The 105,778-nt window shown below is 37.2% G+C and overlaps 1 protein-coding gene across 1 annotated transcript; it reads right to left on the bottom strand.

Annotated features, from left to right (window-relative positions):
- Positions 1–15,521: 15,521 nt before the first annotated feature.
- On the bottom strand, positions 15,522–104,430 carry CROCC2 (ciliary rootlet coiled-coil, rootletin family member 2). The gene is made up of 35 exons (XM_070945976.1): positions 104,377–104,430; positions 97,303–97,453; positions 95,540–95,685; positions 92,966–93,124; positions 89,451–89,534; positions 87,179–87,285; positions 83,579–83,717; positions 79,740–79,846; positions 78,948–79,145; positions 77,707–77,803; positions 77,428–77,517; positions 75,871–76,086; positions 71,980–72,179; positions 67,842–68,024; positions 66,825–66,969; positions 64,334–64,480; positions 60,771–61,001; positions 59,866–60,059; positions 58,736–58,863; positions 56,374–56,543; positions 54,457–54,636; positions 52,880–53,014; positions 43,986–44,129; positions 39,164–39,402; positions 38,894–39,053; positions 38,183–38,350; positions 37,389–37,740; positions 36,584–36,768; positions 32,215–32,335; positions 30,037–30,200; positions 27,198–27,638; positions 26,271–26,420; positions 18,908–19,039; positions 17,172–17,351; positions 15,522–15,605 (listed from the first exon to the last, which is right to left on the bottom strand). The coding sequence occupies exons 1-35, from the start codon at positions 104,428–104,430 to the stop codon at positions 15,522–15,524; spliced, it is 5,781 nt and encodes a 1,926-aa protein (XP_070802077.1).
- Between the last annotated feature and the right edge of the window lie 1,348 nt (positions 104,431–105,778).

The following is a 105,778-nucleotide window of genomic DNA, read 5'->3' as shown; positions in this document are numbered from 1 at the left end:
CATTTTCAGGATCAACATTGTACCTTACCGTCAACCCTTGGCTTCTTAGGCAGATATCCCAATGGAAAGCTTATGAAAAGTGTGACTGTGTGCATTTCTTAATCTATATTATTTAAGGAAAGAAATACTCCCTCAAAGTTTATTTTTGGGCTCAGTTGTTCCACCCAAGTTCAGTTCCATACTCTTTGCATTCCCCTGAAATCATAATTGTTGTATATCTTGAGAAGGATGTCAGATTGCTGGTCATGGGCCATACTAGCCTGAGATTTGCATTTAGAATCATAAGATTGGAAGGAGCCATTTATGTTTTGAGCCCAACTCTGCTTGGTGCAGGAATATAATCAAAGCATTTTTGACAGATAAGTTCTGCTTGAACATAGCTATTAAAGTGGTGTCCATCACCTGTCACAGTGAGTGATTCTATGGTTGAAGTACATTTCCTGTAGGGAAGTGATTTTTTTGCTTTTTTTCAGTATTACTAATGGGAATCTGCCTTAAATCAGTTATTCCATACCTTATACGAATGAGCATTTTTACTTTAAGCAATTATTCCATGTCTTATATAATGATAAGGAAGACCTGACCTTTTTTCTGTTTGACATTCTTTCAGATATTTGAAGTGTATTTTCATATTCCCTCTTATACATGCCCAATTTCTTTCACCACATTGAATAGGACATAATTCCTATCTCTCCCTCTGATCATCTCATTACAATTTCCATGTCTGTTCTAGTTCGTCTGAATTTTTCTTAATGTTCAGTATAGTCCATAGGCAATCACAATATTTGAGGCAGGAGCTGACCAGTGCAGAACTATTACTGGGATCCATGCTTCAGTTGATGCAGCCTAAAATTACATTTGCCTTTTTTAAAAAAACCATATTACACTGGTGATTCATATTCGTCTCCAGTTTGTCAGAGCAGGAATGTTGGCTATGTGAATAATTGATTGCTTCCTAGCATGAAGCCTGAGAAATTAAAATCAAAGTGTAAGCCTTGGGGAAAGGTGAGAGAAAAAGAGTTCCAAATTTCAAATGTGGTGGATAAAAGAAGTAACTGCACTTTCACACTGACAGGGAAAAATCAATTGCTTCAAGAGGTTCAAACATGCAATCAACATTTTTATCAGACCATGCCTTGTCAAGTGTCAGGATAGCATCACAGCCCTGTTGCAATTGGGGGAACTGGCAGAACTCTTGTGAAGGAAGGAAGATTCATTTCACTGGAATGTGTATGTTCTACAAAGTTAAGTGGTACACTGGTCCTTTGGTTGTCTTAATGATTGGTAGGCACTTTTGCATATAGATAGGAGCCAGTGACCTACAGCTTCAAAAGCAGTGCGCATCAGGGCTTTGCAGGCATATGGTTGCCATTTAGAGATCTTTTGAATAAACCTGCTTGCTGTTGATTCTCCCTTGTATTTGTTTTGACAATAGCAATAGCACTTAGACTTATATACAGCCCCATACTGCTTTACAGCACTCTCGGAACAGTTTACAATGTCAGCGTATTGCCGCCAACAATTTAGGTCCTCATTTTACCGACCTTGGAAGGATGGAAGGCTGAGTCATATTTGAGCCCCGTCAGGATCAAACTCCAGGCTGTGGGCAGAGTTAGCCTGCCATATTGCATTCTAACCACTGCGCCACCAGTGTTTAATGCTTTGGAATTTTTAAATGTTAAAATGTCCAACAGCAGGTTAATGAAGCAAACAAAAATCCCAGCTTCTCTATTTTACAAGTCCACCAATTAAAAAAAATAAAATAAAAGGTGCACTGTGAGCAATAAACAGAAAACAGTTAATAGCCAGGGACAAAATGGCCGTGGAAGACAGTGACCCGTGATCAAAAGGAAGTGGACATTCTGCAACTGTTGCACGGTAGCCAATTGGAAACATTTGCCTATGATGAAGTATAGCAGATAGAACACACAGCAGACTTTGCCAGCAACAGTTGGAACAACTATTTGTAAGATGAAGTAAGGAAAGAGAAAGGGAGGTTGCCTTCGTGGTGGTCTGGGGGTAGGTTGAGGATAATGTGCACTTCTGTCCTCAAAGAAAAAAAACCAAAACAAAACCCTTGTCAGGTATTTCTCATCCTAAAGCTGTTGTTTAATTTCAGTTTTCTAAGTAATGAACTTTCCACGTGTGTCTGTTAAATTTCATCCTCTCTGAGAAGTTTATTTTTTCCTCCAAATAATTACAGTACTGTGAATGGGGAAGGAACACCGACGAGCAAAACTCCCTTCCTAGATCTTCAAAGTTCATTGATAGTATTGTAGTTGTTCTTTGCAAGAAGAGGCATTCTTGTAGCTTGTTCTGCTACTTTTTAAAACTTTTGTTCTTTACCAACCAGTTGGTTTGGTCAGCTTTAATTCCTTCTAAGAGAAAGTCATTTTTTTCCTCTTTGCTTTCTTGTAGGGTCATGTATCTCCCCCCGCTGCCCTTCAGATATCCATCGTTCTGCATTCTATCCCATAGTGTCTGTTTTTCCATTTCCAAAGGATCAATGCCTGATTTGGAAGAATGATTCTTAGGGTCAGTTCCTCAGAAGTTCTGAGAACTGAAGAAGCTTCTTGGATGAAAGTGAAAACGAAAAGTTTTCAAGGAAAGAACCAAGAAAGTTCAGTTACCTTTTAGAAAAGCACTTTTGGGATCTAAGGATAATTTGTATATTTGGTACAGGTTATTTATGGCCTTTTCCACAATCTATATCTAGAAGTGCCTTGATTAATTGCAGTTCCCCATTTTCTGTTTCCTATTTTATTCTTTTTTTTTTAGTTTACTTTATTGTCATTGCACCTCGTACAATGAACTTCAATGCCATCTTCAGTGTACATTATAACCAGTGGTGGGTTTCTACCAGTTCGCATCCATTCGGGCGAACCAGTAACGGTAATTTGGCCTGGATTGCTGAAGTGGTAGCGACCGCTGGCTGGCCACGCTCCCAAACCGGTAGCCCGGTTGCCGCTCGCTTTCCCCGCCCACCTGCCTCCCTGCCGGGAAGCGGTTGGCAAAGAGGCGGTGGCTGGGAGGCTTCTTGCAGTTGCATCGAAAAAGAAAAAGCCTCCCAGCCGCCACCTCTTTGACAGCTGCTTTGCAGCTGCAGCGGCTGGCCGCAAGTGCTGAAAACTACCAGAGGTCACTGAAAAAGCCACTGCCATCACATCCCATTGCCTGCTGCATCAGTCCGAGTGCGACACAGCAGGCAATAGGATACACATGCATGGCTGGCATGAAAGCAGCAGCTTTTTTGGCAACCTCCTGTAGTTTTTGGCAGCCTGCAGCCATTTGCCACCACTGCCAGGAAGCAGCTCTCAAAGAGGCGTGGCTGGCCTCAGGCTGCCAAAAACTACTGGAGGTCAGCTTGCCTTCCGGACTCTGCACCAGCCACCACAGGAGGAAGGTAAGCAGCCCGAAAAAACAGGTGGTGGTTGGGGAGAAAGCGGGGCTAGGGCCGGGGCTGCTGAAGGAGGGGAAATGGGACGACGCGTGCAACTGGCGAAGGGAGGATGGGGCGGCATGCAGGAGGAGGCCTTTGATAGATTAGGCCAGGCCTGGGCAGAAAATAAGTAGATAGGTAGAAATTCAAAAAATTTCCTACCTTTTTCTATGGATGTGGCTAGGTGGGATAGTCATGTGACTGAGTAGCCATGGCCGTGAGTGATGTCAAGTTGGCCATGCCTACTCAGTCACATGACCACCAAGCCACGCCTACCAAGCAAGCCACGCCCACAGAACTGGTAGTAAAAAAATTTGAAACCCACCACTGATTATAACTCTAAAAATAAAAGACAAACACACATCCTTCACATTCTGTGCAATTGAATTGAAAACCCCTGATATTGCATTAATATTGCACTATACAGTAGAATTCAATATGGTTACTATCCTGAGATAGAAGCTATTTTTCAGTCTATTCTGATGTTGTACATCTGATTATTCCAGTTTCTACAGTCTACATTTATAGAATCTACATTTAAATTTATACTAAGTTAATAATTCTATTAATTTATCACCTGCATTTTTACCTAATCCAAATTTTCCTGCAATCTGGATTCCTTTGATTTTTTCAATGTTAGTATCCCATTCATCCATTAGACGAACTATATCCTTTGTTGAAGTTGAATATAATTTCCATAAAGTCTATCAGTGTCTATAATTGCATCTACTGTATGATTTGCTGGATAGCCTTGCATAACACTGGTGTTAATTGAATAACTATTAATTCTAATTGATATGATTCTGTAATTTACAAGTTATAACTGAACATACATTTAACAATATCATTTTTGCTCCACTCCTGAATATGATCTCGTGCTCTGAATTAGTGTATGAGGTAATTATCTGATTTAAAGTGGTCCAGCTCCTTCCATCTGTTTATTCTCATACATCCAATTTAATTTCCCTTGTTTCTCTTTCTGTATTTTATATATGGCCATAAATTGACTTGGCTAAGTGGGCTGGCTAGGCAGGCATTCCCTTCCCTCTTGAAGTTGCATGCTTGATAGACAAAAGTGACCACCCCAAATATAATAAACAATTTATTGTTTATTTGTCAAGAGTATAAGAATAAGATAGCCACATACCCCTCCTAGAACTTCTTAACAAGCTCAAGTTCCATTTGTAAAAGAGCAACATTTCCATTTTGAAATGTCAAGTTTTGCTTTATTCTACATTGTCATATTCCAGTTGTAAAGTTTCTTGTAGAATAGCTCTTTCAATTCCGGCACCATTCTTATGGTGCCAAAATACAGATGAGATATGCAGATTTCCTTTAGTCTGTCTATATCAGGGGTGTCAAACTCAAGACCAGCGGGCTGGATGCAGCCCACAGGGTGCTTAGATCTGGCCCACGGGACCACCCTGGAAACAGATCTGGCCCACGGTGCCTCTGCCAGTAAAAACAGAGCTTGGTAGGGCCGCCTGGGCTCCGTTTTTGGCTGTGACGGCCTCCTGCAACTCTCTACCAGCGAAAAATGAGCTCTGGGAGGCCGCATCCTGAGGTCCGTTTTCACTGGCCGAGGGCTGCAGGAGGCCGTCGCCGCTGAAAATGGAGCTTCAATGAGTGATGTTGAGCTGGCCATGCCCACCCTGGCCATGCCCTCCCCCCCGAGGGCAAACACAACCCTAATGCGGCCGGCCCTCAATGAAATCTAGTTCGACACCCCTGGTCTATATCATCTGTTCCAAATCTGCTTGTGAGAATTCAACATTCCTCCCTAATAACTAGAGGATGGGCATTGTCTGTTTGTCCAACTTTCCTACGTGGAAGTCCCCTCTGACCTCAGTCCCATTGTGGATCACACTCACTTTTTTCTTTTCAAATTTACCCACAAGTACAGTATGAGTCTACCAGTATCTTCTGCTTCTACTGGCATTGCTCTTGCATCACTAGTGTTTGCCACACGTCAATATGGCAAACCTACCAATGGAAAGTTTTCATTTATTCTTTTTAACTTGTCTTTGAAGACAATTAGTTTGATCTCCTTTATCAAATATCTCCATTACATTTCCCTATTTACTTGCTTGGTGAGTCTGACTCTGTTCACTTATGCAATGACTTCTTGCATCCATCTGCAATTCCTTGTCATTCACTTTATCAGTCTCATCACCTGGGCTGAGAGGAAGAAGCTATTGTGTTTGACTGCTAGTGATACCAGGAAACCAGTGGTCTTGAAGCGAATGGATGTGTGAAAGCAGTGATCTATCATAGGATTGCTGGGAAGAACAAGATTACTACTATGTGTGACTTTCTGTTGAATGAATGTTGTATATATGTAAATAAGTGCATAATTGTGCCTTTCAAATCAGCAATACATGTGGCCCTTGGAGTCCATAGCTTGTCTACTTCTACTTTCAAAAGAAAGGATTACAATGTCCAATGGGCTGTCTGATTTTGCATTCCAATTTATACTCAGAAGAATGCAGATTCCGCTATCTCAGCTATTAAACACACTAAGCATAGATAACTGTTATTTACTTAACTCAAATTTCTGTTTATTGCATGAACTATAAAGTAATTACACAGTCTGAGTTTCCACAACATTTAGATTAATAACTGGTGAGCTAGTTTATGATTCAGTGTATTTTATGAATAGGGCAATGGCAAAAAGAAGATAGTTGAGGGGTTGAAGGAAAATATGAAGTTTCAAAGGTATGTTGCAAATATATAGTCAATGACACATTGAGCTTTGCTGTAGTTTAGCTATATTTTGTTGAATAAACCAAATGTCTGCATTCAGAAATAGTAATCTATAAATTTGAAAACATAAAAAGTTGAATTCACATAATATTTAAAGTCAGAACCAAACAAATCATAGTATAATATGTGAATCTATGCTTTTTGTTTCTTTGTCAGCTTCTCTCCATACCTTACTTTTTAATATATTTGGCAGCGTCTTCCCAAATTCTGAGCCAGGATTAGCAACACCTTGGCTGATAATCTGGAGAGCTGTTATTTAAATGTATATTGTAACTACTCAGTCCTTGCCACTTAGATCTTTAATACATATCACTTTAAAAATGTGTAAAATATTTTCTTCATCCAAGCTGCTGGTAATCTCTTCCTAGTCCATTCGCTATTCAACAGCCAATCTTGAATTATTTCCTCCCACTGGTCCTTGTAACTTTTCTGCTTTTTTTTCTGTCTTCCCTCACTGTCCTTCAGTTTAGAATTAAATATTGTAGCAAGCTGTATTTTACTGAATGGGAAACCATTAAATGGATGTATACAACTCACTAAGGTAAAATCAGATAACCCACAATGCAGTTTAGTACAATGACTGAGCCCAGACGGTCAATTCCTTGATTTGTAGATACTCTCTGGGTCCTATCAATCAAATCTCAATGTTTGATAATCTAATTCTTGTAGCCATGCTAGTGTATCTCTATGAATACAATGAAGACCTAAAGGACAATTAAAGCTAAAAAATGTACATATCCCCAGAATCCAGAAATGAAAGGAGTATATCAGTGGTGGGTTGCTCCTGGTTCTGTCTGGTTCTTGCGAATCAGTAGTAAAAGCGACAGGAGGCTCCGCCCACCCGCCCATATGTCATAATGGATGATTTGCGCATGCGCAGAAGCTTCTGTGCATGCGCAAAAGAGCACATGCGTGCGCTCCCATTGCGAACCGGTAGTCAAGTTAAGTAGAACCTACCCCTGAAGTATATGTCCCTGTCACTTTTGCTGTCAATCACAAAACCAAAGCTCTGTGCTCCAAACATGATAACATGTAACAACAATATCCTACTTACTCCAATGAAGAGTATATGTGGCTCAAATTTGAATTGTTGCCATCTTGGTGCTCTCTGAAGTTGCTTTTCTTCCTGCACCACATTTCATTAACAGGCTAGGTACATCATCAGTGCATGAAAACAGTTCCAGAAAGAGAAGCAAGATGAGACAGCATCAAAAATCCAACAATACTTGTGCACTGCGTGGGGCAGATTGAACTGTCTTTGTGTTATAGAATAATGAACACAGATTTAACATCAGAAAGGAGAGTGGAGAGCAGGACAGAATATCGTTTTAACTTTCCAAGCTTTCAAATACTTGGTTTTCTAAGTGAGCAGAGATTTACCAAGTTACACACATATATGCAAGACTTGGTTATAATATAAAAATAAAACTAAAAGGGATTATATTATATCTAAAAGCTCTAATCCTGCTTTCAATTATAAGAAGAAGAAAAAATCTGCAACCTAGATCAGCTTCAAATATTTGTTTACCTTCACATCTTTAGTCAATTTTCTAATTATCAATATGTATAAAAATGACTGCTTTGATTCTAAATGGACCTTAGATTTTTTTTTTCTTTGTTTTTTGGTATTATAATTGAAAGCTATTGGGCTTTCCTACTTCTGAGGCAGAATGAAACTTCTCTGACCCTGTCTGATAAAATAATTTCCTTAAGATAAATGCTGACCTTGTTTTAAGCTAAGACAAAGAGCTACTTGAGTATGGCATGTAGTTTAAAACACATATTGCTAGAAAGAATTTCCTGGTCTTATTTTTAGCATTTCAAGAAGAAAAAAGAAAACAACGTTGCCAGTATTAGAAGACTGTATTAGAAGAATTTTACTTTCTTTTTGATAACTCTTATGTACATTCTTTTCATTAATTCTTATATGGCAACAACCACATTTAAAACAGACATATCAGCTCTAGAAACCTTGACATCTGTCAAGGACAAGATGAATATAGATAGGAATGATTCCCCCCCCCCCTAAAATGAACATTGTATTTCTGGCCATGGCGTCTAGCTAAGTTAGAGGTTTCTGGCATAGCCTTCTAAAGGAATAACTTACAAATAGAATTCCAGGAAATACTTAGGTTAGATCCATAATGACTTGTGTCATTATCATAATCCCACTAATTTTGATATATTTATTTGATGACCAAATCTTTGGACAAATTAACAGGCTCCTCAATAATGAGATTTTCACTGAACTTTAGCTAGACAAGCATCAATTTGATTGTGTCTAGTTTAACTGTCATGACTTGTAATATCTACAGGTGTCCATTTTTAGAAATAAAATTATCTTATCTTATCTTATCTTCCCTAGAAGAGTAGAGCTACACTGAAGATTTAAACCAGTCTTACCATTTTTTCTTTTCAGATTTAGTGAATTTAATTCTTAAGAATCAAGATATTTACAAAAATGTAATTTCCAGGGTACTTGTGGAAAATCTTAAACCTTTGGCTACATCAATGAACATATTTAGATCAGAATAAGATTAATGACAGCAATACACATACACACAGGATCAATAGATAGGTAGATAGGACCATTTCCAATAGCAAAAATAATCAACCCGATCACAGTACAATTGCAGTTGCCCCGGTTACTAGGGAGGATACACCCCGTTTTTCACAGTAGCCTCCTGAAGCCTGTGGTAGGGTCAACTTTAAGGCCGGTGCCACGTGATCCCCCAGGGCCCTTGATTGTTGGAGGCCAGACCCACTATGAAGTACAGCGAGTTCTCGATTCGAGGTGGCACAGAGGGCGCCTCCAGTACTTAATTAAGTGGGTTACCCCTTGTCAGAAGCTTCCTGGGTGAAGAGCACAAATATCCAAGCTGACCGCCTCATAGCTAAATTCCATGCAGATCACCCAGACAAGCCGGGAGGGGGTGGGGTACACCCTCAGATGGGGAAGGGTGCTAAACTTGTTGTTTATCTCGCGCAGGCCTCACGGAGAGAGTGAAGGGAAAGGGGCCGGATGTCAGCGTCTCACCGCTGACATAGAAAGGAAGATTGTACAACTGCAATTACAAGATAAGCCCTGGACTTTTGTCTGCTAAATCCCTTTGAAGCTCGGTCACCGTGGAAATGGAGGGGGGGCATTCCTGTGAAATGACGAGAAGAAGTCAGGAGAGTGACTTGGAAGATAGCCAATGAGAAGCAGATAATTGGGGATCGGAAAGGGAGGGATTGGGGGGCAAAAGGTCAGTCTTGTCCGCATCGAGTCATGATCCGGTTGCTGTGCTCGAATAAAGAAAAGATTTCCTTAAAGATTGGCAGTTTGGAAATTCATTTATTTTGAGATAGCATCAAAGTCTGACACTGGGTTGGTCACCAGGACCAGAAGTTTTGTCTTCTGAGCTTTTGGCCTCAAGTTGGAGCCCATCCTTGGGGAACTTCTCTCTACCGAAATGTGTAGAGAGAATTCCAGTAGAGAGAAGTTCCCTGAGGATAGGCTCCAGCACGAATCTGAAAGCTCAGAAGACTAAATCTCTGGTCCCAGTGACTGACCCAGACTGGATCCTAAAATGTCGTTTTCATACTTTATATCTTACCAAGCCAAACATACCATGATATTATGTAGTATGATTTTTTAAAAAAATCAGATTCCCTTAAAGCAGTGCTTCCCAAACCTGGATAAGTTACCCAAATTGAGTAAAATTGGTTTTTTCCTTTTTTTCATGACATAAGAACCATTACCCAATCACAATCAGGGCATTTACATTGATTTATAGTGTTTTATCTACATTTGGGTAAAAAAAACCAATTTGGGGTAATGAAGGAAAAGTTTGAAAATCATTATCTTAGAGCTTAATGGGCTTAACAGACAATTATCTATGTATCTATCTATCATTATAAATCGGAAGACATGTAGTCCCAGACTGTGTGGTTTGTCAGCAACCAGTTAATGCTTAATGTGATGTGCAAACCTAGCCAAGTATGTTTTATGCAATAAATCTTGGTTAAATGAACCATGGCTTAGTGGTATGTGTGAAGCAGCTCAGTATTTTAGAGTGTAGAGATGATCTTCATTTCTCAACAGATTAGATCATGAGGACAAATATAGCTTCTCAAATAAACAACTACGTAGGTTATCCATCTTCCTGTGACATTTTAATAGGAAGCATCACAGCCAGCTAGACCATTTTTCTTCTTGACAGCTAAGTTGGCAATTCACATGTTGAGAAGCGATTCCTTCCCATGGAAGTTGGAAAACAATCTTCTAGGGCATATAGGAAGTTCGTGGCTAAGAACATACTGTACATATAACAATTATTTTTCTCATTAGTGTCTTGGAAACTGAATTAATTAAAACAATATATTCATTCCAACATGTGGTGCTGTGAAAGTTAACTTAAAAAGCAAGTTTTAATATTTCCACTTTGTGGCTTCACTCTCCTGGGAAACAAGTGCCACGAGTATGAGATCATCTCATTTCCTTTTTATACATATGATTGTATACCGTGGTGGCATTGTATGTTGTTTGTCATTCATACAGCTCTGGAACAGATTCAGCTGAATCCTGCAAATGCAACTATCTCCTCTCATTGAGTCACAGCTGAGCTGTATGTATGTATGTCACTCGGCTATCCTGCCATATAAAGGAAGGCTTATTCCTATTTAATTCCAGCTTTATCTAGGGACATATTTTAGAGGATACACAAAAGCTCATTAAGATCCACCCATGCAGCTTACCACTCAGGGGAATAAAAGTTATAAACTAATTGACAAAGTTGCACAAGAATTAGCTGAATAAACAGTGGACCTTTAAGCAAGTACATACTTTGTTTCCAAAGAACAAACTAATCTTTAATCCTTGCCTCTTTAGTTAACAAGTATTTGCTCCCTTTCCTGTTTGCTCCATGTTGTTCTTTTCCGGCATTTATCTTGGTTATAAACCTCATGAAATTGTTGTCATATTCAAGTTGGAAAAGATGCCAGAGGAGGTAATCAGATCATCCTCACTGGTGCTAAGCAATTTTGTTGATGCTTGTATCCCAATGTTCCCTTAGGTCAGCAAAGAAATCGGAATCCATAATCTGTGAATTATACATAACCCTTCCTCATATTTGCACATCACACTGGTGAATTTTAGTAACAGAGCCCATATCTGGTGGCCTCACATTTTGGTTCTTTTAAAACTTTGCTTTAAATTTGTGAGGCTGGATACACCCATGTCCCTTTAAACATGCCCATCCATTCCATTTCATCCCAGCCCTTCATCCCATGGAAAAAGGTGATAATTTTATCCCCACCCCTCTGGACATGTGAGTTCTATGAGTCAAAGTGGCAAAATAATAGCATGCTTCTTATGACTACATGCCATGCTCCTTGGCCATTATACACTGTTTTTCAGATCCCTGAAGAGTTTTCCCTTTTAAAAGATGGGAGGGGAGATAGGTGTTTCTTGTAGTTTGCAAAAAAAAAAAAAAAAAAAAGTGTTTATGAAGCAGAGTTATAGGAAACTCATGTGGTTGCAAAGAAAGTTGTCCCTAGTACTTCATATAATATCTGCAATTACTAGCATTTTTATCGTCAAAACAAGCAAGTAAATTGACAGATTAGTTCACATGAAATATATTTTACATGACCCAACAAAAGATGCTGAGTTGTACTATGTCAGTTAAATTGATCATGACTAACATGTCAATCATACACTTCCCTAGAAACAAACCTATTGAAATGTGGGCATTGTTTATTATTAAAAGTAGGACATAATTGTGTGCCCGTTCTGTTGCTTTCAAAGGAACAGTCTCAAAAATAGATCCCATGAATCCACTGGGACATGCTTCCAGGAACACATCTATAAGATATTTTTTAATTTCAACAAACGGTTGTTGGATTTGTATCAAGTAACTCTGGTTGCTTTTTGATGGGACTTGCTTTCATGTAAAGTAAGTCAGATCCCTCTGAAAGCTCCACTTCCAGTAGTCTGAATTATGAACTATACTATAAAGCAGGGGTGAAATCCAACTTTTTTTCCTACTGGTTCTGTGGGCGTAGCTTGGTGGGCGTGGCAAGGGAAGGATATTGCAAAACCTCCATTCCCACCCCACTCTGGGACCAGCCAGAGGTGGTATTTGCCAGTTCTCCGAACTACTCAAAATTTCCGCTACCAGTTCTCCAGAACCTGTTAGAACCTGCTGGATTTCACCCGTTATGAAGGTCATGATCGAACACGAGTGTGAAATGGCTTAGCAAAGCTGATATTTGTTTTAATCCTTTTTCACCTTTAAAAAAAAATACACATCCACACAATTGCAACTGCTATGATACATTTTGTTGAAAAACAAAAATGTTACAGTGTTTGTTGGTAGCTACAAGGGAAATGTTTAGCTTTCAGTGTTTGGAAGATAAAGCTCTTTTCCACAGGGACCTTGTTTTGAAGCTGCTTGTATTCAATACTGAAAAAGCAGTAGAAATATCTGCTGTGGTAATTATTGCAAGGTCTGTTTCAGTGCTGAATGGAGGCCAAGGAACAGATTCCTGTGAAAGAACTGAAACTGAGCAGAAAAAGAACAGCAGGGCTCAGAAGGAACAGCATCAGATTAACTAAATTCGCCCATGGAAACTTTCCCTCATTGGAACTGACTGTGTTAGCAATGCATACCTATTTTCTGGGATTCCCAGCTCTTTGCCCATGCGTACTGTAGGTCAAAACCAGGTGGTGGAAATTAGGAATAGAACAAACTCCCTCTTGCTGCTTGGCACTTAGTGTTCTAGCATTAAAGGTAATGATTTATGTTATTTTATAAAATAACAAAGAAGCATCATTAGTGCTCAAGTCTTATCTATGGGAGATGGCCGAAAGTGCTCCTTGGAGGTTGGCTAAATTAATCTTGATTTAGACAAGCTTAAAGAATGAATAAATCAGCCACATTATGGGCACATGCATGTCTGCATTTCATAAACAATGAATGGAATTGGGATTTCATAGCAGCAAAGAAGTAGGTCTAAATTTATGGGTATATACATCTTTTGCTTTATATTGAGTCTCAGGAATTAGGAGAAAATATTGTAGTCAATCCTATAAAATGGTGTCATAAAACTGAAGTCACAGATAATATAATAGATTAAAAAGCACCAGTTCACTAGAATGCTTCTACTACCCAATCTCTACCATTCCAGTTTATCTTTCCTATTTTTCTAGGTAGGTGAACATACTCCCAAACAAAGTAAGGAGCTACGCCTCAAGTGAATAGGATCCCTCTAGATTAGAGGGGTGTCAAATTGGCAGCCTGTGGAATGGATGCATCACATGCAGCTCACGCCCCCCTCCCCCAGCTCTGCGAATGGGAAAAACATCGTGAAACGTCACGACGATAACGTGACACCGCGAGTTTGAAATCTGTACTCTAGAATGTAGAGGCATCTGTGGAAATAACTGTGCTGCTCGTGGTATTCCCCCAACTCTAACTTTTCCTGCTTTTAAAGCTTTTTAGATGCTAGATTTCAAGTTGAACATGAAATTTGGGAGGCACAAATTTGGCAAAAAGGATGTGCAGGCACATTGGTGCCTTTATATACCATGGTACGTATCAGGTTCTGGAGTCAAAGCAATATATATACAAATCAACATTAATAAAAATGACTTCAATTTTCATCATCTTGTTCTTGATGTGCACCATGTAACATTAGGTAAGTCAGTTTTAAACAGATTTTAGCCATCAAAGATTTTCTCTAAAGAACCATGAAGCGTATTTTCAGAATTCCAGTAATTCTTAGCAATCCTTAGCCCCCTTTTATAGAAGTATCAGGTTATTTGTTTAGTAATCATATCAGATGAATACATTGGGATCTTACTTTGTAATACAAGTATGACGCACTGTATGGGATTCAATTTGGACAGTGGGTCCTTTATGCTGTGTTTAATCAAGAAAGAGATTAACGCAATAGGGAGTTTTAGGGGGGCTATTTTAACTGTTGTAGCAAGAATACTTTAATAAAGAGATTTGGGGATATCAGAAGGACAAACAGATTGTTTTGCCACAAAAGTTTTATTGGCTACCATCCACATCATCAGATGCATGAAGTGATCCTCAGCCGGCTTGACAGCTTATACTATAATAAATCTGCCACAAGACTTTCTGCTGTTAAAAGTTGTCCATATTTCAGGGCTACATCTTAAATACTACTTATTGCAAACCAGTGGAAACATACTGTATACCTCATTTCTCTATAAAATAATGCAAACTGCTTTCCTCAACTTAGGAAATGTGTTTTTACATCTTTATTTTACTCACTGGCAACATGCATTTTCCAACTAGATATGGAAAATCAAATATTCATAAGGAAAAAATGTGAAACAATGATAACAGGTGATGTTTACAGCAATTCCAAGATGGCTTCTTGTCATTCCCAGGGAAACCAGTGTTTGATTCCAGAAGGGATTTCTTGGAGCCTGTCAGCTGGCAGAGTGGGTGGATGTCAAATGTTAACACTTTGACATATCTGGAGTCCAACATGTCATAAAATGACTTAGGTTTGAATTAATCTCAGCCACCTGCCACCATGAAAATGGCTCTCTGTTCATACACACAGCAAACGATTTGATCAATTCTTGGGGTATTGTTTTCACTATTCTTCCTAATTTCTCTATACTGTATTATACATTTGGTGCCAGCAGAACTGTGATTTCGTATGATGCACAGGTTAATAGTGACACTGAGTGACTGCAATCAAATCGCCGCTGCATGTATAACTATGCAGGAAGAGGAAGTTATAATTTTGCACAGTGCATCAAACAATATTTGCCAGCAGGAGGGAAAAATAATCTGACAACTGATGGAAATGCAGAGATATATAAATAGCAGGGTGCTCCTCGCAGGCACCTGGAATTTCAAAGTTTGTACAGCCAGTACTGAAAGCTCCAAGAGATCATGCAGGGATACACTACCCCAAGACCCAAACAAATGAGAATTCCCTCCCTGTCAGATGGTCTAAATGAATTAGTTAAGCACTGGTGCCCTGGCTTTCAAGCATCTTAAAGAGAACAGCTGCCCGCACAGCAGGGTTTCCTCTTGGCAGTTTGCTGCCTAGTTATTTGGTATCTTTACTGTGCCTTCCAAGTGTTCAGAGTATGTGCTATTTGGGTGGGGAAATACTGCATGCCAGCATTGCTCATCTTGGATCTCCAATTTCTCTGACTGTGCTTCTGTTGAGTGTGCTAATGCAAGAAATGAATGAATCCAAATCTTGAGTGTAAGGATTATGTTGAAGGATGGATCTGCTTTTGGGCCATCTGAGATCCAGGTGCAATGTTTAAAATGCTTATTCATTTTACTGTATGAAGCACCTGGCTCAGGTACACCTGCCGTCTTTTCACTTCTTGATCCAATTGTTCTTTCAGAGAATTCACCTGCAAAAACATAACCATAGGCAAAGATAAATACAAATAGATAATTTAATTCAGAGTTCTGACTTCAATTGCAACCAGTATCAGGCTCATCAGAACAGCATAAAGAATTTTTGGGACAAATCATCCTTCTTGCTACATTCTTCTAGTGCTTAAAGTTTTCTGATTTTGACCTCACAAGCCCAGTAAGTATTAAAACTGAGACATAGCAATGAGGCCATAATTACTATGTGTGCTTCATGACCATAATGAGGATTTAGATTCAGTTCTCACTGGCCGAAACTGATGCTTCATCTTCACATTCATTCAGTTTCCTGAAATCAAAGTTGTAGGGATAGTATAAGCACTACCTTCAATTGTTTTAATTAACATCCTTAATTGTTCTCTACAACTTCATTCCATCATTTTCTTCACTTCTAAAAACTTGTTTACGAATGAGACAGCTTCAGATAGGAAATTATAGTAAATTGTTTATAAGTATTTACACTGTTGTGAAAGATTCTTCTATTTTATTCCGTCTTGTTGATAATTATCTTGAATTATGATTAGGAGGCAGTGCTGATCAAATACTGTATGATCAAGCTAAAAAAAGAGCATACATTCAGATCTGGATTTACTCTAGTACCCACATTGTACTAGAGTAAATCCAGATCTGAATGTATGCTCTTTTCTCTCTTTGGGAAATGGCTCAAGTATTGTGAATATTAAAATACTCACAAACCTTCTGAATGCCAGTACATTGATGCTTCTGGTTTAGGATCACAAAACAGAATCATATCAAGTACAGTTACAGTTCCTATTGTAAGACATTCTTGTGCTGAGCATAGATCAAAATTGAACTTTTCACCCTCCATCAATTGTCTTGTTATTTTATTCCTCTTCTTCCTGATTTTATCCTGGAATCCCTCACTTATCTCATAGATTGGCTGGGTTCTTTATGTGCATTCATAAACTGTAACATAGTTTGTTTGGTTTTAGCTTAGGTTCATGTGTAAATCCAACTATTATAGTTTTATGACAATGTTTGGCATAAACCAAGCCACTATGGCATGTTCAAATCATGATGAAGAAAAAAATGATTTAGAAGAATAAGTTTTGCTCATTGAACTGAAGCTTGCTTAACCAAAGGTTATTGAATAAACTCCATCCATCCATCCATCCATCCATCCATCCATCCATCCATCCATCCACCCACCCATCCTCCATTTATCCATTTGTTACACTAATAGGATTTCCTAAACTGAAATACTTAAAAGAATTTTATTATTCATCTAGAAAATCCAATGGACAAAATGATTTTTTTCCTGCCCTGCTTTAAAATATTTGGACTGATATTCATTCACAGAGGAATTTGGAAAAAACAACAATTTCTTCTTGATGTCTTCACTTGCCTTTAAACAAACCAAATCCTCGGGATTTTTTTCATTCTTTCAACCACTATCCCAACTCATAGAAACATGGGAAGTTTATATAAACCTTTCAGTGTGCATGTCAGTATTCTATTTACAGATTTTAGACATCAACAGAATAAGATTAAGAAAAACTACTCAGTCTACACCTATATTGTACCTGTTCTTCCAAATTTTTCACCCTTTGCCGATGGGTTCTTTCCTGGGATTGCAATGTCCGTTCAGCTTGGAGCTGAGCACTGCGTAGTCTTTCTGCTTCTAGCTCCATGTCTAGCTGATGTTGTAATGTTAGTTCCATCAGTCGCTGGGCATGTGTTTGTTCCAGCTCTGCAATCTGGACCTAGAAGAGTGCATAAAAATACAGCGTAGCTTCATGGGGCTGTGATGTTGAACGTGTTGGTAAAGTTGGCTTCCAGAGCTTCATAACTTCAGGGGTTAGCAATGTTTTTGCTTTGTTGTTGAAGGTCGCATGTCTTCATAGGTAGCAATAGCAATAGCACTTAGACTTATATACAACTTCTCAGTGCTTTACAGCAATCTCTGGGCGGTTTACAATGTCAGCATATTGCCCCCAACAATCCAGATCCTCATTTTACTGACCTTGGAAGGATGGAAGGCTGAATCAACCTTGAGTCTGTCCGGATCGAATTCCAGTCTTCGGGCAGAGTTTCGCTGCAATACTGCATTCTAACCACTGCGCCACAAAGTACAGGTAGTCCTTGATTTACAGTGAACAATTGAACCCAAAACGTCTCTTGTTATGTGAGACATTTCTTAAGTGAATTTTGCCCCATTTTACGACTTTTGTTGCCACAGTTGTTATGTGAATCACTGCAGTTAAGTTAGTAACACAGTTCTGGCATCCCCATTGACTTTGCTTGTCAGAAGGTTACAAACCTCTGACCTTGGGACACTGCAACTGTCATAAATATGAACCAGTTGCCAAGCATCTGGATTTTGATCATGTGACTGGGGATGCTGCAATGTCGTAAGTATGAAAAACGGTCATAAGTCACTTTTTCAGTGCCATTGTAACCTTGAACGGTCACTAAATGAAGTGCTGTAAGTTGAGGACTATCTGTACTCTGTTAACATGATAGTCTGACCTGAAAGCAAATGGTGGGTGGGATCTTTTTGTCTCTGATAATATCTTTTCTTTCTTTTTCTGATTCTTCTCCTGTTTTCTTAAAGTGATTTTTCTTTCTTTTTTGCAGGCAGCAGGTAAGGGACAGGGCATGTTCACCCTGAGCCTAAACTGGTCTCTCATGGCAGAAGATGACCTACATTAATAAGTATTATATTTTCTTCTCTCAGTTATCTACATGGGCTGGATTTTTTAATCTGTGTCTCCATGTCAGATTTTAGTGCATTTGGAGAACAAATGGAAAATAGACAAGAAAAAAGTATAACTGGAACTTGTTTAGCTGGTTTCCTTACCATTCAATATAATTCACCAGAATGAATATTAATCTCCACCAAATATCCCCCAAAGCACGCAGACAATTCTTTGCTTGCCAGTTGCTCATGAATTTCATTTCACCCTGTCTTTATAACTTAGTTTATAATAATTAGAGAAATTATTTATTCTCTTCTGCAGTAGAATATGATCCATGACCTTTTAAAGAAATTGAGTGTTAGGTATGAGCCTTGGCTGCTTTCTCCTCAAATTATTGTGCTTGAAGCAACTGTGAAGAGGTGATAAAAAGTAAATTATGCTGTTCATCAACATACCAGCTAAAGGGTGAATGGGCTGTTAGAACAAGCTATGTTTCTCAGACTAGCAAATAAGAATGCAGAAGTACACATAATGTTTTTATTTTACAAAGCTCTCTGTAGCACTACTTCATGAATAATTAATCTGTCTAGTAACCTTCACGTTCAATAAGTCCAACAAACCTGCAGGTGTTCATTTTGCATCATGATGTCTTCCATCTCCTGCTGTAGGCTACTCACAGATCGATCCAACTGTCCTCTCATTTGACTGAGTCTAAAAGTATCATCTTCTTTCCCAAATTTCTCACGCTCTGCCTACAAAAAGGACACCAAAATCCCTTATTCAAAGATAATGTTAAGTTAGGAATTATTTGGTTCTTGCTTGGTACAATCTGTGAACATAATTTTGAGGTACTGTTTATGAACCATAATTTGTGGCTTAACATTGGTGTGAACCAAGCCAATCGAACCCAATATCTGTACTCAACCATGTGCTGCTTTCATATACTTTAGATTTATTTTGGCACTAGAATCATACACATTGATCATACACATTTAATTCCATTATGCTTGTTTCTGTTTTAATAATATAATCTCTAGTATACAACAATTGTTTTTCCATCAGGTTCTTAATGGTCATAATTGGTTCTGTTCTCCCTTCTCATCTTTCTTGCACTGCAAATTAGGAGAATGTTTGATGCAAGTATGATAGTGGAATGAGCATTTAAGGTACAAAGATGAACATTGAACAGGATCACATGTAAGAAGTATGGATGTTTTGTGTTCAATGGTGAGGAGAAGCAGGGAAAAAGGATAATATTTGCTGGTGCTGTCAAAATAGGCAACATGGTGGTCATGACATCATTAAGAAGCATGGTTCCTCTAATACATTTATCAACATTACATCTACAAATAAATGGGCAGGGATTCAATCACGATGCCACAATTGACACCTTTCCTGTTTTGACCCTCCCTCCTGTTTTGATCCTGCAGCAATATCTCTGTGGATATTGCTGCACGGATGAGAAAGATAATTCAGATTCAGTTACGATGGAGTTCTAAGTAGTCCCTGAGCTTGGTTGTTTGCTTATAGATATTTCATTACCCAACTAGGTAACACCATCAGTGTGAGTGTGGGGCTCGCTGCCTGTTTATATATAGTAGCTTGCCCTGCCAGTTTTGGTATTGGTGAAGCTTCTTTCCTGATAGCTTCTTAATTAGATATTATTTTCTGTCTGTTTGTCTGGTGTTGATCCTTGTTTATTTGAATGTTGGCAAGTGGAGTTGATGTGTTCTATATGAATCTATATCCCCATTTGATTTTCATATTACTCAGCATCATGCTAAAAACACACAGTAGAAATCCCCTAGAAGACATCTGATCTGGCTATCAAAATTGGCTGATCTATTTTTTTTTTCTTGGATGCTGCTCTTGGACACATGTTTGATGAACTTGTTTTATCTTTAGGAGGCTGGCAGATCCCATTGCAGCATCTCATGGAACTGCTTTATCAGAATCCATAACATTCCTAAGTGTTTTTGTCTGATTAATGCTAGTAGCCAGGTCTATTGCTTTATTTCATTTTAAACTTAAGTGGGGATTTTGACTCTTCTCTGTTGGATATGGCTTTATTGTTTAGCCTAGGGATTGACTTACCATAAGCCATACAGCTAATACATAAGCTTACTTTTCTTAAAGAGAAAAAAGGAAAATTTTGGAACAAGGCCTTGTCTTTCTGTATGATGCATCCCTTAAATCTAGATTCATATCTGTTTCGTAAATGTAGTAAACGTAGAACAATTGTATGAGGGCTTCCAAACTTCAGAGTATTGCAGAAAAGAGAAGTTTTTTTTATATCTCTTTGCAATAATTTAATAGCTGTATTTTGCTCTAATGAATCACATAAGAGGTAACCATACATCTACCAGTACAGATAACCCCATTATAATGGAAAAGTGTCTGACATCCTACCTCAAGCCTTATTTTTGCATTAGTTCAATCATTCTGAACAATACAGAGACCATGATCCAAAAGGCGGGTGGGGGGGGAAACACCCCTCCCAATGTTGCAAAATATATTTCCCAAACTGAAAGAGGTACAGAGGGAAAGAATTGAATTGGCTGAGGGTTGCAAGAGTTAATGAATATACAGCTATGGAAGATGAAAAAACTTCCAAATAACAGCTTGGAGGAAGGGATCTTCTGTCCCTTTAAGACTCACTAGAAGAAAATGTTAAATAGAGGAGAGAGAGGTAAAATCCAGAATAAATACATGGCCAAAATCCAGAATAAATAAATGGTCACATCCGGATTTCCCCTCTGGAGACATCAATAAAGAGTTTTATGAGGTTGATATGAATTACCTTCGCTGGCCTGATGTTCTGGAACTCATTAACTAGAATCTACCCTTTCTTCAGCCCAGGGGAAGAGGTTTTGCATGGGGGAATTCTGGGGCACTATACATATGGCTATTTTATGCTTGCAGAGACAAATGCTTGTAACATTATTTTGCCATAACAGAAAAATAGCACATTCGTCACCCTCTTCAATTCTCCAGCTAGAAAAATCTACTAAGAACAATAAATAATTTCCAACAAATGTTTGGCCTGACCCTTTCTATCACTTCTGGAGGGACCTGGCAATAACATTTTTTAACCCTTTCTAGGGATACTCACAACAGCTAGAAATAGAATAATCATGGCTACAGAGGCAGTTCAGGATTTTTTAAATAAAAATCTTACACATAAAGCAAAGGAAAAAATCACAAGAACTTCTAGTTCAAAATTTTAAAGAAAAAATTAAGCCAAAAAGCCTTAAATTAGCACATATGACAAAAGAAATTAATCAGTTTTTTTAAAAAATTACGCAGATATGAAGCATAGTCATAAGGAGTATCTATGACTTGCTCTGGATGGCACTCTAACTTTATTTTGGCTTAGCATGTGAAATTGGACCATTGGTTAAAAAGTAGTCAACCAGAATTTGCATTCATGTTCTTTAAAATTTATTCTTTGGACCCAGAGAATGTAAGAACAGCTGCAAAATGGGAGAGGGATTTCCTCCTTCTGAAAGGGACACGAAAGGGAGTCCTACATTTAAAAAAAATAAGTCAAAATAGTAACAATCCCATCAAACAAATACTGTCAACCTGGTCAGTCATTGAAGACATAATTAGAGACAGGTGATCCCACAGATAACTTGGCTTTATGCTATGAAGGGTTTTATAGATGATGAGCAGTACTTTCAGTCACACTCGGAATTCGGCTGGGCGCATGTGCAGTGTGCAGAATAGGGGTGTTACATGGTTTGATTTAGTATTGCAAACTGTCAGAGTCATTGTATGTGAGTTTGGCAGCTATTTGTTTAATGAAATAATAATAATAAAATAATAATAAAATGAAATAAAATAAAATACACCACTGCATTCCGGACCAGCTGCAACTTCCAAGTGGTGTTCAAAGGTAACCCTATGTAGAACAGATAACAGTCATTCACATTGTATGCAACCAAAGTGCAGGATCTCTTGGTTCAGTAATGGGCACAATTGGCACACAAGATGGAGGTATGGAAAGGCCCTTCTAGCCATAGTACCACCTGCCTCTCAAGCAGGAATCAGGAGTCTAGAAAAATCTCAGATTGCACACCAGCTATACCTCCTAGAGAAAGGCTAATCCATTCTATGGCAAAAATAAGTCCCTGCCTGTGAATAGTCCCAAAATTTACAGCTACTCAAATGTCAGTGATGAAGCTGAGCCTGTTCCTCCCAATCCACACCCTATTCTTCAGGCACTGAAACACACCTTGATAACATTACTTGGTAGGCCTGAGGCAGAGATGTAGAATTAAATGTCATTAGCGTATAGTGCTACCTAACCCTTTACCTTCATACAATTTCACCTAGCAGTGTCAGGTAGATATTTTAAAAAAACTGGAAAGACAATAGAACCCTGTGGAATCCCAGAGATCTTACATGTTCAGGGCTGTTCTTCTCTATCACAACCAACAAGGAACCAATGCTGGAGGTAGGAGAAAAAACATTGCAACACTGTGCCTCCCATAGTCATCTCCCTAAACTAGTCCAGAAGGATAATACAGTTAATGGCATCAAAGGCTGTGAGATGTAAAGAAGAGACAAAATGAATGCACCTGCCACCATTCTGATCCCTCAGTAAATGCAACTATTGCTGTCTCAGAATGATAACCAGGTCTGAACACTGCTTCCTTTAGTGTCCTCTCAGTCTAAAGTCTCAAAAGATATCTATAAGGTATAGGGTAAGAATGAGAACAGCCACTACATAGAATGGACAGGTAGAAGACTGACAGGCCGTATAATGAACACCGTATAATGGTGGTTAGATGTCAAGATGAAAGCTCCTTAATCTTGCAACACATGGTCAGGCTTAACCATAGTTTCAACTAGGAAACTATCAAACCAAACCAAATCCAAAAATGCTAAGGATTTCCTGGAAGCTTGGCATTCAGATAACTCAGCCATCAATACACATGTAAAATGAATGCTATTTACATATCATTTAAATTAAAAGACACAATCCAAAGCCTAAGAAGGAAATAAACAGCCTAGATTCTATTTATCACACTTTGTGATAAATAAGTGGGTTTTGGGTAGCAGTTTGGGCACTCGGTCTCTAAAAGGTTTGCCATCACTGGCCTAGAACATATCCCCAACAGCAGCCAACACTGCAGATAAGCATGAAGTACCAGATATAGGAAAGAAACATTACCATTAACAAGGAACTATAAAGGAGGAAGCCACATTCCAACCAAGAGTGGCAGGGCAAGCTAATATACCAGTGGTGGGTTGCCCCCTGTTCAGACCGGTTCGCAAGAACCGGTAGAAAAATTGACGGGAGGTTCTGCCCACTGACCCGGACATCATCATAGGTGATCTGCGCATGTGCAGAAGAGCATGCGGGCGCAAGGCAAACCTGTAGTAAAGGTAAGTAGAACCACCCCTGTAATATACTATATATAAACAACCAGAAAGCCCCACACTGATGATGTTAACCAGTTGAGTCTGTAAGAAAACAACCTAGCTCAGAGAGCATGAAGAAATCAACTGTGAAATAACGAGTTACATTATTTTCTATTAGAATAAAAACTACTAGCAGTTATGAACAGAGGATTAGAACAGGGCTGGCTCTAGAGTCTGATGTGAATAGACAATTGAATGAAAGTGGCATGCCTAACATTTTCCTTTTGCAGAGTCAAACAGTGTCTCTGGATTTGTTCCACTTGATTTTTTGTTTGTTTGTGCATTCGTTTCAGAGTGAGGTATCATTACCTCGAGATGGTGTATTTGTGTAGCCATGTACGATGGTTTATATAAATGTATCAGGGTCTGCATTCATACATCATGCTAGATGATAGTTTGGTTTTATCTTAGTATGTTGCATAAACAATGCATTGCCTAGCATAATTTGTCACAAAGTCAAAAACAGAGCTACAATGAAGGAAATCGTTCACATCACGATTTACATCAAGGACAGCCAACATGTGCCTCTGAACAGGTTGCTGACCATAATTCCACATCAATTCTAGTTCAGATGACCAGAAATGTGAATAAGAGCTACATACTAATATCTGCTTCTCTATATAACTGAGAAAATTCACAGTGAAAATCTGATATCCAATTACACAAAATTCCTGATGTCTTACTGTACCTTGCAATTACTCCTGCAGACAGTTATATATTCAAACAATCCTTACCTAGTTAAAAAAAAAAATGAGGAAATGCTATTTGTTGCACAGATTTATTGGCATTAGAGTAGCAAATGGGACGAGAATGATGGTAGATATAACCTTTTTTTGAGAGCTATATGTGGAATATACAAAGGTCACTTAGAAGAAGCTCACATTAATTTCACTGGAAGGTTCTACCGGATGGTTTGGATTATGCATTTCCATTGCTAGTGCTAATTAGGCTAATCCAAGAGTGCCTCTGCTGATATCAAACATATGTGTGACAAACGAGTTTTGCGAATTTGAACCAGTGCCTTGATGCTGTATGTTAGTTACTTCTCTGGACAGATAAGGAAAGCAGATAACCTAAAGATATACATATGTAAGGAAAATCTGAAACTTCACTTTAAGGAAGAATACTGTGTGCATTATTTGGATTACATTCAAAGAACATCAGAGCAGTAATCATCTATGTATAGCAAAATTATCTGAGAGGAATTGCAAAACAGAGATTGCAAATATTTTCATTTCCCAGGAAGAAATTCTATTCCTATAAGCATAAAAAACTTTCTTTTTAAAATCTTTCTGTTTAAAACAATATAAATGTTTCACATGTTATAATAACTTTATCTTTTTATTCCTGCAATTGATATGCTGTTCAGTTTCAAAAAAGACTCTGAGTGGCTTACAATGATGCCAAAGACAATTAGGTAGAATTTAGGTAGAAAAGAAAGAAAAGAAAAATAATCAAACCCCAAACCCCAAAGACAATCAATATTGTTTGTCAATAGGGATATATATTGTCAATAAGGGATGCAAATAGGAACATCATGTTTTTTAAATTACTTGCTGCTATCTTATAGTGCTTAAGAATAAAATGAATAATAGAGAACAAGTCAGTTTGTTCACTATGCCCTCAGCAGAAATGTAAGCCACATGCAGATGTCCGTCTTACTTCTAGCAGCCATTTTCCTTTTGTTAGGACACTAAACATATAATCCTGTAGAAGTAATTATTACGTGCAATTTTCCTTTTCCTTTTGTATATTGTTTATTTTATGGTATATTTTATAATGGTAATAAAAAGCATTAGTTATTAATAATGCTGTAATGCAGTGACTGCATTTAAAAAGAACCTAATAACTGTTATGAAGAATTAGCAGGTTACATCTATTTGCTTTACTATCTGAACAATTCAAAACAAGAAGCATATCCAGGACAAACCCTGACTTCAGAGAAAAGAAAATTGTGGAACTCTTTTGCCAACCCTCTCCCTCTAATAAAACTGGGTCTTGCTTCTCCAAGATGGGAAATACCACAATTCTTGACAAAAAATTGTGAAAGTTTTAAAGTTGCCTTTTCTGCCAAGAAACGTAGATAAGAACCTAAGAAAAAAAAATATTTTTTCCGTGTAGGAGATGCTCTTTGAACTGGGAGAAGTTAACTATGAAGAGTAAAGAAAGGTATGATACAGTGAAATGTTAGATATATAATTCTAATATATATTAGAATTTGGGGAGTGCAGTTTCTTTCTTTCTTTTAAAAGTACTGTTAAGGTTTCCTCTGGCTGAATATTTCAACAGGGAAAATAAGAGCCCACAATAAATTCGGAAATACAAACATAATTCATAAAAGTGCACAGCTTTAAGGAAAAAGGTTCTGCCATTTTTCAACAACAACGGCACGTGCACTTTTCAAAGGGAGCCTTTCTGTGACACTTGGCTTACTATAATCCATATAATCTTCAATTAAGGATGGAGTCCCACTTGGCTTGAAGTTGATTCAAGATAACATGCAGCCATAAGATCGTTTTGTTAAATTAATCCTCCTCTCTCATCATCACTTACTTCGTGGAGATGGTGCTTCTGCTTCTCCAGATTTCTGTACTGTAGTTCCATGTCAGCCAGCCGATTTTGTAGCAAATGCACAGTATTAGTCAAGCTGTGATTCTGCCTCTTGCTATCTGACAATGCCTGTCGCATGGAATCAAAGCGATCCTGGAAAATATTATTATTGTTATTCAACCAGAAATGAAATCTGCTGAAAGAATAATTCAAGGACATTTGGTTAAATAATACAATGCTTTTAGTAGTGACCATTTCTATGATTAAAAATAATCTGGCAAGCCAGCCTGCCCCTTCCATTGCTTCCATCCCAGCTCAGACCATTGGAAAGGAACAAACCGTCCTGCAATAAGTAATGAAAAGTATGTTTTTTTTTCTTTGAACTTATTCTTTCAGAAATGATTAGGAACACACAAAATTGCCTTTAATTAGTCAGATCTTTAACCCATCAAGTTCATAACTGCTTATACTGATGACAGCTGTAAGTTTCAGGCAGGGGATTAGCTGTGTCAGAAGATGCTAAGAACTAAATTTGGGTCAATATGCATGCAAAGTACATCCTCTACTACATACCTTCCTAGATATTTTAAAAGTTAGTAATCACAGTTTATGGTTTAAGACAAAGCACATTAGCAAGACATGAATTTGGGTTATTGGAGAAAAAAGAGCATAATATCAATGAAATTTTGAAGGGGTGTTACATGTAGGAGATGTGGCGGGGGCTTACCCAACTGAATTTGGATTCTGATATCAGCTGATTCATTTAAATACTTTGGAACATAGCTTTTTTTTTCAAAGAAAGCAGGGGACTTGTAACAGATACCCAGTATTGGAATGGGACTGATTTGCACAACACAATTTTGCTGGAGTTTAGACAGTAAGATGTTTAATTGAGATGACCGATTGTTTGGAACAACTGGGTTTTCTTACCTGGAGTAGCCGACGGTCTTGCTCTGCAGCTGTCAGGGCCTTTTGGAGTTGTGAGATGTTCTCTTGCAGGGAGGACGTTCCAGCCGTAGCACTGGAGAGTGCTTGAGACAGAGTTTGTACCCTATCTTTAAAGTGACTTTCAGTGCCTTCAGTCCTGGCTAGTGAATGAGTCAGATGGTCAAGCTCTCGCTGCAATAGTGCAGTTTTGTTCTCCCTGTCTCCTAACTGGCATCGCACTTCCTGGATTTGCTCCAGCAGGGACTGAATCTCTTCATCCCTTGAAGTCAAGCTCATCTGTGCTCGTTGTAAGTCTCCTTCCACTGCTCTGTGGCTCAGCTCCAGTTTGGTGGCCCTGCTCTCTGCTGCTTCTAGAACTTCTTTTAGCTTCCATTTTTCTGTTTCCAGTTTGGCTTCCTTGGTTTTAAATGCTTTGACTTTCTCCTATAATGTAAAAACATCTTGAATACCACAAGCTTGGGAGAAGAGCAGCTAAGAGGAAGATAAACTGTGGACTAGCCACCAAAGCCAGGTGACATTAGAATCTTAACTACAAAAGTACCACAGTAGAATTCTAAAATGTAAAAATGAGAAGGCCCTATCAATGCCTCCCCTCTTGGGAAACATATCTAAAGAGACACATGACTACCTCAAATTAAATTATGGGAACATCTTATATTTAGGACTGCTATTACAGATGTCACCTAAAGCCTCATTTTGCTGACTACTAGCATAATTTTCACCATTCAATAGCTAATCAAAGAATGAAGACCAGGGGTGAAATCCAGCAGGTTCTGACAGGTTCTGGAGAACCGGTAGCGGAAATTTTGAGCAGTTCAGAGAACCGGCAAATACCACCTCTGGCTGGCCCCAGAGTGGGGTGGGAATGGAGATTTTGCAATATCCTTCCCTCAGGAGTGGGGAGGGAATGGGGATTTTGCAGTATCCTTCCCCTGGAGTGGGAAGGGAATGGAGATTTTGCAGTATCCTTCCCCTGCCATGCAAACCAAGCCACACCCACCAAGCCACACCATGCCCACCAAGCCATGCCCACAGAACCAGTAGTAAAAAAATTTCACCACTGATGCAGACTAATGCAATGCCCATTCATCTGACAATGAGAGCAGTAATTCAGAGAACCTGGTCTTTACCCACTCCAGATGGATATTATTCTTATGGACTCTCTCTCAGCAGAGCCAGAAGTCTCTCCACTCAATCTTTTCATGCATTTGGGAGGCTCTTAGCAATTTTGGACTCTCTCCTTGCTGCAGATTTGTTGCCCTGCAGACCTGTCCACTCTGAGTTTTTTGGCCCCTAGTAGGTACCACTTAGGGCTTCTACTTTTAGAAAGTTGCTGGGACTAGTCATACTGAATCTGGATATGACAATGGTTTACGTCGCTAAATACTTTTGCTTCTTAGTCTGCCTAATAAGGAAGTTCTCTTTGTGGATTCTTTACAAACCATAAAAACAATATAGTAAAAGTCATTCATTAGAAATTAAGAAAGGACATAATTCCTAATGGTTAAGGTTATATGAGTTGCTGTTCTGTTTGGCTACACAGTACAAGGAAAAGCAAGTGTGTCACTGTCCCTAGATTTCACTAAAACTGTGTGCAGTGCATTACATAATCTCTTAATTTTAGAGAAATGAAGAGAACAAAATATGGGCAGCAAAATTATAATGGTTTGTATATATCAGATCAAAACAAGAATGTAAGATGTAATAAAAAGAGAAATCTTACCAGGAAAAAGGGGAAAGGGTTTGGGGATGTTCTATGTTAATTAACAAAATGAGCAATAGATAAATCATAATTGAAATAAATTAACTGCAATATTTTAAAAAAATATTTACATCAATATTATTGTTTTTTTATAAATTAAGAATGTTACATAGATTAGAACATGATGAATAGTGAATAATATAGTAAAGAGGTGTTTCTCAACCTGGGGCCCTTTAAAATATGCAGACTTCAACTCCCAGAATTCCTCAGCCAGCAAAGCATCATAAAGGGCTCCAGGTTAAGAAACACTGTAGTAAACTCAAGGGCAGTGACTATTCAAGGAGGTCCCCTTTCAGGCAGCTTCTCATTGCACCTTTACATTTTTTCTCCAGATAAAAGCATCCTTGTTTACCATACAGCCAAGATCACTGTGGCAATAAAACAGTTTATATAAAAACTTACCACATAATAGCCTTATGATAGCATTAGAGTAATGAAAGTAAAATAAAAAGTGTTAGAAAGGCAGATGATACTAGATAAAACTCCTTGCAAACTGTTATACTGAATGCCAATTTGAATAAAAACAATTATATAATGGTAAAATCAGCAATTCTTCTATGAGATTCTTTTGCATTCATTTATACATCCTCTATTAGAAATGAGGATGTAATTGCTTTTCTACAATTTCTCCCCCTCAAAGAGATAATATTACTGTTCTTACAATGATAATTCTTCAAAATTTATCTTGTGGACTAGCTTTTACAAAATTCTTTAGTATCTGTTACTTCCAAAACTCAGTACTAGTCATTCCATTTCAGTCTCCTATTCACATTATGAAGTGGACTTACTCAGAAGCAAATTCTACTGTATTTCACAATATGTATTTTTTAGAAAAGCATCTTTGGCTACACAATGTATCCTGTGTGTGTTAACAACTTTTCATAATGCCTTTTGTTGTTAAACCTTTGGGGGTTTCTTTAAATCTTGTTCTTTTTGCAAGTTCTTTGTATATTTACTTACTTTTCAAGAGCTGGCTGGCTTGTTGAGTAACAAGCAGAATGTCATAGAAAAGGAAGTTGTGCTATGGTTTTTCCTAACTGAAAGAGCAAATATGCCCACCTGTAATTCTTTGTTCCTATCCTGACAAATACGTAAGTTGTGTTCCAGGTTGACCACCTGTTCTGCAGATGCTTGACGTTCCTTTTCTGTTTTGCGAATAGTTTCCTCTTGCAGCATCAGTGCTACTTGTGCACTGCTCAGACGGCCATCTGTTCCCCTTTTACCTAAATGTAGAAAGTTGCAAAATACAAGCATTAAGCAGTAAAATCATTTATTCTACATTAGTGTTTTTCAACCTCAGTATCTTTAAGATGTATGGATTCCAACTCCCAGAATTCTCAGAATGGTGATTGGGCTATTCTGGGATTGAAGTCTACACATTTTAAAGGTGTTGAGGTTGAGAAATACTGTTCTGCAGTATGAGTGGGGAAGCCTGTGGCCTTCAGATGTTTTGGACTTCAGTCTCATTAAGCAACATTCTAATGATAAAGGATTCTGGGAGTTGTAATCCAAAACATCAAAAGAACACCAAATGGCCTACCCGCTATACAGTGTTTTTCTAGTAGTGGTACATGCCCGATAAATTAGAATATGAAATAATGCAATAAACTCCTGGACAATAAAGGCCACCCATATCATGTGAAATCATGTTATGACCATCAATGAATAAATATAGTGACATCTTTTGGTTGTTTTTAATGAAAAAAAAGACATTCTTAATTTTTGGTACACTATAGAAACCATAGGCAGCTTTCTGTGATACCTGAACAATTATAATTAGTCATTTCTCATGAATGGCAGAATCTCCAAGTTAATAAAGCATTCATTTATTCATGAGGCTATATGGTAAAAGCAGCCGTGCATGAAAAAGACCTCAGATGGCCCTACCTTTTCCTAAACCAGGGGTCAGCAACCTGCAGCTCTGGAGCCGCATGTGACTCTTTCATCCCTCTGCTGCGGCTCCCTGTCGCCACTCGACTCCACAGTTGATAGGGCTTTCGGTTAGGACAGGTAGAGGAAAAAGGAGGAGACCTATGGTGGGGGAACTGGACTTCAGGTTGGCTCCAGAATTGAACGGGGCTTCCGGTTAGGACCTTTGTGGCTCTTTGAATATTTAAGGTTGCCTACCCCTGTCCTAAACCTTTCAGTGCCCATCTATACAGATATTCCTCCACTTACAACTACAATTGGGACCAGAATTTCCATTGCTAGCCACGTGTTTGTTAAGTGAGTTGTGCAGTTTTAGTTTTTACCATGGCTGTTAAGTGAATCACTGCAGTTCTTAAAGGAATCACATGAATGTGAATTTGGCTTCCTCCATTGACTTTGATTATCAAAAGCTATCTGGAAAAGTCGCAAATAGCTATCACATGATAGCTGGGACATTGCAACCATCATAAATACACGTCAGTTGCCAAGCACTTGAATTTTGATCACATGGCATCGGGATGCTGCAACGGTTGTGAGGACTCGTTGTAAGTCACTTTTTTTTTTAGTGCCGCACCAACTTTGAATAGTCGTTAAACAAATGGTTGTAACTACCTGCATTAGAAAATTAGATTGGAGCTTCACATGTTTAACTGTGGTACAATTACGATTCCCATCTAATAACAATGGCTTCCAAAGCTGACAAAGAATTAGAATGCCTGACATTTGCTTACAATCTTTTGGTATATTAAAAGCAAAGGTCCTATGTGATATTTGATTTTGTTTTGTTTTAAAAGTTGTTAGGAAAGCCCACTTGATTACAGTCATGAGGAGTAGATATGATTTACAAGTATATGTAACTAATTCCCAGCATTTGCTTTTTAAATCAAGCAGCCTTTCTGAGCTACCATTTTAAGAAGAAAAGCAATTAAAGCAGAGATAAACTTAATCCTCTTCCTGACCTCTCTCCATGTCCTGAATCTGCTGCTCAGTCCAGATATGAATGTCTAAATCCACAAAATCTTGATCCATATGTGGAAAAAAGCAGATTCAGAGCAGAGAAACATCTGGCGTGGAGATCAAACATCTGCCCTGATATCACTATTCTTTCGCTTAAAGCAGCAGTCCCTAAGCAGCTTTTTAAGAAGTTTAGGGATTCGTTTCACTTGCTTTGTATACAATTTGTCCGATAACTGTCTTTATCCAGCTAAACAAGCAAGAACCAGAGGTGAGAAAACAGATAGGTGAAGAAATTCTTATGGATGAAGGGATAAAGTAAGGAGAAGAAGAAGAAGAAGAAAAAGAACAGACCTTCCTCACAGTCTGCTAAATACTTCTGAAGTTGCAGGATACGGCTTTGTGTTTGGTCGCGGTCAGCCTCCATTTCATTCAGCTGATGACTCATATTCATCACCTGAATTCTTAGATCATCCTGGAAACAAGAGATAGGAGATATTCATGATATCCTTGGCTTGCCACCAGGAAAGATATAAAACTCATTCCGGATAAATGTATTTTTAAATTTTATTTTATACTGTCTATAATTTGCTTCACTAAGTCACAAGGGTAATTTTTAACATGGACAATTAGTTGAAAAACAACTACAAACAATACATATCCTAAAATCAACAAAACAAATCAATAAAATCAATAAAACAAATATTTAAAATTAGAGCAAAGTGACTGCATTTCCAACAAATGATAGATCACTGGTAATCAGACTATTATCAATAACATGACCCATAATATTGCCAATAATTTCTCAGAGAAATAATTCTCAACCAAACTAGTTCATACTTTTATTGCTCTTGATACATAAGCATTAAATATGTATTGTCATACTCTAAAGTTAACTCAAACAGTTTTCTTGTCTTACAAAAACCTGATTTCATGTTCCACACCTGTAACTGAAGACATTTTAATGAATTGTATGGTATGAAAAAAGTAGACCTTAATATTTTAGAAATGTTAGTGTCGCTCAAGTCTTAGACAGAAGTAAACTACCTGCTATGTACATCAGACTTTTAATTTGGCAGCAGATTCTTCCATTCTGAAAGTATGGCCTTGCCTACCCCCAAAGAACTAAACAGTTTATCAACAATGTTTGCTTAGCCAAAATGCCTTGGATTTGGAAGTGATAAAAAGAGGGGGATCTGCAGAGGCCTGGAGAAATATTAACTGTTTAATTGATTACATTTAATTACATTTAAATTAAATTCAGGTTTTATCCCATTTTCCTCAATGTGGAGGTTAGTATCTACCATCCTCCATCATTGCATAACCCTGCCCAAAAGGGTCTGTTTTCATGGGCACTGGAAAATGACAGTATATCTCAATTTCAATCTATGTTTTATCAAAAAACTCTCACTGTACAAATCAAATCCTGCTCTGAATATTCTTCCTTGAAGACAAGGCCAGACGCCTTGGAAACAATTATTACTAACATATTTTCAGTCAATCAAAGTACCTTCAGTTTTGAGGCTACATAGCTTTCTTTACAACTAAATATGTAAATAAGCATCAGGACTGTACTGGTAAAATTAAGAACACTGAATTTCTTGTAGCTGATAAAGTGTTAACTGAAATATGTTGTTATTGTTTGTAGATACTTTTTCCTTTTTTTTTCCTTTCTCGTTTACACAAGTTAACAATAAATTCCAGGATTTTGGTGGACAGGACAACAAAGGAAGGAATGTTTTAAATGTGATGTAGCCCAGAATTAACTGATTTCTTCATTTGTCAGAAAGGCTGTTGGATGATCTGATGCTATGATTATTGTGACAAGCCATGTTTTTTTAATTATTCTGGTACAGTATAAATATTTATTCATTTTTACAAAAGGCATGCTTTTGAGCAATAAATAGCACATGACAGAGACAGGGCTGAACTGCCCTTGAATGTTGCTAAACATATGTCTTGGGAGTCAACTTGGGGTCACAATAAGTTAAGTTGGCTCATATGATCCCTGCAAAATGGAGTTAGAATAGCTAGATGATTTTCAGTTCTAGGTAAATGAACTGGAAGGAATTTTGTATATCCCTCTCTGGTTCACAAAACTGCAGATGCAATTTTTAAGAAACAATATGCCTTCATAAACTCTTTGCTGAAAAAAAACCCCCTAGCTATAGTGGAAAGATGCATACTACATACTAAGCCAAAACAAACAAAATCTCTAATAGTATCATGTGATATATCAACCCAACCGTAGCAGAGGTGGGATTGGAACAAAAGTCTTTTATTCCCAAAAGTAACATTTTGTACCTAGCAACAGTGCTCTTTTTACAGCTTGTTATTTACTTCTAGTTCATAACATGATCTTATGCTTATAAATTATCTTATGTCATTTATATAAATGGCGCTGTATTGCACTGGTTCCTCTACTTTCTTTATCAACAATTCCAGTTGGTGCTAGTGGGACAGGAGAGATCGTGCTTAATCCCTTGTGGAGTGCTACAAGGGTCAGTTCTTTCCCTCTGCTATTTAACATTTACCCGTACATGAAGGCACCAGGCAAGATCATCAAGAGTTTTTGGGGATTGGTGTCATTAAATGTCAAGTGCAAGCAACCAGAACACTCATAAATAACCTCAGGCTGGAAATGTATTGTTCATCGCTTGCATTGCAATACAGTGCCATAAGAATCTCCCCAGATTGCTTGCCTTCCCTGAAACTGACCAGATAAGGCTTTATGGATTTGGAGGGAGGTGATGTTTATGCTGTTTGTGGCTACACAACAACTCACAACTAGGCAATAAGTTAGGCCCTCACTTGATCCCTCCTGCCAGCCTAGCTGGCAGTTTTGCAATATCATTATGTTTATAATACCCAGCTCTACGTTGCTACCCCAGGCTGGTGATATCACTGAAGTCTCAGTCCCTGAAAGATGGGTGGGGGAGAATAGACTTAAACTGAATTTTTTAAAAATGGAATTACTGTTTTTCCATGGGGTTTTCTGTCTGCTCCAGTGGTGTCACTTGATGGGAAGGTACTATTTCTGAAGGTACAGGTTCATGACTGGGGATTCTTCAGGAATAGCAAATTGAGAATGTGACTGCTGGGGGTGGGGGTGAGGTGGGAAGACTTTTCCTAGCTTTGGCTAGTAAGCCAGTTATAACCTTTCATGGAGTGGAGGGGGATCAGGCTGCAGTGACTTAGATTCTTATCACCACCTGCTTAGTTTATAACAACATGCTCTACATAGGGCTGTCTTGAAGATCACTCAGAAACTGTAGTTGGTGTAGTGGAAAGTGGCCTACAACTGGACATTGTTTGCTGATGGGAGCAACTCATTGCGAGCCCTGCACTGGTTCTACTAGGTGTCTGGATGCAATTTAAAGTCGTGGTATTAATCCATAATTTGGTGCCTAGTTATTTGCAGAACTGCATTCTCTCACTGGAATGGGCCTGGCAAGCTTGATTTACCAGAAAAAACTACTAGTGATACAGTAGTTATGGAATTTAAGGAAGTGAAAGTGGCAAAACATGATTATGCTATTTTTTATGGTTGCACCAGCTGTTTGGAATGGTGTCTCAATGGAAATCTGGTTGGCTTCCACTCTGCTTACCTTCCAGAAGCTCCTCAGATTCGTTTCTTGGTTTATTTAGTTTAGTTTAATTCATTTAATATAATTAATAATTTTCCAGTAGTATTGTACTTTTTATTTATATTGTCTTTTTATTGCATGTTTGTTTCTTATTTCTTATGTATCTTATCTGTACATCATCAAAAATCCTTAAGGATTTGATGCTCTATAAATGTTGATGATGATGATGATGACAACAATGATGGAAGTTATCACTGCTAAAACATAACATTATATAAAATAAAACCTTTTTGCTGTGAGTAAAAGAAATGGACTAATTTATTTGTAACATATTTTAAGCCATTATTGGCTTTGATCCAGAATGATTAGGTAGATTTATGTGCATAATGCTCTCCAGGCATTCAAATAATCACGCTGAAACTTTGATAATAATTTCTAGTAAACGCCCTTAAAGCTAACAGGATGCTGAAAAAAAGCATGGCATATTATTTCAAGTGGATGCCTAGAAACACATGCTTAAGGGATGCATTTGTACATACGCTGAAAAGCAGAACAGAGACTCTGGTGCATAATTCCAGACCTATTCTAGTTATGTCTTAAGCATACTTCCTAGTACTTAAATGTTACTACTTCAGTAAATCCATAAGCAAGTCTCAATTTTTGTACATTGAATTTCAACCTTAGAATATTCCACTTTGTCTGGATAAATCCAATGAATGAAGGAATTGAACAAAGATTTGAAATAATATGGATAATCTAATGGAAATCAATGGATGATGGAATCTAAAACCTATTTTTAGTAATCAACTAATTATAAGTTTTATTTTTAACTTGTCCTTCAATTGATATGAGGACTAATGTTTGCTATCTATATTAAATTCTTCGTATCGACAGTAAAATATGAACAGAAGCACAAAAAGAAAGGCGCTATTTTGCCACAACTCCTTAGCATTAGCTTTATTAAAATAAAGTTGTCCTGCACTCAGATTGTGATAAATTAGAATGTGCTCTTATAGTTTTATAAAATTCATAGCTATGAGTTTTTCAAAGTTCATGAATTTATGCCATCTAAATCTCAATATCATTCTGGATCTCTGGAGGTAACTGAAATATTCGAAAGAGAAGCCCTTGCTTACCCTCTCTCTTTGGGTATCCCGCAGCTCCTGAAGGAAGTCCTTCAAAGCATCTCGAACTACTTCTGGATCAATTTCACTTGTGGTTTGTTCACTCCTGAGGGGAGAAGTTTGATGAAATGGTGAACGGGAGCGGCTCCTCTCAGGTGATCCAGTGCGAGATGCAGGTGTTTGGCGTCCACTGGTTCCTATAAAAAAAACAAATACTTGCTTGGTTTCAGCCAACAGACAGGGTTGAAATGGTTTTCCAAAAGAAAAGACTTCACAGACTACATGTTTTAGGATTTATTCATTCATTTAATTAATAAGGTTATCTAACATATCATATTTTTTTTATTGGTAGGGGCTTTCTCTTGCCTAAGGAGAGGATTAACCATAATTAGCTATGTACCTACATCTTTTCAGATGGCTATATCACCACTGTCCACAAAGCTTTCAAGCTGCCTCTTAGCTATGATGTTTCTTTTTGGTTAAGGTATATGAGATAAGTAGCTATTAAATACATAGTTTTGATTGGTATATTTTTCAAATTCTGCCTTTGTAGTTTGTAAATCATAATTTATGGATTAGTGCCATAAATCAACTATGGATTTATTCAGTAAATCATATTTTAAAGCTATGATATTATACAATATAAAGACTGGCCCCTAGAATGTTTCATTCTCCAGAATCAAAATATAATAATTTTCCAGTTGTTTGCTTGTTTATTTCATTAAATTTATGAATCTATTATAGCTGCCCACTCCAAATGGTTTTGAGTGGCTAATCTAATTTAGCCCATAGCAGTGAGAAGAATTTTAAAAATAACCTTTGACTGGAGACGAGGATCGTTGGGGAGATGGACTCCTGCTGCCAAGTCCCAGTGTGCGACGGAGAGTGGAGTGGAGTGCCACTAACTTCAATTCAACCTCCCTCTTGGCTGCTTCAGTTTTGGCTAGTTCTGTTTCTAAGCCATGGATGCATCCCTCACAGGTGCTGAGGCGCAGCTGGAGACTCTCGTTTGTCCTGCTTGCTTCCTGAAGCTTCACTTCCAGGCTATGGAGTTCATCCTTCCACTTCTTCTCCTTGATGCAACTCTCTGCAAGGCTGTGCTTTAAATCCTGCTCTTGAAGTTGGGACTTTACCTCTGCAGAAGACAGCTTCTTCTGCAAGTTCAACACCTGGAAAGAAACAAAGACATGATGGCAATGTATACACAGAAGAGAGATTCCAGAAAATTGCAGAGCTGTAGTATAGATAGGGAAATGGGGGGAAAATTAGTGACAGATTATTTCTTAGCATATACTGTTGCTAAGAAAATTGCATGGGTGGGCCATGGGTCTTTTTCTGCCATCAGTTTTCTATGTTTCTGTTTTTCTATAAGTCACCAAGTCAATCTCAATTCAAAAGGACACTTCACCTTCACTACACATAAAAATACTATATTGCTATACATGTGTTGGTCTTCACAATTACATCCTTATCCCATTAAATATGCAGTTTATCCCACATCTTATCTCCATTGCATTCTTCCACAAAATGCTGCCTTCTTTCACTGTCCCAACTTACTCTTCAATTCTTCTTCCATTAAATAACCACTCTTTGCTATTATCCCATTGTTACCTCCTTGTGAGCAGAATCATGGCCTATCTCCAGAGTAGATATCTTCTGTTTAAGATCCAGGACCTCTTTGCTGTTCTGCTGTTCCTGTTGTTCTTTTTGCAGCAACTGATGTTGTAATTCAGCAACTTCCTGAGTTTTCTTGCTGTTCTTGCTCTCCAGGGACTTTACCTGTGCAGGAAGAATTTGAATGTAGCTATTCTTCAATACAGAATATGTGCCCCAAATTCCCAACCTACATGTGGACTCTTCTGCATAAAAGAAGTATTGCCATAATTGGCAACTGCTTCTAACTGCCATGATTGACTGTATCACACTCCAATCATAGGAAGCCTAATAGAAAACTTAACAGATTCTTCAGCAAGAACATGCTGCCTATTTGTTGTATATGCATCATGATATCAAGAAGGCCTGAAAAAGAGGTTCTAGGGACAAAACTACATCATAATTGAAGAGAGAGTCATTACATGCAGAAGTGATATCAGGATACTTTCCATTTGATTTTCAATAATAGCAATTACATTTGGGATGGTTCTACTACATTTGCTATAGTTCAGTTTACTTAGGTATCAATCCCAGGAGTTAACAGTAATGTCAAATGATCTTGCATACATCCTTCCTAGCCTCCATTGATCATGTCAAGTGTTTCTCTCCATTAACCTGTTACATTCTTGGATCTGAATTGAACAACGAGAAAGTCTGTTTGTAAGCTACCTCTCTGCGCAGCTCCTGAAGCTCTCTTCTGGTTTCCATGTGTGCCTTCTCTACTTCCCGTAGATTTACTCGGAGCTCTCCCACCTCTACCTCAACTGCAGCTTTTGCTTCTTCCAGAATGGCAATCTTCTGTTCTCGTTCTTCCTTGATTCTCTGCAGTCTACAAGAGGTTAAGTGTTTATTATCAGTCATCTCTAAAAACACTATGTCTGTTCCATCAATGTGTGTAAGCTTCTTCTCCCAGCCTGACACTGTGCCAAGTCTGCTGACCTGAGCTTCTCATTCTCTGTTTTTTTGACAGTGGCTCTGAGGTCAGCATTGGATTTCTGAAGTGCTTCCTTTTCTCTGCTCTCATCTGCTACAGCCCTGTGAAATTCCAGTAGCTCTTTTTGTCGCTGATCACAAGCCTCTTCTGACTCCTGCAGTCTCTGGTGAAGCTCAGTGAGTTCTTTGTGAACATCTGCATAGGTATCTTCTGCCAAGCGTAGTTGGACTTTGAGCTGTTCTGCCTTTAAGAAAAAGCTACATCAATTTTTAGGGCACTTTGGAAAATAATCCTAATGACTTCAAGAGGATTTACTCCAGAGAAATTGATATTGGTGTATTTCCAGGGTGAGTTTGTAGGCAAAACACACAATTAAAGGCACCATGCGCATGTTATTAGGCATCTACTATCCAGAAATAAGTCTTATCATTATATGGTCATGGGGTCCTTGGTGTTCTCTGAGCTTGGTTGCTTTCTTGTAGATGTTTCATTACTAAACAAGGTAACATCATCAGTGCTAGGATGGACTAGGAGTAGCATTGATGATGTTACCTAATTGGTAATGAAACATCTGCAAGAAAACAGTCAAGTTCAGAAAGTACTAAGGACTCAACTTTTCAACCCTGGACCACAAAAATTCTCTTCTATCTGTATCATATGGTCAGTGTGCAGTGAATTGTAGTCTTGGTTGATTGATTAAAACATGGAGATGAAAATTTGATCACCAGAGGGAAAGGCACACATCTGCAATTAAGTACAATTTGCCCCTGCTGGATGCCCTCCAACTATCCTGTTTCCCCCAAAATAAGACATCCCCTGATAATAAGCCCAATAGGGCTTTTGAGTGCATGGCAATAAGGCCAAGCGCTTATTTCAGGGTTCAAAAAAATATAAGACAGGGTCTTATTTTTGGGAAAACAAGGTACATTGGGCTTTTTATTTTATCTATATTTGAACAAAGGAAGTATTTAAAATGTAAGTTTTGGGGAAATATAGTCTTAATCTAAAGCCTCACACAGAACTGGTAATGTATATTAACTAAAGGGGAAAGTAACAATAAAAAAATCTATCATCTACATATACTAGAACTATATATATATGTCTACTAAGAAGAAAGGTGTTCAGTAGGACTTACTTTTGAATGTTAAGTTTATACTGTAGAATTTTACTGACTTCCTTTTTAAGTGAGAAATGAGTCATGATGATATACCACTGTCTGAAATATTAGACAAAAATTTTCTAATGAAAATTTTACCTATGTTTCATATTGTTACTAAGGTCGCTCGTGGCTAATATTTTTGTCATGCAAATAATATTAATGGACAGTAATGTTGTCTTATGGAAGCTGATTGTTAAAAGATGGTTTTCTGATACAAATCTCCTTCTAAACTGACATACTTTCTTGTGTATCCCCCACACTAGCAGGGATGAAAAGAACAAATGAAGCTGGTTTTGGAAAACTAAAAAAAAAGAGAGAGAGAGAGGAAGAGAAGGCAAGAATGAGGCAAAATTTTGGTCATGAAGAAGAACAATAACCATGACGAGTAGGTTGGTTTAAGAAAGAGTGACTGGCTTTTCTGTTTCATATACTCTATACTGAGAAACTTTGTATGTCTATATTAAGAGAATTACACTGATTGTTTAAAACGCAGTCAGTTTTTGTTATTCGTGATAATTATGGTCTATAAAGTTGCTTTGAGCTCTGAATTAGCAAATACCGAATCATTGATCATAAGGGAAATACAAGACCCAGAAGGCAGCGTGTCACCTTGTTCGACCTCAGCTGGGAATATGCACATTGAGTGACTCAATTTTTTTTTGCCACTCTGCATATATCTGTGAATGACCATGAAGGTGCTCTGAGTATTGATTTTGGGGTTACAAATACAGTTAAACAAGTAATTATATTTGAACATACAGAATCTGCAAATAGTAACGATGACTGTATCTGCTCTGTGGGAATTATATTGCAAAAATATAGCAATCTACTTCAACTTGATGTAGCCTACAGATCTGTCCTCAAAACTTTCCTTCCCCCTGATTTCTTTCCCACTCTTGAATGACATAAAAGATGACTAATTCCACCTTGTCTGCAGGAGAGGATGGGATCTACCAACAAAGGATGTAACAGCAAAAGATTGGGAGAAACGACAGCAGTAAAAACAGAAGATCAATTTTGAAGTATCTGAATAATTGCAAATGACAACATAGATGAAATTCCTATATTAAACCGGTAGCAGTGCACATGTACCATTTGAACTTCAGCTGGACAGACACAGAAGCAACTTAGCTTAACAGCTTTCCCATGAACTGCATTGTGAATTAAAATGGAGAAGAAAGAATGGTCTGGATTTTATTCAGCCTTCCTTGGAAAGCTGTGCTTGTTTGTGCCCTGTGTATTTTTGGGGAAGGGTAGGAGAATTGTATAAGAACCCCAATGTCCTATGTTTTTCTTTTGAGTTTTCTTTCTCTCTTTTTTAAAAATTCTTTTTACTCTGAAAAGCTCTAACATTATCCAGATCCTCCCTGTTGGCCGGGCTCATTCCAACCAGCTCTGTGTTATTGTTGTTCTGTTTTTGAGAAGGATTAGGGTGAGACCCTTTTTCTACCAGCCCCCACCCACATATGGGATCCACAAATGCACTCAGCATTTTTCTGCTGAGCTCAATAGAAATTCACGAAGAAAGGTCAGTGACCAAAGAGAAGGGCGATCCATCATAAAATAAACTGTTTTTATTCCCCAGGATAAGGAGAGGGGGTTTGCAGGGGATGGGACTGAAAAGAAAACATCACACAAAACTCTCCTCCCCCCCCCATACATTCATTCCTTCCTGGCTAATTCCTCTCTTGTGTTTTCTCCTTCACAAGAATATTGCAGCTAAGCTCATAATGAAATTATTATAATTATATATTGATTAACATTTATAAACAGCCTCTTTTGAAATCATGCCTGGGTTGCCAAACCTCCAGCTGAGGCTTAGAAGATACATGGAAGAAGGTATCTAGGGTGGGAGAAAAAGGCACATGTTTGTGTGGTGGTGGTATGTGCATGGGTAGGAGTGAGCATGCATTGAAGTATGACTCCACACACATACATAGTCTGTGAATTCAAATAATTAAGTTCACATAAAAAGAACAGATATGTACATGAGAATCTTGAACAACAATGTCTAGGTGAGCAACAGACAGATACATGCTACTGGCGGCTTGCCAAAATAGACTGCCGTGTTTAACTGTTGTTGTGTGGAGTGTGCATGCACAGAAGAGTCCGTGTCAGTGTTCTTGTACATATGGGAAGGCAGGTCTGTTCAACTCAAGGCTGACTTCCTCAAGTTAAAAGGCTGTGAAAATGTTATGGTTCCCATGGTGATAAGTAGGTCAATGCTGGCGCCTGTGAGGATTTTGCTCTGTGTTTCTTTGCCCTCGGCTTGTTATATTAGTCCCTCAACTTACTTCTCCCCCTCCTCTCTCCCTCTCCCTATTTCTTTCGCGTGCTGTTGTCTCTGCTCCCATCCAGTGTTAGTCTTTCTCTGCCCATCCTGCCTCCATCTCTGAGATCTTCCTCACCCCCTTCGCCCCATCCCCATTCCTTCTGCCCTCCCTGCCCTCTGAAACAACCCTCTTCTCTTGCTTGTGTGGTCCCTCCTGGGGCTGGACTTTGAAATCTGTTGAAAAGAGGCCATTTTTTGCCAAAATAAACAGCCTGTCATGTTAAATTACTCTCTCTTCCTCTTTTATGTCCTTTAATTTTCTATTTCCCCCTCACCCCGTCCCTTTCTTTCTCTTTCCTCCCTCAGGCTGGGGTCATTTTTGTTCTGCGTTCTCAGTTTGTAAAGAATTAGAACCCTGGAAACATCTGGCAGTGGGTGAGGGTTACCATCTGGGGAGGTTTTTCAGAGTTGCAGATATTTGGAAGAATGTAAAAAAAACCACCCTCTAGAGTTGGATATTAAAAAGAGGGGACATGACAGGGTGGACAGTGATTTCTGCTTCCAATTTAACCAGTGACAAGCTGGTGTTGGAACTGGAGTAAAGGCACTGACTAGCTGGATCAGTGCCAATTTCTCTAGCCAATACCCATCTTGGGAACACATTGGATACTCCACATGCTCTGCAGGAGGCCACATCCATCCAGAATACAGGCAGATGACAGCTTTTCAACAAGTTCAACGTGCTATGATAAAAGCCGCTGGCTGGAGTCTAAGCTCATCCAGGGAACAACACGGCACCATTTGTATAATCATTTCCATTCCCCAAACCCTCAAAGACATTGTGAAATTGACCTATAATAATTTCAAGTTCTGCTGTCTTGGAAACCCAGAGAATATGCTAGAGAAAAGAGCTGGGTAAAAATTTCTGCAAAAGGGGAAACAGACTACCCAGCAGTTCTTCAGGAAAAGTTCCACTGCAGTTTCAAATACAGCCCAGCAAATTTAGGAATAGATTGATTCTGCTCTTGGACATAGCTGATGTGCTTTTAGAGAGGTTTGCAGTGTTCCAAAGCTTGCTAAATTTGCTAGTCTAGATGTGGCAGTGTTATGAATTTATATCATATTAGAACCTCCTCCTTAAACATATTACTCATTTGAAAAATGGTACATCTCCAACACCGATTTCCTAAAATATTTTGTCAGGTGTTTCTGCTAACATTTAGCACTCTTAACGTTTATGGGAGCAGAAGACTTTAGATTTCAAATCTATTTATGTTCGCAGCCTGAACTGATAGCTCTTGCTGACAAATGGATACTCAATCCACTTTTTGGTACCAATATTCAACAAGGATAGAGAAGAAATGGCCAGAAGTGATAGCTAAAGAGGCATACATACCTCCCGCCCACTAAGTTCTTTCTCTCTTGCCAGCTCCTTTATATGTTCATTTAAGCGTTTGGCCTCTTTCTGGTGTGCAGCCATTGCATCTTCAAATTGTGCCTGGAAGGTCTGTAATTCTTTGTTGATGCTGGTAATTGTGTTCTGTAATGAAAATGACACAGGAAAAAGTATGGCATGAGCTAGATTTGCTTTATAGGTTCAATGCAAATTAAAATAGGGTTACATTTTCCTTTAGCAACTACTTGGATTGATCCGTCTCATAAGATCTCTAGAAGCACAGATTGTTAGAACCTGCAAGAGGTTCAAGTATCAAGTATCAGAGCAGGAAAATTGCATTACTAACTGAACTGTAAACTTTTCTTCCTTAGTGATTCACAAAATCTTCAGAATGGCCGGGGGAAACTAATTTTACCTTCTGTTCCCCTGATATTCACTTTTCCTTGAGCACAGACCGTGATTTATGTAGCCTTATCTCACTGTTTTCTATATCACAGAACTCCAGCCAATAGTAAAACATAGAGGAGAGCCAAAAGAGCTGAGACAATGCATCATTATGCCAGCAACTTGTTCTATCACTACAGTATAGGCTGGATCCCTTTAGCTGTATTAGTGAGCAAAGATCCTACCCATGCCTGTTTCAGTGACTTTGTGACAATTTTCTTAAGTGGTAAAATGTGCTTTGTGCATAGAAAGGGACATAACTATCAATCACTATGTACAATATTTGATATTTACATCCCTTAGAAATGTAGATGTCACACTTAGACAAACTGCAATTATTTAAATTAAACAAGAAATTGGAATGGTGAAATCTGGCTATCCTATCCATATCATGAAAGAAGCCTTATGGTCATAGAATGAAACAGTATCTGGTTTGCTAATCCTTTTAATAAAGGATACTACTCTCCATAAATATACTGTTACTAAAGCAATTAATTTTATTTTCCTCAGTGACAGCTTCTTTCTCTTCTTGGAAAGTGAATTCCAACATCTGAGATCTTATTATCTTAATAAATTTGTTCTTTGAGGAACTGGAATGCCTCGATTTGTGATGGGTACATTAATTGGAACCTGACACTGAAACACTCAAGAGTGTTTCACTTGCATACTAGTAGAATAAAAGAAAGAAGTCCAATATCAGGCAAACACCGTATACCAAAGGATGCCAATGCTTTGCAAGTCAACGTTTCATAAAATGTTTTAATTATGTTATAAAAAGATTCTAAGTTACAGCTTACAATCATTCTAAGTTACAGCTATATAACCAAAGCTTGGTTAAAGTAGCCATAATGTTATGTTTGCATAACATAACATTACTTTCAAATAACAATATCTCAATCATCCCAAACCGTGTTATGCTTAATGTGAGATATGAACCAATTAAAACAACCATAATTATTCCTATTCTCTGAATGATATTTGCAACATACTGAGTTGGGGGACACTTCAAGTTGCCTTAAGCAAAGAGTCCCATTCCTTTTCCAAACAGGCCACAAACCTCTATTGCAGATGCCATTAAGCTTCTCTTGATCCTGTAGGCTTCAACTTGGATATCCCCTCCCACCCCCAAGTGTGGATTTTCTCCCAGAATTCTCAGCAATGGCCACACTGACTGGGGAATCTTAGGATTTGAAATCCACATCTTTGGAAAGTTCCCAGGATTCAGAATGGGAAGGCTGCTCTAAACCTAAACATTTGCTAACAACTTTCACCAACAGAACTTTGTATGATATTAAAGTTGCCTTCCATAATTTTAACCTTGGTTGAAAGTTTTGTTTTATTTTTGCTTTCTGGCAATTAATGATTGTATGAAATTGTATTTCATAGTCATCATATGCCAAAACTGAAAGTGAGTGATTAGATCATACATGCTACCCTGGCTTAGCTCAGCAACACTCTGATGAAGTTATGGGCAACAGAAATCATTTGGATCTCACTAGAGTTATTGTATGATTTGAATATGTTTTGATCTCAAATAAGCTCAGCAGAAACATAAAGATTGATGAGTTGATCTTTTGCTGCTACTAAATATCCATAATCTTATACTCAACTTCAAACAAACTTTGTCCAAAAGTTTTGACAAACATTCAAAGTATCAATAGGCTGAATTAATGCCCCTTTCTGTGGGTCAGAAAAGGTGAAATAAAAATACCCATACATTTCCCTATTACAACTCATGGATTCGATGTTCTTCCTCTTCTATGGCATGGGATCGTGTAGGAGAATTGAGACAAGCAACTCAGTCATCTAGTAAAAACTACTAATTGGAACATTTGTATCTTTTATGGGAAATGAATCCCTTGGCAAAAGAGAAAAGGAAGATACTGGAAACTAAAGCCAAGATGCTGTATGGGAATTGGGAAATGTAAGCAGCAATGGGCTGCTTACAGTCTTACTTCTGCTATGTTACTATGAAATGATGCAAACTTAAGATATAGAATAAAGCAGCAACATGCAACTTATATTTCTTCAGTAACAAAGCAAGGACTATACTCTAGAACAAGACCAGGGCCAGGATAACCAAAAGAGCAGTATCCTACTAAAACTACATTATATTTACATTATCATTAATTTAAAAGTAACAAATTTTAGGTTAATTCCATTAATATGACTTACTTCTCATATATTTAATATTTCCTTTCACTTACAATTAAAAAATCAGTTTAACAACACATTTTAGTGGCTCATTTAGTGGGGGTTGTTATCCAAAATTTGAGGTGGGATTGGCATGTGACTTGCAACTGGACTAGAGCATCATTGGCATAGAGGACAAATGGAAAACCAGATACCCTTTAATAACTGTTGAACAATTTTTGTACAGCAGTGTGATACAATTTAACACACATTAAACACACATTGTACATTATAACAGGGGTCCCCCACCCCCGGTCCATGGACTGATACCAGACTGCGGCATGCCAGAAACCGGTCCATGCAAACAAGTGAAACCCTAATCATGGGATGCAGGCAGCATGCGAAACCATTCGCCCTCCAGTCCATGGAAAAACCTCTCTTCACAGAACCAGTCCCTGGTGCCCAAAAGGTTGGGGGCCACTGCATTATAGCATTGTAAAAGGTGAACTTCCTTCAAATTGAATTCAACTCCTGGTGACAGGAGTAATTAACAGTGATTTTATCTACAGCTAAATATATACAGACTTATACATGGTAAATACCTTATCAAACAGCTACTGACACAACGAGAGAGAGAACATGAGGAGAAGGAAATGCCCTCTAATGGCTTCCCTTATATAGGCAGCTTCTTACCCAGCTTCTTAAAGTGGCAGTAACCCTGCTGCCTCATTCCCATTGCATCAGCTTTCAGTTGCTTCCGCTTACAACCTTCTATCAGTTTACAGCTATTAAATCTACATACCCTGACAGTTCAGGTATAGTTCAGGATTCATAGCTTGCATGGCAGATCATTTCCATGGGTATGGAAAGAAAATTTGGTGTGAAATGCTAAAGGAATAACAACTGGCTATGATAGAAAAGAAGTCTGTGTTAGGCACATAGAGACTTTTGTTTATTGAAACAGAAACCTTTTTGAAAAACCCTAATAAACCCAATAAACAACAACAATAGCAAATCTGAAGACATGAGTTAAATGTGCCCAGATTTGTCTAAAACACAGAAAAGGGAGATTGGGTATTAGAGAGTATTTATAATGTAGTGTTGAATATATTTGTATTATCTTGTTAATCGATTTGCTTTTTTGACAATATGTCATAAATAGTGGTGCCTTTCTGCATATTGAAATAGTATAGAAAAAAGAAGAGAGATAATTACTGAACCAAATTATAGATCATGGACTACAGGGTTACAAAGGGTTAAAAATCAAGCAGGTTGGTCTGATGTCTATGCATTGCTCTATGGCAAGATGATATTAAACATTCAGTTTCCATATGTATAAAAAAACATTTTTAAAACTATTATTCAAAATGCACAACAACATACTTTCATTTATACAGTTGTTAGCTGTCTAGTGGTATCAAACTGGGATAATTTACTATATATTTTATATCTTACTATCCAAATTTCCACTAATTTTAACTATGTTTATATTGCCTGTCTCTTCTACATCTATCCCTTTGAACCCTTACTTTTTAAATAAAATATTATTCACTGTTAGATATTCCACTGTTTCAACCTGATCAATTCGGGACAATCAGTATATCTGTATTCTGATGAATTCTGGTCTATTACTCCTGTTCATGCTTTGCCTACGCTATCTAAGACTTAGATTCTGCTGCTATGGACTTATATTTAATTCCCCCCCCCCATTTTTAATCTTTATTCTTATAATAAAAGTCTCTTGCCTACATTGGGAATTGACTTGTGGATACTTAGTGCCACCTAGTGCTATCTAAGAAGCAGCAGTCTGAGATACGGCCCAATCCTGATGATAGGATATAGTCTATATAGGTGCATCACCCAAGATTCCTCAAGAACATCAATCTTTCCCAATCCTATACCTTCCAGATGTGTTGACAATTTATTATCTGTAGCTAATATAGTTAGTCATCCTGACTATAGCTGTTGGAAGGTGTAATCCAATACATCTGGAGGGCAAAACCATTTCCAGAGTTAACCAAGTGGTATAGGCTAAAATAGTTAGAATACATAATAATTCACTTAACAATTACTTAATAATGAGTGTCAGAGGTATTGGCCCCAGGACATTATTGAACACATCTGGCTTCTTCAATCATCCCATTTATAATTGGAAACAACACCCACATCACAGGACATCTTGGAGGAAACATCACTGATCATTCTGATCCTCTGATTTAGGATAGTTCAAACTTTTCAACCCTGTGACTTCCAGATGTGTGGAACTATAATTTCCAGAATTCCTGGGCTAAAGGAGAACTGTGATCTCTTGAGAAACTTATTTCAGAGGAAGTTATGTTACCTCAAGTGCCCGATAATGTGATTAGAGAGCAGGGACATGCTAACTAGCTTTGCCTGCTGACTTTTATGCCAGTTTCTATACTCATTACTCTGCCTGTTGCAGAAATAATGTCTATAGATGGCTGCAACACTGGTACAGGAATGTTACATGTGAGGCAAGATTAGCCAGCATATTCCTTGTCATCACCTCATTGCATACATTGCTTCAAATTTTAACCGGGTAAATCTTGAAGCACTTCAAGGCTACTGCCAAACTTGTGATCTCTGGATGTGTTTGTAATGCAGCTGCCAGAATTCTTAGCCAGCATACATATGCATGTTTCTGTGTTTTGTTACTCTGAAGGGGAAATTTGTTGTTGTTGTTGTTGTTAGTTGCATAGTCATTTCAATTCACCTAGTGAATCTTTTCCAAGGACCTAGGATGATGATGATGATTTTTGTTAACAAAACAGTTGGCTTCTCTTTGAATAAATCGTATCGATCAGCCTTTTAAATGATAGGAAAGCAGTAGAAAAGGTAGAAGTAACATCATAGAATCCCTCCATTCTTCTGTGTGTGGGGGAGGGGGCAGGAAACCTCTGGCAGGCACTGCAGTTCCCAGAGTAGAGCAGGATGATTTCTGCTTCCCTTGTTGTGTTTGGGAGGCTGTGTTTTGCCATCTAGGCTGAAGGGAGCTCCTCCGGGGATTCAGAGAGGGGGAGCTCCAGGAAATGAGATGCTCTTGGGCAAGATCTTTTCTTCTGGAGCCAAGAACTTGCTCACTGCTTTGCAAGCCACTCATAAGCTTCTCCAAGAGGATGGAGTTTGGACCATGCGTGGAACACAGCCATGCGGCTTCCAGCTATGAATTGCAACATCCTTGCCCTGGGGAGGAGCATCTGGCTTGCATTTGTTACCTCGCCCTTCTCTGTTCCAGCCTCTGTTCCTACTCTGTTTCTGCATGTACTACCTTGCAGAAAATAGCTCACTGAATCAGGTCCAGTCTCAGGAGGATCACAGTCATCAATGGGTTTAAAGTTGTTCCATAAAGCAAGAAACTGAGGGCTAGAAATAAGATTTCCAGGAAATCACAGCAACAGGGCCCGTTTCTGTCATTCTGCGCTGCTCTAAGCAATTGGGGTGGAGTTACTGTTTACAGTCCTTCAGGGAATGTATTTGTTTTAAAGCTGGCTTTCTGCTGGTTCTCAGTCAATCTTTCCAGCTGAAATGCTTTTCAGATTTGTTCTGGTGGGGTTTCTCACCCTTGTTGTGCTGTTTGTTTGCTTTGTCTTAAGAGGCTGTGCTTTGCAAGCTTGTGAATAGATTTCTCTGGAGATACAAGAGGGCTCTGGCTGATATTGCCAATGTGTTTTTATTTAAAAGCAGAATCAAACAATCCCACAAAAAGCTATTGAAAAAAGGGGAAAAAAACCCAGATATGCATTATGAGAAACAAAATGTGGAGCCAGGAGAATGGAGCCTAATCAAAGAATGTCTGTGTCAGCATAGTGTCCCTATTTTAGATGTCCTCATGACATCACCAGTATCTACTTATCTCTTTCCATGTTATTTATAAAAAAGCAAAGTTTTTCTGCACTAGTTCTTTCCTTCTGAAAACTTCCTAGAGCTGCTAGTATTTCATCCTCGGTGCTGTGCCACATTAATTTCAAGTAATTGGAATTTCAATTAGTTACATTCCAATGCTTTCTGAGTACAGATTTTCTTTTTTAAAAAGAACCTTGATGACATCAGAATCACAAAATCCATGAATCAATTTTCTTGCATTAAAAAAAAGAAAATATTAAAAGCAACCATAAAAACTCTGGTTCAAACTAGGGCTGCAATGGTTCAGGAAAGATGTCAAAAATTATTTGCCAATGCTGTTTAATTGCCATTGGCCAGCTTGAGAATCCAGTCCCCTCTTATACCCAGCACATTTTCTTCTATCATTTGCACACCTGGATATTTTTCCCTTGCAAACTTCAGCCTTGTAACTAGGAGTCCTTTGGTTGTTTATGTTCTGCCCTGAGAAACTGGTCCACTATATCAATCCCACATCTCTGTACTTCATCTATGGAGAAAGAATGGGTGGTCCTTTCCCCATGAATAGCTGTCTTCCCGCAGAGAAGCTCTTGGTACTTTATGACAGTGGGAAGGCCTATAGTTCTCCCACATTTTCTTTCTCCAAGGGAGTGAAAAGATATTGCATTGGGATTAGGGAATTGACCGCCTTGACCATGGAGCTGAGTGCAGTCACTCTTTCTTAACCCCATTACCACAAAGTGTTATTTTTCTCGTGGTCACTGTTTTCATTTTCCAAAGAAAAGGAGGACCCTAAATGTAATAATTAAAGATCTAAAATGCACTTGAATATTAAATATTGTTAAAATAATATTTCATATAATTGTATAATACTAAATGTATTCAATATTTCTCATAGGCTGCTGCATATACACACAGATGGCTTACAAACATGTTTTCTTTTCCTTGTTACCCTCATTTATATCAAGATCATGAGAAGGAGCTTCAAAAAAGCTGCCATTTTTAGTCCATCTGGCTGGGCAGAAGGGGGAAAAAAAAAGAGCTGACTTTATTTTCTGCAAGAACACTGCCCTCTTATGGCATTATAGATTTCCTAGAAATTGTTGAATATGAATTCTGTGAAATTTACTTAATCTGTGGTGTTTTTCTTAATCTCAGTTTATATATAACTGGAAATAAATATTTTATCACAGATGTCAACAATAAATAAATAAGTGCTGGCATCTGTATGATTTTCATGACTGAGAACTGGAGGCAACCCAGGGCAATATTAATTCATACATGAAATCTCCATTTGATGCTCTCCCTCCACTGCTAGTCTGTACTTTTATATTTTCTATGTTTTAATTTTCTTTCTATGTTTTATTTCTAATTTCATGAAATATATGTTAATATTCTATACTGCCTAGGGATCCACTGCATGTCAGTAATATAAGAGGCTTTAAACAATGTAATTGTGGTTGAAAACAAAACTTTACAGCAATCTGTCTCAATTTAACACTTTTCTGAAATTTACATTTTTCCACCAAAGCATAAGCAAAAGAAAATCTGTCAGACCCCATCCCTTTCTGTGGTTCCTGCTGAGCTGAATATACAGTGCTGTGAATCAAATAATTTCACAAAATAGATTTCAAAATTTTAGGTTTTAAGCCTGTATTGTTTTATTTCCATTAACCTTTTTACCTTTCATTCCAATAATGATACTGAAAAGTATTTAAGCTGCTCTATTTAGCTTTTAAAAAATGCTTAAGGAACCAACAACATTTTAAATTTACATTCTTTCTACTTATAAAAGAAGAAGTCAAGAATCATTTGGCATTAGAATTTAATACAAAAGTAATGAAGTTATCAATGCTAACAGAATAAGCCTAATAACACAACAGTAATCCCAAATGTGCTTTTTCAGTTTTTTTCTTTTGAAGATGTTTTGCTTCTCATCCAAGAAGCTTCTTCAGCTCTGACAGAATAGTGGGGAATGGAAGGATTTATGTTCCTTGCAGACAGCTGGTAATTTGCATCCTTTTAGAGGGTCATTAAAGCACTTGGAGGTTTAGCTGTGTCCTTAGGGTCACCTGAGTAGTGCAAGAAAGTCTAGTTGCCTCCTGAAAAAGCACCTTTGGGACAACCATGACCTGGATAACTGAGAATCTCTACAGACTTTTAACAGCAGTAAGAATAAAAACCACTTCTTCCATATAGCTGGCAGAACAAAAACATTTTCACCTTTTTTCTGGATGTCCCTTAAGGACCAAAGCAGGCTGGCTTTATTGTGAGAGTTCCATAAAAGGTGACATACATATGGAGAGTCACAAGCAAATCCTTCTACCTACTAGACACGAAAGGATAAGAAGTTATCTTCTGATCTGTGTGTATGGTCCTAGATATTCTTTGGCTTGAAAGACCTGCGAGGAATAAAATTCTGCCCTCAATGTCACAGAAAAAAAATCCATACGTACCTTATCCTGCTCTTGTCGCTTCAGACTGTCAAGCTTCACCTGTTCAATCTCAGACCTGGTGTACTTCAGTTCTCGTTGTAACTCACTGAGCTTTTCCACAAGGTGATTCTTTTCAGTTTCTTTCTGAGAGATTATCTGAAGATGATGAGAACAAACATCCTCATCAGCTTTATCACCTTTACACTGTCCTGACTATATTTTATGATCTTTATTTTTTAACAATGTTGATATTATTAACGTATTTTTAAAATAGTATTTCATCTCAGAAACCTATTAAGATTTGACCAGTTTAGGATTTAGATGGAAAACCATCAAGAAGTATCAGAGCTATGAGCTAGACTGGGATAATGTAAAACATCATAGAAGGTGGACATGGGAAAAGCCCTTTTGTGTTGTTGCCAAGAATGATGCAGGGATGTGTCCATGGATTCATTAGGACACCATACTTTTTCAAGGTTATCTTAAAGCAAAATTCTGTTTGTCAGGAGGAACAAAATCACATATGATGGATGGACAGGAAACATGACTATTTCATTTACTTTTTCCTCTATAGAAGTACATCGCCTGTCAGTCCTGTAATTCTTCTTTGATACCTCTCTGTGTTTACCTCAATTGCCTTTCTATGTTGCACCCAACAACGGCTGCTAGCAATTTTCAATTTACACTTAACTCAAGCCATTACAATACGTGTTTTGTTTGGTTTGGGCTAAGATGTTACGGTGATTTGTAACTATGATTTATGGAGCAGCTTTTTATTTGTTCAACAAAATGTAACTAAAATAAAGCACTAATTGGATAGTATTATGTGTCCAGTTGTAGTACCAAACTGCAAAAAGATCTGGCATAGAAGGTCAGCCAGCTGCAATAACTCCATGGGTCAGGGGTGATTCCCTGGAATGGCAATGGGACCATCTGCTTCCCATTTTATACAAGTAATACTGTATAGTAAATATTAAATAAATAAATATTATATTCCCATTAAAACAAGGTTTGTAGCAAACGATACCAAAATAACTCAAGGATACTGAAAGCTATTAGATATTAAGAAGGCCTGGATCAGTCTCTTTCAGTTTCTTTCATGCTTACACATCAAAAAGTTCTAACTCTCTTCTATTTCAATCTGCATTTTTTTTACAAAAAAGTATGAAAATTAACATTTTAATATACTTTCCCACAAAACACAGATATTATGTATTTAATGCTAAAATAAGAACATTACTTCTTTTTTTAAAAAATGTATGAAAAAGAAAGGATAAACATATCCCAATTTCCTTATTAGCTCTGAAAACATGAATCAGGTTTGTTGCCTTAAAAAGATGACCTGAACAAATTCTCAAGTTTTCAATTTAGATAACAGAACCAGATGCAATTCTACCACTTCCAGAAATTTTTTTTGATTAAAATGCCCTTCTCTTCCTTTCTGAATACTACCCATTACGGAGCATGTTTGACAGTCCCTGTTCATTGAGCTCTGAATAAATCCCAGTATATAATATCCTCAGTGGATAATATCACGGGAGAGATTGGGAACAGAGTTTCCTTCTGTCTTGTATAGCTTTTCAACTCTCTCTCCTCACCTTTTGTTTTTCATTTTCTAGCATAAGGAGGCTTTCATCTCTGCGCTGCTGCAAAGTGAGGATCTCCTCCATGAGTTCCCTCTTCTCAGCTTCATACTTGGACACCAGTTCTTCCTTCTCTTGCTGAAGACAGTTGACAGTTTCATCTTTCTCCTCCATTAGTGCCAGACGCAGGATCTCCTGGTATCAGTAGTGTATTGTGTTTATCAACTAAAATATTATTGAATTTGGATTCAATACGATTAAAATCCTGTCTCCTGGGACTTTGTGGAGATTTTGATCTCAGAGAGTTTCAGAGTATACAGAAAATGAACTTCAGTAAAGGCATCCCAAAGGTGCTTTTTCAAAAGGCAACTGGATTATGTTTTTCCTTGAAAACGTTTCGCTTATCATCCAAAAAGCTTCAGTCATATCTGAAGAAGCTTCTTGGATGAGAAGCAAAATATCTTCAAGAAAAAACAAAGTCCATTTGCCTTTTGAAAAAGCATCTTTGGGACAACCATGACCTGGATGACTGAGAATCTCCCTAGACATTTAATAAAGGTAATTTAATAATAAAGGTGATGTTACTGGAATGGGTTGATCAGAAAATTGGTGGGTTAGTTCTTGGGATGAGGAGGCATAAAGCTAGATATGAGAATTGTTTACTTCCAAAAGGCCCCCTAGTCTTATTAGTATTCTTATATTTACATTTTACTTGGATATTGTGCAGCTGGATTTTGCACATATTAGTCCATTTCACAAGATATCAAGGATGGGAATTAAAGATCTCCTTAATGTCCTCTATTTTCATACCAGTCATATTTCTGAAATTAAAGCACAAATATTTGCACTGATGAAATTTGTTATTTTGCACTCTCACAGTGTTTGCAAATGGAGTATTGGGCCATGGACTATTTTCATCCATGCACAATATGCTTGGAAATAAATTTGAATTGTGGATGATGATATTATTGGTGATGTTACTTAGTTGGATAATAAAATGTCTGCAAGCACACAAACAAATTCAGAGAACATCAAGACTTCACAGTTTAACCCTCAGCTACTTTTTGTCATTCTAAAAACCAGCAACTATACCTGAAGATCTATAACCTAATCTTCATAAGAAACATGAATCTGGCAGCCAAAGCTTGTTAATTATGATATCTTTCTACTATCTTGGATTTCTTACTAATCTTGGACTTTTTATGTTTAGAAATATAAAGTTCAACTCAAAATGCATGTCATCTCACAATCATCCTTTTCAAACACATTTGTTCGTGATATAAACTAGGTTGAAGCTAGTTTATATTGGCAGACAAAGGAAAATGTAATTATATAATTTTCTCTAACAAGTTACTTATATGAGGAACTCCTAAATAATGAGGGTAGAATATGCAAAGATAATTTATCACATTTGCATCAAAACTAAATAGTACTCTTTGATTTTATTTTGTTCATTTAATGGGAATCCTAAATTGCTTATGTTAACTCCATGGCATACTGGAGTATCTGAGAGAGATACTACTCTCAGAAAGTTTGAGATGATCAGTATCCTCATAATGAGTATGTATCAATCCTAGCAAGAGGCATGTTTTCATAGCAGGTATACATGTAAACTTAGCTGAAAAATCTCAAAATTCTTGTATTATTTAAATTATAGTACTGAGGCAAATGTATTCTTATAAATCCAACATTCATTCTTGTAGCTCCTTAAACAATATTTTAATAAATTCATGTATTTATAAATATAATATATAATAAATATAAATTTTGCCACATGTTGTTTTTTTGCTTTTATTCCAAACACAGCTACCAACTGTGGAACTTGATATGATATATTAGAACTGATTTTAGTTTAGGGAGGCAGGGGCTATTTGATACCAATCACTACAAATTGATATAGGACTATTCACTTCTTGGACCTGCATCACTGACCTTCTCTTTTCTAAGAGTCCCAAGGTCCTCTTCAAAAGCTTGCTTTTGATGTTTCATAGATAGCTGACACTCTTCTTCTGTTTGAGTCAACTGGTGCTTCAACATCTCTATCTCTTTTCTTAGGGTACTCTCTTGAAGCTCAAGTTCTTGCCGAACCTTTCCTAATTCCGCTGTGAAAGAAAACAAACTATTCAGAAGAGATTCTTAGGTATCCTCCAATACACACAGTGTTGAAAAAGATTTCAATCATACCAGACTTCACCATTGTCTTTTAATTCACTGGTATTATTCCTCCAAAAGATAATAATCCCATCCTCTAATTATTCTTTATTAATATCATATTTAAACATTGTTTGCTCTGATGTGTTTTGTGTATCTGCTTTTGAATTTGGTTGTAGCCACTGATAACCAACTTGCTAAAACTGCCAGAAAGCCAGAATAAAATAGAGAAAACAACAAATTAGCCCAGTTTTTCTAGATCAGGCCAATGGTCAATCCAATTCAGCATTATGTGTCATAGTGTGCTACCAAATACATTCAAGAACCCCAAAAACATGCATATAAGGGTCAAAGCCATTTTCTGCTTTCCAGAAGTTGATATTTCAAAAGAACTGCTATTCAGAACGCAGCATAAAGTCTCTCTGGGATTAAAATATACCTCATCAATTTTTTAAAAAAATTATAATGTTAATTTCAATAAACATTGAAAATAAAAACCAATAAAAGAACAAGAGTAACAGATACAAAGCACAAAAGAAAAAAAGACCATCTACTTCTCTATTTATATATATATATATATATATATATATATATATATATATATATATATATATATATATATATATATATAAATCTATTTATAATCTGGAGCAGATAGATAACATTGTAACATATGCAAGCCTTGCATATTTGAATATATAACACTGCTGTCCAAAAAGTAATTTGTTGACAGGTGCAATCTGGAGATCAGATGTGACTAGAATAATCTTTCATTAAAAATTCTTCATTTCTTCAAGACACTTGAGTTGCTGTGTTTTTCAACCAATATTAGGTGATCCAAAAGAAAGATGTACTTTAGTTTTTCAATATCCTGCTACAGCAAAACTGATTTTCTAATGTTGCAGAATCTGATGTTCTGAGAAAAACGAACCGCAAAAATCATATTAATTATTGAAGACTGTTAAGTATTTGTCCTATTTCTTGGAACACTGTCTTTGCTTTTGACCAAAATGAATAATGAAATTGGCACTGCACCTGGAAAATGTATTAAATGCAAGTTTGATTATAGATTTTCCAATACCATTTAGAAAAAAAGTTGTAGCTACTTTAAGAAATTGAGCCAGTATTTTTTCTGTTCAAATAATGTGACTGTTAATTAAAAAGCACCAGAACAACTAGTAATTAATTGCAGACTGAATATGAATTAGCAGTGTGATGTGGTAGCAAAAGAACTTCACCTGGAAAATCAACTTATTGGAATCTAGACATGGTAATAATATCTGTGAAAAAATTACCAATTGAAAATGAATCTCTGGTATGATGTCGCTGCAACATTTTGATACATCATCTCGCAACTCATCTAACTCTTCACTCCAGTGGTGGGTTGCCCCCGGTTTGCACCGGTTCTATAGAACCGCTAGTAAAACCGGCAGAAGGCTTCGCCCACCGACCCCGATGTCATCAGAATTCTGTGCATGCGCAGAAGCTTCTGTGCATGTGCAGAAGAGCGTGCGTGCATGCGAGCGAAGCAAGCACACACATGCGGCCCCGTTGTGAACCGGTAGTAAAAGTAAGTAGAATCCACCCCTGGTTCACTCCTAAATCCAACTGATAAATAGTGTAAAAGCTTTGGTATCAAAATAGCTTCTTGAAGATTTCATTTTGCATATAGTTCTAGCATGAAAATGTTTATTTACTTCACCAGTAAATAAACTAGTGTTTTCACTAGTTTTTATGAGAATGCTAACAACCAACCCGCATTAAGCATAATCTTAGCACAAAAGTTTTTAAAAACTTGCCTGGCCCACAGTGAACTTAAAAGCTAAAATACCCAGAATTTGAAAAAAAAAATCCCTCTTATGAAATATTGTCACTCTGTGAAAATGGGTGCAATGCAGTCTTCTTGTAGTGCACCCCAGGCAATGTGACTTTGTTGTGACTAAATAGTCTACACATTCTGGCTGTGCTGGACCTCCCAAGGACCTCCCAGGAAGAAGCAGCAGCATGAGTATCAAAAATAAAAAGCAACAGCTAATGCTATATTCTGGCACACCATATAAAATAAATAAACTCAGTGAAAAACTCAGATTTACTGAATTTTTAAATCCAAATGAATTGTTGAATCAGATTGTGCATACTGTACCTTGAATTGCCTTCCTGGAAAGATCAATGCCTTGATTTTCTCCTTCTAATTGTTCCTTGCGGGCCTCAAGTTGAGCTGTCAGCTCTTGTGCCTCAAAAAGGCTGGTTTCCAGGGATTCCTTCTCCGTTCTAAAAGCACATTAGGATATAATCAGTGCCAATCAATTAGGCTGTCTTCACCTTGAATCTGTAGACACCCACAAAGCAATGATTTTAAAAAGAGGCTATTGTTCAGATAGTATTTACAAGTAGTCCACAACTTACAACAATTTGTTTAGCAATTGTTTGAAGTTACAACAACACTGAAAAAAGCGACTTATGACCGTTTTTCACACTTCTGATCGTTGCAGCATCCCCATGGTTCTGTGATAAAAATCTGGGAGCTTGGCAACTGGCATGTATTTATGACAGTTTCATTGTCCCAGAATCATGTGATCATCATTTGTAACCTTCCCAGCCAGCTTGTGGTTATAAATTGAGGGCTATCTGTACATACAGTTTGTTGGCACTGATAATACAACCCAGCACAGGGCTGATACCACTCACTCATGTGAAATCCAGAAGAAGATTTCTCCAGTGTATTTGTGGGAAAAGATACTGTAACTGTGAAAACTATAAACATTAGTTTTTGTTTTTGTAGAAGATGCAGGATATCAATGCAAAGATAAAGTCACTTACAAATTGAACACAACTCCTATAATTACATGGGTGTATCCTGCAGTTTTCTTAGCAGCAGTACCATTGCCTTCGCTTGCTTTCAAGAATTTTTTCTTACTTCCCAGTTTATAGTCCCCTATAGTCCTGGGCTTCTCTGATGTTCTCTCATCTAAATACTAACCTGCCCTGACCTTGCTTAGCATCTAAACCCATAGATAGTACTTGACAAGGTTGACTAGATACCATTATCTGCTAAAACAATTATAAACTAAAACATAAGTCATGTAATGAGGAAAATGTTGAAAACCATCATGTTTATTCAGATTTCTTTAGTTTTTCAATCACTACACACATATACAACTGTTTTTACTGTTAAGATTTTTTTTTCTAATGTTCATTCAGAATTTGCTTGCATGTAACTGCAGGCCACTGTGCTGTTTTGTGTACTGTTGTTTCATCAGAGATAATCATTACCTGAGAGTGTCTGTCTCCTCTGTTAACAACTTCTTCTGCCTCTGCATTGCAGTGAGCTCCACAGCCAGCTGTGCCTTCTCCTTAGCTATCTCGTCCTTCTCTTGTAGCACACGGATGAGTGAATCAGTCTGCATTTCGATCTCTCTGTGGCTCTGGGCCAGTTGCTCACCTAGAGCTTGTTTCTGGCTATTCAGCTGGAGGAATATAGACAAAAACATGCATCTCAGAGAGAGAGAGAGACAGAGAGAGAGAGAGAGATACTAGTAGCAGGAGCTGAAGAACTCATAAAAAAGGCAAAAGTTCTAAAGAAAAAAGGATATAAATGCAGTTACTAAAATGATCCATTACATTTTTCTAAAAAGAAACTTTTTTCACCCCTGTGTTCATTGTGCTACAACTTTGAATGCAAAGTTATAGAAAGTCTTCTACAAAACTTCTACAAAAGCTTCTGGATTCCCTCACAGAAACTATTATTAAAATGAATCCTTTATATCTTAAAATTTAGAACCTTTGCAGAAATCTATTCAGATCTATTTAGATCCTTATCACATAACAATCCATGTATCCCAATGCTATTCCATATACCTAACATGCCAGGGTATATAAAGAGAGGATAAGAAGTGTCCTTGATGGTAAGGATGCAGTTATAGATTAATTTACTCTCCCCATAATGTTAGCAATCAAAAAAACCAAAACTACAATATTTTTGCGTGATTTGCATAAATTCATTTTCTTTTGGCTACAGAATGTAAGTGTGTCTACTTGTTTACCAAGCTCTGTTTGTCATCTTTCCAGAGTTATCCAGCTAAATGCAAAAGTCTGAATCAGAACAACCAAGTTGATCCAAGTCGATTCCTATGTACATACAGTACTTTGCCGTGATAAAAGGCCTCATCTTTTCATACCTGCATCATCTGGTCCTGTAGCTGGACTCTTTCCCTTCTCAGTAAGGCTATTTCTCCTTCCAGCATCTCCCCTTTCTCTTCGGAGGCTTGGCAACTCTGCTCCAACTCTTGTTTCTCTGCCCTCATGTGCATCTGTTCCTTTTCAAAGTGTGCATGCTGTTCTCGCCAAACCACTTGCTCGTGCTCCAGCTCCTGTTTCCTCCCTACCAGCTTGCTCTTCTCATCTTCAAGCTGCACAATAAAGAGGAAACACAGGGATGTACAAGTTCTAGAAGGGAGGACAGAAGGTGGACAGGAACATAAATGGCAGGCTTAACTTGGAGTCATGTCACCATAAGGGAATGTTGTGGAAATATTTGTTTGAGAAATCATAGGAGTACAATCTTGCAGTAACTTTATTTGTAAGTTCCAAACTTCCTTTGAGAATAAATGAGCAACTTTATAAGCATAGACCCTTGGATCAGGAATCAGAAATTTTACAGAGATATACATCTATATAGATATATGCTGGTATACACACACATACACACCTTTTTGCCTTCTCTTCCAAGTCAGGTTGTTTGTCTGATTACCTAGTTCTGTGTTTTGATGAATTTCTACCAAATGTGCAAGTGTCAAATGGAAAATAAACAATAGGACAGAAATATTGGTTATTTGATTGGGCATTCCTAGTCAATATAGATTTGGAATTTGGGTTGAAAAACATTTTAGGCAAAATTTGATTTAAATTTTACACAGAGACTTGCACATCTCCAGCCATCTGCAGTTGTCCAACCTGCAATCTTAAAAGCCAACTGACATGTATGTATGTAATTGACATCCACATTATTATTATTATTATTAATTTAGGGGCAGATACAGGAGTAGGATCACTACAGAGTGTTTTTAAACTACTCCTATTTGTCATTGCCTTAATGAAGTTACTTTCAATGGACATAGTGTAGATCCACTGCAGATGCAGGTGCGCCGTTCATGTACATATAATTGAAGCCACATCATTAAAAAAAATAAACTCTTTAATCTCATCTCCTGTTAGGAGCAATCCACAATTTATAATTTTAAAAACATCTGCAATAATTTACTTTGTTTGGTGTGATAGTTAACAAACCAAGCTAGAAACTGAAACATTGTAAGTTGGACTTATGCCTTAGGCAGAAAGCCACATGAGTGACTCTGGGCTAGTTTCCCTCTCTCAGATCTAGGAATTATATATACTTTATTTATTTGTCAAATTTATATAGCTTCCTATCTTACAAAGCAAGTGACTATATGTAGAGGACCAAGACAAAATTAAAAACATTAGTATATAGCAATGCCAAACAGCAACTATCACAAATGGCTCATTCTCTGCAAGCTTTTGCAGCAGTTCAAATTTCAGATAAAATTTTGTAGAAATGACAATTAACAGATTCATACGGAGTGGAGAATAGAGTAAGATTATAATATTACAATATTGAAAAGAAAATTGTCTATTATGGATAATAATGTGGATAAAATATCCAAATAACAGAATATTAATTTTAGAAGGAGACAGTTTAGCCAAATGACTTCATAGGTATTAATGGTATAAAGAAAGAAAGATACAGTGCAGCAGCAGCAGCAGCAGCAGAAGAAGAAGATATTCTGAGACAGTCTGCAAAAAAATTGGAACTTTCTAACGATAAGACTGGTGATTTCACCATTAGCATCACTTTCAAATATTTTTATTCCAACATAATTACTGTAATTTATGCATATATGTGGGTTGGTGTATGTGTGTGTGTATTTGTAGTATTTACATGTATGTATCTGTGTGTATATATATGTGTGTGTACGTATGTATGTACTGTATGTATATACACATACACCCACACCCACACAGCAATGCACATTCTAGAATGTTCTATTTATGATTGCATTTCTTGCACTGATTATGGTATGATTTGTCCATCTTTGGAATCATTGACAGGGCTGACATGATATCTATAAAATATCATGTATGCCAGTGGTGAAATCAGGGGTGAAATCTACTTACCTTCCCTACCGATTCCTAAGATGAGCAAATCAAAAATAATTAATGTGGGAAATGCAATAATAAATAGAGTACATATTGCATTGATTTCATGTTTCTGTGTGTGTTTGTGTATGTGTGTGAAGCCAAAATGTTAGAAGGAAATAACACTAAAGCATTATGATTTTTTTAAAAAAGATAGAATTTTAACTAAAACTACACGTATTTTTATTAGGAATAATTCCAGAGAGCATAAACAAAAAGTATCATAATCTATAAGATGTGTACTGACAGTGACCAGAATTTGCTACAATATTAGAAAAGGAAAACCTTGCCAATAATACAAGAATGGGACGTTAAAGTCAGAGAATATGCAGCAATAGCAGAGCTCATTCTGTATATTTATTTAACTAAATTCACAAGGAATTGATCCCTTACTTTTATTATATAATATACAAAAAGCCAGGTTTAGATATTTGGAGCACTTTTTTTAAAAAAAGAGGTATGAAATCAATTATAAAAATATAAAACAAAATGGTTTAAACAAATATAAATAACAATCTACAATATTTCAAGAAAGGTACAAATATTTATGTAGTGATTAGAAATTGGGGACTATTAAAGGAAAGGGAAAAAATGAGCTACTGAAAATTCCTCTTTATAATGTTTTTCTGTTTTGCTTTTTATTTTATTTTTAATTTTTCAATATTTCATTTTTCTGTATTCTTTACTATCACCTTGAAGAATATACTGTAACTGCCTTGTCTCTTGAACAAAGTGGAATTAATATGCTTACTTTTAATCTAAGAATCTGTTATTAGTTATCAGTCAGTATTTAAATCTTTAACACTTGAAAGTTGTTATTCTTTAAGCGCAAGCAAGCTGACATATACAGTTATTGCTCTTTGCTACAGTCTGTTCCTAGCTGTAGAAGAAAAGGAGAGGCAGAGCCTGGGGTTGGGGGAGTCAAGAGAGGAATCAGTCATAAAACTGTGATGGCGAATGTATGGCACGCGTGCCGGAAGTGGCACACAGAGCCATCTCTCCGGGTATACCAGCTGTCAACCGATGCTCTTCCAGGTTCTGGCATGCACATGTGCACTGGGAAGCTGAACTTATGGTTTACAGCACGCACATGTGCATCAACCAGCTGGTCTTTGTTCACGATGTGTGCCAGAAACCGGAAGACCAGGTGGCATGTTTCATACCAGAAACTGGAATCTCACCTTCCCGGTGCACACATGTGAGCCGGGGAACTGCTCTTCCGATTTCCAGCACTCTCGCGTGTGCGCACCAGGGAGCTGCTCTTCCAGTTTCCGGCGCTCTCCCCCCCCAAGCACACGCTTCTGTTTCGGCACTTGGTGCCAAAAAGGTTCGCCAACGCTGTCATAAGAGGTCCAAGTCCCACCCTTCTTGAATTCCATTAACTCTTACCTAGTGCCAATTTAGTGCTGCTAGTTGACTAAGATTCTTGTGTATAGGCATGAGCAATAAATAATCTGAACTGCAACTTAATCCATGGTCCTGATTCTTCATGCCTGATAATAGCACAATTACTGTTGTATCTTGTTACCTGGAGGATGATGTGGTTTAGTTTGATTTTGTCATTCGCTAATCCTTCGTTTAGAGCACCCATCCTGGCTAGCGAGTCCCTTAGTTCAGCATCTTCTGATTTCATCTTGTGTATGGAGAGTTCAAGCTCAGTGTTGCTGGATTCAACCTGAGGTGAAAATTGTAGGCATATTCAGAATAGACTACGCTCACAAAGACATCCAACTTTATAATTTTTACTATATGGATAAACTGTAAGCACGGCAACTATTTTTTAATGACTTTGTTCTTTTCCAAGAAAAATTGGTAATACAAAACTTTCCATCTATCTGCAGGACATGGTAAAGAATTCTTTAATTTTGAATGCATGTTTACTTCAGTGTCTCTCCATGCCTGGATACGATGCATAGATTCCTCAGAGAAAATGCATACTTTTTTGAGTGCTAGTTATTTGATCAAATGTTGGTTAAAATAAGGGTTATACAAAATTATTCACATAAAGATCAAGGACCTTATTAAATTTTAAAATTACATTTTAAAAATATAAATCTGACCAGACCATTCCCTATTTAATGCTACCCAAATTTAATTGTATCTAAAGGAAAACAGAGAAGGATCTGTATGTTGAAATGAAAGTGCTATTTCTCTTTAAGATCATTATGTAATCAGAAATATTCTTATTAGGAAAATGCCATTTCTCTTCCAGAAATGTTAAGCAAGCCAAAAGAGTGGGTGGCAAAAAAAATTCTGCTACTCACTTAAGCTGAGCCAACGTGAGCAGCTGTGGTAGTTTTTACTGAAGTCTTTGACCAACACATTTACTCATGAAGGAACTGCCCAAAGACTTCATAATATTTCATAGTGGGTATAATATTTCCGAGAAAAGAGATCTAACTTCACACTTAGATTGCTGTTTTGAAATGTTAAACTCTGAAAATATGACAGCCAGCAAGACACTTTATCCATACTTCTGCTTTTTCCTCTCTAAAGCTGCGAAAAATAAACTTGTTTATTTTTCTGTTTTCTTCTACAGCATTAGCCTGTTTCAGATTTCCTATTTTTCCTCCCTCTGTTGTTGCTTTGCAATAAAGTAAAGGCTAATGGTTTTATTGTATTTTTTTTCAGATTGTTTAATTGCCATCATCAGGAAAGCAATTTATGATCTTTATGATTAGAGAATGAGATATTCTAGTATTTTAAACTAGCTTTCTCCAATCTGGTGTCCTCCAGTTGGTAAATCTACAACCATTACCCAAACTTTCTAGGACAGCAAAAGAAGTTCATCACAGCTGATTAGAGCAAGTTTTGGTATACTATCAATCCTTTCCTTGTGCACAAACCCGTGTACATATTTTAAACACCATAATTATAAGAAACATGTTAAAAAACAAGCAAGCTGGGAACAGTATCCAAGTATGAGCAATCCAATTAATCTGCTGGAAACCGAAGGCTTTCAGAACAGAAAAAAATCTTTATGCAGTGGCAGAAAGCCATTAGGAAGAAGCCAAGGCCTGCAACTAACAAAACGCCTTTTCTATCCTCACAGTTAGGATACAATTTGCAGACATAAAGGAAGCCATTGCTGAAAAGCTTTATGTTCAGGTAGTCTTTTATTACAGAAAATTGTTTTTCAGATCGCCTGTTCCAAATAATTTATGGCTTTAAAGCTTATACCAGAACTCAGAAGAGCAGTTTCAGCAACAGAGTCAGATGTTCCAAGATCCAATTCAATCTCTCTGGAATTTTTTGAAACCCTGATGCTTCAAACACTCTTCTCTATAGTTGTAATACAGTCCTGATGCAATTAAGGCGGCTTTCTTCATTCTATGCTTTCATAGTTTCCAATGTAGTACAGTTGGACCATGTATAATTGACAGACTGGATTTTATTATAGATTTTAGTTATTTATTATTTTATACTAGAATTTTTAATTGTATATTTACCTGAGCGTTTTTATTTGTTCTGGTCTCTGGTCTAAGACTGTAATAATAAATTGACTGATTGATTGATGGTTTCCATTTGGAACTCCCACCCCAAATGGCCAATTATTTAGGCTTCTATGCTGATTCAAACAGTTCAACTCCAAGTGGCTTACAAAAATAGGAGTTTTTTTCAAACCCTCACAGCTTCAACCTCAAACTGTCTACCGTGGACCTCACCCCATTCCTAAGAGGTCCGTAAAGGGGGCGTGTATAAGCGCACCAGCGTGCCTACTGTCCCTGTCCTACTGTCCCCATTTATCTGTACTTACTTCCTTTGTTTATGTTTATGTTTATGATTATACCTATATCTGCTATCTTATGTTTGACAAATAAATAAATAAATGAATAAATAAATAAATAAATAAGAAATCCTCCATAAAATATTTCTTAGAAAAGCAAGATAATGTGACAGTGTGAAATGTTGCAGCAGGACTACTTCTGAACTGAATGTGAAGACATCTCTCCAGTCAGAGCAAGAGATGGGAAAAGAGCCCAATGGCATGCAAAAACACATCAACAAGCAATCCTTACTTTGGAAAGTGCTTTGCTCAAGCCTTCCTTTGCACTCTCCAGTACATCTTTTTCCAGCATGGCCTGGTTCAAAGATTCCTTCACATTCACTAGCTCTTTCTTCAGGACTGACATTTTTTCCTCAAGTTGCTCCAGAGACCTTTGCCTATGGAAAGAGAAAAGTCTAATTAGATTTTACAGTTTAACTAACTATAGCAGATTATGCTGAACACATTGTTGATATTTCCTGAATGTGTGGAGGTACCGTGTTTGTACTCCGAATCTGAGTTGGAGAATATGTATATTGACTTGCATGATAGTCTCTGGATTAGAGATGCTAACTTGCATAAAACAGGATGAAAATGTCTGTGAGGAGAATGGACTTTGGCATATTGACCAAAAGATGCCAAAACTATTTGTACTATCCTTACATTTAGCAAGGAATACAGATGTAGTCACAAGATTCCAATAATGAGATCTGTTAGAACACCCCACTCCAGCATTCTATTTTAAATCCTAGGCAACCATGACTCTGGAAAGGATTCCAATCAGACATAAGGACAAATAGATATTCTTATTGTTTTTCTCCAGTAACAACTATTAAAGTTGTACTGTGTCTGATTGTGGAATAACAATTAACTGTAGTCATATCTAAGCTTATTGTTGACTGTGTTCTTCATAAATATCTACTTTTTTAAGAAATCTAAAATGATTGTCTTCATATATTGCAGCATCCAATTCCACAATTGTTGCATAAATAAGAAATTTTTCTTTGCCTACTGAATCTCCAATTTTTCAATCTTTAGTTATTTTTTAAAAATCTGAATTAACTAGCCCTAAAATGTAGCAATTTGATGGGACTTTATTAAAGAGTCTGGGGCTTCCACTGAGTGAAAAGGACCTGTTCTTCACAGATTATTTTCCCACCCACATAATGGAATGTCTCAGCTGTCTTCTAGTAACTGCTGCCTACCAATATTCTCTTGGCCTATTCCTCTTTCATTACACAGTCCTAGAGACACAACTGTGGCATCTCACCCCCGCTCCAATTCCTTCCTTGTCCTCTCCCTTTCCTTAATCACATCTTCTTTTTGTTCTTCAAGGAGTTTTCGCTGTTTCTGTAGCTCTCCATTCATCGATTTCAGGCGCTCTACCTCCAAATGGGAGGCATCAAGTTGTTGAGTCTGGCTTTCGACTGCTATCTCCAAGGTCTCCTTCTCTCTGAGAAATGAGAAAAAAAATATGAACAATTTTGGGCCAGGATCATTCAGACATGGGCATGCTTGTCAGGGTGGAACTATCATTGCATACCTCTAAAGGCCAGTTGCTTCTTTGCAAAATAGGGCTTGGATGAATAATTTATTTTCTATCAGAAAATGTAGAAGGAACAGATTCACCACCACCCCTCATCAAAATTCTTCCTTTCCAACTACCTACCCCTATGCTTTTTGTCCAGTTATAAAAGTCATACATTTGAAATACTTGTTGGAAGAAATGTGTGGGACAAACTGGAAGGGGAAATCACTGGGTGATGAGAAGATTCTGCAATGTTTTACTGCCTTCACTAGAAATCAAGTTTTGTTGGGCCACTTTTCAAAGAAGCATGGCTTGGCTTTCATTACCTGCATTAAAGAGATAGGCTGTGTTATCTCTGTTCAATTTCTAGTGTTTATAATGCTACATGAAATGGGGAGGCAGGATTTGAGATGAACTCATAGTAGACTAACTGGGTATACGGTATTCTGAGAGTCCACACATATATTTACAATACACTGACACAAGCAAATAAATCAAGGTACATTTCATTTAACATAAGCCTCAAAAGAATTCCTTTAAACTTCTTCTTTTAAAAAAACCCATGGTCATGATGACAGCAGTAAACATTTTGCTTTTGCATTACAGCAGTGGTTCTCAACCTGTGGGTCGCGACCCCTTTGGGGGTCGAACGACCCTTTCACAGGGGGCGCCTAAGACCATCGGAAAACACATATTTTCAATGGTTTTAGGAATAATTTTATGGTTGGGGGTCACCACAACATGAGGAACTGTATTAAAGGGTTGCGGCATTAGGAAGGTTGAGAACCACTGCATTACAGTAAAGAATGGAGGTCAGGCAAGTCCTTATTCTGCACACTGCCTTCTCAGGTTTCTGGCTGGAAAGCTATTTATGATCTGGGTCAACCATGGATTAAACAGCACTGCTAGCTGGCAATAATGGGAATTTGGGTCCAATAACAATTTCTTAGGTCCTTCTTGTTGTTTGGATAAATGTATGTAGTGATGCAAAAATGCCCTCTAGAGAAATCTGACTCTCTATTGACATCAGCTGGTCCTGAAAATAAGGCCAGGAACAATTTGATGGCAGTCCCCAGAGGCTGAAAGGACTTTTCTTTCCCAAGGGGGAATGGGGCAGAAATGGTATTTATTTTATTATTTATTTGTATCCCACCTTTATTATTTTTACAAATAACTCAGGGTGGCAACCAGGGCCGGATTTAGATGAAAAGAGGCCCTAGGCTATTCCACTTATGAGGCCCTTTCACCTATAGTGAAAGTGTAATTTTAATTTTGCTAACAATTTGAATGTAGGCCCCTCTTGATCTTGAGGCCCCTCTTGATCTTGAGGCCCTAGGCTGAAGCCTAGTTAGCCTATAGGAAAATCCGGCCCTGGTGGCAACATATTAAACACACCTTCCCTCTCCTATTTTCCCCACAATAACCACCCTCTAACATGAGTTGGGCTGTGGGTGAATGATTGGCCAAGGTCACCCAGCTGGCTTTGATGGCTAAGGTGGGACTAGAACTCACATTCTCCTACTTTTTAGTCTGGTGCCTTAACCAAAGCACTAGGAGTTAGAACTTTACAAGAGAATGCAGTGATTGTATGAATTAGATTTTATTGGCTGCCAGACAGTTCTGCATTGAGCAAAAGGGGCTCAGAGGCATCCCAGTTATAGATGAAACCAGCACAGCTGATTTTCACAATACTTCCTAACCAAGGGAAATGCTGAGGATCACTCTTCTATCATGACATTAGGAGAACTGAAATTTATTTTTCTGCATACACTCTTGTATATGCTTATTACTCAAAAGCTGTTCTATTTATCTCTTCTGTTTTTGAACTGCTGTTTCTAATAACTCTCTAGAACTTTTTTTGAAGTTCAAAGCATATCAAAAGCAGGCAAGCTTTCAGATGAGAATTCAAACTATTTTTCACCATCATGTGACTGAAATGGAAAGAATTAAAGACCATTTATTTAAACTTCAATTAAAGGCAGAATTATGACATATTGCAATCTAAATTCAAATGGATTGTAACTGTACACCAAATGTTAAGGGAAGGTAGATCCCTTTAAAAAATCTGCTTTACTTGTCCATTTTGACTGGACAGTTTTTGTAAGGATTGTTGTAAAACTGCAAACATAATAATTTCACTGGCTGGGAGTGAACAAGGATTACATTTACTTTTAAAACTATATCATCTGAGCCAGAGATCTCTTCTTTTAAAAAAAACTTATAGCATCACCAGGCTAATTGCAGATAGGGGTCTATGCTATCACTGCTAACTGGAACTATCATGTGATACCACCTTATCATATAGCAATTCCAGGAAGTGCTGGAGAAGGGAAGACATTTTTCTGCAAAGATCTTAGCATCACTCTAAGGCAGGGGTGTCAAATGGCAGCCTGTGGGCCAGATGGGAAAATGTCATGAAACGTCACATGAGGGCAGCATGATGTGGCGAGTTTAACACCCATGCTCTAAGGGCATTATGAATTTTGTAAGTTAATGATGTAAAATGGAAGAAATAAATTTTTTCACCATCTTGTGTATGTAAAATATTGCTCATGAGGAACAATTTAAGCCATTAATATTAACCTTTAAAAGTTCTAGGTGTGCTTTTATACCATTACAATACTATCTTAACAGTAGAGAGCTGCAGTAGAGGCCTTTTTGAAGATGTATCCTACTGATACTCCCAAGAGGGTCTTTTGCATTGCTGTCCGGCTATAAAATGCATTTGTATGGAAGTTGCATTTGTCCATTATGCTTGCATTTAGAGGATCTGTAAATACCTTCTTTATCTGTTACTGGATACCTTTCCTTGCCAAATGACTTTCTCTGAACAAATTAATTGTATACATATACTTTTATAAATGTCAAAGCTAAATAATACCACTATAATATTGCTGAGGTCGTGTGCAGAGATATTTGATAACCTTTGGCAACAACAAATGCTGATGTATGTTATTCCCAAAGCCAGCACTTAATCATCACTTTAATCATCACTGTTCACATCCTTGGCTGATGATCACAACAGAAAGTAGTGTTAAAGAGTGAAATCACATCATCAGAACAGAAGAACCTTCCATGTTAATATCATGGAAAAATCGATAGTACACTTTTCTTTATCCTCCCAAGAGTAAGTACCAAACTCAATCATTAAAATTATGCCCTGGACAGACATAAAGAGGTGCTTTATACTGGGTCAAAAAACAACTCTATCTAACTCAGAACCAGGCAGTATTTTTGTGACAAGGAGCTGCAGCATTTTAACAACCTACAGTATGTTTTCAGTGACAAAGGACTACAGGGACATAAAATTAATGTGAAGAAGTCATCAGAAGGGAATTACCAATATTTTTGACCTTTCCCCCCACAACTGGACTTTTTTTTGTTTAAAAAAAAAACCATACCTTTTATTTTGCAAAAAGAAAGAAAGAAAGAAAGAAATACATCTACCAGCATGCAACCCATCAAAAAGGGCTGTTGCTTGGTAGCTTATCATGGAATTTTGGCAATGAAATCAGAGTTGAAAGGTTGCAAAAAAGCATTCTGGTGGAGGAGTATGTGCCTCATTCTGATTTAGTACAATACTGTTTATATTTAATGACTGGCAACAGCTCTCCAGCAGAGTTTTCCAGTCCTGTTTGGAAATGCGAATTTGGAATTTTCTGTGTGCAAAGAGATACTCTGTTACTGTGCCAAAGTCCTTCCCCAGAAGTTATGGGAATCTGCATAACAAGAAGAGTTTTTGTAAGTGACAAATCACTAAAAAAGTTCTATGATGCATCTTCTAAGGCCACAACTGGTGCAACTGCCAAAAGAACTGAGTCAAAGCCCCTTGGGATGATTACAGTAATAGGCCAAGCCTCTGTTTTTTTCCCACCTTCACCTTTCTAGAACTTCCACTGAGGATTTCCAATGCTGTGCTTTCTGCCTGTAGTCCTCCAGGGCCCTTGTCAGCTCTTCACATTCCTGCTTCTGTTCCTGCAGCTGTTGATCAGCTGCCTTCATTTCCTGCTGGCAGTCGGCAAGCTGCTTCTTGACAGATCCCAGGATATCTCTGCAGGATTCCAATTGCACATGCAATTCCTGTTCATAGAGATCAAACAGGAAGTTATTTCCGCATCAAATGCCACAAAGCATACATGAGGGGAGAGAAAACCTCTCCATATTAAACAGATAAACCAAGTGCTCCAATCAATATCTTCGTCCATCCTAATGAGCCAAATCTTTAAAGCAATAGATCTGGGTTTTTCTAAAAGAAACCTTGAAAACGAGTACTGAAACTTAAGCCTCAAAATCGGTCCCTTGGCCTTTCTGATGAGCTATATCTTCTCTCACTGACAATGTGCTAGATAATAATGGCTGTCAAAGGAGTTATGATGGCTATTTCTTTGCCATGTATTCTTGGGAGAGAAATAGCTTTCATCCTCTTTCTTTAGCATCAATTGTATGAGGGAGTAAAGTTCAGGAGTAAAAAGAAGAATATTACTTCCATTGGTAAAATCTAGACTTTGGAGATACACTTCCTCTCTTAGGAACTTTGCATTCCACTGATACATAGCGAAGCAAGTGGGTAAGAATACATATTAATAAAGAGATGACAAGTTTTATAAAATAGCATTTATCTAGAATGGAATGGATAATCTTTTGGGAACTTATAATTTCAAAGGGGGATACTGAGGATGCAACAATGATAGAAAATGGGCTGGGATCTTCCAGCTTGTTTATACTTTGTGTATGTTCCCTCCCATAAATTGCGGAAAACTATTATACGAACTACAGCCCACCCCACTTCAGATTAAAATATTCTTTGTTCTTAATATTAAAAAGAGGCAGGATAGAATATTTCCCCAAAGGAGAAATATATTCTTAAAGGCAGAAAGCAGCCCCAGTCTTTCTGCCATAGGAAAACAGCCTCAAGCAGAAGAGACTGGTCTTTTGGAATGGAGATTTGGTATCCATTCAGAAAGACTGGGACTATATATTCAGAAACAAAACGCCTTCAGCCATAAACTCCCCCAGGCTAGAGCTGATGGGATTAAGAATTTATATTCCCCAACCCAAATTCTAAGGATAGGACATGATCTTCAGGATATAATAGGATTAACCCACCACCATTGAAATAGTAAAAGACACAAGGCTCACTACATTACACAACCCTCTGGAGTATCTCAATCACCAAACCTCAGAACCCTATAAAAATCCATCCACTCACTCAGCCATTTTGTCAGTCACACAAGAAACGTATTGCGGTCACTGAAGTTTCTGGAAAACCAAATAAACAGAGACTTTCTTTCCTTGTAGCCAGTTTCCATTATGTCCAGCATTTTTTTCCCCTGGATTGGAACTGGACTGGATTTTTCTCCCTACACTATTCTTCTGATTTTTGGTAATGAGATTGTTGAAGTCTAGCTCCATAGTCAAAAGTGCCTCTATAGACCTTCCCCTCCCAAAAGTAGTTGGTGGCTGTATGCTGCCTTATTGGAGTCATAGATTGTTTCCTGATCTATAGCTTTCTCCCAGATATACAGAGCAATGAAAAGAAACAGACATTATTCAAGTATCTTTCAACATACATGAAACACAGAAGACAACAAAATGGATGTGAGAGGTTTTCCAGAGTGTCTATGTGAATGGGAATTGGGAATAAGTCTAAGGAGGAAAATTGAGAGTTTGCAAAAATGCCAAGGTAATTTATTATTCATAAATTTCCTTTCCCATCTAGTTGCTGATGGGTTCAATATGTAGCTTTATCCTTTTGGGTTTTCTTTTTTAATGTTTACCACAAATCTCTTCGGTAGGCTACATTATGCTTAGAGCAATACCCAGGCTAAATTACCCAGAAACTTTACAGCCAAAATCTGAATTGTGATCTTCCAAATCTTAATCTAACACTCTTAACTTCTATATCACAATGGAAACTGTTTGAAATGGACATGACAGTTCAAACAGAAAGGAAGAGGCTTTGCGTATAATTAAGCCAATGTGGATAGTTTAAAGGTAGGAAACTTCCTATGCGTGAGAAGTGGGAACAGATTTCACAGAGAGATGGTAAAGACTGCTGAATGTTTCCTCTATCCCTAAGGTGTTCTGCCTATCCCATTTGGACTTCTTTTCAGTTTCACCTGCCTGGAAGAAGAGCAGCTGGGGAGAACAGCTGTAAGTGCAGAAAGAGTTCAGCGCTGATCTCTGGTCACTGCTTTACTACCTGAAATTATCTCCTGCAGCTGTTTACTACAGTCCACTATAGTTGAAGATATAAATTAGCAGCTGTAGATCTAGTATATCTTTCCAGCATTCATAAAATCCATCTGGGATGGCCAGCATTCATGCGTGGATAGCAATAGCCACTAAAATCTAAATATTAATTGAAGTACAAGCATCATGCTCCTTACTTTTTGGACAGAAAATAAACCCAGCCAACTCAAAATATATTAAAATAGACCATTGCACACTAATAGAATATTTCTAATATCTGTTTAATTTACAAATAAGCTAGGGCAAACTAACTCTCCCCCTAATTCCCTAGAGAAAATAGGAAAGAAGGTAAAGGTAAAGGTTCCCCTCGCACATATGTGCTAGTCGTTCCCGACTCTATGGGGCGGTGCTCATCTTTTCAAAGCCGAAGAGCCAGTGCTGTCCGAAGACATCTCCGTGGTCATGTGGCCAGCATGACTAGATGTCAAAGGCGCACGGAATGCTGTTTTCTGTGCTTTCAAACTGCTAGGTTGGCAGAAGCTGGGACAAGTAATGGGAGCTCACCCTGTTACGCAGCACTAGGGATTCGAACCCCTGAACTGCTGACCTTTCGATCGACAAGAAAAAATAGAATACTGACAACTTTTTTGTTGTGAGGGTCTGTGTGATACTTATACTTTGTTCAATATATTTTGTTTTTAATTTTACTATAAAAAGGAAATAGGTTTTTGCTCTAAGTGATAATGTCTGATTCCAAAGGATATTTTAGCTTTATTAATAAAGGGTCAGCCACTTGGCTATGTATAACAAAGCCACCATTTAGAATGGTGGCCTAGTGGTTTTTATAGGAAAAAAAAGAAATATGGACTACAGAATTACAAACATCTTCCCTTAAACTTTTGTTACAACTTCCAAATATCATCTCCAACTTCTCAATTTTATAAAAACAAAACTAAATCCTGGGACAAATATTTTAGTCCAAATACTAAATACTAAATACTATAAATCAACGTATATTGGAATTAATAAGTGTTTCTGAATTCCCCAAGTGAAACTCTTTCTACTCCAGTACACTTACATCTTTCTCTATATCCAGCACTGCAGATTGATTCCAAATCGTCTAAACTGCCTTTGCAGCCAAATGTTACAAGGACTTGCATTTCAAAGTTGGGGAAAATTATAACTGATCCATTCTCCATAAAGTAACAACTCCTAAATAAATATATTTAATATTATTTGAAATATATATTAATTAATATTAAACTTGATCATATCTGGACCTATATCCCAAGGGGTTGTAACTCATAGGGTACAAGGGCTGGACCGTCTGTCTCCCTTATCTGGAATAACACTGCCTCAGAGGTCAGATGGGCCCCACTTTTCCTGGCTTTTTGAAATGAATGAAAACTTGACTTTATGAACATTTGAGAATTGATATGGAGGAAGAATGTTGGTAGTATTGTATTATTTTGTTATTTTAATCTTATTATTGCATTTAGGTATGTTAGTTGTTCAGACCTGGATGACATGAAGTAGATAAAAGCTTAATAAATAAAATAAAAGCACTAGTGTATCCAACCTGCTCGCGCTGTTGTGACTTTTGGATAAGGGCTTGCACTGCTTGCACTGCTGCATTCTGGCAGGATGGAGAATGTATCCGGGACTGAGTTGTCCATTGGTGCTGAAGTGAGCTAAAGCCCAAGGGATAAGTGTGCCATAGAGTGTCTTCTTCTGGTACAGTTTTGGCATTATCTTTGGAGATAAGTCCTATGTTCTTTGATTCAGCAAGAGCCAACTAAAAGGAAAGTTGAGAAGAAGTAAATCCTAATCAAATGAATGTTATTGAAAAGATTCTGATGCATGGGTACTGCCTAGAATGTCAGAGTTGGGTGCTAGTGACTCATTCAGTCAAATTCAGTCAAATTCAGTTAAATTCAACCCAGTTAAATTCAGATGGCATTGTGAAGAACAACAAACATATTTAAAAGGCAGGCTCTAATTTATAATTTTATTTAACAACCAGAAATAAGGGTAGCACATCTTAGGTCACAGTGTATTAGGATGACAATTCCATTACTTTTCCAGTATTTTTGAACTATTGTTCTCTATGGTATAGCTTTATACAGCTGTAAAATTATAACATATAATACAAAAACCTTCCTATGAAACTATATTGAGGTAGGTGGCTATTTGTTTTCAAATATTTGCCTCCTGACTGACATTTATTCAACATGTTGGGATCTCAGATCAGTACTTCAGAGCCCCCTGCTTTGCATTCAAGAGGACAGATGTTTGGATCCTTAATTTAGCTCAGCCCCAGAGTATTTTATTATAGCTAAAAAAGGAATATTGCTCAAGGTGGAGGCCCATCTGCAAATAAAGAGCAATGTGAGTTTGGGTCTCTGATTGGATATTTAATAATGTTTCAAGAGCATCCTCTAAAGGAAGAAATAGTCTCTGTTCATTCAATATCAACTTGTGTGAGACAAAGGAGATATGTGGCCTGTGCAATCTGAGGCCATGGAAATTTGGGATTTAAAAATACTATTGTTACTAAACATACATGGTTGTCTACTTGATATCAAATGGGAATTTAACCCATCATTTCTTTAAGCTTGTTTAAAGTCAGTCAAATAACATCCATACCCCCTATATAGTGGTGAAAAAAAGTTGGGATGAAATTCATTCTTACAATTTAAGGGGAATGGTTTTAGGTATATAGTAGGACCTTCTATATGAAAAGAAATGTTCAGGTAGAAAGTTCACATCTATCTTTTTTTTTTCTCATAGAATAATTGCTGTCAATTTTCTTGGTTTAAGATTTAGGAATCAGAAAGCAAGCTTGTGCCAAAAAACCAGATGGCGTTTAGGAACCAACCCAAATAACTCAATTCTATTACACAAGGGCACAATCTGAAAATGTTATACCAGCCACCAAATGCTTATTCTCCACAGCAGAATACTATACTCTTTCATAGCTCTCATTCATTTCAGTGAGGCCTGTGCTACAGAATTTTCTAATGAATGGTATCTTATTTACATTTTTAAAAATGTAGATAAAATATGTACCATGCATCAAGGTAAATGGTAACCTTTTTTATCTACAAAATACATTATGATTTAATATTTCACACACCTTTGTGATGCTTTTTAAAGTATGTTGCAAAGATTCGGTTTCCTCTTTCAGATCCTTCATTTCTTCTAAGTCTCCAGTTTTACTGGTTTCCTAGTGTTCAAAGACAAGCAGTTTCTCAGAAATGGACATGGGGAAAAAACAGAAATATGAACAGGCAAATCAATCTACTATTGTGGCTCAATGTGATCATTATGCCTTTTTTGAGAATGCGTGTGGTGGTAAAAATATGGGGTTTTGTTTGACAGAATGACAGAAAGTAGGGTAGGGGGAGATTTGTACCAATTTCTGAATGTCCATTTTTAAGGCAGAGATTGTCTTGTCTTTCTTTGTGTTCTGTTCCTTAAGCTTATCACCCAAAGTGGTCAATTCAGTAATCCTGTAAAACAAGAAACCAGACACAGAAGATGTATTAGTCAGGAAGATTAATCAGTAACTCATAAAGGATACGTTATTTATAGCTTTGAGATCATTATAAAGAAACAAAAGTTCCAATTCACACATCATCTTAAAAAGAGCTGAAAGCGATTAGATCACAATATCTTACGTAATCCAAGACCACAGAACGATAAGAAAAAAACAAATCCAGCAAGAAACTTTGTATTGTTGACACAAATGCTCAAGAGGACCAAGGTCTGGAACCAGAGATTGGAGGCAATATTTTCATTGCCTATGGAAGCTATAGGCCTGGTTGCCTCTTCTGCCCTCTTTCTTAACGAGTGCAAACTTAAGAAGTCAGTCCTTCAACAAGCATTCTAACATTTACTTTTTACTTTCTGCCTGATATATTGCATGTATTAACAAGGAGCATAGGAGATTGAAAGGCTCTTGTTGATAATGCTGTTCTCTGAGGACATTCCATGTTTTAGTGCATGCGTGTATGTGCGTGTGTCTGGTTTCCTGTGTCCCCAAGGTCAGGGTACATAAGTATGCTCATTTATACCACTGGCTCTTCTGACCTCATTGGGCCTTCTGTCTCAACTAGATGCCTAGAGATAGACATTTATTATCATATAAACTTTCATACATCTAACTATACTAAATCAGATGTATGTAATTTAATCCTGAAAAGGGAGTTTTGCAGGCACAGACATCTGTACTTTGATATAGAAATAAGATGCATACGATGGTTATGATAAAAAAATGTATTCAATATTATATCTGTTATTCTTTAAGATGTCATTACAATCTTTGCTGTTTTCGTTAACAAAGTCAAGAAATCAGAATGTGACTTTCAAAGTGCCAGCCTCTAATATATTTATTTGCAGTTGCCTTGAGTCCCATAAAAATTCAACAGGGATGAGAAAGAGAATCCTGGAGGGCTAATTTATTGTCTGGGAAGTAGATGTTTTATGACTATACTCACTAAGACAGTCATTTTATAGGGTAATGTGTTCTCAAAATTCCAGCTGCTTCCCCAGACCCAAAAGGTTGCCTATCCCAGAACAGCCCTTTTAAATCTTCTTGTCCTTTAATAATCTGTAGAAATCTAGAAATCAAAGAGACAGTAGTATTCTTCTCACTTGGAGTTTAGAACTGCCTTTTCTCCATCCCAAGAACTCTGTAGCTGAATCATCTCTCGGACTTTCTCCCGAAGCTGCTTCTCTAGCAAACAGGTAGAGCTATTCTCAGAAAGGCGCAAATTGGAATCCAAATTGAGACAGGCAGTTTGGAGGCGGCGGGAAGCTCTTGCCATATCAGTTCCTGCTTCAGCAAGTCCCCTGGGAATGAGAGAATAATATCTTTGTTCACTCAGAATTCTATATACACCATTACCTAACATTTCCAGGTGGTACAGGAATGGCATGTCAGTGAATGGCAATAATTTGAATTGCTGATTTATTGTTTTATTTTGTGTAATGTACCGAGAAACCTGGTCCTTCTCTTTTTAAATTAGAAATATATATCATAATATTTTCCAGATATATCAGTTATATTACTCAAAAGAGGGATGCTGAAACATTCAGACCTATGTGTTGTCAACTTTCTTGACTTGACTATTATTAAAGATAATCTGATTTAAGGATAACCGTTTCCTAATTTGAGGACAACCATCAGGTCGCAAAGTATTATTTGAAATATATTATTATTTGAAAGTTTGAAATAACTTTTCTAACTTTTACACACTAACATTTAAAACACAAAATGGTGTTTTAAAACACACACCATTTTTTTAAAAAAGGACTCTACCACAAGGGCATAAGCACAGTGGTATCTGATGTTTCAGAGCATTCCTCTGCCTGGTAATTTTGACAACAAATGAGGTAACAATGAGAAACATTCTTATAGCAATGGTAAATTTAAGCAACACTCACCTCTCCAGTGTTGTGCGAAGCTCTGCAAAGTTCCCACGGAGTGTGGCTGCTTGACGCCATAGCAGGAGAATCCCACTGTGTTCATTGCTGAGATAGGAATCATAGGTCTGAAAGAATAATGGAAAAAACATGACTGGCACAGAGTAGATTCCATCACTTTTAACATTTTATTGATGGAGAATAGCTAAAGGGGTCACCCATACTATTAATAATTACTATTTTAAAACAATCTTCTACAATACTACAGAATTCTGTGTGAGACCTATGAACTATGGGAAATATAGTACAGGCAAATAATAGGATTACTGATTATTTACCTACAATTTCCTGAAATTCCTGGAAAGGGGAACATGGCAAAGTATAGGTGGTCTCAATTTATGATCACAATTGAGCCCAACATTTATATTGCTAAGTGAGAAATTTGTTAAGTGAGTTTTGCCCCATTTTTACAACTTTTGTTGCCATATTTGTTAAGTGAATTACTGCAGTTGTTACGTTAGTAACACAGTTGTTAAGTGAAACAACTTAACAAGTGAGCCTGGATAGCTCAACAGACAGAGCTCTGTAATTTAACACCAGCTGTCTGCAATTAAAGTAAGATCGAATCTCGCCAGGCTCAAGGTTGGCTCAGCCTTCCATCCTTTCTAAGGTAGGTAAATTGAGGACCCAGTTTGTGGGGGCAATAAGCTGACTTTGTATAAATATACAAAAGTATGAAGGCTATTGCTTAACGCACTGTAAGCCGCCCTGAGTCTCCGGAGAAGGGCGGCATATAAGTCAAATTAAAAAAAAAAAAAAACTGGTTTCCCCATTGACTTTGCTTGTCAGAAGATTGCAAAATGTGATCACATGACCTCAGGACACTGCGACTGTCATAAATATGAACCAATTGTTAAGTATCTGAATGTAAATCATGTGACCATGGAGATGCTGCAACGGTCATAAGCAGTGGTGGGATTCAAGTAATTTAACAACCGGTTCTCTGCCCTAATGATTTCCTCCAACAACCAGTTTGCCAGACTGCTCAGAAAGTTAACAACCAGTTCTCCTGAAGTGGTGTGAACTGGCTGAATCCCACCACTGGTCATAAGTGTGAAAACAGCCATAAGTCACTATTTTCAGTGCCATTGTAAATTTGAATGATCACTAAATGAACATTATAAGTCATGGACTACCTATATTATGAACTTTGGAAAACAGCAGGATCAAAAATGCATTACTTGATTTCTTGTCATTAATTATATTTAATATCTTGAAAGAGTATACGTGAAAAAGATATAAATAATGAATAAAAATATAAGAAAAAAATACATTACTTCTAAGTGATAAATAACATTTTGTTTCTAATAAACTACAGGTAGTCCTCAACTTACAACCTCAATTGAGTCCAAAATTTAACTGTTGTTAAATGAGACATTTGTTAAGTGAGCTTTGCCCCATTTATGACCTATCTTGTCATAGTTGTTAAGTGAATCACCACAGCTGTTAAGCAACTGGCTTAAATTATTCCAAATAATGTCAGAAATTAACATGGAATCAAAATGACCAAGATTATTGTCCAGAAAGGTAAAACTCAGATTTGGGTAGAATATACTAAAACTCCCAAATCCTATCATCAACCTAGTTAGTACAGGAAAAGGAAAGAGGAATCTTATTCTCCAAAAATGTACACATAGAAAAATTATATTGTGATATGATACTTCTAAAATCTATGAACCAATGCCAAATAATCAGAGAGCCAAAAATATAACTCTAATAATACAACTCTTATATAAACAATAATAGACATGTTGTTCCAACAAAAAAGTGGTAATAAAGCTGAGTATTTTATTACAGAGTTTCTTTACAGTAGACAAAGCAGTGGTGAGATCTAAAATTTGTTACTACCAGTTCTGTGGGCGTGGCTTGGTGGGGGGTGTCATGTGACTGGGTGGGCGTGGTCAATTTTTTTTTTTTTTACTTTTGAAACTATTTTTTCTACAACCTCTTCGGGGAAGAGGTTGTAAAAAATGCTTTCAAAAGGCTCTGACGATCCCAGCTGAGTTGCCTGATTGTCAGAGGCTTTTTTTTTCTTTTAAATGCCTCTGACGATCAGGCAACTCAGCTTGGATCGTCAGAGGCATTTAAAAGAAAAAAAGCCTCTGCCGATCAGGCAACTCAGCTGGGATCATCAGAGGCATTTAAAAGAAAAAAACCCTTTTTTTCTTTTAAATGCCTCTGACGATCCAAGATGAGTTGCCTGATCGTCAGAGGCATTTAAAAGAAAAAAAGTCTCTGCCAATCAGGCAACTCAGCTTGGATTGTCAGAGGCATTTAAAAGAAAAAAAGGGTTTTTTTCTTTTAAAAGCCTTTAACAATCCCAGCTGAGCCATGCAATCATCAGAGGCTTTTCTTTTTTTAACTTTTAAAAGCATTTTTTCGGCCGAAGAGGTTGTAGAAAAAATGCTTTTAAAAGTAAAAAAAAAAAAGCCTCTGATGATTGTGCAGCTCAGCTGGGTATGGGGGGGGCAGGGATTTTTGCTACCGGTTCTCCGAACCACCTGCCTCCATCGCTACCGGATCGGGTGATCCGGTCAGAACCGGGAGCATTTCAACCCTGAGACAAAGAACTTGTAGGCAACATACTGCAAAAAGTAGGAAAGCATTTTTCATTGAAGAAATAACAATTGTCCACATCTTTTCTCTGCTTATGGCCTAATTTGTCAAACATAAATAATAGTAGTTTCTTTTAAATCAGTGGAACTAGTTGTCTTCTCCCTTTATATGCATTCTCTATCTTTGCCTTCTTATTTTTCAGAAATATATGCTTTTGTTGCATAAATCTATAAAACCTATGAGTGCAACATTGCACTAAATAGTTGAACAAAACTGTATACATATAAAAACAAATCCATAGTAAAATTACTGATTTGGAATAACCTATTGAAATTCATGAACTTGTTGAATTCACCAAATTCACATATTATACAATATTTCCAATAAATTTGTGAATTCATTTGACTGTTCTGAGAGATGAGTCAGTTATTTGTTGGACTAAAGCCTATTCCACATTTTTCTAAACAAAAGGTCTATATTGAGTGAACTTAACTAAATATAAAATGGATATGCGTTACATGCTAAATGGAAACTATAATCATTCCAAAATTTCACTGAAAAAAGAGAGAGACACATGAAAAGGGAAAAGTCAATCCTTCCTACAAAATAATAGTGAGGACAAAATCAGGTATGATTATAATTATGCTACTAATAGTCATGCAATTCATGTTAAAGCTGAAACAAAGTGGAATTCTAATCCAGATTGGAATTAGATTGGAAAAAAACATGCTTGTAATCCTCTGTTTAAGCCCTTCCAAATCACTCCCACCTCCAAAGCTTACTTTGCACATAGTGCAGGCTTCAATTAGCACGGTGAGATTACTAGAGAAGAGTGTATACAGGCTGCAGCATTTCCCAAAGCAATGGAACTGGATAAATATTATAGTTAATATTCTTCTATAATTGAAAACTGTATCCTGGGTGTAGTGGTATCAGAAAGGCTGAGTTTAATTAACTCCATATGCCTCTTGCCTAGGTTTTTTTTTTTTTTTCAACAGCAACAGTAAGATAAGTAAAGTGGAGAGTGAATCCTGGGACTAAATGAATTTATAAACAGTTGGCCCAGCTTGAATATTAAACTGATTAAAATCACCAAATAAATAAATGCACAAAGAAAAATATAAACATATTACCCCTGTGCATTATAATAATGTAATATGGAACTAATTAATCTCTAATCCTAGTGTAGTAAGACATTAAAAAAAAAATCAAGTAATACTTCCTGCCTTGTACCAAAGAGATACCTTCTGTTCTAGTCCACTTCTCAGCCTGTGCATATCAGTAGCATTCCTCTCTAGCTCCCCAGCTAGTCTCTGTTTTGAGCATTTCACCTCTTCCAGCTGTTCCTGAAGTAGAGTGTTCATCTGGGAAAGGGTAGCACTTCTACAGGAAAACAAAACAAAGGGCACAATAGTACTATAGGTAATCCTCAAAGTACAACCACAATTGAGCCCAGAATTTGGTCACGCAGCAGACTAAAGCACTGGTAAGAAACACCAGCTGCCTGCAATTACTGCAAGTTCAAATCTCACCGGGCTCAAGGTTGACTCAACCTTCCATCCTTTCGAGGTCGGTAAAATGAGGACCTGGTTTGTGGGGGCAATAAGCTGACTTTGTATAAAAAAGAACATCGCCTGGGGGGACGGGCGAAAGCAGCAGGTATATACAAAAGTATGAAGGCTATTGCTTAACGCATTGTAAGCCACCCTGAGTCTCCGGAGAAGGGCGGCATATAAATTGAACCAATAAATAAATAAATAAATAAATAAATAAATAAATAAATAAATAAATAAATTTATGTTGCTAAGTAAGATATTTGTTAAATGAATTTTGTCCCATTTTACGTCCTTTCTTGATGCAGTTGTTAACTGAATCACTGCAGTTGTTAAGTTAGTAACATGGCTGTTAAGTGAATCTGGCTTCCCCATTGACTTTGCTTATCAGAAGATCACAAAAGATGCTCACATGACCCCAGGACACTGCAATTGTCATAAATGTGAACTAGTTGCCAAGCGTCCAAATTTTGATCATATTACCATGGGGATGCTGCAATGGTCATAAGTGTGAAAAATGATCATAAGTCACTTTTTTCAGTGCATTGAACTATTGTAAGTCGATCAAACAACTCAAAGTTGGATCAAACTCATTTTTGCTAGTCCATATGAAGAAATCCTAAATCCTCTGTTTCTTCTGAAGGCTTTGTAGATTTTTCTGTTCCAAATGTCTCATAGTAGTTGCTCAATTCCAACAGTATAGCATGTATGTCTCTTGCTTCTGACTGAAACCCTGGACTTGCTTCTTTGCTAGACTGCCTTCTATAAAGAATATTGTTTTCCTTTTCAGGCCTGCTGTAGATCCACCATTGTTTGTGCTGATAATTTTTTACTTCTCTCAGGAGAAATAAAACTGAATTCTTAAAGTAGGATATTGTACAATTTTCCTTGACTCATTTCTATGCATCATCTTTCATGTTGAACATCATTATATTCACTAACACATGTGATGACCTCCACTAAGTTAAATGTAGTGTGGCTATTTACTGCTCTATTCCTTTGACAATTTCCTCAAACCCACTAGAAGCTTGCACACATTGCAAGTAGGAATACAAACATCCCAGAATTGCTGTGAGTCATAAACATTCAGCTGCTTAAGCAAGAACAGTTCTTGGGACACAATCCTTGCAACTAGCAACAACTCAGATATTGACATGTTCATCTTTCACAGCTGATCACACAATCCCTCATAATTACTGCAGGCTTGTAAACATTGGAGATATATAAATATCATAAATAAATGCTGAAAATGCATAAATATAGAATTACAGAGTTGGAAGGGACCTTGGAAGTCTTCTAGTCCAAACCCCTGCTTAGGCAGGAAACCCTACACCACTTCAGACAAATGGTTAACCAACATCTTCTTAAAAACTTCTTCTTAAAAACAGCGTTGGAGCATTCACAACTTCTGGAGGCTAGTTGTTCCACCGATTAATTGTTCTAACTGTCAGGAAATTTCTCCTTAGTTCTAAGTTGCTTCTCTCCTTGATTAGTTTCCACCCATTGCTTCTTGTCCCACCCTCAGGTGCTTTGGAGAATAGCTTGAGTCCCTCATCTTTGTGGCAGCCCCTGAGATATCAGAACACTGCTCTCATGTCTCCCCTAGTCCTTCTTTTCATTAAACTAGACATACCCAGTTCCTGCAACTGTTCTTCATATATTTTAACCTCCAGGCCCCTAATCATCTTTGTTGCTCTTCTCTGCACTCTTTGTAGAGTCTCCACATCTTTTTTACATCGTGGTGACCAAAACTGAATGCAGCATTCCAAGTGTGGTCTTACCAAGGCATTATAAAGTGGTATTAACACTTCACGTGATCTTCACGTGATTATCTAAAAAAATAATTACACCCAATACTTTTCTGGTTATTAATTTTGCTTCAAATAGAGATTGATGGTAAACAAATGAAATAAATAAATAAATGCCTTTGTCCTCTCTTCTTGTTCAGCTCCCTTGGCAACTTTCTCCTGTAGACTTTCCTATTTCTTCACACAATAATGTGTGTGAACACAATGTGTTTAAGGCTAATTGAGGCAATCCTATATCAGCTTCAGTACTTTTTTCATTCCTACCTAGAAGACCTATCTGTCTGCACAGTTACTTCTATACCAATGCTTTATATTTAGCGAGTATTACCAGATGATCACTTGTATGATTATTTGTATTTTAACAATTTTATCTATGTTCCATTGATGAAATAACTTCTGAACTTCATGAGATTTTTAAAAAAATTTCCTGGACACTTAACAATTCAATTATATAGCAAATAGCAAGATTCTCACTTTGAGGTAATTTTAGTGTCTCTAATGTTTTCTTCTAAAACAGACAAATCCCTCTATCATGTTCATATAATCCCATATATTCTCATTAGTTGCCTAGATTGATACTACCGACAACCACTTCATTTATTTTACATGAGCTTCTGTTAATTCTTTCCCTTTTGCAGTAATATCAATGCCCTTTGGGTCTCATTTCTGCTTATTCAGTATATTGTTCTGTGTACTCTTCCATATTTGGTAACTCCCTAGAGTGTAAGTTTATGTTTGATTTTTCAGGTTATATTTGATTGAAAAATATGAAGAGGAGTATTCTAAGGCCAAATGGGATCTCAATTTTAGAAGCTGCTTTTTCCCCCTGCAAGTATCAAAGCCCTTGAATTATAAACCACCATTCTAAGCATGGTAATCTGCTGCTGGTAGAAAACTGCCTCCACTTTTTGGATGGATCATTACTAGGGGTCCTCCAAATGCTTTCTGAACCTGTACCGCAGCCCCCACCCCCTTATTTTCATAGCCCCAGCTAGCTTGTTGCAAAAACCAGTTAATGGGCATGTTTTTTGTAGAACCTATTCTCCTGGTGGTGATAGAAAATCCACAGAAACCCAACATAACATCTTGTATCCTAAAATTCCTGGAATGGGATTTCTGATCAAGGTATGACCTGCATTGATTTGAAGAGGAAGAGGTAAAGTTCTTAACTTGAGACAGAATCTTCCTAATTATGATGTGTAGTTCCATTCAGGAGAGCTATGGAAAGCTGAGGATTACATGTGATCAGCAGTAAGAAAGCTTAAAGTACAAGAAATGGAACCTAGATCTCTCAAATTTAAATCAGAGGTTAAAGCCTTGCTTGTAGTTGTAATAATATGTCACAGAAAGGATATTGCTAACTTTCCATAAAATTTCAGTGGCCAATAGTATACATTTCAGTTTAATGCAACTAATTATCCTTCCCTGAATTGGGTCTTCCAAATAAAATAAGCTATTCATCCCTGAAAAATACCAATGTTACCTCTGCTGCTCTTTTTCTAGGTGGATGAGAGTGTTCTCCAACTCTGTATTATGGTCATGTTCAACGCGTCGTAAACGTAATTCTGTTGAGTCTAATCTTGTCTGTAGCTAGGAAGAAGAAAAGATGTCAGACTGAACTATAATAGTAATTAAGGTACAGAAAGATTATTAGCAGATTTAGGATATGTATGCAATTGCGTGTATCATATACCATACAATTTGCTTACTTAAAATCATGAAACTTTTCTTTACAGATTTGAGCTTCAAGAATTGAGAGGAAAGGTATGTTATAAAATGCCATCAACTGGCAATTTCTAGAAATGAAATGTGTTCTTAGTTGAATTTGCAGAAGTCAAGGAAAAGCCTTCAATTTGCATAACTCTGTATGTCACCTCACTGATACAATTCTCCAATGGCTACCTTAGTTAGAAGTTCGACGAAGAGACAGATTTCTGAACAAACTTTCTCACTTCCATAACATTTGCTTTTACTTCTCTTTTGTTTTCCTCTTTCAGTATGTTTTGATCTTGTTTTTGTCTTTTTTTTTTTTCAGTTTTAAGATTTTTCCTTTAATCTGCTCAACTCCCCATTGATGTTGGGCAATTTTATAACTATGACTATAATAATATACTCAAAAAAAGGCCTCAATCAGGTATACATTTTTCCAGAGCACCAAAGAAGCCTTAACAGAGGTAAAAACATCCTTGCTTATTAATTCCATATGCTTCTTTGTTCAGGTTCTGTAAAGTTTTGCAGTGTTTCAGAAACACTATAACTTGTTTAACTGAATTTTTTTAAAAAACTGTCTCCAACCTGGATGACTTCCAGATACATGGAGAATATATCATGGCAAATGCTAAAATTTCTAGAACTTGAAATCCAAGATAGATAGAACACCCAGGTTGGGAAGCTATTATACACCACCTGAGATAGCGCCTCTAGGATGAACAATAAGGACTTGGAGTACTAAGATTAATTTGGCTGTTATTTTCAGGTGCCTGCTATATATCATATAGATTTGCTAGGATAATTGTCTGCAGAGTACTACAAATACAGGTTTGGACTTCACAAGGTTTTTATTTATTAATTAATTGCTGCATTAACATCCAAGCCTATAAATGTAGAAAACTGAATACTTGAGAGTTCTGTGAAATCTCTGCCTGTCTGCTGGCTGCTGCAATGCCTTTTTCTACAGATATTAATGTTTTTTGGCAAATGTCAGCTGCTTAGAAACCTTCACGAGTATTCCAATGTCTAACAACACAGGGTCACAGTGCAACCTTCCATACACTTTGTCTTTTAAAAGAATATGATTTTGAGCCTATAGTTTGTGCTGAACTTTTAAAAAGTTTTAGCGGTTTATTTTATATACCTTGTATTGTAACTGTAATGAGAGCCACCCAGAGAACTTCTATGGGGTACCACCTACATGTATAGAAAATTTATTTTTTCTTGCTTAACTGGTTTAGCCTTAAATTATCATTGCTGCTGGCTGAGTAAAAGATTTGCCTCATAATAAAGAACTCAGCTAGCTTTTTTTAACAAAACTATACACTAACTGGAAGAAACGACTGGACATTGATGAAACCTGTGGGAATCTTGAAATAATATGAATTATACAACAAATATGTGTACCATATATGATTTTTGGCTGGCTAGGCCAATTTCCAACATTCACTCCATTGAATTGACCATGGCATTGTAGAACTGGGTTACGCACAATGTTAAGAGTCTAAGTGCCCTATGCCAGCGGTCCCTAACCAGAGATGGTATTCAGCAGGTTCTGACCAGTTTTGGAGAACTGGTAGCAGAAATTTTGAGTAGTTTGGAGAAATACCAAATACCACCTCTCACTGGCCCCGCCCCCATCTATTCTTTGCCTCCTGAGTCCCAGCTGATCAGGAGGAAATGGGGTATTGCAGTAACCTTCCCCTGGAGTGGGGAGGGAATGGAGATTTTACAGTATCCTTCCCTTGCCACGCCCACCAAGCCATGCCACACCCACCAAGTCATGCCCACAGAACCGGTAATAAAACAATTTGAATCCCACCACTGTTCCTAACCTTTGTGGCTCTGTGAATCAGCAGCAGCGATGGTAGGGGAGGAGAGGGAATGGTTTCATATATGTGCCTGCTGCTTGTGCAAATGGAGCTTTGCCTGCCTGCCCTTTGCTTGCATAGCCCGGTTCCCAATGGGCCGCGAACCAGGATTGGGGACCCTTGCCATATGCTTTATCATTAATGGGGGAAAAAACCCTCACATAAAATACAGACCATCTGTTTCTGATGCTCAGACTCAGAGGTTTTCTCCAGTAACTCCTGTTCCAGTTCTCCACATCTTTTCTTATATTGCAGTACCTATACCATGATGGAGAAAGAGATTTAGGTAATCGGAATATTCAAGAGAAAAAGAAAGAAAAGAGTTCAGGGAAGATGATTTAACTAAAATAAAAGAAGTAGAAGTTTGATCCAGGAGATCAGGGTTGTGCATCTTGGGATTCCAAGTCAAGCCAGACCTTTTCAAAAATTATAATTTTAAAGCATATTATGAAATACATAGGGAATGAATCAGGGGTGAAATCCAGCAGGTTCTTACAGGTTCTGGAGAACCGGTAGAGGAAATTTTGAGTAGTTCGGAGAACCGGCAAATATCACCTCTGGCTGGCCCCAGAGTAGGGTGGGAATGGAGATTTTGCAATATCCTTCCTCCAGGAGTGGGGAGGGAATGGGGATTTTGAAGAATCCTTCCCCTGCCATGCCCACCAAGCCACACCTACCAAGCCACGCCCACCAAGCCATGCCCACAGAACCAGTAGTAAAAAAATTTGGATTTCACCACTGGAATGAATATATTTTAATTGCAATTTGCAATTAATTTTACATTTTAAATGCAATCATATCCAGTGTATATTTTTTTTCATTCTGGCTCCACCATTCTTGGCCAGCAGCAAGACTTGAAATCAGATCTGTTAGCCCAGCCCTAATTTCTCAGGCAGTTTAAGAGACAATATATTCATCTTTATATGAAAACTTCCCTGGATTGCTACTAAATCATTTATTTGAGACATTGTAGGTTTTTGTGGGGAGTGGAGAAGATGGAGAAGACCAATATATAAAATGTAGATTGTGATAAGAACCGGGTCAAATTAAAAGTAAGAAGAAAAGCAGAAATCTGACAAAACTAAAGTGGGAGAAGACAAGGAATATGTTATGAGAGGGAAGCCTTTAAAAATGTCAAAAAGAAAAACACTTTTTGGCTGTGTAGCACAAATTTTAAAAAGTAAAGATTTAGGAGGGAGAAAAATCCACAAGTGTGGATATTAAGCAGAAGATACAATAGGGAAGAACTTTCACTTTCAGCAATATGACCCTCTAAATATTAGAAACTAGTCCTTTTCAAAGATCTTTCCTCACTCTATATCCTATGGGGTACAGATTTTGGACAAATGTCTTGTGCATGTGGGAATTGATTGAACACAACTGAAGAACATTAGCTTGGGAAGGCTGTTTCTTTGTTCCTCCAAAAAAATTTTCAGAGATGAAAGGAAGGATTTCATAAGATCCAAACCTCTAGTTAGCATTCAGACTGACTAAATACTCTGCTAAGTCATAATGCGGGGTGGGGTTTTTGATTTTTATTTTGGATTTCTTTTAGCACGTTGTGTGAACCCTGTAAATTCCTATGGAAACTGCTTCCAAATAAAGCCCAAACTGATTTTTTGGTTTAATGGGCTGGCCTGGTACTATAACTGGCCAATGCTGGTACCTTGTTTCTTTAATTCTTCTCTGAAAGCCTACAAAGAGCTTTTTAGATAGAAAATATGTTTTTCCACTCATAGTAGCTATTGTATACATCTTAAAAATCACCCATATTGAAAGCTACTATTTGCACATCTATCTAGATTGCATGATTCATTTGGCAAATTATTTATTTAAATCATCCTTCCCCAATTTGGTGTCCATAAAACATACTGCATTTCCATTATCATAATTTCTGAAATAGCATAGTTCAGGGGTTTTTAATCTTTTCTTCACCACGGACCCCCTTTAAATACCTTTTGTGGCCATGGACCATGGCCATGGACTCCCCAAGACTTAATAAAGATTTAAATCATAACATTTCTTCAAGTCTTTGCGGAACCCCTGTGATGACATTGCGCCCCCCCCCCCCCAACAGTCCTCGGACCACAAGTTGAGAACCACTGGCATAGTTTATAGGTTAAAGAGTACTTCAAATTCTGAAGGGGACTGTCAGGCGCAAGGAATCAGGACAATGTGTTCAGTTTCAGTTAAGCTTATTTATTGTTTACTGTATGTCTATGCACAAGAATCTAGTCAACTAAAGGTCAGCACTAAATTGGTGCTAGATAAGAGTTAACTGAATTCAAGAGAGGCTGGACTTAGACCACTTGTAGGAACTTAATGACTCCAGACTAATTCCTCTCTTGACTCTGTCCCCAAGCTCTGCCTTTCCTTCTCCTACACCAACATGAGGAAGGCTGATTAAAACAGTTCATAATGAGAACTAATTTTTATCATCGCTATTAAAATATTTTTATTTTTATTTAAATGTAAATTAAATTAAATTAAATTTAGTTTAAGCACTGAGTTTAAGCTTCTAAAAAGTAATAAAGCAGTAAATATTTTGTGTTTTTTCTGTAATTAGGGAGTGGAACCGATGATAGGGCAGTTCAAAAACTTAAGTCTGGAAAGTACAGGAGCTCTATCAGGCATTTCCAGCAACCTGGCAGGATTTTTAACAGAATCCTCTAATTTCAGAGAAGGGACAGGTTTAAGAGGCAGAAGATGTACTTGCAAAACAATGAACCCATTCTCCAGAAATAAATATAATAAATGTAAATATAAAAGGGCACATCAGCTTAACAAGTTAATTATTATTAGCTCATTCGTTAATAACTAATAAGAAACACTATATTATTATTTATTATTAACTATTATTATATTTCATGAGAAAATTACTAACTTGTTATGACTTGTTCCTTAGATATCAAATTATAACATCTATTCCATTGCAATTCTATGGTTTCATGTTATGGTGATTTTATGATACACACACACATACACACACAGAGTATATTTGCTGATACTTTATTTAAATTAAATTTGTATATCAGTGATTGCATGACCTCTGATGCCATATGCTGAATAAATAAATAAATAAAACCTGAACATTCATAAGCAAAGATCAGGAAGCACCTCCAATTCTGATCTTGTAGAACAGGGGTGTCAAACTCGCGTCATCACGTAATGTATCATGACTTTTTTCCCCTTTGCTAAACTGGGTGTGGGCATGGCCAGTGCATGATGCATCCGGCCCACAGAGCGCCGTTTGAAACTCCTGTTGTAGAAGGAAAACCTTATGCAAATTAGACTAAGTTCTCCTTTAGATTAACTTTCAATACATTTGCCTTTATTGAATCCATTACTCATCCTAGATTCAGATTCATCTCTCTTGTATTAAGGTTTCTGATGGCTTGCAAAATTGAATATAGTTTCATGAAGAGTAATTCAGATGACTTGCCTGTCCTACTCAATGATAAACTGAGCTAGAGAGAAAAATAGCAGCAGGTCAAATGTTACTCCTATGCTAGCAGGCACTGCAACGGAAGGAAGCCAGACCTGCTAAGAGTCTGTATTCTGAATGTTCAACAGAGAATTTTCCAAATTAACGAAGAACTACAGCACAAAGCCTCAATAAATTCAATCCTTATAAGCTCCATCAAAAGGAACCTGTCACAGGCACAACTGGCAGAAGTAATATCACTCACCTTGTTTTGCATCTTCTGTACTAGCTGAGCCTGATGCTGTTGCCCATCCTGGAAGGCTTGCATCTTACGCTTATGTGCTTTTTCATCCGATTTAAACTGCTGTCTCATCTGCAGGAATGCTGTGCTTCCTTCATCCTCTGCTCGTTGTGCTTGCTGCAGCTACAGAGATAAATACCTGCCGTGATCCAATTGGCAAAACAAGGTTCTGGGTGCAGAATAGCAAAAAAAGGGGCTGATTTCTTAAAAGTTATGTAAGTACAATATGTCAGGATCCAGTTTCATGAGTGAAAAAAAATGGTTTACCACTTTTCTTGACAATAAATTACAGATCTGTTTCCAGGAGGACTTTCAAAGAACTTTCAAAGATTTTGCTAAAATAAATTTTCTTTGAAAAGTATCATGTTCAATCACTCCATATACCATGCCTAGGTGCAGTTGCATAGTTAGAAGCAGCAGCATATAAAAATGGAACTAACATCTCATCTACCCTTGCATACCTAGGGGGCTGTCAATGGGATATATTTGCACACCATTTACACTGCAGAATGTGAGTCTCAGTTGTTCCCGTCAAAGGGTTACCATTACAGTAGAATACTACATGGCTGGTTGGATGTAAAGAAGGCTACTTTGCCATTCTAGTATGCGGATGATACAACAGTGATGGGGCTCATTTGGGATGACAACCATGGTGCTTACACAGAGGAGGCAGAGGGTTTGGTGAAAAAACAGCTCAGTTCTAAAAGTTGGAAAAACAAAAAAGATCATTATCGATTTCAGGAAAGGCAGGTGCAGACATATACCTCTGTGTATTAATGATTCAGCTATGGAGGTGGTTAGTAGTATAAGTTTCTGAGAGTGCAGCTAATGAGTAAGTTAGCTTGGTTATTCAATAGTGAAACCCTGGTGAAGTAGGCACAGCAGCAACTGTATTTTCTGCATAACATGAAAAGAGCACATCTTCCTTCCCCTAGCCTTACTACTTTCTATAGAGGGATGATTGAAAGTATCCTGTTGAATCTCTTTGGTTCAGAAGTATTACTGCTTCGGTCAGGAATGCTGTGCAGAGGGTGGTGAGGACAGCAGAAAAAAATATTGGAAGTTCACTTCCTTTTATCAAGGACATAGCATATAAGTGCTGCTTGACCAGGGTCTGTAGTATTGTCAGGGACTTTACACATCTTCTCCCTGACTGATTTTCATAGTTGCCTTCTGGGAGGAGACTTTGTGGTATCTGAAGCAATAGATAGATTCTGCAATAGCTTTGTTCCATATAGTGTCAACTTGTTAACTCTCAAGACTCCTTTTCTCGCTATGTATTCAAAATGGACTGTGATTAATATAATGTCATTTTGTATAACTCGGCATATTTTGTGCTGCTGTCATTATTATATTATTCTGGTTATCCTTGGGATGGTGGCATTGTTCGGTGGAAGAGGAGGCATTGGAATTTCATGTTAATGTGTGCCGTTGTGTATACAGGTAAATGACAATAAAGGCTATCTCTCTCTATTTTAGGGGCTACTAGTACATGAAACACTTTTGAAAGAAAATAAATAAATTGTTCATTTCTGCAATCATGCCACAATTATTTATGTTATGCCCACTTAAGGACAGATGTACTTTTTTCTTGAAAATAATTTGCTTGGCTTATCCAGTATGGGAAATTCACTCAAACAGAACTTTTCATATGCCATCTCAAAAGATCAAAACAAATTTTTTAAAAAAGTTAGCTTCTCTTAAAGACACTGTATCTCATAAGCACACATTTATTCATGGAAATGGAGAAGCTCTGCCAAAGATATTATTCAAATGAAAACATGGTTTTAGAATTGTATAAATATATGCCACATCCATTATATCAATTAATGCAAATGCTTAAAAATTCAGAGTTAATCTGTTAGCAAAAACAAAGAATAAATGCAAATGTAAAAAGTATTCTCAGGACTTTATGCTGCTATGCTAGTTTACTAGCAGTTTATTTTTTTCTCTAAATTAATTTAAAGAAAGATGTTCTTTAATATTCTTGTGTTTACTATAATTCATCTGGTTGTTAAAACAAAACTTGAATTAAATTCTTGTCCTGCACCATTTTATATGTTCTGAAATGGCAAACCTACTTTATATACTGTAACCTCCTCTTTCAAACTATCTAAATTAGTTATTAAATGGACACTATCATCACAGACTATAATTTGAAGCAATCTGATTTCTTAAAAACTAAAATACTATTTAAATTACTAACCACATTTAATACTATAGCTCCCCCACCCATGAGACTTTCATTTAGCAGTCATATCAATCCACCAGGCATGGCAGAATTTAAATTACTGTCTCCTTTAAATAAATGTTGAAATGCAGAAATTTCTACTGACACATACATACACAATATATATATACACAATATATATTTTGTACCTACTTCTTCATTTGTATCTTTCCCTCCCTCTCTTGTGTTATACATGAAATATGTTCACAACCAGTAAACACTTATGATTAGTCGAATGTAGGTTCCCACTTCTATCAATAGACCTTTATTCAAAAATTAGTTTATTAAGTTACATATCTAATTCTTACTCTTTCACTAATAGCTTGATATTTGCTAGCCAGCTCATCCTTCTCTGCACGAGTGTGTGCCAACAGGTCCTCGAGACGAGAAAGTTCCTTCTGCAATAAGCGGTTTTCTTCTTGCATATTGGCTGGAAGGTCTGTTTTTGATAAATCTGGAAACATTAATCAATAGATTATGGCAAGTCAATCAACTAGTGGCTTGAAATCAATGCAATTATTTTAGCTGGAGGTGTAGCTTTAGGCAAATATACAAACACCACATACTCTTGTTTTTAGGAAGCAGGAACATGGATAATTCTCTTAGCAACATAATGCCAATAGTATATAGATTTGAACACCAGTACTTAACATCAAAAAGAATATGATGGCATTTTGGATTAAGCAAATATTTGACATAAATAGAAATGGATGATAAATCTGTTGCATCAGAACTTGATTAGACAGACTAAATCAAAGCAACCTCAATTTATAGAACAATTTGAATATAGAATAGTTTGAAAATGAATATAGTAGAAAAGATGTTCACAAGAATGCATACCTACAGAGAAATGCACATGAAATGATGTTAAATGTCCATAGACATTTTCACATAGTTTCTGAAATTTGCAAAATTGAGGACCTAAGAAAAACTAAGCCTGGAAAAAAAAATTAACCCAGCCTCCAGGTCTATGGTATATGAAGACTTGCTTTTGAATACACATTCTTCTTGAAAGAGCCCCTGAAAGAGTTTGCTGTTTCCAGTTTCATAGAACCTCTTATCACAACTCCTTTAGCCTTCCTGTAAAAAAAATAAATGAGAAGTAGTTGTGCACTAAAACTATTTTGCTAATGACTATAAAATATGTGATGGATACTGAGCATCAACATGTGTTTTGTCCTTTCCACAATAGGACTGAGATGTAATGTTGGCCAATTTCTACACTTCCTTGTTAGTCCTTGGTGGCGCAACAGATTAAAGTGCTATTAACTAGCACCAGATGCCTGCAATTACTGCAAGTTCAAATCTCACCAGGCTCAAGGTTGACTCAGCCTTCCATCCTTTCGAGGTAGGTAAAATGAAGACCCGGATTGTGGGGGCAATAAGCTGACTTTGCATAAAAAAAGAACACCGCTTGGGGGGCCCAAAAGCCCTACTAAGCAGGTATATACAAAAGTATAAAGGCTATTGCTTAATGCATTGTAAGCCGCCCTGAGTCTCTGGAGAAGGGTGGCATATAAAATCGAACCAAATAAAATAAATTGGAGAGACTGCTACTCATCTCTTGGTGCAATCAGGATTATTGTGGGCTATTATAGAAATGGCTTATGCTCATTTAGGGAGTGATTGGGAATGACAGCACAGAAATGGATCCAATCACTTTTCCAAGTCAACAGCCATCTAATTCAGGGGTGGCCAAATGTGGCTCTTTTACAACCTGTGGACTTCAACTCCCAGAATTCCTGAGACAGCCAAGCTCAGGAATTCTGGGAGTTGAAGTCCACAGGTTGTAAAAGAGCCACATTTGCCCACCCCTGACCTAATTGATACTCTGCCAGGGAACCAGAGGAAATTAAATATTTTACTGGAAAGAATAGATGACTAGCTCTCTTTTCACATTCTTTGTGAAGGAAATTCTGGGAGATACTGGAACATCACATCCAGAAAATATCAGGTTAGGAAGTCAATCCACTCCTAGTATCAATTTATGAATTTCAGTCTCCCCGCCATTTCCTTGCATTTGAATCCACACACATTATCTGCTAAAGGGATGCCCAATTTAAGGCAGTACCTGAGGATGATGGATCAGATAAGCTTTCTGTGATAATCTGTCGAATTCTGGCTGGGATCGTTACAGGTGCAGACTTTTCTCCTTCCCCTCGCACAGTCAATGCTTTGTCATCTCTGCTTGCTCTGGGATGCAGCACTGTATCTTCTAGGGTCTGAAACACACTCAAACATCAAAGCCAGGCTAAAAAACATGTTGGATTTTAGTCAGCCATTGATGGAAGATGGATTACTTGGAAACATTCCTCCATAACTATGAGTGAAGGTATATACAGGCATGAAGGTCTCTCTCTCTATATAGGTATCTATGGTTGCTGGAGTGCTGCACAATCTGACCTCCAAGATTCATGGCAATTTAGTTGCATTACTCTCCCCAGTCAGCAACCTTTAATATATGGCTAGCAAAAGGTGAGGCTGGGGAACTTTGCAAGCCTGGGAGTAGACCCAATATCATAGCTCAGCTTTACCCTCTGTTTAGTATCCATTCAGCTTGTCTAAAATCATTGAAAAGAATGAGTTTAGACATTGTATAAGATCTGGGCATTCAGATCCCAGCCCTTTATCATCATGTTGATGAAGCACTCTAACCTTAACCACAGTAAAAATATTACTTTGAACTTGGAATGTGTAAAGACTTTGCTACAGCAATGGATGAGAGAAAGGGAAGCCTCATGAATATGTCATATACAAAAGGTTAGTAGGGCATGCTCATGCCATAGTTAGGGGTGTTTTGTGGAGTCAGGACTAGTAAGTAATTAGATGAGATACCTGACAAAAATCAGATTATTATTTTTTAAAAAAACGAGAAAGCACAAAGGGCAAATGACTTCCTTACAGTTATCTCCTTGTGTTGTGTATGCCATATAGTACCTATTTAATAGTAACTATTAAACTTTTAATGATCAGTACAAAAGAATCTTTTGGTAGTGCCAAACAGGAGTTCCTTTTAGAGAAATATTTCTAGACAAAATATTACAGATTTGTACTTTGCCTCTAAAACATTTTTGAAGGAAAAAAGACTGTTTACTAAAAAAAAAAAGCAAATGGATTTTACCACAGAATAATCTAAGGGACCAGATGAAGACATTAGAATCTACCTCTGATTTTAAAGTCGCCTTTTCCTTTAAATATTTTGTCCCTTCAGTCCACAATTTTTTGTACTATAAATCATAAGAGTTGTTTTCAACTCATTTAGCTTTGCACACTATGCCAGTTGACCAATTTATAAATTTTTACAAAGTAAAATAATTACTGTACTTTGTTTTGGCTTTATAGGAATCTTTTATTTTTTAACTTTTTATCTATGCCAAAACACATGTAATATACTGAAGAATGTTCATGTTCCTTGTTGATATTCACTTGGTATTTATTATAGCAACATTCTTATCTGTGGTAATTAAGCTAAATAAATACATATAAGCACACTGTTTTTAAAGAAATATATTCATTTATATTAAAACATGAGACCATCTTATTTTACACATAAACTGAATCAGTTAGGGTATATATTGTCTAGTATATTATTGTACGCATATTGTAAGTGTTTTATATACTAATGTTTTCTTTTGTGCTTTTTTTGTTTTATTTTTGAAAAGGAATTCATTTCTATAACATGTTGGACTCTAATGAAATAATGTTCCTGGCATTTGGGATTTTTCTCTCTGTTGTATTCCGTCAGGAAATTATATCAACATATCACTACTGAAAATGATGCCCTAGACTTTATTTTTATCTGTAAAATTTCAGAGAGTGTATTTTCTGGTCAAATAGCAATATTGTTGCTATTTGAAATATATTATTCCCAGGTGCGTTATGCCTTTAAAGTTCTGGACAACTATAGAAAAAGAGTTTAATTTATCCCAAGAGATGCTAGCAATTTATGACTCTCTTGTGAAGTAAGATGAGATTTGGTATTTAAGAAGATTACATTGAATAGAAACATTTCTCACTTTGTTGACAAAGGTATCCAGGTGTCTGTCTATGTAATGATGCTGTAACAATGATACTTCATTGATGCAGCTCTACTGTGTTTATAGCAATGGTGGATTGCCCCCGGTTCGCACCGGTTCTACAGAACCAGTAGTAAAACTGACGGGAGGCTCTGCCCATCGACCCCGACGTCATCAAAACGCTTCTGCGCTTGTGCAGAAGAGCGTGTATGCGCGGCCCCGCTACAAACCGGTAGTAAAGGTAAGTAGAACCCACCCCTGGTTTATAGGGCAAGAATATTTTGGGCACTATTGTAATTTCTGCTGCCTTTGAAGTTTAAAAATACATAAATAACTAAAACACAGAACTACTGAACCACTTCTGTATTTAAAAGTCTCTCCTGGAAATTTAAAAAAAAAGTCAAGAGGCTGTTGGCAATGAGCTTTATGTGCTTATGTAATTCTGAATTTTGTCTCTAATGATCTCTCAGTTTCTTGGATTTCTAATACCTCCCTTAAAGTGATAAAGGTAAAAAATCAAGCTGGGTCTTTATTATCATAGGCCAGCCTAAGGGATTGGAGTACAGTTATTAGGAAGTAAAATAAAGTAAAAAGCTCAAAACGTGTAAAGTGTAAAAGGGTACACACTGAGATGTAGATAGTATAAAAGATTTTTAAAAAGGGAGAATCTAAAAATCAGAAGAGAAATGTTAGGGAAGCCTTTCTGTATGTAGTGTGAAAGAAATAATATACCAAACCAGATGTTCACTGAATGTAGTTTAATACGTTGAATCCCAAGCACAAGTTAGAAATCATCATCTGACAAAGGTAAGAAATGCATCTCCTTCTGCTAACTAGCATACAAACATAGCCGTTATTCTACTCTTACGATTACTGAATGCCTGGGGTGATTTATTAACAAATTGGAACAGGGGGGAAAAGTGGTTGTGTTTTGTGTTTAAAGGCTAAAGAAAAGGATTTGATATATGCAAAATCAACAGTTCATTGATTTCTTGTTCAGACATCCCTAGATCCTAGAATTCTCTGTCAATATTGTTTGTTTTGCTGTAATTGCAAATTTGGACTCAAACTAGGTGTAGTTTGTTATCCAGGTCTGATCTCTGCTATATTTTGGAGATTTCACTTGTCTCAATAGGTCGACATAATACTATCCCTGAGAAACTTAGAAGCCTGTTGTATTAGGAATGTACTCATTGTGTTTGCATGCATATGTGTTGTCATAGATGTATTATCTACTTATTGTCCTATCATGAAAAAGAACTGTAATTATATACTCATCTGTAAAATCAATGTATATTTTCTAGGTGTCATTCTTGGTATGGGATGGGGACAGATTGAACATCTTATTTGATCTCTAAATATGAGTAAATATGAGTATTTCAAATATGAGTAAAAGAAACATAACTGTAAAGAAACAACCCAAAGGTTATGATCTAATTAAATACTACAATACACCAGCATTTTTCAGTCTCAGCAACTTTAAGATGTGTGGACTTCAAATCCCACAACCTGGGGAATTCTGAGAGTCAAATCCATACATGTTAAAGTTGCTGAGATTGAGAAACATTGCACTAACAACATAATACACATGATAGCTAAAGTTGTAAAACTTGCAGGAAAAAGAACCCTGAGGAATACATAGTTTTGTAAGGGAATCATCTCCCTTTAGCAAATTGTACCGTTTATTCTAAATCATTTTAGCCTTTCTGCCTTTTAACATAACAGATGCTGTGCTTGAATATAAAAAATGTGAGAGTTGCAAAAATGCCAGTTGTATAACTGTAACAGTCAAGCTGCCTATCAGCAAAGGCACGGATTAAAAAAAATTAGCTTGGTAATGAGTTACAGCTGTACCACAGAGCCTCTGAAAAGGGACCATGGAGAGAACTGCTCTCTTTGCAGTGGGAGAGGCTGGCACAAATGGGGCAGCTATGGAAAAAAATCAATCGGGTTGAAGTAAAAGCCAACACTGTCCATTCACAAAAAGTGAAAGAAAGTGTATCCACCAATAAGTATCACACAAATATAAACCTTGTGTAGCTTTGAGGTGATGTTCCCATGACTTACCAATTGTTCACTTAATCATAGCTTATATAATTAGCCTATTCTGTTAGTTACACTGAACAATAAGTGAACTATTTCTTACTTGGGTTCATACAACATGCTAAATAGCTAGAATGCTATTTGGTAGTTTGTAGATTAGCACACTGGAAAGCTGACATTTTATTTTCTATGATCAATATAGATTAATAATAACTGTGATCACATCATTAATATCAAATGTATTACATTTCAGATAGGAAAAACCAGTTACAGCACAAAAGGTTTTATACTCTACTCTAGAAAAGATATATCTATTTTTTGGAAAGAAATAATAAACCGGCTGTTATGTTAAACAGTTGTACAGCTTGTCCTCAACTTACAACCACAATTGAGCCCCAAATTTATGTTGCTAAGTGAGAAATTTGTTAAGTGAGTTTTGCCCATTTTATGACTTTTCTTGCCCTATTTATTAAGTCAATCTGATTTCCCAGACTTTGCTTGTCAGAAGGTTGCAAAAGGGGATCAGTGACCCGGGACACTGCAACTGTCATAAATGTAAGTCAGTTGTCAAGCATCTGAATGTAAATCACGGAGATGCAGCAATGGTCATTAAGTGTGAAAAATTGTCATAAATCACATTTTCAATGCCGTTGTAACTTTGAACAGTCACTAAGTGAACTGTTGTAAGTCGAGGACTACCTGTACTACATGTACAGCAGAATGCTCAATTACATTTCAAAGATTTCTTGTCCCCTTTTTCTAAGAGCAATCTAATTTAAGTACTGTATTTATGAATGGGTTCCTTTGGAGTCCTTCACAATTAGCTAAAGCTGTGATGGCGAACCTATGGCATGCATGCCAGAAGTGGCACACAGCGCCCTCTCTGTGGGCATGTGAGCCATCGTCCCAGTTCAGCTCTGCCGCGCATGCACGTTCACCTCCCACCGGCCAGCTGGTGTTTGGGTCTCTGTCACGCATGTGTGGGGGGGGCGGGGAGTGTGCAGGGGGCATGTGCGCATGTGTGGGGGCAGGTGTGTGCGGGGGGCATATGTGCATGCATGAGGGCGTGTGTGGGGGTGCATGCACATGCGCAGGACGGGGACATGCACGGGGGTCGTGCACACATTGCATTTTGGGATTCAGGGGCATGTGCATTCGCATGTGAATGCATGCTTTGGGAACTCGGTCTGGAAAAGGTTGGCCATCACTGAGCTAAAGGTTGCTTATGTTATTTCTATTGAAAATGCTGGCTTTATTAGCAGTTCCTGAGTTTATACAATATATTGGTGGTGTCTGAATAATGTTTAAGCAGATCTAGCCTATATATGTTTATTCTGAACAATATAGAGAGAGAGGCTTGCAATTTATTTGCACTTATTTAAAGTGGAATATGTGGGAAGAATCCAAAACTGCCTTTCTAAACAATTTTTAAATACTGCTAAAATTAGAAGGTAACTTCCAGGGTTATTATTTGTTTTGCAAATTATTCTAGGAGAGGATTTAGTTTCCTCTGTGGTGATCTAGTTTTATATTCCCAATGGAACTGTACCCAGTGAATGAGAAGTTTGAATTGTATGCATCTGAATTCTATGAATGTTCACTGAGAAGTCTAGTTAAGTTCAGTAAAAAACATTGCAAAGTTTAAAGCACTATGAAATTGCACTCCAGAGCTGCAATAGTTTCTATACATATTTGGGAATGAGTCCCATTAAGCACAATGTGCTTCCTGAGTAAACTTGCATAAAAGAATGCTATTAATTGTTTGGTTACTTGGAAAGCAATTTTCTTGCACTCCCTACTCTTTTGTTCTTAATCTCAATTCTTAAATCTTACTGCCCTCTAGCGTATTTAAAATGTTGACAACTCCATAAGATCCAAGGCAACTTTACTCCACGTAAGAAAAAAGAAATACTAATTGTTACTGATGTTATTTATTATATTTTAAAATATCAGGGCATGCAACTTTTGGCAAAACTTATGGCTTTGCAATAAATGTCAGTGCTCTTTATATTACAAAGAGTCTGAAGAGAAATAATATTGTATTAAATGGCTGCTCTGGATCACAATAGTAGGCATAACAATGTGTTCACCTAAAACATTAACCTATGGTTAATTTACTTAATCATGCTTTATTGAATAAACAAAATTGAGTGGGTTTATAAAGCCTGCTAATCTAAAACCTTTGCCCTTTTTCCATAAATTGAGTGAGAAACTACAATAACTTTGTTTACAATATACAAAACTACAAATAACTAAACCACTCTCTATTTTAACATACTGACCTGCAGAATCTTTACTAAGTATGGCCTCATGGTTTCTATAAACTATTTATTGTAATACTTGACACAACTTTCCTGCATTCCAATTTAATTTGGCCACGACATCAAACTTTTCTTATAAATGTTCCATGTAGAAAAAGCATGAGAAATTAATCTTGTTCATAGAGCTTCTCCATTTAATTTGAAACTATTTAAGAAACCACAATCTATTTCTCTTTTCCAAGCCCTAGACCTTAGTATGTACAGTATATTGTCCTTCACTTACATTCTCTCACAACTCCTTTTGGGATAAAAGATATTGTAGCTCATTACACTCCAATAAACTGTGAGCCATGAGAGAGTAGAATTTGGAATTATTGACTCCTAGGTCAATATTCTAATTATTACACTGGCATTTGCATCAAGGGACCACTTAAATTGAAACCCATAGAATAAAGTCAGTTAAAGTTATTAGTCTTTTTTTAAAAAGCAAAATCAGTATTCCATCAGCTGTATTTTGTCCAGAAAAAAAAAAAAAACCCTGCAGGGGAGCACACTAACGCTCCCACCCTCCTTATTTCACTACCCAAGCTGAACATCTGAATTATGCCTTCAGGATTCAATATATCCCCCTCCTTGCCCCCCCCCTCAGGTGTTCCTTTAGGAATGGAATATTGAGAAGTAGGAGTGGGTGAGCTTAGTCCTGTTTTACTTTGAAATTAGTCAGTTAGAATACTTTATTTGGCCAAGCATGATTAGACACACAAGGAATTTGTCTCCTATGCAGGGATTCGAGGGGAGGTATTAAAAAGCTGCTCTTTCACTAACCTGGATTGCGGCTTCCAACCTTAAACTTGGCTTCTCCACATTTCCCTCGCTCATCGCTCAAAACCGGGCCGAGCCCGAAGAGGGAAACCAACGCTAGCCTAGCAAGACTTCTCGCTACATGCAGAACAAGAGAAGTGCATGCATAATTGTGTCCCAACTAATCCGGTGTCAGTGACTGTTGATCCTTCTTCGCTACCTTTTAGAACGGAGGAGGTGTGTTAAGAGACCTGGCTCAAGTTGCTAAGGCAGTGAGAACGCCGAGTCCCTCATGTTGTCATAGAAATAGAATGCACCCCGGGGTTGCCATGGTGACAAGAGACGCGGCACACCGAACTGTTTTCCTAGGTCAGGCTGCAGAGAAAATGGGAGATATTCTGTTCACAGGACAATTGGACGCTCTCTAGAATACAATCGGAACCAAGAATCACATCCACAAAACATTCCACCTTTTACTGTTCTACACGACGGCGGAAAACTTTAGCGATTGAATCTTTTTTTTTTTTTTTACATTTTTTTGGGTGCAACATTAATCTCATTTCCTTATTAATGCATCATAGTTATGCAGGATATTCTAGGAAATACGTTTGATTAATCATACTACATTTTATTTCCATATTTATGATAGGGATAATTAAATATGTAGACAATTCGTAAAGAATTTATTAGCAGTATTTGTGAAGTGGCTTTCAATATAAGTATTAAATCAGCGTACCTCCAGCAATGCATTCATTTAAAAAATTTTTTTTAAAAAAAGGCAGCATGTGTGGGTCCATATGTTTCCTATTGAGCCATAATTTCCATAAGTCTTATTAGCATAAGCAATAGCTGTTGGGAGCTGAAGTCCAAATTACCTGAAAGATAGCAGATTGGAAAAGGCTGCTCCAAGGAATCAGTTATAGATAGTATTTCCTTTTTCTTGATATTTCGTTTTTTAAAAAATACAGTAAATACATCAAAGTGTGGCACTTGAGTAATTTTTTCTTAGAATCAACAATGTTATGAGGCTGTATTCTTCAAAACTTTTCCTGAATTAAATGTAAAACAACACATAAAAAGATAAACATTTTAAGTACATTATACAAAATCACGTTGTAACATTATTGAAGACAATGTGATATAATGCAATCTTAGACTTGTTTTCTCAGAACTAAAAGACCTTGTTTCTCTTATGATTTTTTTACATAACTCTTTTTAAAAAGAAATTTAGTAGATTTAATTTTGTTCTGTATCTGAGTTTCTTTTACATTGATATATGTTGTAAGTACCTATTGATTGATTATGTGCTATTAAGTTGTTGACTTCTAGCAAGCACATAAATTTTGTCTAGGATGGCGTGTCCCTATCTTGGTCTTTCTGATCTTCAGAAGTGCACTCTTTGTTACTGTAACTGAGTCCATCCACC

The sequence above is a fragment of the Pituophis catenifer genome, unplaced genomic scaffold (genome assembly GCF_029215685.1).
Source record: "Pituophis catenifer annectens isolate HBS135680 unplaced genomic scaffold, rPitCat1.0.hap2 SCAF_6, whole genome shotgun sequence".
In the NCBI taxonomy this organism is placed as follows: Eukaryota; Metazoa; Chordata; class Lepidosauria; order Squamata; family Colubridae; genus Pituophis; species Pituophis catenifer.
Note: the sequence above shows the minus strand (reverse complement) of the source record. Positions and strands in the feature narration are given on the sequence as shown.

Bases quoted from the DNA above. Each gene is read 5' to 3' on its own strand.
- CROCC2 (XM_070945976.1), bottom strand. From the start codon at position 104,430: ATGAGCGAGGGAAATGTGGAGAAGCCAAGTTTAAGGTTGGAAGCCGCA. The intron at 56,544-58,735 runs GTACAGTATGCA...TTTCTTTCACAG, and splicing joins TTCCAGGAAGGCAATTCAAG to CGGAATTAGGAAAGGTTCGG. The intron at 39,403-43,985 runs GTATGTATGCCT...TTTTTCTTAAAG, and splicing joins AAGAACTTAGTGGGCGGGAG to GCAGAACAGCTCAAAGTCCA.